This window comes from Myotis yumanensis, unplaced genomic scaffold (genome assembly GCF_028538775.1).
Source record: "Myotis yumanensis isolate MYYU_CA2020_CCGP unplaced genomic scaffold, mMyoYum1.0.hap1 SCAF_1, whole genome shotgun sequence".
In the NCBI taxonomy this organism is placed as follows: Eukaryota; Metazoa; Chordata; class Mammalia; order Chiroptera; family Vespertilionidae; genus Myotis; species Myotis yumanensis.
In genome coordinates, this window is record NW_027223752.1 from 232,874,797 (window position 1) to 233,018,975 (window position 144,179).

The following is a 144,179-nucleotide window of genomic DNA, read 5'->3' on the forward strand; positions in this document are numbered from 1 at the left end:
GTAGCTAAACTTTTTCCAGCCCAGTGAAGCACCCCAACTTCTCTTTCAGGTAATTGTCAGCAACACAGCAGTAAATATCAACCAATGCAGATTATTATTGTAGATCACACAGGGAGAACAAAAGGTAAAATATTAACTAGTAACTGCAGCATGTTTGACTATACTAGTATTCTGCACAGTGAGAAAACCTGAAGTCATTTTCAAGGTCCACCATTTCTTACTTCGTTTCAGTAAGTTTGTTTCTAAACTTTCTAAATCTCTGTTTTCTGGCTAATGAAAAGAAAATAGGATTCCACCAAGTCTCCTATCTACCTGCTCCAGGACTTCTGTGAGGATCAAATGAGATGAGGCATGAGAAAATGCTTCACAGACATTCGGTTATAGTGAAAAGTGTTTCCACCTGGCTAAAGTGTTCCTGGGCTGAAGAAACTGCAAGGAGGCTAGTCGTTGCTTGGGAGAAGAAGCTAGGCGTTGCTATGTGACGTCATTACCTAGATGGAGGGAAGGACACTTAACATATTAACCTTTAAATAGATAGATATGCATTACCTATGGACATAGACAATAGGGTGGTGAATGCCTGGGGTGGGGCGGGAACTGGGTGGAGGGAGGTATTGGGTGGGGGGAAGAGGGTGACATCTGTAATACTCTCAACAATAAAGATAAAAATAAAAGAGTTGTTGAGTAAATGTACAGGGTGGGGCAAAAGCAGGTTTATAGTTGTATCCACTTTTGAATATAATACTTAATAAATACATAATAATACAAGAATAAACCTTGTGTTTCACGTACAAGCACGAAGGAAGAAATAATAAAAAAGAAAATCATGACTTCACTTAAATTGCTTGACATTCCTCAGCATCACTTACCTTTGGTTTCTGACTAACTATAGCGTTTGGAGAATTATCAAAGATTTTTGTCTGGGATGTTATGATTCTTTTAAATAACAGGCCAAAATGTGATTTTATAAAGATTTAATGAGACATTATCATTGCCGTCTGGTCTGATCACTCAGGAAATTTAATAAAAAAAAATTGTTAACATCGTCTTGGATTTGTTTAAATATTTATGAACACTGCTTTCAAGAGAATTCATATCTGGGGTATTGTTTTATATCATTCATCTTGGTATGGTTTCAATAGTTTGGTGAATCATCTTGTTTTAATAATAAATGTCTCTAGAGCTGTCTGTAAATACTCTGGAATCGGAGCGGGAGTCTTTGGACCTCATTGCTGTGTATTCTACCTTCCAGGGCCCCTCGATGAAATCAAAGTGTCTCCCACAAGGATTCTGGAACCTGCTGGTCAGCAGTCTTGGTCACAGCTCGTCGTCTTCTGATATGGAATCTAGGTAATCTGTGTCAACGTACAGGAGAAATCCGGAGAACAAGCTGTCTGCCCAACCTGGGTCTGAGAAGAGGCCATTCTGGTCATTGAAGAAGATCTCCAGCCAGACTTCATCTTCCGGCTGCAGATAGATGACTGTGGACCCTGAAGCCACATCATGGTTCCCTGTGTTGGCGTCGAAGGTCTTTATCCGGTACTGCCCATTGTGCACCAGCCCGATTGCCAGATGCTTATTGGCCAATGTGATATCATAAGAAAAGTAGTAGATTCCTGGGAAAGCACAGATGAACTTCCCTGTGGCAGGGTTGTAGTGTTCTCCCTCATTGAAGAGGACCTTGTTAAATATGATCGGGAGCCTCTCTTCTGGGTAGCTGGTGGTGATGCCAACAGAAAAGGCAGATTTGAGCACGATGCTTCCACATCTACAAACTCCAGGCAGCCCTGGGTCCCCTTGCTCTCCTCTGTCTCCCTTCAGTCCAGCAGGCCCAGCTGGACCAACTTCTCCTTTCTCACCCTCTGGTCCCATGGGTCCCTTCTTCCCCATTTCTCCTTGGTTCCCTTTCTCTCCAGCAAGGCCCAGCGGTCCAGTCTTACCTCTCAAACCTTTAAAAAGAGTTTAAACTTTAATTAATGATTCCTCTAAATACAGAGTGACAAAAAGCATGCCCACATAGTCCCAGCATTCCATACATTAATCTTTTCAGACAACTTTCAACTGTGTACTACTAAACAATGATTTTTTAAAAAATCTGAATCACTATAATGGAAATAGAAAAATTTCATCATAATTTCAAGTAAATTTTCCTATGTGAGAAATCATTTCATTCTGACTAATTAAAAATATTTAACTATCATTCTGATGATGGATTACCTGTCACTAAATTAGTTACATTACAGGTACTCATTACTACAGAAGGAATTTAAGGAGAATGATGTTGATATCATTCTTCAGGGTGAAGTCATGGGGGCATTCAGAACCAAGTGGATCCTGAGAGGCAGTTCTCTCTCATGCCTCATCCTACTATTAGTATTAATAATAAAAGAATTAATCAGAAAAAAAGAAGAAAAAAAATAAATGAAAAAGAATCGAATGAGATTAGCTCATATTTATTGAACACTTGCTATACATCAGGAACAGCATTTTATTTACATGTATTATCTTCTTCAAGATTTGCGACAGTTTTATGAGCTAGGCCTTATTATTATTACTTCCATTGTAGATGAAGAAACGTAGCCATGGAGAAGTTCATTTGCTCAAGGAGATAGAACTAGTGAGTGACGGAGCTATGACCTGAACTTATGCCTGCCTGACTCGGAAGCCTGAGCATTTCTGTGGCTAGAGTGTGAATTGTAAAGGGCTCCAGGCATAGTGAGGGCTCACTATGCTACAATAACCCAACAACAGTGACTGCCACACTGTGCAGTAAGTCTTTTATGGAGGAGAAAACTGAACCCAAGAGAGATGAAGCAAGGACAGGACTGGAATCCAAGTCTCAGTCTACGGATGCTTCCCCTTCATCAAAATGCCTCTTACCTTTGGGGCTGGAATCAAGAATCCTAAATTTGATTTGGCTCTACAGCTAAGGGCTGTATCATTTTAGGCAAGTCCTTTAATTTCTCTGGTCTCCTTACATATAGAAAAGACATAGCAGCTGTGAAAAGATTTCAACAAATTGAAAATCACCATAGAGAAATATTTTCTGTTTGCCCAATGTTTTATGTCTACAGATCAACCATCAGCTAAATGCAGAGAAATAGTGATCATGGCTTGAAAGTGATAAGCAACATCTATTTAATTTTTAAATCGTATGTGTAATAGCAATGACTTAATAGCATAAAAAATGTCATCCAATTTTATAGCCAAATCCATTCCATAAAAAGTGCTTATGTAATGGTACATTCTCAAAAATATCCAAATTATTTGGATATTTGTAATGTACTTTGTAGTCAGGGAAAATATATTGTTGATATATTGTGTAGTTTATTTTCAGGAACTTATATTAAGCTAAGCCTTTTTATCTTGATAGTGCTTTGCTAGCATTTTTTTCAATATATTACATATGCACTGGTGTGAGTTTTATCATTTTCAGTTATTTGGCAAATTTAGCAATAAAGTGTTCTGGATAATGTAAATTTGAAAAGAATTAAAGCTTTACTCTTAAAACATCAAATATTTTGTTTCTATAATTTTATAAAGACACTGTTTGACAATTTATGGTGCACAAAAGATGCTAAAAATGAATGCATTTTTTTGGTGTGTGAGACCAGCATTATTACTGATCATAGAAGTGTTCTCTAGCTATAGATGACATGTGTTCTCTTTTTTCTTTTCTTTCTTTCTGTCTTTTTAAATTTTTACCCAAGGATATGTTTTTATTGATTTTAGAGAGGAAAGAAGAGGGAGAAGAAGAGGGAGAGGGAGGGAGGGAGAGAGAGAGAGAGAGAAACATCAATTTGTTGTCCTTGTTTGCACCCCAATCAGGGATCAAACCTGAAACCTGGGCATGTGGCCAGACCAGAAATCAAACCCGTGACCTTTCAGTATGGATGATGCTCCAACCAATTGAGCCACAGTGGCCAGGGTGACATTTGTTTTTAAATTGAAATTCCACTGACTCCAGCCAGAACACAATCTGGTATTTATTTCTTGAATAAGGCTACAAGAGTTTGGCCTCTCAATGATTACTTGTTTTTGATAGATATATAATATAAATATTATTTGGTTAATAAATTAACTTTGGAATCAAAGACAACAACTTCTAAGTTGTTATTTTATCTTCAATAGAAGCTCAACTTCTGTTGTCTTCATCAGTGACTTTTGGTGCATTAATTAAAAAACCCCCCACACATTTTGGCATCAGTAACTATTTGACCATTAAATTTCATTATGTACTCAAATCCTTTTGCCTCTTTTGCCTTTGAACAAGTCAATTCTTGTCTGAGTTCCAAATACTCCATTTGTGCTATGAAGAAACTAGATCCAAATCTGGTGGGAAAAGCAGTAAACAGTGACTAAGCAGACCAGGGATAAAACCCTAGTTCAGCCAGGAATTAGGTGAATTTGACAAAGGGGCTTCATCCCTCTGACTTTAGTTTCCCAGACCTTGAAATGAAGGTGTTGGATTAGATCACTTGAGGTCTCATCCCATTGAAAATTCTTTGAGATCAAACCATAAATACTAAGATGCAATTTTACAATGAAAAGGTTGTCACAATTTCAATGTTTGGATTTTCTGTAGTTGTTTACTATTCTCAACTACTGGGAGTTAGATAATCAGGGACTAGCTGTAATAATTTATAGTAATTCTTCCTGTTCACATCACAGATTTGCCCCTGTGCTAAGGACCAATGAATGAAGAATAGAAAGAAGGGATAGATCATTCTCCATCTCCCTATTCAGGCAGACATATGACTGTACAGAGAAGAGAATTATGGATAAATTATTATCTATGCTTAAGTACTAAAGCTTGGAGAGAAAGGATTTCTACTCAACTCTCCATGATATGGGCTTACAAACATTTTTTTCAGTGCCATTTCTTTCTTTCATCCATCCATCCATCCACCCACCCACCCACCCATCCATGGATTTATGCATGCATGCATCCACCTGAACCATCTAATGTTTATTGACCATCACTGCATGCCAGGCACTGTATTAGGGCTAAGTGAGACCTTGACATGAACGACACCTGCTCTACCTTCAAGGTAGCTATTATTACATACTAGTAGCCCGGTGCATGAAATTCGTGCACATTAAAATGGAATTAATTGTCCTAACTGGTTTGGCTCAGTGGATAGAGCATCAGCCTGCTGACTCAAGGGTCCCAGGTTCGATTCTGGTCAAGGGCATGTACCTTGGTTGCGGGTACATCCCCAGTGGGGAGTGTGCAGGAGGCAGCTGATCGATGTTTCTCTCTCATCGATGTTTCTAACTCTCTACCCTTCTCCCTTCCTCTCTGTAAAAAATCAATAAAAAATATTTTTTAAAAAAAGGAATTAATTAGCAGAGATATTTTAATATTGCTATTTGCCCTTTCTCTATAATAGAAATGTGAGAGATGAAAGGAAATTAGTAAAATGTATATGAAAATCATATATAAATTTATTAATAAATAAACAGTAACAAAAGGATATAACAACAACAGAGGCATGATATAAAAACAACAGTGATGCAAACAATGACTGATAAAGTGATTAAACTTATTCTAATATCTCCCTGTACACCACATTAAGAGTGAAAACACTTTCAGAGTGCTTGACTCATTTCCCTTGTGATGAAGTACTTGGAACTTTAACTGTAACATCACATGCTCTTCAAACTCGAGAGAAAGCAACATATAACTGACCATGTGCAAAAATGGGTTCAGGTAGGAACATGCCTACTCTGTCTAGTTTGTTCTTGTGATTTATTAATAGTCATCACAAAAGCTGGCATCACGGGAAACCATCATCGAATTAATTTAAATGGGAGGCCAGTGTCAGATGGGCACAAATTAATTCTTGGAATCAGAACAGCCTCTCCCTCTGCAGATCCTGTTAATACTTCAGCTTCGATAATGTTAGGTCATAATTTTTTGATAATAAATCTGGTACCATTACAAAGACCCCATTTACTATTGAGATTTCTCAATAGCATGATGATTGCAACCACTTTCAATTTTAATTTATGACACAGCATTCCCGAAGGAGTAATACTATTCAGAAATTCCATGGGGAAATTTTCCTTTGTTTCTTTGTTATGGGGTGGGCCCACAACATTAGTAACAAAGAAACAGAATTAAAACTTTATTGTGAGGAGCCGCTACAGTGTTTTGGACAGGTTCAAGCCTTGGACTGATGAGAGGGCACAGTCCTCTCATTGCCACGTGCAAGTCCCAGCTTGGAGGGCAGGGCCCTCCCAGCACAATTATAGCCAACAGCTGTAGTTGTAAGCTTGAACGTATGGTCCGAACAAGTGGCCCCACGTGCCTGAGTGATGTGGGCTTGATAGAGTTCAGGTGCATGTAGTTGAGTAGGATTGAAACCCAGGAGAATGTTTGTAAACATCTTGGTCACGCCCTTACTTTGCCTCGTAGCATCTGCTATAAAATAAAGGCATAGCTGTGGGAGTGGTCGCTGTCTCTCAGAGAAGCAGCGTCCCACCAAGACCTGGCTTTCATTCTCTTGTCTGTCTTTTCTCAGCCTTTCAGCCGCCCCACTCAGGTTCACCCCATGTTGGTGCGGCACACTTTAGAAAGATCTGCCTCCACCCTCCCAGGGCGGGTTCCTGCCTCAAACTCTGCCCTTACAGGAAACAGCTCCGGGAAACAGCTTGGGGGAGGGCGCAGCCATTGCCAAGACAACCCCTGTAGGACTGACTTCCTTCTGCTCGGTCGCTGTTCATCTGTATGTGATGAACACCACCCATGGTTTTTATATAAGTAGATTATATTGTGATCTGCAAATATGGGTCTTAGCTAAGTCCATAAATATCCAAAACCATATAATAACCCAGAATTATCTATTTCATGAGGAGTGTCTAGTGGTATTTGAAGATATTTATGTGGATGTGCATTCAAATTACATTAAATGTTAATAATATGAGACAACAGTAATTGCTATCGACCAGTGAAGGAGACAAATATTTCAGCAGAAAATGTATAATTAAGTATAATAAGCTCTGTGAGTGTAATTTAGGATGGGGAAATTGGACCCAAACTATGCTTGATTCTGCATGCACTTGGTTGGGGTAAATGCTGTGGGGATGATCACCAAGGGCACATAAATGAGAAGGCCTTCATAGTGTCACTAAGTGGGAAGAGGGAAGAGAAGCTTCCAGCTGGGCTGTGTCCTGTTCAGCCACATTGAAAACATGTCCCCAAAGCCCCAGGGCTCTGTTCCTGCTATTTGTCATTGTGGTGTGCTCCTCTTCATTGATCGCAAAGGTGTTCTTACTTTTCCTGTCTTAGCTGTCATATATCCTTATGCATGGGCATGTGGATATTGGATTTAAATAATCTCAGGCTGGGAAAGTAATTTTATTTTTAAATCTCCATTTTTCCCATTTGTAACATTATTGTTATTGCTGATTACAATAATTGCTAAAACGATTATGGTGGACAGTAAGTATTAAATGTAAAATTTCTGATACATAGGTATAGTAAGTTCTTAGTAAATGGTTATTATTATGATGATGATGATGATTACATACAGGTCAGGGTAAAAGTAGGTTTACAGTTGTGAGTATGAAAAACATGGCTTATTCTTGTATTATTATATTTTAATTATTGCATTGTTTTCTATACAAACAACTGTAAACCTACTTTTGCCCCACCTGGTATTGTGATTGTGTTTTTCCATATTAGACTCCCATATCCACATGTTTGCTTATTGAGGCAAGGACAACGTCATATTCAGGTTTGTGTTCTCTGTGTCTGGAACCAGTTTTTCAATGAGAAGCATTTTCACAGCACCCACCAAAGGAGTGTTAGGAATGTCTGGAGACATTTTTGGTTATCACACTTGTGGGGGTGACCCTCGTACGCACTGGGAACCTGCTGAAGTTCATACAGGATAGTCATCCACAGTAAATAATTATTCAGCCCAAAATGTCATAGGGTGGAGGTTATGAAACACTGGTCTAGAACAATCCTGAGTAGCAATAGGTGTGCAAAAAGCTTGTGGAGTGAATAAGGCATGAGTGGATGGATGAATAAATGGATTGATGAATATGGGGGGGTAGTTGGCCACATGCATGGTTAAAATTGGAGCAATCATGAGCATTTGATTTAATCTGAATGCATATTCATAAACATCTTTAAATAACAATAGAACTAGCTTATGAGACAGATCACTCATTTCTAGTTAATTATGTAGCTTTGGATATTCACGAACTTAGCTATGACTCATATTTGCAGATCACAATGTCACATGTAATAGCAGCTAACATTTCCTGAGTGCTTACCACATGGCACTTATTCTATTGCATGTTTTACATGTATTATTATCCTTAATCTTCACAATCACCCTTACTACCCCCTATTTACAAATGAGAACACTGAGGCTCAAAGAGGCTATTTTCCCAATGATACTAAGCAGTAACCGAAGGAACCAAGATTTCAGCCTACTAGGTGTACCAGTTAATAATGTGGATTTTGTAATCAAAGAAAACAAAATGATTTCAAGAGAAACATCAAAAGTGCTTTATTCAAAGTAATATCCATCGCTAGCTACACATTTCTCTCTTCTTTCAGGTAATTTGTGGATACCGTTTCAATAGAACTTTTCTTGTTTTGAGGCAAACCATTCAGAGACCCAATTTTCCACTTCTTCGTACGTTTTGAAGTGCTGCTCAGAAAGCGCGTGTGCCATCGATTGGAACAAGTGGTAATCTGAAGGAGCAAGGTCTGGTGAATATGGTGGTGGGTTAATACTTCCCAGGCAAGATCTTTTAATGTGTCCGTAACTGGTTTTGAAGTGTGTGATGGTGCATTATCATGAAGCAAAATTACTTTGCTGTGTCTTCTGGCACATTCTGGTTGTTTCACGACCAAAGCATGGTTCAAATTGATTATTTGTTGTCAGTAGCGATCAGCATTAACGGTTTCATCCAGTTTTAGAAGTTCATAATACAACACACTTTCCTGATCCCACCAAATGCAGAGCATTGTCTTCTTTCCAAAGCAATTTGGCCTTACATACAGTCAATGTTGATGGTTGGCCTGGATTCTGTGTATTTGGGATTCTCAAAATAAATCCACTTTTCTTTTTTTTTAAATATATATTTTATTGATTTTTTACAGAGAGGAAGAGAGAGAGACAGAGAGTTAGAAACATCGATGAGAGAGAAACATCGATCAGCTGCCTCCTGCACACTCCCTACTGGGGATGTGCCTGCAACCAAGATACATGCCCTTGACCGGAATCGAACCTGGGACCTTTCAGTCCGCAGGCCGACGCTCTATCCACTGAGCCAAACCGGGTTTGGCTAAATCCACTTTTCATCGCCAGTCACACTTCAATGCAAAAAAGACTTTCTTTCGTGCTGTTGAAGCAACATTTTACTGATTACTTTTCGGTTTTCCATTTGTCTTTCATTCAGTTGATGTGGCACCCATTTTCCTTCCTTTAAAATCTTTCCCATTGCTTGTAAATAGTAGGAAATTGTTTGCTGAGCAACGTTTAATCTTTCTGCAAGTTGTTTTGAGTTTGACACGCATCTTCACCCAATCATGCTTGTAATTGTTGGTCTTCAAACTTTTTTGGTTGACGTGGATGTTCTTTGTCTTTCACATTGAAATCATCACTTTTAAAGCATTTAAACCAGCGTTCACAAGTATCTTGAGATGGAACATGTTCACCATAAGCTTCCCGAAGTATACAATAACTTTTTCTTCACAATAAAATAATGAATTAAAACTTCCTGCAAATGCTCTTCTTTTTGGCACAAAATTCAACATTTTTTGTTTTGTTTTGTTTTTTAATTTTAAAAAATTTTGTTTAATTTTGTTTTATTGCTTAAAGTATTACAAAGAGTATTACATATGTCTCCTTCCCCACACCCTTGACATTCCCCCGGCCTCCCCTACCCCCCAGTGTCTTGTGTCCATTGGTTATGCTTATATGCATGCATACAAGTCCTTTGGTTGATCTCTTATCCCCTCCCCCTCAACCCTCCCCGGGGTTCCCACTGTAGTTTGACAGTCTGTTCAATGCTGCTCTGCCTTTGTATCTATTTTTGTTCATCAGTTAAAAGAAGGAATTCTTACCAATTTCAACAGCATGGATGGAACTGGAGAGCATTATGCTAAGTGAAATAAGCCAGTTAATGAAAGAAAAATACCACATGATCTCACTCATTTATGGATAATAAATTCAACATTTTTAAGTGTAAAAATATCTATGATGTTAACACCTTCAGAAAATTTGACATATGAAGTTTTGAAGCTTGTCAATACAACAAAATAGCATACATATCAAATCGCATATATATCAACATATGTGTAACTCCATCTATTGAAAAAAATCCGCATTATTAACTGGTACAACTAGTAAGTTTTTCTGAATCCAATGGATGTTTGTGTAATCACTATATTACTGCTTCCAGGCATAGCAAACTAAAAGTGTTGGTAATACCTAACTATGATCTTTGTGTTACTAAGGACATTCTTGATCATGACACAGTAAGTTGTGTCATGCTGTTGTATGAAAAGGTTTGAAAGAGAAGATTGAAGCTCCCAATTAACAGTTCTTTATCTGATGTTGAACTTTCACCTAAAAATTCTTTATCTAATATTGGACAATATACATGCATTCGGTAGCTACTGATTTGCCAAATATTTTCTCCATGACAAATTCAGAAATGAATATAGTGGGGCCTTGACTTACGACTGTCCCGACTAACGAGTTTTTTGAGATATGAGCCATCTCTCGGCCGATTTTTTTGCTTTGAGTTGTGAGCTAAAATTCAGTTTACCAGCCAGCTTCAGATACCCCACCGCTAGTTGGCACAGCAAACGTCACAGTGAATGCCACAACATCAGCCCAGCATCACGTGTCTTACTCGTTCACTTTAAGATTTGACATACGAGTAATTTGAGTTACAAGCTCCGTCACGGAACGAATTAAACTCATAAGTCAAGGCCCCACTGTAATTAGCCAGTAATTTGCATATATATTATATTGTTTCATATAACAGCACTAAATGAAGTGCAATGACTAGAGAGAGACACACTTCTTAGATCTATTGACATTTTGTGCCCATCTTTTGTCCCAACTTTTGGGTGAACACGGCCTCTCTAGAATTTCAATCCATTTTACTCTGAAGGGCTGGAAAATCTGGCAAGCTTCCTGGGACAAGTTATTTGTGGGGGGAAAGTGAAAATTACTGAAAGACGAGGGGACATTGTGTTGCTGTAAAGAGCTATAAGAAACCTATTTTTTCTCGCTTCTACAGGACAGAGAGATGAACCAGGAAATGTAGGCTACACATTACCATTGTCATTCCATCTTTGGAAAAAAAACCCTGGAACCCCTTTATGTTCAGGATATTAGTGCAGAGCAGGAAGCATCAGGCTTTTGGCTCCTAATTCTGCCTCTGCTTCACCTCCCCTCCTGTTCATCTCTCTGTCCATCCATCACACCCTCTTGCATGCAGGCATGACCTGCTGGATGTACCAGCCCCAGTGGTCATAGGCATCTGATGTTGGAATCCAGCTCTGCTCTTCCTTCGCTAGTAATTCACTTGATTGTGGCATTGCTCAGTGTTCCCACCTATAAAATGCGATGACGTCCCCCAGAAAGAGTCATCATTACAATAAAACGAGAATGCATGTAGAGTCTAGAGCAGAGTCTGAAGCATAGTCAACACGCAATACATTTTTATGTTTGATGAAGGTGAAGTAGAGGAGGGATTTAGAGAAAGCAACAAAGAAAGGGAATAGTTTTCAGGGAGGGTGAAGGAGGGGTTTTTTTTCAAGCCTCATCATTCATTACCTGCAGCCCCCTTTTCGCCTTTCTCTCCTTTCCTGCCGTCTCTCCCATCTCGTCCTGGAAGGCCGATCCGACCGTGGGGTCCAGGGGAGCCACTTGCTCCAGGAGGGCCAGGAGGTCCAGGTAAGCCAGGGATGCTACAGATATATCTTGGGGCGTAGCTCTCTCCTTTGAACTGATTACCTCGAGGTTGTCCACTTACACAAATGGCAAAACTTGTAACATAGAGCAAGACAAACATCTTTGACTCTGCAAGAAAAACACACAGACATAAAGGCACCCTCTCAGGTGGAACTTTGGATGTAATGGAACATGAGAATGGACATTTGCAATATGTCACTTCAGTGCTCAACTTCTCATGACTATAAAAACACACTATTCATCCTCATAATTCCATTAGAAATTATCAACTCAGTAGTAATAGAGAATTATCAGTGTACCACGCAGGGTTGGTGGAGATAAAGGTTTGATTTAAAAATTTCAAAATAGCCCTAGCTTGTTTGGCTCAGTGGATAGAGCCTTGGCCTAAAGACTGTAGGGTCCCACATTCGATTCTGGTCAAGGACACGTATCTCGGGTCAGGGCACATGTGGGAGGCAACCAAATGATGTGTCTCTCTCAGATGGATGTTTCTCTCGGTCTCTCCCTCTCACTTCCACTCTCTCTGAAAATCAATGGAAAAATATCCTCAGGTGAGGATTAACATAAAAATAAAATAAACTACCCTCCATAAAGGAAAGGGAAAATTTTCTTAAAAAATTAAAAAATGTATAAAAAATAAAAATTTCAAAATAAATCCCTTTGTTGCATATTTTCTGCAGGGATCAATGATAGACTTTGCTAAATAATGATTTCTTTTTGCCAAAGTAATGCATTTTTTTGAAAATTAGAGATAAAATTAGATATTATTAAATGAATAATATAAACATGAATGTTATTCTCACCACCCAAAGGTAATTATTTAGATTTTGATATTGGTACCCTTCCAGTCTTTTTTTCTAAGCCATAGAGAAAAGTGATATCATATCATTCCTGCAATTCTTCAACTTTTTCCACTTAACAACTTATCACAAGCATCTTCCCATGTGAAAAATTATTTGTAACATTAAATAAATTGTTGGATTGGTCTCTATTACCCTTTATGTACAGAATTCCCCATTAAAAATGTTTGTTTCCAGGTTTCTGCCAATATAAACACAATGCTAGGATCCTTATATAGAATCTTTGCATGCATCCCTAGTTGTTTTCTTAATATTTCTGGGCTTTGTAAAGCAAGAGAAAGAAAGTGTTCTTTTCAGGAAAATCATGTTTTTTACCAAATAATCACATGTAATGCCAATTAGTGTTAAATTGAATACTCTGCCTGTCCAGAGGGGGTCTCAAACTTTAATTTAAAATCTGCAGGATATGATGCCATGGTGTCCCATTTAAGCTGGCAGCAAGCACAATTAAAGACACAATTAGCCAAAACCGGTTTGGCTCAGCGGATAGAGCGTCGGCCTGCGGACTGAAGGGTCCCAGGTTCGATTCCGGTCAGGGGCATGTGCCTGGGTTGCGGGTACATCCCCGGTGGGGGATGTGCAGGAGGCAGCCGATCGATGTTTCTCTCTCATCGATGTTTCTGGCTCTCTGTCTCTCTCCCTTCCTCTCTGTAAAAAAATCAATAAAATATATTTTAAAAAAAAATTAAAAAAAAAAAAAAAAAAAAAAGACACAATTAAAGAGCCAAGTGAAATCAAAGCATGCCTAGTGCCACATGCTCAGGAACAGGCAATAGGTCTGTAGCTATGATCAGATAGAACTTGGTTTTGCCCTCCATAAGCCTGGCAGCTGAGAATGATGGATCATTTATGATCATGACATTTGGCATATGGGCTGAAGGGTGGGTGGTGCAGGCTGGGGACACCTGATTTGCTAGGCTAAATGGCTTTTAGCATCAACAGTGTCTTGGATGGGAGAATGTATGCATGCGGGGCCTCATGAATAAATGGTTTTTAGATAGTTGGACCTCTTTAATAGAAAATCTGTACAATGCTTGATATAGATGCCTACTATATACTTACACAAAGGAAAACATTATACAATGTGAGAAAAGCAATCAGATAAAGTTCCTTTGTTTTTTTTTGATTGTGGCATCGGAAAATTAACCAGGCACACTATACCATTTTTATGGTACCCATGAGGAAATTACAACATCTTGGAATCAGACCCAGAAATTTGCCAGAGCATAGGAATGACAAACAGAGAAAAACAGCGTGCACATATGGTTTGGAACAGATCTGATTCCTAGAAATCTTATTAGTGAAAAACTGAAGCAACGTGTCCAAATATAGGCTCTGTATCCTTCACCAAATCTCCATGTTACCAGTGGGCCCGCCCTCCCAGACTCAAGGAGAACATCTTTGCCATGTACTGTCTGCTTGACTGGTCACATGGCACAAATTCAAAATTACTGATCCTGTGGCTAAGCTGGGATTAAGGAATTTTCTGAAAAGCCTAGCAGATCTGATAAAAATACAGCCTTTTCAAATGCGCCTCAGATGAAGGAAATGAAAAGGGCCTTCTAACCACACCCCCTGCCACAATTAAAACAAGATGCAATAATTACATTGCTAGTTCTTCTTTCTTCTAAAAAACTGATCAGAGGAGGCTTTGGGAAGGGGTTTGAAAAGATGCTTATACAAGACAGTCATAAAAAGGCTTTTCATCAGACACCCGATGGGGGAATTCTGTAGTTCAGGCCAGGAGCTGCTTCTAAGAGGAACTTGACATTATCTAGAGAAAGTTGCTCTGGGCAATTGCATCTCAGACACTCTGAGGAAGAGGCTGAAAACACAAGTTAGGGGCCAGTCTGTGAAGACATCTGTGGTAAAGGTCTCAGTTATGGTGGATAGAGAAAGCAGACATTCTAGATGTACTTGAAAGAAAGGGTATTACTATTTCCAACAGCCACGCCACAAGGTGCTCAAAGGAGGAGTGAATTGAAACAACGGAAACAAATGGATTTATAGAACAAATGGTTTGCTTTCACTGACAAGTCACTGGAATACTTTCTGGACAGTAGTCTAAATGCTGGAAGCATCCTCAGCTAGATGTTTTGAAAGGCACTCAAAATGATTATCCATCAACAGTCCTCAACAGAATTGAGGAACAATGGGTTGTGGTGCCTGATATGTGATAACGGTCTGGTTGTGAGTGGCCAGTCAAGTCTTGGAACTCAGTGCCTCAGGATGATAAAGGGGTGTGGATTATGATGGGAAAGGACAGTGGCATCACCCTGTAATGGTTCTTTACTTCACTTAAAAGTCAAAAGTCTCATGGAATATGATCTACAATGCCCTCCTTGGCTGGGCACCAAGCCTCCTTCTTCCCTGAATTCACCTTCTATTCTTCTTCTTCCCACTTTCTCAGCTCTAGTGACATTGAATATCTTGGTGTTCCTCAAAGACACTAGGAATGTTCTGCCTTAGGGTCTATACACGATCCTTTCTCTCTTTCCAGAACTCTGTTCAGGCATGTCTCACTCTCTCATATCCTTCTTCCAGTTTTTGCTGAAACACCACCCTCTCATGAAAGCCAACTCTTGCCAACTTATTGAACATTGAAACATGATACTCCCTGATCTTCCCTCACTCTGCTGATTTTTTTGTATGATATTTATCACCCTCTAACTCCCTAGATTATTCTTATCTCTGTTGTTCTTTTTTATATTATACTAGAGGCCTGGCGCAGGAAAATTCATGCACGGGGGGGAGGGGGGGTGGTGTCCTTCAGTCTAGCCTGCTCCCTCTCACAGTCTGGGAGCCCTAGGGGAAGGCGCCATACCCATCACCCAGCTGCAGCTGCTGCCTCTGGCCTCCCTCTGTGGGATGCAACCAGGCTGATCAGGGGAAGGCGTCAGCTGCCTGCCCTCCTTGGCCCTTGCAGCCAATTCAGCTTTGTCCAGAAGAACATCCAGAAGACGTTTGGTCTATCTGGTCTAATTAGCATATTACTCTTTTATTAGTGTAGATATCTTTTTTTCTTCTAGAATGTAAGCTCTGTGAGGGCAGGATCTTTGAGTCATTGATGTCTCCAACCATTTAGAACAGTGTTTGGCATAAACCTCAGCTCAGGCTGGGGGCAGAGGAGAAGGCTAGAGACCCAGTGCACTAAATTTGTGCACTCTGCGGGGGGGAATTCCCTCAGCCCAGCCTGCAAACTCTCACAGTCCAAGAGCCCTCAGGGGATTTCCAACTGATGGCGTAGGCCTGTGGGGAGCAGGCCTAAGCTGGTAGTCGGACATCCTTAGCACTGCCGTGAGCCCGGCTTCTGGCTGAGCGGCGCTCCCCCTGTGGGAGAGCACTGACTACCAGGGGGCTGCTCTTGTGTTGAGCGTCAGTGCGCATCATAGAGACTGGTCAATCTGCCATTTGGTTGATTTGCATATTAGGATAATGCAAAGAATATCTCTGTATATTTATATTTTTTGTACATGGTTTATGACAGGGGCAGTTAAAGCTTTTCCCAGTTTGCCTTTTTATTTTGTTTATGTATTTTTAAAAATACTTTTTTTCATGAAAACACATTTTTGAGGTTCAATTTATTGTGTTTAAAAGACTTTCTTTATTTCAAGATAACAAAGAGAATCCTCCCCTTTTCTCTCAGTTCTTTTATTGTTCCATTTGTTCACATTTAACATTTGACCCATCAGAATTTTTCTGACAAAGTGTGTAAGATAGGGATCCAATTTTAGATTTCAACAACTTGAAAATGAAATGTATTTTAATAAACACTGCCTTTATAATTATTCAAAGTGCATGTATACTTTTTTGGGGGATACTCTATATTAAATAATTATCCTTCACCCAATGCCCCACTGGTTTGTAATGATTGGTTATTTTGGCTGGGAATGACCTATGTGTGTCATGGCTTTATAAAGATTACAATATTTTTAAAAAGCTTTATTGAGATTTAATTTACTCAGCATAAAATTAACCAACTTAAAGTATACAGCTCAATGTACATCGCAGCCTAATTTTTGAACATTTTCAAGACCTCAAAAAGAATCCTTATACACATTAGCAGTCACTTCTCATACAAAATGCTTTGAAGGATTGTATTGAATTATGCAAATTTATAGAATATGGGCTAACATGTATTTTCCCCACCATTATGCTTCTTTGGAGTTAGAATTAAAGCTCTGGAGATATTGGTATTCTTGAACAGATCTGTCCTTGATGTGAATTGTAAATGACCATCTATTCTATATTTCTGTAGGGATTACAAAATAACAAGTTTTTAGATTTCAAACACATACTGAAAAAAATTACTTTGTGGAACTGTAGATTTAAGAACCTTCATGTTGATGTGTGTTTTGAATCTGTAAGGCAGGAATGTAGTATACAGTATTTTGTAAGTATATTTTTAGTGATGGAATCCTTTATTCTTGCTAAACTAGCCATGGAAAACACTTGGAGAAATACTGAATAATTCAGTGTAAAAATTGAACTTCTAGAAAATGTATGCACAGATTGAGATCCCTTTGTAAATAGTATTTTTCCCTTTATTTAAAAAATAAAACAAATCCATGCAGATACAGTCAACCCATATTTGACAAGGGAGCCAAGAATACTCCATGGGAAAAGAGTAGTCTCTTCAGTAAATAGTGGTGGGCAAGCAATATTCACATGCAGAAGAATGAAATTGGACCACCACTAAAAGATTAACTAGAAAGGGATTAAAAACTTAAATGTAAGACCCAAAACTATAAAACCTATAGATGAAAACAGAAAAAAAAATCATTGACATCAGTTTTGGCAACAATTTCTTTTTAATATGGCATGAAAAACAGCCACCAAAGCAAAAATAAACAAGTGGGACTACAGCAAACTAAAAGGTTCCTGCACAGCAAAAGACACAATCAACAAAATGAAAAGGGAACATATATAATGGGAGAAAATATTTGCAAACCATGTATCCGGCAGGGCATTAATATCCAAACTATATAAGGAACTCATATAACTCGATAGCAAAAAACCTCAAATAATCTGATGGAAAGTGGTCAAAAGATCTGAATAGACATCATCCCAAATTAGATATACAAACTGCCGACAAGCACATGAAAAGATGCTCAACATCACTAATTATCAGGGAAATGCAGATAAAAAACACAGTGTGATAGAACCTCACACCTATCAGAATGGGTATTATCAAAAAAAGGTAAGGAGTGTTGGTGAGGCTGTGGAGACACGGGAACCCTTGTGCGGCCACTATGGAAAACAGTATAACAACTCAAAAACAACTCAAAACATTAAAAATAGAACCACCACATGATCCAGCCATTCCACTTCTGATTATATGTCCAAAGGAAATGAAAACAAAATATTGAAGAGATATCTGTACTTCCATGTTCATAGCAGCAGTATTCACAATAGCCCAGATGTGGAAACAACCTAAGTGTCTATTGACAGATGAATGGATAAAGAAAATGTGGTGTATACATACAGAGGAATACTCATCAGCCATAAAAAGAAGGAAATCCTGTCATCTGTGACAAAATGAACCTTGAAAGCATTATACTAAGTGAAATGAATCAGACAGAAAGACAAATACTGTATGATATCACTTATATGTGGAATCTAAAAAGTTAAACTCATAAACACAGAGAGTAAAATGGTGGTTTTCAGGGGCTGGAGAGTGGGAGGAAGGGGGAGATAGTGGGCAAATGGTCAAACTTCCAGTTATAAGATGAATCTGTTTTGGGGATCTAATGTACATCATGGTGTCTATAATTAACAATACTGTAGTATATACTTGAAAATTACTAAGAGAGTAAATCTGAAATGTTGTCACTATATACACAAAATGATAATTAGGGGGGTGGATAAAAGTGTTAATTAATTTGATTGTGGTAATCATTTCACAAGAACCAGGATTATAAATCCACACGTGACTGTGTATCAAATCGTCACATTGTACCCCTTACACAATGTTATGTCAATTATATCGCCGTAAAACTGGAAAAAAAACCCTGTAGTTGTGAGAAATGTACACTGGTGCAGCTGCTATGCAAAATAGTATGACAATTCCTCCAAAAATTTCACACAGAATTATCGTAACATCCAGAAATTCCACTTCTGGGTGTTTACCCAAAAGAAGTGAAAACCAGGACTCAAAAAAGATATTTGAACACCCATGTTCACAGCAGCGTTATTCACAACAGCCAAAAGCTGAAGCAATCCAAGTGTCTATCAACAAATGAATGGACAAACAAAATATGGTACATGCATGCAATGGGATATTACTCCACCTTCAAAAGGAACAAAATTTTCACACAAACTACAACACGGAAGAACCTTTTTTCAATTGAATTTATTGAGGTGACACCAGTTAACAAAATTATACATGTTTCAGGTGTACAGTTCTACAACACATCATCTGTACACTATATTGTGTGTTTGCCACCCCAAGACAAGTCTCTGTCCATCACCATTTATCCTCCTTATATCCTCTTCAACTGGCTCCTACCTCCCTTCTCCCTCCAGCAATCACCACACTGTTGTCCCTGTCCATTAGCTCTTTTTCTTTTCTCCTTTTGGCTCAATCCCTTCAGCCACTCTGAGCTTCCCCCCACCCTCCACCCCACGACAGCCGTCAGCCTGCTCTATCTATGAGTCTGTCTCTATTTTGCAGAAGAATCTTGAAGACCTTATGCTCAGACAAATGTTGTATGTTCCTACCTATATGATGTAACTAGAACAGTCAAAACTGTAGAGACAGACAGTGGAATAACAATTGCCAAGTGCTGAGGGGAGGAGGAATAGAGGAGTTAGTGTTTAACGAGCACAGAGTGTTATTTGGGGAAGATGGAAAGTTCTGGAGATGGATGGTGGTGTGATAGTTGCACAGTACTGTGATGTACTTAATGCCACAGACCTGCATGCTTAAAATGGTAAATTTTATGTTATGTAGACTTTACCATAATTAAAAATAATAAAAAATATTGAAATGGAGAAAACATAGTGGTCTTCTTATTACTCTGCTAGGTGTTTTAGAGACAACATATTCATAACCTCACACAACTTTTATTTTACAAACAAGAACATTGAGACTGAGGGCTCAGGCCCACACAGCCATAAAAATGCTCAGGACTCGAACCGAGCTCTTTTTGTTTCCAAACACTTGAGTTCTCCTCTACATCCTGTGAGGTGAACTGTAACATTGCTTCATGACAAAGGGCTGGACTTGATTATTAAGTCAAGTTGAAAATGTGTTTTGCCTGGAAATCATTAGGAAGAGGATAGGTAACCAGGGCTGCCAAAATGAGACATATCCTTGGCCTACAGGGGAGATTTCACAACAGCACGCTTTTCCTTCTCTAGCTGCACGAGGAGTGGCCCTGTGAGTGAGACAGGATGGGACCTTAGGTGTTTGTGACTTCTGTTCTATGGTTCCTCATCTCTTACTGTGAGACTCCAGTTTTCCTCCCCAGAACTTCTCCTTCCATTGGCCATGCATCACCTACCCTTGTCCTGTCACCAAGTCTCCTATAAGACCACACACCACACTGTTTTGGATATTTTTGTTGTTGTTGTTAATCTTCCCCCAAGGTTATTTTTTCCATTTTTTAGAGAGGGTGGAAAGGAGGGGGAGAGGCACAGAGAGAGAAACATCTATGTGAGAAAGACACATCGATTGGTTGCCTCTTGCATGCACCTCAACCAGGGCCAGGGAGGTATGTGCCCTTGACTGGGAATCAAACCTGAGACCCTTCAGTCCTCATGGCCAATGCTCTAACCACTAAGAAAAACTGGCTATGGTTGTTATGGCTATTTACTTGCTTTTTCTCCACCAACATATAAACTCTGTATCACCAACATTTAAGACAAAGACTGGTCTATAATAGAGGCTCAACTAAGATTGAAAGAAGAAAAATATTCATTCATCAATATTTATTTTTATCTACAGCTTTGGCTGCCTTATGTAAAGTGCTATGATGGCACAACAGTGATAAATATTGATATCTGTCAAACATATTGTAATGTTAAGTCCATATCGTCTTCCCAAAGACCCTTTTTGTGGTAGGTTGGACAGGGAGTGGATGTCTAGAGAAGTCAGGTAACTTCTTCATGGCAACCACACCAGTGTCAGACCAGAGATTTGAACCCAAGTCTTCAGTTTTGTGGAGTCCTCTTAGAGAGCTATCTGCTTAATACACTCAAAAGCTACCATAATGATATGGGTATCGTACCAACATTTGCCAAAATTCTCAAAGAAAGAGTAAACACCATACCTTGCTCTGGGATAGTGGGTTGCTCCAGGATTCTAAATCCACAAGAGACCGAGGATCTTTCATGAGAGCTCAGCGAGAAACTTGCTTTGGTACCAGAAAGAAAAACAGATCCAAGTTCTCAGAGATTTCCAAATAGTTGTGCTAAAAATAATGTTCTCCTTTAGTCCCAAAGAGTCGGAGGCCCTGGAAGTCATTCATCAAGTGAGGCACAAGCAGGGGTTGGTTAAAACTACGGTTTTGTTTTGACATAAACCTTATAAGCCTGCTTTTGTTGACAACGTTTACAGGCGCCTCCATCTCGGTGTGGAATGGCCTCTTTTCCAGATTTGTTTACTTAATTTTTTCCCTCTTCATTTGTTTTCCACTGAGGGGATGTTTCAGGGAAAAAAGAAATTACTCACTGACTGGAAATTAGTTAACTTAGAAAAAAGAGTCACTTTCTATTTGAGAATTTTTAAGGTAGAGCATTCAGATTCTGGACATAGGGTGGTGTCTCAGGGAACAACAAGGAGATTTGTCCCTGTTCTGATAAACATGGCAGAAAAATGGCCCCTCATTCTACATGCTGCAAAATGCAACAGAGTTGTGAGTAGGGCACTGATGTTTTCTTTGTTTTCTGATAAATGGACAAATAATTGGGTATTCTTAGCAGACTAATATGTCTTTGTTCTTGTAGAGAACTGACAGTAACAACTCAATGGGCAGAATGGTTCTTCAGATCCTATGACCACTTGTCTTTGATGCAATCAATTTCTTTGTTTCCTTCTGATAGTTACTTATATCTCCTTAGCAACAGCACTATGTAATCCATGATGTCATTTATGGAAATGAAGTGACTGAAAAATCTTGTTTCCATCTTACTTTCTCCATCACTCTTCTCAAGCAACTGTAAACTCTAATAGTTAGGGAAGTGCACTCTGACCACGAATTTGACCAAGAAGCTAGTGGACTTTGCATTCCCATAAGCTTCATTTTGCCTTTGCTATCCACCTCCCATCCCGAAGAAACTGTCTTTTGAACTTGTTGGCCATTCAAAATTTGAGTGCCATCATAGGGTGGTAAAAGCATAAACAAAGAAGTGAGGCACAGATTTTCACTAAATTAGTGTAAGACCTTTTTTATTTCTTAAATAAAATTGACATTGTAACATCGTATAAGTTGAAGCTATACAGAGTACCACCTTGAAAAAATTTAGATATTATAATATGATTGCCATTGTAGCGTTTTTACCACATTTCACAATTAGAGTACAATATTATTATCTATATTCATTATACTGTGCATTAGGTCCCTATGGCTAATCACTACTCATTACAAGTTAGTACCCTTAAACACCATCCACCTTATCCTTGTGTCCTCATCTTATGGTAAGCTACAGAGTAGGACCTTAATCTCTGCTTTTTTTTTCTCATTCTCAAAATAAAACTGGTTGTTTTTTTTTTATTACTTCTAGGTTTCCTCACAATTCTTAATAGTCTCTAACAAAGTGCTTGTGCCAGATGGGATAGAATTTAAGAAAACAGTTTCAGCCACTTCTATGCATATAGTCATAGAAGTCTTCTGGAAGGAGATTTTTGTTGTTATTGAGAGAAGTCACACCAATGGCTTTTCATGCTGTACATCAAAGGAGGAACTTGGGAGTGGCTCCGTGAAGGTTCTTCCTCTCAGGTACCCTTGGCTAGAGAGGGGTTGAGATTATTTCCTTAAAGCATCTAGGACCTTTGGAAAGAAAGAAAGCAGGATACAACTTTTTCTCCCCATGATGTAAATGTAGGGAAATTAGTAATAGACAGTAGGATTGGCCTGTTTCAAAGCCTACTGTGAAGTAAAACACTATAGAGCACAGGATGGAACTGACCAGGAAGTAAAGAGACCTAAAGGAATCTGGAACGGCCAGCTTGGGTACATATATGAATGAGGCTGAAACTAACTGCTTTCAGTTCTTCTGTCATAGCAGCTATCCTTTGCAGGATGGTTGAACACATGATGGTGAATTGAAAGTCATTACATTAGTAGTGGGGTAATAAGGGATTAATCCTGGGGTCATTGAGAGCATCCCCTAGCAATGGACAAGCATCTACTGGGTTGTGCATGAGTAGCGTCACCATTTGGTGGCAGCTAAAGCAACAGGGAGAGTAGGCAATGAAAGGTTTTGCTTTCTACTTTCTACCTGAAAAGCCTCTACTGACCCTGGAAGTATGTTCAACCAGAGAGAGCCAGCATTTAAAGATCTGGGGCACACAGCAGACATGGCAGCCAGGAGAGAACCATGAGAAGAGCACCTATTAAGTAAAAGTACTTTGGTCATGTTTTTCCAATTCTCCTACTCCTTGATCTGACTATAGACATGCCTAAAGTGGAAGGAGGGGTAGGATTGGGGGAAGATTGAAAAAGCATAGCATATCCTGAGCTAAAGAAGTACAAAGGAAACACGCTTTATATTGGATGTAAAATTGAAGTTTTGACTTATATTTATCTTTTTTAATATCTGAAAATAAGTCACAATTGACTAGTAAATGGTTCGTGTAACTGAAAATGACCAGAAAGGTAAGGAATTTGCCTGAGATGTCATGAAAGGGCAGGCAAGAAAGACCCAACAGAATTTGACTAGAAGAATTGATAGGAGAAAAATGAGATTGCTTCTTATTTATATCCTATTAAGGACAGATGAGACACCATTTGGTAAATTCAGTAAACTCTGGGGAGTGTTCTAATGTAAAATAAAGGGTGTTATGAGAGTGTTTAGTGGAGAGACTTAGTTGAGACTATGATTCGAGTTTTCCTAAAGAAAGGACATCTGACCTGAAATAGGAAAACAGGAGTAGGCATTAACCAGGAAGAGGAGTGGGAAAACACCTTCAGGCTGAGGAAATGCCATATGCAAAGGCCCTTTGGTAGAATGATTTTGAAAGAAGGTCTTTCATTGAAAGGAGCAAAAGAGAACATGTGCCTGAAAGGAAGATGTGCCTGAACCAGGCAGGCAAAACTCTTCTGGTCATGGAGGTTCTGATTTTGATCCTGTGGGTAGTGATACCACTGTAATTAAATAACTTATTAATTAACTAACAGGAAAGGAGCAAAGGAAAGGCCAAATAATATAGGCAGAAAGCTGTAGTTTAACACTCCTCAGGTCTGTCCCTTGAAGATCCTGGGGGAAAAGACTGGAGAAAGAAAGAACAGACACATGCCCAGAAAAGTCTAAGTGACGTAAAGAGGGTACTTGTCTGTCAGTCATACCTGGGAATAGGTCATTGGTCAGAATAGGCATAGCCACTGCAAGGGTGTGAAATCAGAGACACATAAGTTTCTAAACAAACAGAGTTCCCTTTCTTGGCCTTCTTGATCTCTTGGGATATTTGTTGCAGGAGGTGTACTAATGGATTACAACTAGCCTGGTGCTCTGCTGGACTCAGCTTCACCATGGAATGGAAATTCTGGACACTGGCTCTGCTTTCAGCTCTGCTGTATCCCAGCTGCACATTTTCTAGGACTGGCTTAAGTGAAATGGGCCTTTATAAACAAAGGAACATAACTACACAAATAAAAATCACTCAGTCTCCCATGCCAGTCTAAGAAAATTCTTTTCCTCAAGTTATTGTAAGAACCCCATTCCCACTAACAACAGAGAGATTCCACCTGTGCAACTCTTCAATAACAGAAGGACCCCCTGAAAGGCTGTGAGTGGGACGTTATGGGTCATATTGTCATCTCCCACTCAACCCTAGTTCGCTTACAATAATGAAGATGATATAAGTAGAGGTGATACATGTTTCCACTTTCCTGGCTTTTCAAGGTGAGTTCAATAAGATATAAAGACCCAGTTTGGTTTCTAAACAGAATCTGCTTTCATTGTAGGGCAAGATGTGAGTCCTTATGAGAAAAGTAGTTGGTGTATTTTTAAAAAAAGAAAATTCATCCATTCATCACATGAACAAATGTCATATTTCCCTACTATGTGCCAGATCCTGCCTAGGCCCTGGAGATAAAGAGTTCAAAGAGGAAGACAGTCTCCCCAGGCACCTGGGGCTCCCATGCCAGGGGGATTTTATATCCTTAGGGAAAGAGGAAACCTCAGAGGTCATCAGCCTGATTTTCCATTCTGTAGATGGGAAAACAGATTCCAGTGAGAATTATTTGCCCAAAGGCCACTTTTATACACAACACCATAATTAGATCTTGGGTCTCTTCTATTATTTCCAAGACTAGAGGCCCGGGGCATGAAAATTCATGCACTGGAGGTGGGGTTCCTCAGTCTGGCCTGCCCCCCTTTCACAGTCTTGGAGCCTTTAGGGGCAGGAGGCGACCCGGCGATCAGGGGAAGGCAATGCCCCCATCACACCTCTGCTGCTGCCACTGCCAGCAGCACAAGCCTTGACCAGCCCAGGTTACCTGAGTTCTGGTGCTGCCCTGGACAGCTGGGCAGCTGACATCTGAGGCTTGCCTTCACCTTGGGCCTGCCCTGAGTGACTGGGAAGCTGACATCTGAGGCTTGCCTGTGTCTCAAGCCAGCCCTAGGTGGCTGAGCAGCTGACATTTGAGGCTTGCCTGTGCCCTGGGCGTCGGCTGGGCAGTCGACATCCGAGGCTTGCCTGGACCTTGGGCTGGCCCTGGGCAGCTGGGGGGCTGAGGGTGGGTCCAGCCGCACCTTGTGCCTGCCACCCTCCTGGCTGGGCTGATAGGACTGGGGGACTCTGGTGGGGCTGAGAGGACTGGGCGCCACCATCTTGTGGCTATGGGCACCACCATCTTTGTGACGGTGTGATGGTTAATTTGCATATTTCTTCTTTAATAGATAGTATTCCTCTGCATAGCAGAGCCTCTCACAAGACCTGATTCCTAACTTCACATGGAGAAGACACTAAACTATTTTTTTTAAAGACAAAAATATCCATTATTGTGGATAATTGGGAATTAACAGTATAGTATTATCCCAGATCATGATACTTAATCCTCATCTTTGTGCCCAAAATGTCACTTCTAATATTTTAACTCGTAAGAAAAATTTTAAAAATTACAAACGTATAGCCCTAACTGGTTTGGCTCAGTGCATAGAGCATCGGCCTGTGGACTGAAGGGTCCCAGGTTCAATTCTGGTCAAGGGCATGTACCTTGGTTGCAGGCACATCCTCAGTAGGGGTTGTGCAGGAGGCACCTGATTGATGTATCTCTCTTGTCGCTGTTTCTAACTCTCTATCCCGCTCCCTTCCTCTCTGTAAAAGATCAATAAAATATATTTTAAAAATTACAAACATATATGAAAATAGAGATCAAATGGATGCCTTGGTCCCATGAACCCACCACCCAGCTTAACAATCACCTATGGGGAATCCTATTTTATGAACACACCCATTCACTTGTCCTCCCTTTGCCCCCAAATCTCATACATGGCATCATTTATTCCATAACTATTTTGGGAAAACCTAGACATTTTTATCATCTTGGGTAATATAACAGATTGACACCATGCATCTCCATCAGCCCTTGAGGCCTTTTAACCAAAAATGAGCATACTTTAGATCAGTAAAAGATGTCTTAAAAGCACTTTAACACACAAACTGCTATATTTTATACTAAATGTTTTAAATGTAATTTTATGTAGTTGTCAAGATTTTTCAGTGAAGTTTTCAGAGAGCAGGGGGAGTTCTCCAATGGCTTGTTACAGAAATTCCAAGAAGGCTTGGATTCTGGGAAAGAAGACTGCAGAGAGGTCTTTCATGTTGCCATGCATGGAGATGGGTGGGGCTGGGACCAGGTGTTCCCGCTGTTGGCTCTCACTGACAAAACCTGACATACCATCAAGATTCTTTAGGAAACACTAAAGAAGTGGGGCTGTCTTTAAAATGTTAGGTAATCCTGGATTCTTGGAATTGGAAAGCTAACAGCAACATTTTCCTGAGAAATGTTTGGCATTGAGAGATAGCTTTATTTTGCATGCATGTGTGTGTGTGTGTGTGTGTGTGTGTGTGTGTGTGTTTTAAATTGAGATATAATTGACATATAACATTACATTAGTTTCAGGTGTACAACCTCTTGGGTTGCATTTACGATGCCCACCACTGTATGACAACAAAATCCAGGGGAAAGTAAGCTCTACAATGGTCAGGCACCTTTAGTCTCTGGAACACAGACAGTGCCATGGAATGTCTGATTTGGAAGTAACTTCAGAGGTTGGCAAAGCAGACCTCCACTGATGCTTGACCATAGATGTGTGTTTTGTGGAGAGAACATCAAAGCTTGTTCCCAGCAGTATTGCCAATTGTACTGTCTCTGGGTTGGATGGTTCCAAATTCCCTACACACCCTCAGCCAGGGGTTAAGCCCTGTTCATTAGTAATTTCACAGAACTAGTTTTGTGCTGGGAGCGTTAAGATGCTCAAACCCCTTGTTAGATTGGATATAGCAGGTGAGACACACTGCCTAGGTTGAAGTTATCTCATTATTTCCCTGGGTAGATAGCTCAGGAGGACACGAGAGGCAGCTTTATGTTGGAACAGAACTATCACCCCCTGGTGTGGCTGGGGCTCAAGGACATCAGAGGCCTTTAGTCACCAGGCTCTTCTTCTAAGGCAGTGATGGCAAACCTTTTGAGCTCGGTGTGTCAGCATTTTGAAAAACCCTAACTTAACTCTGGTGCCGTGTCACATATAGAAATTTTTTGATATTTGCAACCATAGTAAAACAAAGACTTATATTTTTAATATTTATTTTATATATTTAAATGCCATTAACAAAGAAAAATCAACCAAAAAAATGAGTTCGCGTGTCACCTCTGACATGCGTGTCATAGGTTCGCCATCACTAAGGAGTCTTTGAAGAGTGGGACTTCCTTATAAAGCTTTCCAAGAGTCCTTGCTCAAGGATCAAAGAGTCACATGATCAGGGAGGAGGTAGGGAATCCATTTATATCTCTTCCACGCCCAAGCTGTCAGCCCTGCTAGTCCTCCCCTCAAGGCTCTGCACTGGCCCGGATCTACTGGTGACCTTTGCCCTGGTCATTTGCTGCAGTCTGAACTTCCTTTGCTTCTTAGGCTGTCTAAAACCTCCCACCTTTACAGGTCCAGCTGAATACCAGCTCTGTTAACTCAAGGTGGTTTATTCACCCCACGCAGGTTTATCCAGCATCCCCCTGTCCCAGGCACTGGCCATGCATTAAACAAGACCATTCTGGTCCTCAAACACACTTCATTTCCTAGGAGCACTCTGATTTTAGGTGGTGTTGCTCTCTTTCAACCTGCATGATCTTTCTTCCTGTTTCTTCACTTGGTTCAATCCCACACTCATTTTTAAAATCACCATTAATCTTCAACAGGCATTGGTAAACACCTTTGAGCAGACTCGATGAGGCCTCAGCGTTAGAAAGAGCTAGAGAGCTACACAACCGTCAGGATTTTCACTATTACTGGTTTTATTTTATACATGGAAAAAATGGAGGCACAAGTAGTATCTTGTCTGAGACCACACAGTCTTAGACTCTTAACCACTACATGTTATGACCTCTTTTCAGTAACTTTATACACATTAAGGACAGAAAGTGCTACAGTGAAAAAGAAGAGGGGTTGGAGACAGAGACTAAAAAGGGGGACCTAATTTAATTCAAGGGATTAGGGAAGGCCATTCAAAGGAAGGGGCATTTAAGAGGATTCCTGAGGATGACTTAGCCAGGTGAAGACAGAAGAAGAGACATGTAATGTTCTGGGGCAGGAGAGGGCTTTGGGAATTCTAGAAAATGAAAGCAAGGTAGGTTGGCATTTACACTGAGTGGCCAGATTATTATGACCACCCCATCAGTACTTCGTTGGGCCACCTTTTGCCTTCAATAGTGCAGTGATTCTTCTTGGCATTGACTCCACGAGATGTTGAAAGGTGATGTGAGGAATCTGACACCATGCCTGATGAATAGCACTGTCCAGTTCTGTGAGATTTGATGGTTGTGGAACCAGCTGCCTGGTGGCTCTTGTAATGTCATCCCACAAATGCTCAATTGGATTGAGATCTGGTGATTGTGGGGGCCACCTAAGCAAGATAAAGTCTCCCTCATGTTCTTGAAACCACTCCTGCACAATATGAGACCATGGCATGGTGCATTATCTTGTTGGAAGAAGCCATCTCTATTGGGATATGCCATCTACATGATAGGATGAACTTGATCAGCAACGATAGTTAGGTATGTTGTGCTATTCAGACGTTGTTCCACACGAATTAAAGGGCTCAAATCATGCCAGGAAAACATGCCCCAAACCATAACACTGCCCCAAACAGCTTGAAGGATTGTACTCATGCATGTGGGGTGCATGCTTTCATGCTGTTTCTGCCAAATTCTCACTCTGCCATCTGCATGGTGCAACTGGAAAAGTAATCAGACCACATGACTTTTTTCCAATGCTCGATTGTCCAATCCTTGTGTTCCTGTGCAAATTGGAGACGTTTTATCTTGGTAACTGCAGACAACAAAGGTGTTTGAACAGGCCTTCGGCTGTTTTGCTGATACTCGCTCCATGGCTCCGAGCGCCAACAATCATCCCATGTTCAAAGGCTGTTAAATCACATTGTTTACCCATATCTTCAGAATAAAATCACTTCTACTGTCATGGTAAACAACCTGATTCCCTATTTATAATGGTCTGGCCCTCTAGCAACTTCAGCGCAAAATTATAGCTAATTTGCCTACAGAAATCAGGTGGTCATAATAATCTGGCCACTCAGTGTATATGACAAGGTGACCTACATAGCAGAGGTGGTCAGAGAAATAGGCAAGGTGGGGTCATTTCAGGGCTTTAAAGAGTGTAGATTTTATCTTAAGAGCAATGGGAAGGGAAACCATCATTTTCCTTATGATTAAAATGGTGTTCTGGCTGCTGTGCGGAAAGTGGACTAGAGAGGGCTGGGGAGGCTGAGGCAGCCATGCAGACAAGAGATGATCATGGCTGGCCACGGCCACTGTGGTGTCAGGGGATAAAGAGAGACATCTAGAGATTTTGAACATATTTTTGTTTAAGTTCTGATGGATCAGACATAGTTTCCTATGGGAAGCTGCTTCTGCACTCATCAACACCAGCCAGCTCCATAGCACCTTTTCTCTGTTCTCATGGCCCCCCACCCTATTATCTCATGGGTGACGATCTCCATTTATTTCATTTGCTAACTTTCTGGACTGTGAGCTAACTGTTGTTCATTGTTTTGCTTGCTGCTGTACTCTATCACTAGAACAGTGCCTGCCCCTTGATAGGTGCTTGATAGATGTTTTTAAATTTTATTGAATTGGTCATTGTGCCAGTCACTGTGCAAAGTATTATGTGCATCCTCTTGTTTACTGCACTCAGCAACCTCATATGAGGTTTGATCCTCATTTCACAGATGAAGAAACAAAGGCATGAAGGGCCAGTTGCCTTTATCTCACTCATGTAACTATAAAGTGCGAAAGGCATGGCTTGAATCCAGTTCCAAAACATTTTCATCATCCCCAAAGAAAACCCTGTACCCATTAATCAGTCACTCCCCATTCCTCACTCTGACCGCCAAACCTTGGCGGTGACAAAAGACCTTGAGTGTTCTGTCTGCACCTCCCACCAGCTTGCACATTCGAGGAGCAGGGCCTTGGTGTAGATTATCACTGAATTTAAAATCCTGGCACAATGCAGGCAGCCAGTAAGTAGGTGTTCAGGGAACTCCACCAAACTGAATCAGACAGCAGAGACATACAATGGAATACTGTTCCGCCATACAAACAAACAGGACACTGATACAAATTACAGCACACATGAACCTCGAAAACATTATTCTGAATGAAGGAAGCCAGACACAAAAGGCCACATATTGAATGAGTCCATTTGTGTGAAAGATCCACATCGGGTAAATTCATAGAGACAGAAAGCAGGTTGGTAGTTGCCAAGGCTTGGCAGTTGGCGTAAGGAATGGGAGTGGCTGCTTAATGGGTATGGGATTTTCTTTTGGGGGTGATGAAAATGTTTTGGAACTTGATGGAGGTGGTGGTTGTTAAAAATTGTTAATGTACTAAATGCCTCTGCAGTATTCACTTTAAGGTGGTGAGTTATGTTTCACCTGAATGAAAAATAAAGCATTGGAATCAAATGCACTAGGTTCACAGTAGTGGCTGAGGAGAAAGGAAAGGAAACCTATATATATATATATTTTATTTCTAAATAGATAAAGAAATACAAGTAACTATTTAAAAAATGTATTTAAGTTTGGAAGAAAAAAAAAATCCAAACCTACCATTACTTGGATTATCACTAGAAATTTTTTGTGTAGAGAGAGCTAGCTAAAACAGAACAGGGTGTAATCAGTGACTGTGAAGGCCAAGTTGGCCATATTTCCGCCAAATTCTGTTTCCAGTAAAGCCTGTGGCATTAAAAGGAGGGACATCAAAGTCATGAGACCAGGTGTGTTGTGTTGTGGCCACACTTCCTATCTTAGAATGAAGGCCATGTCAATGTGACCTCTAACAAGCTGCAGATACCAGCTTTTCATAATTAATCTCTCTCTTCCCTCAGATGGAAAAGGAGTTGTCTGAGACACCAGGGCCCATCAGGGTGGAGGGCTGAGTCTTCTCAGTTGAGGTTGAATTTAATGTCGTGGAAAGAGCTGGTGCCTTGATGGAGTCATTGCCCAGGCTTACAGGGAAGTGGAGCTCAGGCATCAGCACTTACTGAGAGGCCCTGAACCCTCCCTGGGTCCCACCACTGTGCATATCAACATGGCTAACTCTCAGAATCACCTTTCTGGTGGATGTTTTATAGCTGAGAAAATAGAGGCTCAGGTGAGGAACATGCCCAAGGTGACAGAGGGACTAAGACAGAGTTTGGATTCCAACCTGGTCTGCCTGGTGCCAGAGCCTGTGTTCACTGCAGTGCCTCCAGCCCAAGAATGGACCTGGCACATAGAATGTGCTGGGGAAGCACTTGCTCAGTGAATAAATGAATGTAGCAAAATAAAATAATTTTTAATGGCTTAGTAGTTGGATAAAGAGGCACAGAATTCAAACTGGGTAGGAGACAGGCATGTTCACAGGCTATTTATGCAAACACAAGGTGACATGATCTTTTGGGAGTGCAAAATTTATATTGACAAATATGTATGAAGAGTCTGAAAATTGCACTACCCTTTGTCTCAACAATTCCACTCTTAAAATTTAATTTGAAGTAAAAAAAAAAAATGTAGGCAAAGCCATATGCACAATGATGATGATCACAGCATAACCTACCATTTTTGCCATTATAAATGATTTGTTCTATAATTATAGATTGGTTAAGTCAATGGCACATCAACAAAAGGACTACTTTGCAGCCATTACAATTTATATTCTGTAAGAACATTTAATGACAAAGGCAAATATCTATAATATATTAAAGAAAAAAGTAGGCTATCAAACAAGGTTTCTAGTGTTGCAACATTCATTCTGGCTTAAATATAATATATATCAAAAAGATGAGAAGCCTTGCCCTAGCTGGTTTGGCTTGGTGGATAGAGTGTCGGCCTGTAGACTCAAGGGTCCCAGGTTCGATTCCAGTCAAGGGCATGTACCTTGGTTGAGAGCACATCCCCAGTAGGGAGCATGCAGGAGGCAGCTGATCAATGTTTCTCTCTCATCGATGTTTCTAACTCTCTATCCCTCTCCTTTCCTCTCTGTAAAAATTCAATAAAAATATATTTAAAAAAAAAAAGATGAGAAGCCTTAATACCAAGATATTAATGTGGCTCTTTCATCATCTGAAGGGTGATGGATCATTTGTATTTTCTATTTTCATTTCTATTGTTTTTTAATTTTCTGCAAGGGACAATAAGCATATTTCTTTTGGTTTGGAAAGGTCAATAAATGTTACATAAAAGCAAACAAACAAAAAATGTCACTCTACCCACCCCATAAAAAATATCCTGTGTAAATGAAAAAAAAAATACTTTTATTCAAAGAATAAAACATTGGTAATATAAAAGATTATTTGTGGGTATTTATCTCAGTGTATGTCCTCTTTCTCCTCTTTTCTTTCTTTCTTTCTTTCTTTCTTTCTTTCTTTCTTTCTTTCTTTCTTTCTTTCTTTCTTCTTCTTCTTTTTTTTTTTTTTTGCTTTGCTCTCTTTTTTTCTTTTTTTTGCTCTTCAATGTATAGTTTTAGCTCCTATTCCTGGTGCCAGATTTAAATATTTGGTTACTGTCCCAAATTTTCTTCTTCTCCACCTTCTCATTAAGGGATTTGAAAGCAAAGAGTCTTGGATTTTAGACATCTGGGAATGGCCAAGTCTTTGGATTTGTTTTGTGAAAAGATGTATTTGGTCAATTGAGCAAGTGTGAAACAAATGCTTTCAGCGTGTCTATTAATCTTAGTGGCCTGAGTGATGTCAGGGTATGCTCGCTCATGTTTTATGATGTTTGATTTCATAAAAATATGTTTGGTTTCAAGGCATTGGCCCCTGTTCTCTGTTGACGGGGAACAAATTTGGAGTATGGACGGCATCTTGTTTTTTTCCCCAAACCTGGTTTGGTTTTGAATCACCAACTGGAACTCTGTGATGGTTATGACTAACACATTTTGTGAGTTCATAAAAACATTTATTTTAATCAAAATCCCCAATAGAACAGCACTACAACCAGAATGTCCGACATCATGTTTTGCCAAAAGACTCCCGCTGGAGGGTGTTAGGGATAGATTTGGATGCCTGTTGCTGTTTATCACACTGAGGTCCCAGATTCTAAAAGGTAAAGGAGGGAAAACAAAGGGATTTTCTAGTAGAGTCAGGGAACTGAAGCCTGATTTATAATAGCTGAGATGCAGGTGAAATTCTCTTCAGGTTACAGCAAAGTTGAGATTAATAATGCGCATAAGGGCATAAAATTTGTTTGTACTTCCAAGAATCATGTTAGAAACTTCTTCATCTTCAATCAGCTTCAAAATTAGGAGATGGGGCAAAGCTAAGTTATAATGTTGAGTGAAAATGTCCCAACACATAAGTGTGGCATACGATTTTGTAAGGAGAAAAGAAAAAGAAAACTCTACATTTTAAAAAAAGAACAGAGAGAAATATAATTAAACTAGTGGCCCAGTGCACAAAATTCATGCACGGTGTGTGTGTGTGTCCCTCAGCCCAGCCTGCACAGTCTCCAATCCGGGATCGGGCCTAAACAGGCAGTCGGACATCCCTCTCACAATCCAGGACTGCTGGCTCTCAACTGCTCACCTCCCTGCCTGATTGCCCCTAACCGCTTCTGCCTGCCAGCCTGATCATCCCCAAACCACTCCCCCGTCAGCCTGATTGACACCTAACTGCTCTCCTGCCAGCCTGATTGCCCCTAACTGCCCTCCCCTGCAGGCCTGGTTGCCCCCAACTGCCCTCCCCTGCAGCCCTGGTTGCCCCAACTGCTCTCTCCTTCAGGCCTGGTCACCCTAACTGCCCTCCCCTGCTGGCCTGGTCACCCCAACTGCCCTCCCCTTCTTGCCTTGTCCCCCCAACTGCCCTCCCCTGCCAGCATGGTTGCCCCTAACTGCCCTCCCCTGCCAGCATGGTTGCCCCTAACTGCCCTCCCCTGCAGGCCTGGTCCCTCCCAACTGCCCTCCCCTGCTTGCCTGATTGCCCACAACTGCCCTCCCCTGCCAGCCATCTTGTGTCCACATGGGGGCGGCCATCTTGTGTGTTGGAGTGATGGTCAATTTGCATATTACTCTTTTATTAGATAGGATGGTTTTTTATGGTCATAAAAATATTTGTTGTTCTCTACCTTTCTCTATTTTCTGAAATTTTAATAATCATGCACTTGTTTTATAATAAAAGACTTATTCATTCATCCGACATGCAGGTGCCAATCAGTAAGGTTAGAGATTCAAAGATGATGTAGCCACTTATCTGTCATGAAAAAACTTTTAGCATTCTTGGGGAGAGTGACAAATAGTTGAAAGTGAATGGTTGCCATGGGGGAAGTACATTTGAGGTCAGAGTGTGAATCAAAAAAGCAGTGGCTATTATTTTTATGTGCAGAGTCAAAATTTAAAAATAATTAAGCACACATGACCACAACAACAAGGTCCTGTGTGCCTGAAAGAATATTATCTCTTGGAGTCTAGGTTGTTCTGTTTCATTTCATTCGAGGATGGGGCCTAAGACTGAAAATGACCCATTTTTTAGGGGCTGAGTGAGAAGCACAGGAGTTAGGGCTTTGCAACTTGTCAGTTTTAGAAAGGTAACCAATCAGTCTCTCTGAATCCTGTCTCCCTCTATGGCAGCTCTAACTTTACTGACACATTCCTTGAGTTCTATAATATTTATGTGCTATTACCTCACTGCCTCAGATCATGTGTTTTAGGTAATCTTCTTCAATAATTTTAACTATAGCTGACAGGTATCCATTTTAGCAGGAAGTTGAGTGATAAAGACCTCAACAAATTGGTTAGAAAAGAGAAAAGAGACTAGGTCTCCAGGGGTTTTCCAAAGAGATAGTTCATTCACTTGGACTTAGAGTTGTTTATGTTGGCTGTTGAGATGTCTTTTTGGGGTGTTTGTTCATTTTCAGTGTTCCATCCATGTTGTAAGTGGTTGAGTTTGCTCACATGGGTTATCTGCGGGTTAAAGGCGTGTTCTTCATTTTTTACACAAACATTTATTTAGTATCTACTATGTGCCTGGCCTGTTCTCAGAGCTGGAGGGGTAACAGTCAGCAGCAGGCAAGATCCTACCTTCATGGAGAGATTGATAATAAACATGCAGACAAATAAATAACTAAGGAAATCAGGGCTAAAATGCTGTGAAAGCGATGGTGATGGAGGGGTTGTATGCATAGGGCTGCCTCCTCTTATTGTAAATGCCCAGCACTGCTGCTGTTCATTTTGATCCTTGTTTTGGTTTGTCTGGGTAGGGTGCACACCTGGGCTTTGGAGTCAGAGCTACCTGGGTCCTATCACAGGCCTGGTGCCCCTCAGCACTGCTATGTGACCTCAAGAGAGTCACATCACTAATCGAAACCTCCGTTTTCTCATCTCTGTTTTGCAGGTAAGCATGCCCCCTGCCAGATTTGTTGTGAAGATGAAATGAGTTCAGGTGGGTGAGGTATGAGGAACATTTTAGGTACTCAAAACTGAGGGTTGGTGCATGATTATTTTTTTAATGCTATCTCTGATTCCTATTGTTGGCTCTGTGGGGATTGCTGGGATTCTAAATATAATAGTCTCCTCCTCCTATATTATCTCCAGAAAAGTAGCTGTGCAGGTATACTGTGTCTTTTCAAGTTGTCTTTTAGCTTTATTTACTTCCTAGGCATAGTAAGCTGAATAATGTCCATGACATAACCACCAGGATCTGTGAATATGTTACCTTACATGGCAATAGGGCTTTGCAAATGTGATGAAGGCAAAGATCTTGAGACAGGGAGACTGTCCTGGCTTATCCAGGTGGCACACTGATCTTATAAGAGGGAGACAGGAGGGTCAGGATTACAGGGAGAAAGCGGGTGTGAGGGTAGAAGCAGAGGGAAACAGAACCAGAGAGAGAATATGCTATCTGATGGCTTTGTATGGAGGGACGGTCCATGAGGCAAGAAATGTAGGCAGCCTCTACAAGATAGAAAAGGCAAGGAAACAGCTTCCCCAAGGGAACCCAGCCCTGTGCACCCATTTTAGGCTTTGGACCTCCAGAACTGTAGGATAGAACTGTGTTGTGTTATTTGTGGTTATTTGTTACAGCAGTGATAAGAAACTAATACAGGTGAAACCAGGAGACCCTGCCTGAGCCTAGGTGACAGTAAGAATGAGGGTAGGGGGATCTCTGGGGCTGATTAACAGTTATTTCTTATGGGGGAAATAGGGGAAACATATGTAATTCTTTAGACAGGAAAGATTTAAAAATTAAAAAGTCAAACAAACAAAAAAAACCCCTCAATGATTTCTGGGTTTGCAGCCCAACTCTCCCATCTACTAATTGTTGATTTTGAGAAAATGACAATCTCTCTGTGCCTCACTGTGTCTTCTATAAAATGGAATGAAAGTTAGCATACATTTAGGATATACAGGGTGTCCCCCCAAAAAAGTATACATACTGTAACAGTTGATAGCTCAAGTTTGAAAATGAAATGTATTTCAATAAACACTGTCTTTATAATTATTCAAAGTGGGTATATAAATATTTTGGGGAAACCCTATATATTAGAAAATTGGCATGTGGTAAGTGCTCAAGAAATGCAAATTGTCATTAATAAAAATGAGTTCTTGCTGAAATGAATTACTGTCTCCCTGGAATAATGCAAGATGAGTGAATTGTTGCCATCAATGTGCTGGTAGAAATTTACCAGGTGGTGGCGGAGGGATATCAAAGGATTAGTTTAGTTAGTATACATGTTCATTTCCACAGAGACTTTCCTTCTGTGAGGGCCAATGGCAGTTTCTTTCCCTTCCTGTTCACATGTGGGAAAAGAGGTGCAAATTGGGTGACAGGCATGGATGCTTCTCAAAACTCTGCTTTGTCTCTTGGTTATAATTCATAATTGGCGTTTAAGCTGTAGCAGGAAAATAGATGGCATCCTCTGAACTTTTTGCAACTCTGTCCCTGGTAGACCACAAGCTAACTTCTTTCTGCTTTGCTAAGAGTTATTCCCCTGATAAATTCTGAAAACCCGGGAAAAGGCATGTTCACATGAAATTGTTGTGATTCTTCTACATCTATCTGGTTAGGGCAATTCTGTTCTCTAATATAATTTTACATTTGAAAACCAGAAGGCTTGCAATTGTATGAATTTGGCCTAAGAAAATAGTTTTTAATTTAATAAAAATATCTACATTCAAAGATGTTTAAAAAAATGGAATAAACCAAAAAGTTAGACAATAGAGGAATTGTTAAATATATTAGAGAACTGTCACTCAGTGGTTATAATTATTTTACTATAATAAGGGAAATATTTGCAATACAGTTTTAAGAGAAAAACTGAGAGACAAAATTGTGTTTGATGTAAGCATAATGTTTATAATGATTATCACTCACATATTAACAGCCCAGAAGAAAATATACCAAAATACTGATATCCATTGTGTTAAGATGGTGGAATTATGACATTTTTTCCTCTTTATTTTTCAAATATTTTGTGATATACTATTGTTATTTATATATCTAAGGAAAAATAGTTTAAAAAACATAAAGCAATAAGCCAAAATTTCCAAATAGTGTGGAAAAGGTCCAAGAAAATTATGAATGCACACAGTTACAACTTAATGAAACTGCCTAAGGAATTCTAATTTCCTAGATCCGTGCTGAAGCCAAAAAAAAAAAAAACAGGTTGGGAAATCCTGGCCAAGAGCACTTAGGAGGACATGTGGAGACCTTTTTAGCACATACACTTTCTTGGCTTCATGAAACAAAAAAGAGTTTTGCTTTCCAAAATAATTCAGTTCTGATTGTATCAGTAACCTCCCTTCCAGCACAGGGGCTATGGAGGAAAAAACAGCAGAATATTTATTATTTAGTGAGATCTGTGCTAAGTGCTTTACGTTTATTGTCCTCGCAGGTCTGTTAGGCAGGTCCTATTGTGAGAATGTTACAGATGAGAGATGCTCAGAAAAGTGAAGACAAGTCATTGGGGCAGAGGCAGCTTCAGACCCTGGGCTGTCGGACTCCACTGCTCATTACCTCAACTGGAACTCTAGCTCACCAGGCTGCCCCGAGACCCTCAGCCAATTCTCCTTTTAAGAGATCCAACAATGTGTCACTATATGTGTAGCTCCCTACTGCGGCTGTGCATGGGGATTTTAAAATTTAATTTAGTTTTAAATAGGCAGTACACAATGTTGTTTGAAAACATCATATAATAAAAAGCATAATACTATCTAAATCTTTCTTCCACATCCATCCTTCATTCCCCAGTTGGTCTTCCCTGAGAAAAACACTGTACATGGGGATCCATTCTCAAGTTTTAATGACTTAGAATCTCCAAGGTTTTCCCAGGAACCTGGACTCTTTTTTTTAAAAAAAATTTCTCACCTGGAGAATATTTTTCCATTGATTTTTAGAGAGAGTGGGAGAGGGAAAGACAGAGTGAAATATTGATGTGAGCAAAATATTGATGCATGCAGCTTTTCTGGAATAGAAACATTTATTAAAATAAGTTTATTTTTTTTTTGGTTTTGAAAAATCAGACAATTTTGCAAAGCGTTATATTTTGGTTGAAAATGTTTGTAAGCCTAAGTGGAATTGAAAATCAATCTCAAAATGTCATGTGTCCTTGGGCCTCAATTGGTGGACTGGAAAGAGCGCTGGCCTGGAAAGACTAGGTATCTCAGCTTTTACTGCTAAAACAGAACACCACAGACTGGGTGGTGTAAACAACACACAGTTATTCCTCACAGTGTGGAGGCTGGGAAGTCTAAGATCATGGTGGCAGACAACTGGGTTCTGAGTGAGAGCGCTCCTCCTGGCTTCCAGATGGCTGCCTTCTTGTTACATTGTCCCAGGTGGAGAGACACAGCTCTGGTGTCTCTTCCTTGTCATATACAGTCACTAATTCCATCATGGGGGCTCTACCCTCTTGACTCATCTAAACCTAATTACCTCCTAAAGGCCCCACTTTCAAATACGATCACATTGGAATTTAGAGTTTCAACACATGAATTTGGGGGAACACATTCCATCCATAATGCTAGGCTTCTTGCCCACTCTGCCAATGTCCAGCTGAGTGCTCTTGGGTAAGTTACTCAAATTGTTGGGTTTTAATTTCTCCATCTAAAGGGAAGCTGGTTGGATCAGCTCTAAAGTATCCAGAGTGTTCCCCAGGAGGACCTAGAGGTCTCTGTGGGGCTGAGATGGAATGAAGTGTTGGTGACTGAGCTAGCAGGTTTCTACCTTCAGATTCAGATAGGGCTGGTCTAACTTTTACTTTTTGGAGGTTATCAGCTCACTCCTCACCATCATCATTCTGCAAGAAGCTTCTCTTTCCTTTCTTTCTTTCTTTCTTTCTTTCTTTCTTTCTTTCTTTCTTTCTTTCTTTCTTTCTTTCTTTCTTTCTTTCTATTATCTATCTATCTATCTATCTATCTATCTATCTATCTATCTATCTATTATCAATCATGTATCTATAAATCATCTATCTATCCATCCATCCATCTATCATTTATCTCTCTACCTATTATCTATCTATCATCTATCTATCTATCTATCTATCTATCTATCTATCTATCTATCTATCATCTATCATAGATCTATCTCTTTATTTACCTATCTACCTACTTATCATGTATCTATCTACCTCCCTAATTATTTATCTACTTATATAGCTATCATCATCTTTTTAGTACTTAACTCCAGGCTGTTCAGATTTACCAACTTTTCCACTAATGCTCTTTCTCTGTCCCAGAACTCAATCCAGTATACCATATTGCATTTAGTGTTTTATTTGATTTTGCCTCTGATTAAAATTTGGTTCTAAACAATGGTTCCAGAACAATAACAAGAATATATGTTTGATATCCTCTGGATTAACTGCTTTCTAGATCTCTTCCACTTGTTTGGGCTTGAGGCTGATATGATGTATGAGGATTAACTGTGGTGCAGGGGAATAAGCAAGGTCTTCAGATTCAGGCAGGGCTGGTCTAACTTTTACTTTCTGGAGGTTATCAGACAAATTAGCTGAGGTTCCCTGAACTTCAGGATTCTCATTTGTAATATGGGAGAGGGCTATCTAATTTGCATGTTCTGAATATGTAGTATGTTTGACAGAAGGAGAGTTCTACAGTGGCTGTTTCCCAGGTCCATATGGTGTCACTGGCTCTCAAGCAAAGAGCTTCGTAGGCCATGACATGAGTGTATCAATGGTACTGGCCTCCCAATATTCTTGTTCCATGCCCCATTGAGCCTTTTAAACATTTGCGTGTGCCTGAAGTGGTATTTAACAGCAGCCTGCTCTTCTGCTCCAAGGAAAGACCCTCTGATATGTAGCGTCTTGATCATAACATTGAGATGGAATTTATAAACATGCATCATAGTTCAGTTGTTCCAAATTGAAAAAAGTTACACTATTAATGCATGCTATTCATAGAAAAATTAGACTATATGGGTGACAAAAGAAAGAAAATAAAAACCAGCTGTAATCAGACCACCCAGAAATAACTCTGTTATCATTTGGGATCTACATTGGAAAGATGCATATCCTCCCTCTTCCTTCTTTTTGCCATTGCACTATTCTATTATTACTTTTTTTGAATCTTATTGTCATTACTATGTATAGGATCATATTTCCATGTAATAAAATACAATTATGTGATGTAATTTTTAAATTGAGTTATACGGATGTATTGAAGTTATCTTAACTAATTCCCTATTGTAGGATGATGGGCTGCTTTTAATTTTTGCCTTTGCCAATAACATTGCAATGCACATCCCTCTGCTGAAATCTTTGTGCACCATTCTCCAGTTTGGAAGTTTGAAGCTGGCAGCTGTCATAGTCCGCCCACACCATCTCTTCCTCTTCCTTCTTATAGAAAACCTGTATTGTTTGTGCTTGCACTAGTTCCTAGGTGGACTGTGTGCTCCTTAGAGGGAAGTATTTACCTTGATCTCCTCTCAAATATATAGGGCCCTCTGTGTGTTTCTACTCTCAGCCTGTAACCCTGAACTTGCATCCCTGTTTCTGGTTCTTCTTGGATATTTGATGTCTGATTTCCTAACTCTGGTCCATTTCTCAGTCATTCAACAGAGATCTATCCAGTACCTATGATGTGCAAAGCCCAGATATAGACACTGGGGAAACAGAGAGCAAGTAAGACAGAAAGCAGTCCTGCCCCTGGGAGTGTAGACTGATGGGCAGACGTCAACCAAGGGAACAAATGCAGTGATCATTTCCAATAAAGGTAAGTGCCTAGAAGACTGGAATGCAGTTAGCAGATAGAGAATCTTGGGGAGGAGATCAGAGGAGGTTTCTCAAAGAAGGTGTGGATATGGAGGGACAAGACGTCTCCACAGAGGACACTGCAGCGGGAACAATCCAGGCTGTTCCCAAAGCAGCAAGAAGGAGATGAGTCGGTCAGGAGGGAGCAAGGGTGTTAGGATGAGCCCCGAGGGACTGGAGAGGGGCTAGATCATGCTGGATCTCAAGAGCTGTGGGGAGGAGTTTAGATGTTATTTGAAGTTCAGCAGGAAGCTCTGAAGGAAGCAAGAGAGGAACATGATCTGGTTTTCATTTTTTAAAAAATAACTCTACTCAAATTTTATCCTAAGACAAAATTATCCAGATGATAGACCCTCATCAGGGAGAGCGATAGCTTCTCAAGAGATACTGGCTAGGAAGACGGGATATGGTTTTTGGAATTTTAGCTTCCTGAGATTTTTCAGGTTTCTCAATTCAGCAGATGCTGTTATTAAATTGATTCCCATTCCCCCTTTACCTTTGCTACCAGAGTTCTGGTTTTGTCAGGTGGCAATATATGCCCACTTCCCAGACTCCTTTGTAGGTGGCCTTGGGAGGCCTGTGACATAATTATAGCCAATCAGGTATAAGAAAACATGGTGTGAAGAATCCTGGAAAGGTTCCTACTTTCCTGATGGAAGGACACAGACACAACTGACTAACACAGAGGTGATATCTCAAAGCACAGAGCCATCTTGCTATCCTTCAATGACAAGTGTGAGGATGAAAGATACCATAGTAAGAATGAAAGAGTGGGAAGAGAGAAGCAGCTTGGGTCTCTATGGCTTTAGTGAGCAGCTGAACCAATGCCAGCAGCCCCCTGACTTTTTGTTGTGAAGAAATAAAGAAACCCTAATAGTTCAAGCTGCTGTTACTCAGGCATTCTGTTGATTGCAGCCAAAGCATTCCCAACTAATGTTTATCACGGAGGGAAAGTGGGAACTGACTCCATTAGTAATTCCACAGAATATTAGGCAAATCATAAAAATTCTGAAAATCCCAGTGTATATTTAAATTGAAATGATTACTGAACCTGGCGTGGAAAGCCTGTGTGCTGTGGATTAGGGCTCATGATCTCGATGCTATAGGAATGTGCTAGTCAATGGTCACGCAATATAAGAAAGATTTCTGTAGTGCTCTGTACACATCCTTTACCTAAGAGGTGACTCCTGCCAAAGGTTTTGCTGCAAAGATGGTTGGGCTTTCTTTCTCTCTCAGATTGTTTGGTTCCCATTATCTCAGTTCCCATGAAAGATGAAACAACACCCTTGCCCCAGGCAGGCCTGCCCTGACTGTGCCATTTAAAGTCCCAACTGTGTATCTCAGATCAGAGAACACACTTTTTTGTTGTTTTTTATATTATTTTTAATTTTTTAAATTTTTTTTTATCAATTAAGTTATTACACATGTGTCCTTATCCCCACGTTACCCCCTATTCCCCCCCACTCATGCCCTCACCTCCCAGTTGTCTGTGTCCATTGGTTAGGCCTATATGCTTGCATATAAGTCCTTGGTTGATCTTTCCCCCTAACCTCCACCCTCCCCTACCTTCCCTCTGAGTTTTGATGGTCTGATCGATGCTTCTCTGGAAACAGCCTAAATGCCCATCAATAGATGAGTGGATTAAAAAACTGTGGTACATCTACACAATGGTATACTACGCTGTGGTAAAAAAGAAGGAGTTCTTACCATTTGCAACAGCACTGATGGAACTGGAGAGCATTATGTTAAGTGAAATAACCCAGTCAGAGAAAAATACCACATGATCTCACTCATTTGTGGAATATAATGAACAACATAAACTGATGAACAAAAACAGACCCAGAGAACACACTTTTAACTGATCCTGATCGCAGAGCTGATTCATTCCAATGCCTTTGAGTCAGAGCCATCCCCTTTTCATTGGTACAATTATTGAAGTGGGTCTCCTTGGGTAATCCCTCTAAAGTAGAACTTACAACATGAGCATCAGAAGTACCTACTATATTCTAGGCACTTCATGAGGCATTTTGTAAACATTATCTCTAAACCTCATTTTTTTTTTAGGACACAAAATTTTCTTTAATTATTTTTTTGGGGGAAGGAACACCACGCATCCACTCAATTAAGAGAAACATTTTTATCAGCACAAGTCTTTTTTTTTTCTTCACGTATCATGCCATGAATTCATAGGGAATGGGTTCCAGCAGATCAGGATCCTTTCCATTGGTTCTCACAAAGCGTGCTTCTCTGGGTAGAGCAGGCTGATGCTTCAGTTGAACCATGTACCTTTCTCTCTGGCTTCCTTCTTTTTCTGATTATTTCCCTTCAGACGTTTTAGGAAGCTATCTTGGCTCTTAGAGTGCTTAATATGCTCAATATGTACGTTAATTCTCTTGGCAAGAATCTTGCCCTCAACTTGCTTGTTCATAACAATGCCCACGGCATTGTGGACTCTTCCAGTGTTGCCATGGTAACATTTGTGGGGCATTCCTGTTTGAACAGTGCCCATTCCCTTGATGTCCACAATATAACGTTCCTTTTACATTTGCATGTATGTGGCCAAAGAAACAACTCCATGTTTTCTAAAGGCCTAGAGAATATATAGTGGGTGCCTCTCCTCTTTCTCTTGGTGTTAGTCATTTTGGCAAATTACTGGAAGATGATGGTTCTGGTTGAAAGACTCTAACCCTCATTTAATCTTCACCATGATTTGTAGACTAGAGATGGTTTTCCTGGTAAAAATCAAGACTCAAAAAAGTTGTTATTTTCCCAAACTCATACAGCTAAGTAAGTGGACAAAAGGAGCTTGTACTCAGACCAGGTACCAATGTTTGTGCTTGTTAGAGATCATTGGGCCTTGTGCATTGTGTGAAACTCTCATCTAGGGGGGTTGCTCGTGGCTTCCATGAACGACAGAAGCAGCAGCGCACAGCTTGGTTTTCACATCATTCAGAAAGCATTGGTAGAGGGTTGAATGGTGGCTCCCAAAAGGCATGTCCACCCAAAGTCTGTGAGTGTGGAAAAGGGATTTTGCAAATAGAATTAAGTTAAGAATCTTCAGATGAGATTTCCCCTGTTTAGGGTGTCTCTAAAACCCAATGGGTGCTTAGAAGAGAAGGGTAGACGATGACCTGAAGATGGAGGTAGAGATTGGAGGGATGTATCTATAGGCCAGAGACTGGTGGTGGCTCCCAGAGGCTAGGAGAGAGGCATAGAATGGATTCTTCCTCAGAGGCTCAAGGAAGATCCAAATCAAGCCAAAACCTTGTTTTTAGACTTCTGTTCTACAGAACTGTGAGAGAATAAATTTGTGTTGTTTTGAACACCAAGGATGTGGTCATTTGTTATGGCAGCCACAGGAAACGAATAGCACATTACTCATTACTCATATAAGAGGATGAGACAGGATGAGACCAACACTCAGTGTCTGAAATAAGGACCACAGAGCTAAGTTGTTGCTGACTACAATAAGGAAGAGCTATGCTGGCGAGGCATTCTCTCTGAGCTGAGTGGACTTCTAGTCTTGTATAGGGTTTGGGGGACTCCTAGAGGTAGGTAAGTAATGTCTGTAGATGACTACTTACTTGTTTGAGACTGGGGTAATCTTTGTGAAAATGTGTCTGCTTGTTATAAAAATTTCAAAGAATTTCAGAAAAGAGCAAAGGAAAAACAAAGCAAACCAAAACCTCCGTCTCTCAGAAACTATTTTGCCAACATTGATGAACATTACCCCAGACTTCCCTCGAGGCACATATTTAGCCAGAAGCCTTGGTAGATATAATTTTACAAAAATAGATTCAGATTATGCATGCTATTTTTATAAGAACTATTAAACATAAGTCTACTTGAGTTTACCAGAATTGAAATAAATGAGAATCAAACTGGAATAGTTGTTAAACATCAGATAAATATTTGTTCAAAATGAGAGATATTAGTTCTGAAGAGATGTATTTGAGGTTAAAAGGTAATTACGAAAAAAATATTAAGAGTTTGGCAGTATTTCACTTTTTAAAAACTCTGCATGCTTTTGCTTAATATGATATGCATTTACTTTCTGTCATGAAAGAAGATTTTATGCACTTCCTTTTTCCCTTCCACCCTCAGCCTCCCAATTTTTGTTTAGTTACATTATTATTTTTGGATTGCCTGGAACTGTAATATTTATATTCTGTTCTGTCAACTCATTTCCACTGTTACTTAGTCTTGGTTCTATGTTTAAATGGATCCAATTCTGACTATTGTCCTTTATGGTGACGTCCCTAGTGCTGGGTGTTTAATTTTGATTCATGTCTTGTTATGATGGATTTTATCATCAAACATTTTTCAAGAAGAGCTTTATTATTATAGTCCTTGACTTTTTGTGTGTTTAAGAACGTTTGCCTCTTTCTTTCATAGTCACAATATAATTTGGCTGCGTAGAAAACTCTTGAGCCACCATTTTTTTCCCTTGGAACTTGGTCGATGTTATTCTGTTGTTGTCTAGTGCTGAGGGTTGTATTAAGAGAGAGGGATCTTATAATTTGTGCTCTCTGCACAGAACAAACTGGACAATTGCCATTGAATTTCAGTCTCTTCACAGTACGTTTACTGATGTTGCCAATTTTGCTTATTTTTCCTGGCATATGGTGTGCCCTTTCAATCTAGAGTTACCTAGCTTCCTTTACTTCGAGAAACTTTTCTGAATTTGCTTAAGTTTTTTCCTATTTCCTTTTGTTCCTCTGTTCAGGATACGAATTTGTGCATGTCAGCTTCCTTTACTTCAGTTTGTTTTGTCTTGTCTGTAATCACTTTTAGCTCATTGTTCCTTTCTATTTTGTATGATTTCTTAAGCTTGGCTTGTGCTTTCAACAGTACTTACCTATTTTCTGTTGCTTCTGAGTTGACTTTCATCTCTATAATTGCTTTATTTTTTATCTTTTGTTTATTTTCTGAGCTCTGTCAGTTTACTTTTCAACGAGTTTTCTTCTTATTTCTTTTTTGATCCCATATTTCTTCTTTGAACTTTTCTGCAAAACCATGTTGTTGATTCATTTAAGATTGCAGAGCCTAATCTCTTTGTTCTCAGGAATGGATTATTTATGATCTATATTTTTTTAATCTGCCATAGGCACTTGTTTATCTTCCTATTTCCCCCCTCTTGCAATATGCTGGGGCCCTTGCAGCCTGATTCCTTTTGTGGTATTATTTCATTATGAACAGGTGCATCCAGCTGCTTGACCAACAACTGTGCAGAGGAGGCAGAGAGGCTTGCTTAATTGGGCTCCAAAGTAGGTTGTGGTCTCTGCCATTCTATCAACCATGAAATGTCTCCCTCAGAATTTGGTCTCCAGGAGGTCAGCTTGGCTCTAATCCATGAAGTTATGGGTTGTCCCTCCCAAGCCCTATACATCCCTTTTCCCACCAGTTAGGCTCTCCCAACCAGAGACTCTTCCTCAACAGCAAACCTGGTGTGTCTTCCTGGTTCCTCTTCATTTATTTGCCATTCATGGCCCCCCTCTCCCCCCGACCTATCTGCAATGTAGAAACATTCTGACATCCTATGTGAGGTACACAGCCCTGATATACACCAGTGTTTCTGGTTCTGTCCTCTTCTGAAACCTGCCCACCTTCCTCAGCAAATGTGAGTGGAAGTAACCTGAGTTACCTACATGCTCTCTTCCCTTTCCATGATGAACAAGGAAGCCTCATGTAATGATGGTGGCATAGGAAGTTGGCAAAGTTTGCCACACTGAGCATGTAGTAATAACAATATTGTAGCAACAACAATATGTAGCAGTAATAATGATAAATGACAATGAGGTATCACCTCACACCTGTCAGAATGGCTACCATCAACAAATGACAAGTGCTGGCAAGGATGTAGAGAAAAGGGAATCCTAGTACACTGCTGGTGGTACTATAGACTGGTGCAGCCACTATGGAAAACAGTTGGAGTTTCCTCAAAAAATAAAAAAATGGAACTACCATTTGTCTCACTAACCCCACTTCTAGGAATAAATCCTAAGAAACCCAAAACACCAATCAGAAAGAATATATGCACCCCAATGTTCATAGCAACATAATTTACACCATGGAATAATATGCAGCTATAAAAAAGAAGGATCTCTTACCCTTTGAGACAGGATGGAGAGACCTGGAGAGTATCATGTTTAGTAAATAAGTAAGTCAGACAAGTATCATAAGATCTCACTCATATGTGGATTCTAATGAACAATAAACTGATGAACAAAATAGATCCAATGACAAAGAAACATGGAACAGACTGACAAATCTGAGGGAAGGTGGGGGTGGGTGGTGGGTGGGAAGAGATTAACGGAAGAATTTATATGCACATATGCATAACCCATGGACACAGACAATAGTATGGTGAAGGCTGGGAGGGGTGGGTACAAGTTGGAGGGGGTCAATAGGGGAAAAAAAAGGCACATCTGTAATATTTTCAACAATAAAGATAATTTTTTTAAAAAATGCATAAACTTGCTGTTTTAAGCCATTGAGAGTCAGGATTTGCTTGTTACTCCTGTCTAGCCTCGCTTCTTTGACTAATACAAGGCAAGAAAAGCCACCTATTTCTGCATCAAAGATGAGGAAGCCTGGACATTAAGGTGAACAGGTGAGGGCTGGCTGGAAGCTGTGCCTCAGAGCAGATCATGCATCACCTGACCAGGAAACGGACTAACTTCAATGGCTTCCCTAAATGTTGTAGGGGAAATTTTATAGAATCTGCAAAGTTAAGGTGTCTTGTTGCAGAAGGTTTCAGATTTCTTGTGTTCACCAGGAAACAAAACAATGGAACTTAATCCCTTTCTGCCTCTCTCTGCTTCCTTTCATATTTCTTCCTTTGTATGGAACTCAGTGCTGTCAACAGCATTATTTACTATCTCTGAACAAGTTTGGTGGAGTTCTGATGAGTTTCACTGATCATCTCCCCTCAAAGAGCCATGGGAGCTGCTACCTTCAGATCTTCTTGTGGTTTACAGCCTGGAAATGTTTTTTCTTTTTGTTTGTTTGTTTGTTATTTCTCTCCTCTATAATTAGAAAAAAATGTGTGTACAATCCTAGACGTTGTCTCAAAATCAAATCTTGCATCTTTGAATTGCCATTTGACCTAGCTACAACTGAAAATATCATCATTCTAGTCTGGTTTCCCTAAAACCCAGCATGCATGTTAGCACCAGTGATGTTTCTTTCCCAAAACCCAACAACGCAGGCTCAAATCTCCGCCTTGCCAGTCTTCAATGGCAATGGCCTCGGAAAAAATTGCATAAACTTTTGGAGCTCATTTTCTCATCTGTGAAAATGTGATAATAGCAGTAGACATTTTAATCCCACAGAACTATTGGGACCAGCTGATGAGCTAATACATGGGAAAGCCTTCGGAGTGGTGCCTGGTCCCATGTGAGTGCTCAGTACACGTTATACACAAGCACCTTGTGAATCTTGCAAGTGACATATCACTTCATTTATCTATGTACTCAACACCCATGTAGTTACTACAGTTATGAAAGCCCATTTCCTTATGGGGATAATGCTATAATATATGTAGAGTTGTTGTACGAATTCAATGAGATAGCCCATGTCAAAACTTCCTTCCTGCCCTCCTCCCTATAAGGAGGTGACAGTGAAATGAAGGCAACAGCTGTAACCAAGTGTCATCCATCTTTTGAGATGACAGTAGCTAACATTTGAGTTAGCTACTATATGCTCAAGCACTGGGCTAAGTGTTGACATGAGCCATCTCATTGACTTCGTACAACAACTCTACATATATTATAACATTACCCCTGCAAGGAAACAGGCTTCGAATGTGAGTGACCTGCCTCAGGTCTCAGAGCAGAGTTGAAACTGGGACTTCAGGCAGTGTGAATCAGAGGCATGTGAACAACCCCTAGGTAAAGTACCTCTAGAGGTACCCATAGGGGCCAGGAGTGGACTGCTGCCTCAGGGTGGAGGGTTGAAAAGGCCATTTGGAAAAAAGGTTGTTTGAGTTCAGCCCTGACATCTGAGTAGGGGTCCCACTCAGAGGAGACCTGAGCAGTAACACCAATTGGCACAGACAGTACTGCAAGCATCGGTGAGGGGCAACATTGGAGGCAAAACCTGAGTCTGATCAAGAGGCTTAGATGTCAAATAAAGGAGCTTGGAACAGTGATTGATGTTAAGCATGAGTCTAATATGATTGGGTGCAGATTTCTTAGCTAAGACACCTTGGTAAAAAAAAATGCCAGAGCCATCTTTTATGGCTCATAATTCATGAGCCTCCCCATGATCTCACCTGTCATCCCTGAACTGTGAAAAGTAGATTACAATTCAATTTGGATCAACACATATTTTGTGTTTTTTGAAATTTATAAAATATATATTTAGGGTATTCCAAAAATGTATACTCACTTTGAATAATTATTAATTCCCATGGGTTAAATCTGAAAAGAAAGAACATCAATTGAGCTATGAAAAATGTATATGTATACATTTTTTGGGACACCTTATATTTGCTGTAAAAATTAAAATGATATAGACGTGCATTAAGTAAAATGAGTCTCTCTCTGAAAATATCCTCCTTTGAATGCGAATACTCAAAGATTTCCACTCACCGTCCTGTGTGCACACTCTTTCACACTTTTTTACTTTCCACACATGTATAAACACATATGGAAATAAATTTCTTTAAAAAATGGGATCCAAACATAACTATTTTCTGCAGCATACTTTTTTTCATTCAACAATATTTGGGAATATCTGTCTCTGCCCAGGGTTTTCTGTAGTTGAGTGGATGTGAGGTTTTTTGGCATTCTCCTAATAATGGGCATTTACCATAAGTGATCTTTAGTTTTGTGCCAATTCAACTGCTATTTCTTGAGAGGTCTTCCTTCCTTCCTCCCTTCCTCCCTTCCTCCCTCCCTTCCTCCCTTCCTCCCTTCCTCCCTTCCTTCCTTCCTTCCTTCCTTCCTTCCTTCCTTCCTTCCTTCCTTCCTTCCTTCCTTCCTTCCTTCCCTCTTTCTATGGTAATTATTGCTGTTTATTGTTGAAGATAGACAAAGGAAATAAGCCTACAGAGAGGCAAAGTGGACTCCCAGGGAATTCCTGGCTCAATGCCCTGGCCTGTTACACCCTCCAATCTCGTTGGGGGCACCAGGAGCCTCCTGGCATCAGTCCAGCCCTGAGAAGGAAGGATGTAGGGAAGCAACCCTGAAGAGGCCAAGCTGGGGCCAGATGAACATCATTGTTTCTCAGAGCTAGGGAGTGTGTAAAGTAGAGCTAACGCCCTTGGACAGGTTCTGCTTTGCTGGACAAAGGCCTGTGATGGAGCAGATGGTGCACTGGGTTTGGAGTGAGAAGGTTTGGTTGACATACAGGCTCTGCCATTCCATCTTGTCTGTGCTGTGAGGTGAGCGAAAGGTCCTTTCCACTCTCAGGCACAGTGAGGAGCAAAAAAAAAAAAAAAAAAAGTAAGGGCCTTTAGATGTACACAGGTTTTGACCACGATGGGATGAATGTGTCAACTCATTCTCCTGGCAAAAAACTGGAGTCAAGTTTCTGGATGTCTGGAGGGGTGGAGAGTTCAGGGATTCCAATGGAAGAGCACTTACAGTCTGCATGGTGTCTATGGCACATTTTAAAAATATTCAGTTCCTTTAGTGCTGGCTAAAACCCCCTCTAACAAATCCATTTAAATCACTATCACTGAATCTGATGCTAAAGGACTATTCTAGAATACATGATTGATTCCTGTGTAAAGTAAATCCAGGTTAAGGACCTGAATACTCAGGAATGCTTTTTTCCTGCCTCCTTCCTTATCTGTCTCCTGATCTCCCTCCCTGCCCACCTGTGTTTATGAGGTCCTTGTTGCAACAAAGAACCTGAGATTTGGAGTCCATCAGACCTTCTCTTACCTATTTAATTCCTTTATGCATCAGTTTTTTAATCTAGAAAAAAACATGGTGATAAGAATCCTTCAAATCCAGATGATTTTGAAGTCCAATACAGTAGTCATTATTTATAGAACACTTAGTGTATGCCCAAAACTTCATCTATATTAAGACATTTAATCCTATGAGGTAAGCATTATATTATTATCCCCCCTTTACAGTTAAGGAAACTGACACAGTGAGAGGTTAAGTAACTTGCCCAAAGTTACACAGCTAGTAAGGAACACATCTATAACTCTCACTACTCTTATTTCAATTCATTCTTAAAAATTGATTTTAAAGAGAGAGGAGGGAAATGGAGGGATAGAGATAAATATCAATGTGAGAAATAAACATCAGCCACCTCCCATATTGGGGACCGAACCCACAACCTAGGCATGTAACCTGACCAGGAATCAAACCGGCAACCTTTTAGTGCACAGGGCAACACTCAACCAATAGAACCACAGTGGCCAGAGCTCAATTCATTCTTAACAGATGAGAATTCGGAATAAAGAAAGGATCACCTGCATTGATTATGTTGGTGACCTTCTTTGCCAATGCAAGGAGATACCGGACCCATAGCAAAGCCAACTCAGAGAAAAGCAGACCCAGGAAGATGAGAGTCCAGACTATATTCTTAGAGTCCCTAGATCCAACAGAAACTGAAGCCAGAAGATCTATCCCAACTTTAGTTCTATGCATTAATAGGTCCCCTCCCCCCACACCACCACCCCCTTTTTTGTTTTGTTTTGCTTTGAAGCATCTTGAGTTGGGTGTTCTGTCACTTTCAATGAAAAGAATGGAAATGATGGACTCCTGAATGCTTCCTGGGGAGGAGCAGGAACTATGGCTAGTTATTTTTTTCTATTCTTATGAGAATACTGGGTGCTAATTAGGTGCCCATAAATATTTGCCAATGCATTAATCACAAATTCAGTGGAAGATGGGATAGTTACTGGGAATTTTGAACTATTACTTAACCATCCTTGTACACTGGACAAATATTTTCTTTCTTGAAACAGGCAGGGAAGTTTGGAATAACTTTTCTTTGTGGTTATTTCCAACTTGCTTTACTTCCCACTGAGACCAACTGTAATTCACATGGATTTGCACTGGAAAAAGTCATATTTTATTTTTAGTGCTGTTCGCTGGAATTTTCTGTGATTTTTTTTACCACTTAAACATGAGCTGATCTTTCAGAAACCCAAGGTGCTCAATCTTCCTCCTTTCCCTATAAAGCATCATGGACTCCTTCTTGCCAGCAATGGATCACTAGGTTTTAGGGAACACGCTGACAGGTTCAGTTTTATATATCAACTTAACTTTTATATATCAACTTAACTTTTATCTATCAATCCCCAGTTTTTCACAAGCACTCACCTAGGTTTTGCCTAGAAGGTATTTTTTAGTTGTGATTACAGTCTATAACCAGTTGACTATAAGTAAGGGAGGTTTTTCTAGATATTTGGAGTGGGCATGATTTCATCAGTTTAAAGGTCTTAGGTAGTAGCTAAGTCTTCCCTAAAATAGAAGAAAGCCCACCTATGCACTTCGGCATTAGCCCATGCCTAAGTGTTCCAGTATATCCTTCCTGGAGGCCTCCCCTATAGATTTCAGACTCTCTAGAGCAGCGCTTGCCAACTGGTGGTCTGCGGACGACTGGTGGTCTGTGAGGTCCAAAAGGTTGGTGACCACTGCTCTAGAGAATCCTTACAATTGCACAGTCCAATTCCTTACAGTGCATCTCTTTTTTTAAAAAAAAAAAATTCTTTATTGTTTAAAGTATTACATGAGTCTTCTTTTTACCCCCATTGACCTCTCCCCCACCACTCCTCCACCTACAGTACACCTCTTAATGTGTGTTACTTCCCACTGGTTCTGTTTCCTGGGTTGAACACTGACATGTACAACTGACAACTTGTAAACTTCTTGAATTGTAGACAAAAATGGATATGTAGGGTTATGTGGGAGTTGAAATAGACCACAATCTTCATGGTTCCCTAGTTCACTGTCACAGCCCAAAGACTGAAAACCTTGGTCTGTTGGGTGAAGACTGACATCTTCAATACAGTTCTCCATAACCTGTCCCTGCTGACCACCTCATCCTCCTCATCCTCCTCACATTTTATCATCCAGTATTATCAGTGCACCTGGGTTTCTCAAGATAGTGCATGGAAACAGAGCTTTCTGGGTGCTCCAAATAAGGTTGTTCACACTCCTACCTTCCAGCCTCCAAGGACCTGTCAAGATTCTTGTAGACCCTGCCTGGCTCCTCCCTCCCACTTACAACCTCACCACCACCCTCTCTGCCTTGAGACCATCAGGAGTCTTATCACACCCTTCATTTCAGTTCATGTCCTTCAAGCTCCAGGACATCACTTATCCCATGGACTCTCATCCCTGTGGTCCCTTTCGTGACCCATCTCCCACCCCTTCCTGACTTCAGAAGACCTTCCCTGGTGTCTCTTAAAACTCTAGGTCACTCATCAGCAAAGTTCTCTATCTTCATCCTCCTTTCTGAATGTTCTTTCACTCTCTCGTTCTGACTGAAGCTGGGCTGTCCCCTGAGGGCCTCTCTGTCCCTGCAGCCCACTCAACGGTGGCCCTCCTCACTTGCTGGGGAATGTCCCTATGACTGCCAGGAAAGGCAGGTTCAGGGAAAACAGCAGTAACAGACAGTTTTGTTCTTTGCCTTCCTCTTTTCTTTGCCTTCCAGGTCTGGTTTTGAACACAATAGTCTGGTATTTGAGCTTTTCTGGCTGATGAAATAAAATGCCACAAATAGAAATGTTGTTAGACCAGTTGATTACATTTTATTACTGTGCTGTGATGGGGGTTTGTCTGTCTTCAAACTGAGCCATGGAATGTAAAATATAAGCCGTAAGGTGGATTGTTTTCAAACTTTTTATGCATGCCCCTTTTATTCTGCATGAGAATCCTTTATCACATGAGCCTGCTATTGTTGTTGAAACAATACGCCTGGCAAGCCTACTGAGAGCTAAGCGAGGATGACATAACTCATCTAGCCTTGCCTCCTGACAATCCATTTTCTAAACATCAGTCGGAGTGATCTTTCAGAATTAAAGTCAGAACCTGCCAGTCACTCTCTTGCTCAAAACCCTGCAACAACCTCCCACATCCCTTGGGGTAAAGCTCAGATCCTTTACAAGACTGGAGATGCTCTTATGCCCACTCTCTTCTGCTATCGCCTCTCCACCTCATGCATGCACCCCAGCCCTCAGGCATCCTTGTGTCCCTGCAGTCACTCAAGCACCACCAATCCTGCCTTCTCTCCTGCTTGTAACTGCTCAATCTGGAATGCTCTTCTTTAAGATGCTGTCATGGCTCATCCTCTCTACCTTCAAAAGCCTGCTCGAATGTTGGCCTTCCGTGGCCCCAGCCTTTTCTGACACACCTGTCTAAAGCACAACCTGCTCACTTATCCTACTTCCTTCCTCATGGTCTTCCTTACTTCCTGGCACACACATCTTTGTGTTAGCTTCGATTATCTGCCTCACACTGGACTGCAGGGGCCTGGCAGGAGAGAGTTTGTCTGTTTTGATTTCAACTGTGTCTCAAGAGCCTAGAATAGTGCCAGGCACTTTGTGGGTACTTAATCCTGGCTCCCTATGATCATACTTGTCCTGTGGGTGACCAGAATTCCTAAATTCCTAAGAGACCAGTACTTACAAGAGAAGTGTGTGTGTGTGTGTTTTGTGTGTGTGTGTGTGTGTGTGTGTGTGTGTGTGAGAGAGAGAGAGAGAGAGAGAGAGAGAGAGAGAGAGAGTAAGAAACTCTAAACCCTTGTTCTTGAATGAGAACTTTCCTCTTGGGAGCCCCAAAGCACTGGCTGAGCCTGGGCCTGGTCAATCGGTATTCGTGGTTAAGGGGAAGGAGAGGCCTGAGTTCCCCCCAGAGGCCACTACCTGCTGTAGTTTGCCTGTCAGCTGCTCTCAAGTCTGAGCATAAAGCCTCCCCACACTGACCCTTATGATTTCAAACAAACAAAGGAAGACAGTCTAAATCTGAAACATTTGGAAGCTAAGATCCTGATTTAGCCCAGGAAAGCTGATGGTTATTAAAATCTTCAAAGGAAGTCACAAACAATCCATGTTTTAAATTATCTCCCAAACATTTGTCATATCTGGAACCATTCTTACAACCCTGAAATCAAAAGCTCCAAGAGTCCCGTGTTCTTTCTGCACACACCTCTCTGCTGGCGAGGTTCCAGGACATTCTCCAGGCTTGTGGTCACAGAAGGGGCTATGGGTAGTTAGAGGGCTTCTCTGACAGTCTGCACCTGGACCAAGTTATTTTCAAAACTGAGATGAGTTTAGAGAGGTCATTAGAGGTCAGGGTTAAAATGAAAATTTTCTGGGAGGCTCATATATTTCATTTACGCAAAATATATGGTGAGTGTCATTGTGGCTAATTTTATATGAGATCTCTTGGAGATAAACATTTGCTACACATTTCAATATGTCAGGGGTGGGGAAGTGAATATAATTTTCCTTAGTGTTTACTCTATGACAAGAATTTGCTGGGTGCTTGAGGCATACGTCTCATCAGCTCACTGTCCTTATCTTATGCAATGATCCTAGTTCCAACCTCCTAGAGAAAAACAGAGAGCATCATTATGCTCCTCTCAATTTCTCCACCATCCTTAATTTATCCCCATTCCTACCCATCCTCACTTGCTTCCTGTCTATCTCAATGAACACAGGTGTGAGTCAGAATCCAGGCTTATTCAAGACCACCCACTCCCACTGGTGGATGCTTTGACCAACTTCTTTTCCCTTCTAGATTGCCTGACAGATCGATGCTAGTTGCTCTCAACCTGTACAAATGTTCAAGTCTTTTCCATTCTGAAATAACCTTGACTTGGCTCCCCTGACCCACCTTTAACTACTATGCAACTCTGTCCTTTCCAAGAAAGTGGACGTGGTAGGTTAAAGCATCTTGCAGAACCAATACTTGATGAAAAGAAGTCAGCTTTCCCCAAGGATGCTTCAGAAACCACTATATGAAAACATAGGTGTGTCTGGCCATGCTGTGCTTGGAAATAGATGGTCATAACCATGTCCAAATTATACTCATTTAAAAAATGTTATTGAACTTATTGGGGTAACATTGGTTAATATAATTATATAAGTTTCAGGTGTGCAATTATATAATACATCATTTATTGGTATATTGTATTATGTGTTCACCAATCTAAGTCAAGTCTCCTTCCATCAACATTTATCCCACCTTTATCCTCTTCTACTTCCCCACCACACCCCTCTGGTAATCACCATACTGCTATCTATAAGTTTTTTTTCCCTTTGCTTAATGCCTTCACCCTTTTCACGCTGACAGCTGTTAGTCTGTTCTCTGTATCTATGAGCCTGTTTTACTTGCTAGTATATTTTGTTCATTAGATTATATATATATATATATATATATATATATATATATATATATATAAAATAATGGTACTTGTCTTTATCGAACTAACTTACTTCACTTAGCATATTATTCTCCAGGTCCAATCGTGCTGTCGCAAGGGATCATATTTCCTTAGTTTTTATGGCTGAGTAGTATTCCATTGTGTAAATGTACCACAGCATTTTTTATTCACTCAACTACTGATAGGCACTTGGGCTGCTTCCAAATCTTGGCTATTGTAAATAACACTGCAATGAACATAGGAGTACATATATTCTTTTGAATTAGTAATTTCAGGTTTCTTCTGATGTATTCCCAAAAGTGGAATTACTGAGTCATAATGCAGTTCCATTTTAATTTATTGAGGTAACTCCATACTGCTTTCCACAGTGGCTGCACCAACCTGCATTCCCACCAACAGTGCACAAGGGTTCTCTTTTCTTCGAATCCTCACCAATACTTGTTTTTTGTTGATCTATTGATGATAGCCATTCTGCCAGATGTAAGGTGATATCTCATTGTGGCTTTAATTTACATTTCTATGATGATTAGTGATGTTGAGCATCTTTTTATATGTCTATTGGCCATCTGTTTGTCTTCTTTGGAGAAGTGTCTATTCATGTCCTTTACCCATTTTTTTTAATGGGATTGTTTTTGTTTGTTTTTGTGTGTGTGTGTGTGTTGAGTTTTCTTTATAAGTTTTGAATATCAACCCCTTATCAGATATATCATTAGCGAATATTTTGTACTTCCATTCAGAGGGTTACCTTTTCAATTTATTGATGGTTTTCTTTGCTGTGCAAAAACTTTTTAGTTTGATGTAGTCCAATTTGTTTATTTTTCTTTTGTTTCCCTTGCCTAAGACAATATATCAGAAAACATTTGCTAGTAGAAATGTCTGAGATTTTACTGCCTATGTTTCTTCTAGAATTTTAATGATTTCAAGTATTACATCTTACTCTTCAATTCATTTTGAATTTAGTCTTGTGTGCATGTAAGAAGGTGGTCTAGTTTTTTTTTTTTTTGCACCCATCTGTCCAATTTTCCCAATACCACTTATTGAATAGACTTTACCCCATTGCATGTTTTACCTTCTTTGTCAAATATTAATTGACCATAAAAGGGACTAAATTTTAGATAGATTGGCTAAATTTTATTGGTCTCTATAGTGTTCCATCTAAAGCCAGCTAGAAGTTGGAGACTGACCATTAAAGGTGAGAAGTGTGGGGAATGAGTATGCACAAGTATTTGAATTGAAAAGTGGATAGATAAGGAACAGTCAGTAGAGGGTATAAATAGTTTCTAGTCTCTGGTGAGGGATTGGTTTTAAGGCTTTATGAAGAAATTTGTTTATGTCAGCTGCCAAAAGAAACTTTTCCAGGAAAACTTTTCAGGAAGACATTTCCAGTCAAGACTTGAGTCTCTGGGTAGAACACAATGATTTGGGGCCAGGTGACTCAATATGGGAGGTGGCTTTCTCTCTCTCTCTCTGCCTGAAATTTAGCAATACTCCTGCTGCTTAAAGATGATCAACTTTGGAGGAGCCAGGAGATTACATTGTTCATGAGAATGTTACTGTTCCCAAGATGGACACCATTAAGGTCCATGATTTGCATAGAGGACTGGGATTTGAATCATGATTTACATAGTGACTGTTGCATCAAAATTCATGAACATATGTGGGCACAGCATAGAAACACATGGGGGATCTCAGTGACAGGAGAGAGCATAACATTGGTTTGTTGATGTTTGGATGTCCTTATCAGTATGCCCTGGCTAGTGAGGCCAGAGGGCAGAAATGTAATCTCTAGGAGGGCAGGAATTTCTGTGTATTTGGATCACTTCTGATACAATAAAAAAATGTATATTTAATGATCTTGAGATAAATCTGGCTGCATTCCGGTCAGGAAAAGGTAGTCAGCCTGTAGAGAGCTGAATATTTAGTCTGAACAGCTAGAATTGGGTAGCATCCAGGAAGAATTGGCTAAATTTAGATGAAGGGCATGGAAGAGAACGTGAAGGAAGAGCTATGGATTCTTGTCAAGAAGGTTTAGCTGTAAAAATAAGGGGAGAGTTCAGATGGAAATCTGAGAAGGTTTTGGGATTGATTGTGTGCTATAATATGGTACAAACTGTACTATAATCAATGGGAAATACCATAATAGGCTTCAGTATATTATGGATTATTTTGAATGGCACATCTAGTACATATCTCAATGATCTTGATATCAATTAGGTGAAATAGGAGGGGCAGGTATATGCATTCTTTTTTCCCAGGTGAGAACAGAGAGAATAGTTTGCTGAAGGTCACAAAATTCATACATAAACAAGAACTCATGGCTTTTCATTGGGTTCCATCATTTTTCCCCACCTTACCATTGTGCAGAAATGAGATTTGGGCTGATGAATAGATTTGAACTCTGCAAATCTGCAGACTCTTTTTGTTTTGTTTCCTCTTTTAAATTTTGAGGTGGTGAATATGAGGTGATAAACTTTAAACATCCATCTTGGACTGAAAAGGTCAGAGGGACATGGGGAGATAATGAAAATGGAAAAAAAAAACCCCAATTTAAAACCTGGCTTCACCAGTTACGATGAGGATCATGTACTGAAACAGCTGAAATCTCCGTGCCGGCTTCATTTCACATCTCAACAACACAGAACAAATTGCACAAATTCTAGGAATTATATCCCCTGGTAACAAACACTGAAGTCACTTTGTAAAATGTCACCAAATGGCTTCATCGATCCTGTTTTGTAACAAGTCACAAGCAGATGGCACTTTGAAGCACACAATGCAGTTTAGAAAACAAAATCACTTAGACATTTTGGTCTGGCTTGCTAAGATAATGTGCTGAAGCCCCAAATGAAATGTTCTTGGCATGCATGGATAGAGAAACTACACACCGTTCGGAGGGTTTTGCTCTAATTTCTTTTTTCAATCAAAGAGCGGATTCTTCAACTGTTGGCTCTAGCTGAGCTGAATTTCGTGAAGATTTATGCACTTGCTGACTAGAAGGTGCAAAGCAAAAAAGAAGAGAACTACTATTTCTTGAATACCTATAATGTGTCAAACTCTTTCTATAGAATTTAATTCTAAAGCAATTCTATGAGTAGCTCTACTACTCCTATTTTAAATATAAAGAAATTGAGGTCCAGAGACATCCCACACCTAATTAGGTATAGAGTTGGAATTCAGACTTTGATCTGACATTCAAGTCCATTTATTTCCATTACCCTGTGGTACTACAGGTAGAATGCTATTCCTACTTACTCCCTAATACTTGATTTAAAAATATTTTTTTTTCTGTTCACAGTTAAGTATTAAAATAGATGCAGCTAGCAAATGTCTGCAAAATAGTCATGCATGTGTCAAATTCCAAGTGTATTGCTTTCAGATTGGAATCTATGGCATATTTTGACAAGTACTGTGGGTTTACTTACTCAAAACCTACCCCAATACACTTCTCCCTTGCTCTTTTCTATATTAAAGACTGAAAAGCTGAATATACTAACTTCTAGATTCCTTTTCAGCTAAGTGTGGCCATGTGACACAGTTTGGCCAATGAGATGCACCTGGGAAGTCCCAGAACAGGGCTTCCTCCCCCACCTCTCAAAAAAAGACAAAATTTGACAAGGAGAAGGATTTTGCCTGCCTGCCTGGAATATGAACTCGACCCCTGGAGGTGCAGCAGCTGCCTTGTCATAATAAGGACAAAGCCACAGCTAATGCTGGTGAAGCAGGAACATAGAAAAGCCTAGTTTCCTGGTGACATCTTTGGATCACCTATCTCTGGGCTTCTTGTTATGTGGGAGAAATAGACCCCTTACACATGAAATAAACTAGGCTTTCTGATACAAATGTAATCCTGATACACATAATAGCCAGAAATTTAAAAACATCTGTTTTATGCTGTTTTCTTCCCAATACATTGTTCTGAAACATTGGAAGTACAGTCATCAAATTAGATAATAGTCATTGGAATAGTGTTCATTTGGTTGGGCACAAACTAGAACAGAGTTGGATCCCCTTCCTGGTTGTGGGCAAAATGGCCAGCAGAGCTTGTGATCTGAGAGACTATGGTTCTTCCAGAAAGTCCAGGCATCACTTCAGCCAGAGTGATGGGCACAGAGTTGGGGAGGAAGAGTAGGATGGCTAAACTTGACATGTCACCACCACTTTGCCTGGATGTAGACTTGGCCTTTGGTTGGGAGAACTAGAAAGGAATTTGAGGAATTGTTTTGTCTATCTTTTTACCTTGGGGAGGACCAGCCTAAAGTCATACTAGACATATATAATAATCGATCTGGTTTTAATAGACCTCCAGAGAAGACATTTCTCAGCCTCTTCTCTCAGGAAGCCATTTCAACACTTAAAAACTTGCAGTAGATTCTTTGTTTTTAACTTAAACAGAATGTCTATTGCATGTGAAAAAGAAAAAAAAGCCTGTTATCTTTCTGAGGCAGAGTGGTAGAATGGAACATTTCTGGGTGGTGGAGGAGGGCAGTCCTGGGCTCAAATTGTAGTTCTGGCATTTCTAGCCTCAGAGCTCCCATTACTTAACTGCACCAAGTCTCAGTTGCTCATCTGTCAAATAAGCAGAGTAATAGGCATACTACACTTAGGTGTGGTGAGGAGCTAATGTCTTAAAAATGCTGAGAATATTATTTGCCATAAAAGTAAGGGCAGAATTATACTACCCTTACTCCTACTCTCCCCATTGGACAGCACTCACCACCATTCTCTGGGTAAAGTTTTTTTAGAGTCCCAAGGGTAATCATTGAATTGCCCCACAACTCTCTCTCCTACGGGTTAATTAACTCCAATGTTCTAAGCTCATTCTCTTTGCTTAGAGTTTTCAGTCCTTGGATCTCAACTTTGGACTTTGTTTTAAAAATGATTTTAAAAATATGTTTGCAACTTGGAGAGATCACATTTTTTTTTTTTTCACATTTTAAAAAATTAAGCAAAAAAAAAAATCGGCATTTGAAAATTGAAAACATTAACCTGTACATTTTCTGTTGCAGTGCACACAGAATTCTCCTTCTGGGTTGTGGATCCATCACTGAGGTTTACACTATGGTGATAAAGGGAACATGGAGGAATGAGGCCATTATCTGGATCGTTACAGCCAAGAATATTCTGACCACAAATATGTGGCAGATTGAAAGACAAAGACTCCTCCGGTACAAGTTATCTGCATTATGACCTTAACGTTGGATGTTGTCTCAGGCCCAAGTGAAGTCTGCTGCACCATTTTAAGAAAGGAAATATTTCAGACCGGGGTTTGTTTGTTTAAGCCATGCACATGAATCTTGGCTAATAGAGTGTTGGATCGGCCGACTTTGGCAGCTTTGCCTGTTGGCTCCACTAACATATGGACAATTTCAGACTTGAAGCCACACATGAAGTCATTGCGAGGCTGCACAGATCATCCTAAACATCAGCTGTGTGGTGGTTCTTGTCTTCTTCAACGGTGTCATCTCTAGGAGTTATGATGATTTGAGCTCTCAAAGAAGAACTATTAATTCATCTTCCTTTACTCAGAACCTCCTAATTTATCTTTGATAATGAAGAACATTCTGAAAACAATCCAGAAAGTGGAATGAAAGAATAAAATAACTGCAGTATACTTTAGATCAGAGATGTTTCTTTCTTTCTTTTTTTTTATACACATGGCATACGATGCTAAGCCAAGGGAAAAAATGACAGTTTCAGGGATAAATGGAGCCCCATAGATTCACTTCAGCTCTGTAGTCTTGAGGTGATGAAACTGAGGCCTAAAAAGTTTCAATGGCTAGTCTAGTGTACACATGGTTAGTTAGTTGCTTAACTATGGCTTTTATGGTTTTCTTATGACTGGAGTCTGTGCTAAATACCACTTTCTCAATGAGGTTGTCCCTGAGCACCTTAGCTGAAGAAGTATTCCCTTACCCACACCTGCCAGTCACTCTATCTCGTTACCATAGTCTATTTTCTCCTGGGCACTTAGCAGTCTCTAAAGTTATATTCTGATTTACGATTCAGTTGTCTCCCCCTTTAGAGGTCTGATGGCAGAAACTTTGGCTCATTTCACTGCTCTAGAGTAATGCCTGGCACATAGTAGGTGCTCAATAAATATTTGTGGATTGAATGTTGAGTTTTTTATGTCTGTAACATGTGCTTGAGAGGTAGGCACCTTATTGGAGTCTTGCAGTTAGAAAGTGGTGAAGCCAGAACCCAAAAGCGAGGGATATTTCACTTTAAATCCTGACATTTGACACCATAAGAAATTATTTCCATTGTTTGATGGTTCCTATTCTACTACGCCCTCCATGACCTCTTTCCAAGGCATCTACAGTTCCCAGTATGTGTTTTGGCATCCTCCTGTTGGCTGGTAATCTACCTCTGATGCAGTAGTCTTCAGAGAAATCAATCTGATTATATTTTATTCAGCACAGTAAAGACTGCATTGCTGGTTTCTCTGTGTAAAATTTATTGGGTACACTGCTCATATTATAGATATCATTCATGTTACTCTAATATGCTGAATTCCACACAGTTGTACTGATTTATAATAAAAAGCCTACAAAGGGAAGAAATCTACCCATCTACTGATCATTGAAGCCTAATGCAATCAAAGGGGTTGGTGTCAAAAAGTTCAGAAGGTCAGAGGGCTTAGAAAGGGTCATGTGCCAAACGATGAAGAAAGCACTGGGTTATAAACAAGACACTGAAAAAAAATGGAACAGTGTTTATTCTGACCACAGGGTAACCCAAAAATTAGAATTGGGGAAAATGCCCAAGCTCTTGTCTTTAACAAAATTGTCACCTTTTTCAGGTGAAGGTCATATGGGCTACATCAATCCATTTTTTCCTCGATTGCAGAACTGGCTGAGGAAAGTGATGGTCAGACTTTGATGCACATCTGAATCCTGATTCTGGAGAATTATTAACAAATGGGCCTAGGTACCTGCTTTAATGAGGCTGGGTTCCAAGCACTGAGGGCTTAAGATGGCGGGCGTTATCAGCCTTCACTAGCTCACTCTGCCCTGCAGGGGGCAGTGTGGGCTGACCCTTTCAAAAGCTTGGAGTCAGGAAGAGCACAGGAAATGGGTTTTGAAAACCTGTGCTTAGCTCTCTGCACTAATTCCTAGTTGAGTTACTTCACGTTGACTTCCGTTGAGTTACTTCACGTCTTTGAGCTTCAGTTTTCTTGCCTGAAACCTGCATGGTTACTGGCCATTGTGAGGATTGGATAAAGGAATGCATGTGAAAGAACTAAACGCAAGGGAAGGGAAGGAGGCGGTGGTTTAAAATGTGGACTTTTTCTGTTATAATAAAATGATAAATTAGATCTTTTTTAAAAAAATTATTGGGTCCAAGGATAGCTTTTTAAAAAATATGTTTTTTATTTATTTCAGAGAGAGGAAGGGAGAGAGAGAGAGAGAGAGAAACATCAATGATGAGAGAGAATCATTGATTGGCTTCCTCCTGCATATCCCCCACTGGGAATAGAGCCCACAACCCAAGCATGTGCCCTGACCAGGAATTGAACCATTACATCCTGGTTCAGGTGTCAATGCTCAACCACTGAGCCACACCAGCGGGGCCATAAAGCTAGGTCTTTTGCTTCCAAATCTCACCCTGCCAGCCAGCCATCACCTGTGTGGCTGTGGGGAAGTTACTTAGTTATCCCGAGCCTCAGTTTCTCATACATGAGAGAGAAAAAACCAATCCTTTACCTACATTAATTCTCAAGCTTCACACAAATCCCGCTGTCATTGCCTTTACTTCATAGTAAGGAAACCAAGACACACAAGGGTTGTCATTAACTCTGAACCACACAAAGGCCCATTTGGGACATGTCCTCAGGTGCTCTGGGTGCAGAGCCACCACTTCTAACCAGTGAGCTGCCAGCTCTGAAGACACAGGGAGCAGAGGGCTGAGCCGATGGCCAGTGCTCAGTAACGTTTCCTAACATTTTAATAAGTTCCTTTCACATTCCAAATGTGCATCCCTCCAATTTATGATTCATTGCACCACACAGCCAGTACCCAGACTTGCATAGTTATTGCCCATGAGAAGGAAAGCTCACTTGGGCTGTGTAAACTACAGATGCATTTATGCTGGGAAGGGAGTATTGTTGGTCTTTATTGCTTTCAGAGCATTGGACATATAATATATATTTGTTAAATAAAGGTTAGAGATCACCTTACATATGGACTGACCATTACTCACATAATCAGGAACAAGACCAGTTTTATCCTCACAAGATGTCAGAGTGGGAACCAAAGTTATTCAAAGAGAAGAAAGGAAGTCAAATGTCAGCTAGAGTTAAGGGCAATATTCTCATTTTGGAATCTTTCTAGGGTGTCAGGAGAAGACAGCACAGCCTTCAGCCCAAGGAGGCAAGGCCTTCTTATTAAAATCAGGCCATATTGGGAGAGGCATATTGTGATGATGGGTGGAGTTTCCTATAGTTTTAAGGGCTCACTTAGAATGAAGGACCCTGGAAAAGGACACTGGAGTTCCCAGGCAAGATTTGGGGTTTCACAGAACAAAGTTTGGTTAAAACAAAACCATTTCCTTTAAATTAGCTGTATCTCCACAATCACTTCCCAGTGATTTGAAATACCCGTGAAAGAAACATACACTAGCACAATGAATTATTTATGAAATTATGCAATTCATTCATATAATTACAATTAGTACAAACCCATTGTTTTACTAACAGTCTAGATGTTTACCATCCTACTTTGCAAGGAATGCACTTTCACCCCCATAGCCATATGGAGTGATGAGCACACTTGTTTTAAAAAATAAACAGTAAATAAATCAGCACGCTTAACCAAAAATAAATTGAGCCTGAGATTTATACTACAACAGGGAAATCTCCAAGGAACAATATTAGCCTTAATGTGTTCTTTTCCTCTATTAAAATCCTACACAGTCTATCAACTTAAAACACCTTAAACTTTAATTATGTAGGCGCGGACTTGATGACAATTCTGTTTCTTCTTGGTGAGGCTATAGAGCCATTTCTGTTTGCTCCCACAAGTGTCCCTGTCAGCCTTATTCTCTTGAATATGGATTTATAGCCATTAAGGAGCATTATCGCCCAGGGCGGTTGTCAGAACTACCTCTTCCCAAGCAAAGCCGAAGCTGACGGCTTTCGCTTTCTCTCTTCTGTTCAGCAGAAGCCTCCCCAGAGGAGATGTTTTATTGAGCCCCAGTCAGTAAACACCCCCAAACCTCAGAGAAGAACAGAGAAAGAGTAACACCAACCTGAGCCAAAAGACTCATCTCTCGACGAAAAAAAGCCCAAAGAAGCTCACTTCAATCGGGCCGGCGGGCTCTTTACTTACATTGCTTGCAAGACCTTCCAACAGCTGGAATCTTTGAACAGCTGTGGAGCTTTCTCTTGAAATCCCCTTCCCTTTGGCAGCAAGGCGTGCTCATTACTCTTCGGGGCTTCAGACTGATAAGTAATTTCCTGATTTGTTTCAAAAGCATTCTCCCAAGCTTTGGGCAGTGGCAGGCAGAGAGGCAACAGCACGCAAAGTCCACAGCATACGATGAAGGGACGCTGTGGCCTACACAGACCTCCTACGTGCATGATGGAGCCCCAAAGACGTATTTTTGATCTCACGAACAAAAATAAATAGCCTCCTCTGTTGGCTCGCTCCCCAAATCATATTTGAAAAACAGAACAAAGAGTCTGGACGATATTTGTTTTAAGTATAAAATTCAAGTTGAATGTTTTCTCATTTTTCTTGTTGTTGGGGGAAATCAAGGCACCTTTGGTCTTCAAGGCACGTTGTGATTGCTTTATTACCAGCCACTGGACAGAATGTTCCTAGAGACCCTGCAGTTCAGCCCCTTCAGTTTACAGTGGAAGGAAATGAAGCCCAGGGTTACCTGTCTGGAGCAGGTTCACACAGGAAATGAGAGGAAGGATGGGAACCAAACAGCTTCCTGGTGGCCACACCAAGGTTTTGTCCCCTCCATGGAGGTGGATACAGACACAAAGGTTTGAGATCTGACTCTGGATCTTAGGCTCCCTGGCACTGGTTGAGGTCCTTAATATCTGAGTTCTCACAGCTGCAAAATGGGGATTATAAAAGTTACTTCTCTTTGGTCATACAGTGTGATCACTGGGGAAGAGCTCTGTTGAGGATGAAACCGACTATGTTATGTGAAGAAATTTTTTCAACAGGTCCCAATTTACATGTTTCTCTTCTCCTTTAGACTCTCATATAATATTGTTGTTGCTGTTGTTGTCATTGTTGCAAGAAGCCATCAGGTGATTTTGGCGGGAGGAAAATATTGGTCAGGGAATGGGATTAGATATGGATAAACTTTGACCTTGGAAAACCAGATCAAGATCAGATGGAAAGGTATGTTTTGACATTTGCCATGGCAATGACACTGGGTCTGACACAAGAAAATCAAGGCTTACCACTGTTTCTGACACCAGCCAAGGGAAGGAATCCCATGTAAACATCCCAAACCACAGTGTCCTTACTAGGGACATAATCCCTGTCTGCTGTGCTTAGCTCATTTTGCTGGGGTGAGATTCCAATAAGGTCTTCTTTGAGATAGTGCTTATCAGCAATGGCAGGCTTAGCCATTGTAAAGTAGTACTTTTCAGCATCCAGCATAGAATTTCACACAGAAAACATTGTTGATGCGATGTGCCACGGCCGTTTTCCATTTCATCTGTGGTGTTGGCTAACTTCTCTTAGTGCCAGAGCTCCTGGGTTCTTGACCTTTCCCCCCTCCTTTTAAGGAGTACATTTCTCCTTTCTTCCCTGTCATCCCATCTCTTGGCACTTCTCTCCCATTACTGGTTTTCTTTCGTAGAGTTTAAATGTCCTATTTCTCATGCAACAGTAAGAATGAAAAAAGGGAGAAAACATTTGCTCAGCCACATAGAAAAGCATCTGCAGAGTTTACCCTGGAAATAGCCACAACCAAGTACCAAGTGAATCAAAATCAGCCTCATTTTTGAGAATGCTCAAACTCCAAATCCAACTCATATTTAAATATCCCATTCACTTCTTTTGCCCTTTTAAAAATTCATTCATTAAATGTCATTGCAGTTAAGATTTGAACTTTATTATCTATAAGAGCAGTTTTCTAATTCAGCGTTGTCTTAGTTGGCTTGGGTTGCTATAACAAAATATAGACTTATGGGTTAAACAACAGCCCCAGTAGCTGCACTGCCTGTACCAGTTTAGACTATCTAATTAAGAAAAGTAAATTTGTAGGAAAACATTAGGTAAATACACGGCACAGGTGATAATCTGTAATGACAAGAAATGTGAGATGTATTTACCTAATATTTTCCTACAAATCTATGCCCCCCCCAAATAGAATACAAATGGTAATATTTGGAAAACCCAAATGTAGGAGAAGAACCAAGTAATGACCCTGACTTGTAGATGGAAAGCTTGCCATGAGGGAGCATTTGATTTGTCTCCTAAGTGGAGTTAATTCTTTAGCACTTTTAATAAGGGCAATAAAATTTACATCTTTCTCAAAAGTATAATTCAAGAGTCTTTGTTTCCCCAATGATAGCTCTCCCTTGAAGACTGAAAATTGTTTTTCTTTCAACTCTTATTTTAAGATTTTGATTGAAAACATTAAAATGCAGGCCTGACTTCAAAGCATAGTTTGTAACTAAAAAGAATTTTCTGGTTTACATTGTTGAATTAATAATAATACTGATTCAAAAGAAGAAAGAGTTTCCAAATCTCAAGAATTTTCACTGTTAGTAGATGCAACTTCTATGTAAACAGTTAAACCAAAATGACCCTCCAAACAACTAAATCTCAAGCCCTTCCAAGCTCCTCATCTAACTATCATCATCTTTTTTGCCCCTCCCTCCATTTTTTCATTTTTTCTTTCCAGCATCATGATCGTGCTGTCTTAGAAACCACAGTTATTGCACATACATTTCTTGTCTTAATTAACAACAAAGTGTCCACTTACTTGGTGGATTATCCAGGATAAATGTATTTACTGAAGCTGGATTATTTTAGTCAAACAAGACAGCTTGTTTGGAAGATCCTTGGATGATCACAAACCAGATCTAAGTTAGATGCTATTTGAAAGGTAAATATGTTGCCAAAAAAGAAAGTAGGAAAGAAAGAAGAAAATAGAGAGGAGGAAGGAAGGGAGGGAAGAAAGAAGGAAGGAATGGAGGAAGGAAAGAAGGAACAAAGAAAATGGGAAAAGGAGAAAGAAAGACACCATGAAAGAAAAACAAAGAAAGCAGGAGAAAGGCAAAGCAAAGGGACAGATCCGGTAACTGCAAATAAAACAGACATGGTCTGTGCATTTTCCGTGCAGCTCTATGATTTTGGATGTACCGTACCACTTCATTCTTTATCAATGTAGTGACTTATAACCTGACTTACCAAGACTTCAACTGCAGCTAAGATTTACACTTAGAAGTGCCATCTTTGGACAGGGTAACCAGCTTTCCTGGTTTGCTGGGGACTGAGGGCATTCCCCAGATGTGGAAACTTTCAGTTTTAGAAGTAGGACAGTTCAGACAAACCAAGATAGTTTGCTTGTGACAAGGAGTTTTCCAGGGCAAGAGACTTACAGTGTTAACACCCGGAAAGTCCCGGGCAAATTGAGGAAAGTTGGTCGTGTTATCTTTGGATGAAACAGTAAATCTGACCTGTTATGTTTTGAGTATTGTGTACTAGTAAGAAACCAGCTAATTTTAGCACATCTTCTGTGAGCCAGAATCTGTGCTAAGTGTTGTACACAATGTAGTAGGCATTATTTTTTTCTGCCTACCTAGTACCCTGATATCCTTGGGTAACTCTTTCCCTGTCTTAGGTGATTCTAATTAGTCCTTCATGTATAGTGCCCTTTATTTGTGCCAACTTTCTTTAGGTGAGCCAAGCATAGTAGCCATCTGATGCACCTGGAAACAGTGGGTATTTGAGGGGTGAGCATGTAGCTCAAGAAAGACAGGCTTTGGGAAAGAAATGTCTGCTTTGCTTCTAGTGAAGACTGCCATTGGTCATCTTGGTTATTATGTATGACACAGTCAACAGACACAGGAAAAAGTGGGGCAGGAGGGAGGGAGGGAGAGAGAGAAAGAGAGAGAGAAAAAGATCACTTGAGTTCCTGGATCCTGCCAAGAGGAAGATAAGACCATTCATAGATTGACCAGTTACCTGAGCTACTGCATTCCTTTATTTTTCTTAAGCTATCTTGAGTTTGGAGTCTGCAATGTGTAACAAAGGAGTTGTGACCAGTAGATATATATGGACTGAGTTTTCTATTCTGAATTCAGTCTTATGAAACAGAGATAGGTTGAACCATATAAAATCACTAATATTCAACTTCTTTTGACTTTATATATAGTAATTTCACTTGGTTCTATTTAAATAGTATTTCCATTTTACAGATGAGGAGAGAACTCACTGGTGATAAGCAGTATGTGTACTAACGTACATTTACTAGACAGCAGTCCTAGGAATCAAATCCACGTCTGTTTGAGTCTAAGGAACACAAATACATAGATTTCTAGTTGCTTATGTTGCTTGAGAAAAAGAAATCTCTTGAGAGCTATCTTTTGCTATCTGGCAAATGCTTTGAAAAGACACTAGTCTGTGATTCACACACTATGTATGGACTTAGAGGTGGTGCCAAACACCTGATTGTTGATCCTCAAATTCCCATTTCACAAAAAGAAATCAGATACTTGAGTGTGTCAAGCAAGAAGGGAATCTGCCCTCTAATCTGGTGAGTATTTACATTTCGGTAGGGATAAAGCTCTGGGTGGACGGATGTTGGGTTTCCAAAATTACTCCAGCTTTGGTTTTTACTGACAATCAAAAGATGTGATTTTCACCTCACAAGGGAAAGATTTATTATTCATTCTACTCTTGGTACAGAAAGATTGTTCAATTGTTTCCCATAACTCAAACCTAACTCATTTATAACGCAGCTGTGTTGGCAAGATAAGCACTCAGGCTACTTTCTATTATCGCCATCCCATGTGCTTGCCCACTGATGAAACAAAATAATGCTTGGCCAGAAAACATTTCTTCTTTTCCATGATGGTTTCTATACATGCTCTAAACCCCTCAGAATATGATTTGGGAAGATTTGTGTGTTATTTTTCTAGTATTTATTATATGTGAAGTTATTGAAATTTAAGATTGTTAATTTTAGTGCATTCTAGAGAAACAATGTGTCCTACTGTGTGGATGCTCTTCCATAGTCTTTGCCTTTGGCATTATCTGCTGAGCATCTTTTTTCCGTGAATTTCCCTCCCCCATGACATGGTGACAGCCTGTAGCCATCAGCTATTGCAGCTCTAATACTGCACCATAATAATAAACAACTCTCAAATTTCAGTGGCTTGTAACACCAGACATTTATCTCCCCACACCCCCCAGGATAGGTTATGAAGTGTGCCCAAGCTCACAATGCTGGTGAACGATGAAGCTGAGTATTATTCATTTAAAAGATATCACTGAGCTCCTACTGAGTGCCAAGCATTATAAAAAGGCTGATAAACCACCAAACCAAAGACTATTTAGGTCTTAGCTGATGAACATAAAAGGGAAAACAATTTCATTATATCTCTGGAGAGTCTATCGGAAAGAAAGAACATATCAAGCAGGACATACTTGGCAGGATCTCATAAAGTCAACAATGCCATGTTTGCCATGGGTTGGAAAGACATGGACCATAATTAGATCATAAAAAGATTAATCAAACAATGTAGATATAAAGGCATTCTCAGTGGAAGTTGATGTTGTATCTCTATTTTTATTTAAGAGAGGGAACAAGGAGAGGGGAAACATTTGAAATCATTTTTTGGGGGGGGGATCTTCTCAGTGCCAGGCAGTGGCCCATGAGAAGAATCTATGTGTGGATCTTCTTCAAAAAGTACACTTCATTTCATACTTTACAACTCTCTGGATATCATTTTCTTTATGTCTAATGCAAGGATAGTATGATTTCTTTCTTAGCTTTGACTCAGTTCACACCTAACACATTGCAGACCCTCAATGAGTGGTAATTCTCTTGGCAGATTCAGTTAGTTGCTTTCCAATGTTCATTTTGCCCTTCTTTCTTACTAATGGAGGCCTTGTTCCTTTGGGAAGCTAATGTAACTGGTGAATAGCCCCCTTTCTCTACTCCCTGTGGCCAGGAAAGACCATGTAACCTACCCAGTCTGGACAATATTTAAGTAGAGATCAAATGAAGAGGTTGCTGATAAAACATCCTACAAGGGAAAGACAGCTGGTGCCACCTGTTCAGGTTTTGTTCTTAGATTTTGCCATTTACCAAGAATGCAGTCATGACATTAATGTGGTATAGACATATTGTAATCTTCATAAAGGAGAGCAGGAAGGTAGAAGGAACCTGGGTCTCTGATGACAATGATCAGCCATTGAACCCATCCATGACTGTGTATCTTCAAACCAACTTCTTTTCAGATGAAAACATATCAAGACACCTTGGTTTGACCAGCTCACTGAAGCTGGGTTTCTGTTGCATGAATCAAACACATTCCTAACCAATACAGCTCTACCCCACATCTCTACCCTAGTCTCAATAGGGAAGACTTTCAGATTTGTATATAATACTTCACTGTTGCAAAAGATTTGGCTTCTTTCTGAACAAATTTTCTAAAATAGCTCATTTTTCTCACTAGATGAGGCATTATTTGGCTATATTATAACAAATTTCTGCTTGAAAGTAAACTCCCAATTAAACATGCCTTTTTCTTTTTCTTTGGTTTTAAATCAACCAACACACAATCATTACAACCTAAAGCAATAGCTTCAACCTGGCGGTATGGCTCTGCTGGGCTGTATCTTAGCAACCATGGCAACATCAGAGGGAACAGAAAAATCAAAGCTTAAAATGAAAAAAGAAATCCAATGGAAGTGATGTAAGCAAAGAATTAGTGAAGCTTATTTTAAGGTCTTCACGCTTTAATGCTATACCTTTAGCAGTGATGTTGGGTAGGAAAAAAGTGCAGAATTTCAAGGCAGAGAATCCAGGTTCAAATCCCCACTGAGTCATTTACCAGATGCATAATTCTGGTTAAGTTTTTAAAATATGTCAGATTTTAGTTTTTTAAAGTAAAATCATGATGATAATAATAGCAACAACATAATAATACCTACTTACAGAGTTGATATGAAGAGAAAGTAAGGTGACATATGTATAAGGGATCTATAAATATTAAAATATTACACAAACTTTCATTGCTATGGAGAAGTGAAAAGGTAAGTCAAGTGTGAAGTAGAGCCACGTTTGTCTAGTGGACCATCTGATCCGGATGCATGGTATACACGTGTGAAACAGAATATTGAAGGTTAGCAATGAAGGCCTTTCATGGAGTTAGCTTATTAGTCACTCTCAGAAAGATGAAATTCTTCTTAATGCAAGGTTAAGGAGACTTAGCTCTGTATATCTGGAGGGAAAAGGGGAATGAAATTTCTAGACATGGAGATCTCTTAAGTCAGCTCTTTATAGACACACCTCTCAGGAAATAATTAGTGCAAACATTTTGCTGGGTGGCTGGCATTGTACTAAATACTTGAAATCATTAGCTCATTCATCCCCTCACAACAACCCTAAGTAAGTACTATGATTATCCTCATTTTACAGATGAGAAAACTGAGGAATAGAGAGGTTAAGTGACTTGCCCACAGACATCTCATAGGACTGGAATCGAGGCAGTCTGGCCCCAAGGCCCTGCATTCATGATGATGTGATTTCACCCTTCGAGGGGGAGAAATAAATAAAGCAGAACATATGTGAGACAGCTGGGCTATGAATCTTGAGGACTCAGCTCCTTGACAAACTCAGAAGAGCTCATGTGTTTTCTTCATGGAAGAAAGTCTGCAGACCTGACCAGAGATCTTTTTGGTGTTTCAGTGAATGAAAATGTAACCCTCTATTCACAAATAGCAATCTCTCTCCTTACTTTAATGGGGGATTTAGGGATTTGGGAGACATCTGGAATCTATTTATGGCATTTAGGTTTTAAAATTTAATATTAAAGTTTTATAATGAAAGAGACAAAGAAGTCAGAGTAGATCATATTAGCGAAACCTGACTACACAGGGCGTGTTTGCAAACCGGGCTTTAATGTCTGGCTAAAATATTGCTCCAAACACCCTGGATCATGCCTCTCAAAAAGGAAAGACACCTCACTGGAGTCATTTTGATGCTCTGTGTGTAAGACAATGGAAAGGACTACATTCAGGGCTTTCTTTTCCCCGGGTAATGCTGTAAACTGCATAAGGGATTAACTTGCCTGTAATGAGATTAAATATGATACAAAGATCTTATGGCTACAGTCCCAGTTTGTCATTGTGATCCTGGGGAGACACCATGGGATTCAGGAACAGATAACCTGGACTGGCTTTGCTATTCTGTGAGTTGTATAATTTCAGACAAGCTCCCCAATCCAGTTTCTGAACCGAGAGGACGTCTCTAGCAGAAGGGGGAAAGCTGTGAAACAACTCTGGGGAATTTTTAATGGTTCCTCATGGCCAAAGTGGAAAGTGCTTGTGAGGACTGGTAGGGATGAAACCCAAGAGGATAAGATCATAAAAGGTCTTGTGCTCCAAACCAGGGTGTTTGGACTTTTAGGGAACTACCAAAGGGTTGTTTTCCTTTTAATTTTTTAGGCACCAAACAGAATTACTTTTCACTATTACTAATTTAATGGGTTATTGTAGAAAAAAATAATAAAGAAGAAGGGAAACACTTGAAAGTGAATCATACTTCAAGAGATTGTTAACTTCTTGAGAATGTAGTTCTTTCCTGTAGTTGGATTTTTTTGTAGTCAGACATTTTAATAAAAACTCTAGTCAGATTGTTCCCACTCTTTTATAATTTTCTTTTGTGTTCTGATTATAGAAATACAGATGTAAGTCGGTATAGACATGTGCCTTTTGTCATTTTATTTTATTATTTTTTTAAAATATATATTTTATTGATTTTTTACAGAGAGGAAGGAAGAGAGATAGAGAGCTAGAAACATTGATGAGAGAGAATCATCGATCAGCTGCCTCCTGCACATCTCCCACTGGGGATGTGCCCGCAACCCAGGCACATGCCCCTGACCAGAACCGAACCTGGGACCCTTCAGTTCGCAGGTCGACGCTCTATCCACTGAGCCAAACTGGTTTTGGCCTTTTTGTCATTTTAATGGCCACATGGTACTTAGTGGCTGTATGGATGTGCCATCATTTCTTTAATAGTGTTGCATCCTTCGGTGTTTCAATTGCTTCCACATGCTGGAATTATAAAGAACCCTGGGATGAACATTCTCCTCACCACATCTTAGCATGAATATTTCCTTAAAATACATTTTGAGACATGGAAGGATATACTTTCTTTAAGGAATTTCATGTACATTGCCAAATTACTCCCCAGTAAAATTGTGTAAATTAACTGTCCTACTTACCTTATTCTAGAGCCTAAGCAGGAGATGGCAGTTAATTTCTGATAGATTACAACATTGTTCCAAGAAAGTGACAAAGATGTTGAGATTATGAGGAATGGGGATGTTAAATGTGGACAATTGCCATCTTAGAGGAGGGGATGGTAGCATCTTCAAATATTCAAGAAACCACCATGTGGAAGAAGGGCTGACCTTGTTCTGCGCAATCCCCAATGACACAGCTAGGATCAATGAGTATAAGTTCTAGAAACAAGTCTGCCTTCATATCAATTTAACGCTAAAATATGCAGTGACTAATCTTGGAAAGATGTCTCTATTTGGGATCTGTGTTCTTTAGAGGTGGAAAAAACAACAACTCTACAATAAAACATTTTATTTTCTTTGAAACCATGGTGTCCTCTGGGCTAGTTAATACTTGTGGTTTTTAGATATAAACCAAGCTGATGAGAATTGACAGGAGCCCTTACAGGCCGAGTTCAAGTGCACATTTTGGGTCTGATACATAAGTGCATGAATGACTTTTAGATGCAGTCAGTACTTGTCATTTGCAGATTCTGCATTTGCAAATTCACCCATTTTCTGATCTGTATTTGAAACCCCCAAATCAATATCCATGGTACTTTCTCAGTCATTTGAGGGTAAGCACAGAATTGCAAAAGATGTGGGTGGCCGCCGTGCACAGTTCTAGTTGAGGTCAAACAAGGCAATGCTTTGCCTTCTTTCAGCTCTCAGGGTACAAACAAGTATCCTTTTTACAGTCTGTGTAGTGCCATGTGTTTTGCACTCTTTGGATTTGGTTGGTAATTTTGCTGTTTAAAGTGGCCCCCAACCATAGAAGTGGTATCTAGAGGTCCTACATGTGTGTGCTGTTCCTTATGGAGAAAAATAGGTGTATTAGGTAAGCTTCATTCAGATATGAGTTCTAGTGCTGCTGGCCATGAGTTTAATGTTACTGAGTCAACAATATGCATGAAATAAAGTGTCTTTAAACAGAAATACATGTAAAACAAAGTTATATAATGAACAATTGTTGAAAGTGCTGTCACCAGAGGCTTGCAGGACCCTGATCCTGTACTTTCCTTAGGAACCATGGTTTAGTGTTCCTTCACTCTTTGGAATGACTAAATAGAACAGAATTGACTGTATGTACTTTTAAATGGCTGATGGATTACTTTTGCCCATGGAACCCAACTCTCAAATGCCTGGTCACCTGCCTTGATCCCAAAGCACTGGCTATTCAAAGGATGACTGACCCTAAAAGTGGGGACCACCTGAAGGCCTATGCAGCAGGCCAGACCATTGCTTTTACCAGTCAGATCCTTGATGAACGAGGCCAAACCCAAGCATGCCAGGGTTCCATTGGCTGTAGAGATGAGGCATGTCTAACCACATTGCCCTGTCTTGTGATGGGTCATTTAAATGTCGTATATCCTCTAATAGTCAGGACCTGCAATTTTTTATATTTTATCCTTCTAAACATGGAGCACAGTTTTGAGCGGCATGAAAACCATTCTGGATGGTAAGGAACAGGCACAAAAAAGGAACCCTAGTTGAGCCTGAACAATAACTATCATAGCCCTGCTGGTGTGGCTCAGTGGTTGAGTGTAGACTCATGAGCCAGGAGGTCACAGGTTTGATTCCAGGTCAGTGCACATGTTCAGGTTTCAGGCTCAATCCTCAGAAGTGGGTGTGCAGGAGGTGGCCAATCAGTGTTTCTCTCTGTCTTAGGGCTTCCTCCAGTCCGTTGCAACCTCTGCATTGCCTACTTGGCTCTGGAGACATTGATTTGGTCTTGTTCTGCACTGTGTAAGCTCCTTTCTTTGAGTATGATCCTGTCAGCTACATAAGTTCACCTGATCTTCATGGTTTTATTACTATTCTGTTGCTGAATGAATTTACTCAACACCATAAGGCTAAGTGAACTGAGATTCAATTCAGTTCTCCAGTCCCTTTTCCACACAGCTTCCTGGAAATTTTACAGCCTTGTAAACTTTTACCTCCACAAAGCAAGGCCTGGTTAGGACATTTCTCAGGCACTGATTTTTGAGGAAAGCAAGAATCCAGGGGTGCAGGAAAGCCAGACATGAGCTGGGGCAGGGGCAGGGGCAGGAAACAATATTTCTATAGGAAATCTTTCCTTAAGTACAAACAGAGTCTAACTGAGCCCTTCATATTCTATCATTTCTGCTTAAGAGCTACCATTTAAATTTGCGTCCACAGCATGGAAACAATTTCTTAAGAGGCAAGCACATTCATTTCCCCAGTGCTTTCCCCTCATCTCCTGCTTCCTAAGGTCTATTTGCCTGTAGCAGGGCAGGGGGACTCCTTATCTGTGGGCTTAGTCTCTGCTGAAAGATTTCCTGGAATTCACTCAAAGGCCACTGGATTTACATATTAAAAATGAACCCATTTTGCAGAGCACAAGCAACCCAAAGATGCCTGCTTCATCCAAACAGGACCCAGCAGAGCCCAAGTGACACACGGAACCTCAACGAGAGTGGCCTTCATGATGTACTGGAATTCCAGGGAGGAAAGTCCCCTAGTGCCCTCACTTCCAGTCCCTCCCCCACACTTTGGCCAGCTTCATCCTTCTGAAATTCTGTTTCCAATGGCTCTCTCACTCAGAGCCTTTGATGGCTTTCCCTCCTTGAAAAGAAAGTAAAAATCACCTCCCCCGTTTTCTGAGTTCTTTGCAGTTTGAACTCTTATCCAACCCTCACCTAACTTTTTATTGCTTTCGTTCCAGAACATTCTTCTCTGAGCAAGTGGAGATCCTGGGCCTTCACTGAGGATTCCATATGTGAGTCTTTTCCTTTTGTTCTCTCCACTGGATATGGGTCCTTGCATTCCTTAGAGATTTCTGTCCAAGTTTCTCTCCTTTGAAGTCTGAGACTTCTGGGCCGCAATCTCCCTGGATGAAGGGATTTAAATGAGGATTAAGTGCACATACCCAGCTTTCTACCAACAGCTGTGGAGAAAGAGGGGGTGATGATACTTCTTCACCAAATCCTCAGATATTGGGATGGACCTTGACTGAAGCTTTAGACTTGCATGAAACATCAGCTTCCAATTTCCTAGGGTGGGAATGGATGCAGGGCCCATAGAGTCCTTGTATAATCTACTTCTTCTCTTATTATGTTCCAAGATTCATTTATTCATTGACTCAAATGCATTTTGGACAAAGAGTAGTTTCAGCCTCATTCTCTGACAGGTATCTCACCCTGCCCCTTGCCCTGCTGTCCTGTTCATTCATTGTCCTCAGCCCCTCTTCTTTTCTTGGTGAATGGAGATAATACCTACCTCAAGGGGCGATTGGAGGACTGAATGAGATCATGAGTGTCCACTCCCTAGATAGGACATTTGGCACATAGCAGTCACAGAGGGCGCTCAGCAAATGCCTCACCTGTCCTATCTTCTGATGATGTTTGTAATCAATTAGAGCCACCATGCATGCATCTGTCACCGCAAACTCCCTGGACCATTTCAGTCAGAGACACAAAATGTCTTTGAGGTGTTCCTATCTTATCAGCACATCACATGGATTCTTTCAAACTGTCTGTGTGACTATCTTTTGAAAAAAAAATCTAAAAATAAGAGCCGAAAGAAAAATACTCAGCTGATTCTCCTTTTTATGGGCATGTTGGCAATTTGTCTGTCCAAACTAAACAGTCTCTGTTATGGTCTTGCCCAAGTTTATTCTCAAAAAATCAAAAACTTGTCCTGGAGTGAACTTACTGGCCAGTTTCTTTTAAGATAAATTTTTAAAATATTTTTTTCAAGAAGCAACACAAAATGTCACTGGCTCTTTCATGCAGACATTGCACCAGCAATTTCTAAGCCTTTTTATTGGGAGGGAAAGCAGTGTTTTGCTCACTCCCTCATCTGGGTGCAAAGAATAACTAGTAATAATATATACAGATAGAAGCCCAAGTGGAAATCATCATCTCTTTGACACAGATTATGTAGCTATTTGGAACTGATTTTAATTTTTTTATTATATTTCATTCTCCTCCAAGCTAATATTCTAGAAATCAAAGCAGCCCTCTGGACCTGGATGTACTAGGAGGAAAATATGCTTGCAAATGGATACTAACCAGTTTTCAGGGGCAATCAACGGATGTGGAAAACCAGTTTCAGGAAGATAAGAAGGCCAAATGAACTGGAGCTGGCCAGATGACAGGACAGGCAGAGGTCAGCAAGGACTGCGTGTCCAGCAAAGGAGGAAGGAGTGGGCAGATGGCAGAGAGGGACAATGTGGAGAGTGGCTGGTCTTGTCCAAACCCCAATGCACCTGAGTGTGCAGCTCAGGACACAGTGTTTTCAAATTAGTGTCAGTGTGGGCAATCCCAATTCTGGCTTCTCCTCCACCACCTTCCTGGGCATCGGTGGCAATGATGACAAAGACCTCATGCCCACCCTTTTCAAAATATTTTTATTGATTCCAGAGAGAAAGGGAGAAGGAGAGAGAGCTAGAAACATCAATGATGAGAGAGAATCATTGATCTGTTGCCTCCTGCATGTCCCCCACTGAGGACAGAGCCTGCAACCCAGGCATATGCCAAGACCAGGAATCGAACCATATCCTCCTAGTTCATATGCCAAAGCTCAACCACTGAGTCATGCCAGCAGGGTCTATTCTTTTAAAAAATGCTTTGCACGCTGCTGAAGCCTTTGCAACCCAAAGTGGTAGCTGCAGCTGTTGGGTGTTTCCTTCACATGTCCCGTGTGGGTCAGGGTTCAGGAACTGGAAGCAGAGCCACACACAAATGAATATGAAAAGACAAGAAATAATTTGGAGATATTGGGGGACCAGGCGAGTAAGTCCAACTCAAGGGGAAGGACTTCCTCCTGTGCTTAGGCCTCACCAAGCTTTTATTCATCTGGGATGCACCCATAGCATAGCCCTTAGGCAGGCGACCCCATTAACAGGCAGACTAGCCCATCAGCAAGGATTTACATAATAATAAATGGGAGAGTAGTTTCAGCTACCACTGTCTGGACAAACAGAGGTGGCGCCTAGCTCCTAGCTCCTACCTTTGCTAGGGCTTCAAAGGCACCCAGCCTTGGGGGGGCGGGGAGGGGGGGTGTTCTGTCTATGCTTATCAGATAGTGAAGGCAATAAACAGTTTCCCAAGTGCAGCCTTTGGTATATTTTTACTTTTTCATTCAGGCCCTGGTGCTGAGACATGACCTTTCAGGGTACAGTTTTTGTCATTCAGCAGGTTATGATGGAAGCATGCAGCTCTCTAAGGATTCAATTTGTGATTTATTTGGAGGCACCATGGCAGGGTGGAAAGACTGTGGGTTTGGGGTCATACAGGTCCAGGTCTAAATCCTGGTTTTGCCACTACTGACACTGAGCAAACCACTGAACCTCTGTAAATCTCATCTCATCTGAAAAGTTTCCTTGCCCATTTTATAGAATTTTGTGAGGATTAAGAGAGGTAATCAAATGACATATTTGACACAGAGCAAAAAATTTAACAAATGGCAGTTAAAATAAAATGAGAAGTGAGATGCAAAACAGAGGGGTATTTGGTCAAGATACTGTCATGGATCTGACATCATCAAGATACATTTTCTCACAATTTCCCAACATATAAATTGCAAGTATACAAGAGATGGTGGGCTCACTTTTGGTTCAAATATGTTTAGGTCTCCCACATTCTATAAATATATTATTGTGCTTTTGCTAACCCCTCAAGCTACCTTCCTCACTCTCCCCTTCCAGGCTCTACATTTGTTGAAGGATTCAGCCATGCCTGCTATGGATTCATCCTAGCCATCCATCATCTCATTCACAGCCTAATTTCTGTTTCACAAGTCTCCTGAAAGTCCTCCTAGAGCAGCAAAAAGACTGGTGTGCCACAAGAATTTTTAAAACATGCAATACCTGGCTCTTTAGTCAGGGGCACTAACCTGTTTTCCCTTAGATTGCCAAATAAAAAGTGACAACAGCCAACATAATAGTAGCCATCCAGTGTGAATGAATAAAAAAGTATGCCTCTTTCTTTTTGTCAGATGGGCAAAAACTAGGATATGTTTTTTCGATGTACCACAGAACTTTAGTAATTAGTTTATGTTCCACAAGATGAAAAAGGTTGAAAAGTGCTGCTCTGGAGTCTAGAAAGCCATTGACATGCTCACACACTGCATAAGGCATATGGCCTTGTCAACTCTATGGCTTTTCACCCCACTAGCCACCACTTCCTCTAAAACAGCAATTCTCAACCACTGCATGTTAGAATGATATGGGGGGTTTTACAAAATTATTTATGCCTGGATCCCACCACCAGAGAGTCTGATGTAATGGTCCAGGGTGCAACCTGGGCTCTGAGATTTTTCAAAGCCCCCTCATTGCTGATTTAAGAGTACCTTAAGGTTGACAACCCCTGCTAAGACTCTCTCCTTTGTTTATGTAATATTGCAAAGATTTGTTTCTCCCACTTGCCAAACATGTCTGAATCTCTTTTGGGGTCTTACTCAAACCTTGCTTAGAATGTAGTTTTATGTAGTAAAGGATGCAAGCGTTGCAATGAAGGTAAGTTGCAGTTGGATTGTTGCTATGGTATTGTTAAAGGAATTCTGCAATTCTTGGTTAATCAGAAAGCTAACTGAATGCAGGTTCAAGGTATGGCTGGCTGGATGGATATGGGAAGGGGAGAAGGAAAGAAGGAAAGAAGGAAGGATCTGATGCTTTTTGATACAAACAGCTTAATAACCCTGTATGTCTAATGCTTTCTCTTCCATTGTGTTTCATCAGAAGTATCAGGAATATTAATCTTAGTGATGGTTGATTGAGTACTCTATTATAAACTCACATGGATGTATCGCATGCATATATTATAACTTCAATGAGATGGAAACTATTAGCCTCATTTAACAGCACAGAAATGGAGATGGGGAGAGTTAGTTGTCCAAGGACACAAGCCTACAAAATGACAGAGCTGTGGTTTTAACTCAGGTCAGATCCTCTCTGGATTAGAATCTTAAGTAATTGATGCCAAATGTTGGGGAATTGCTCCAGAAGTCCTATTTGAGGGAGATATTGAAATATTCGCAATCAGTCTTGTTACTCCCTTCAGTGTCCCTCTCCCCAGGGCAGGACCCTCCACTCTTTCTTCCTGTGCTTTAGTTAGTTTGTTTGTTTTTTAAATATATTTTATTGATTTTTTACAGAGAGGAAGGGAGAGGGACAGAATGTTAGGAACATCGATGAGAGAGAAACATCGATCAGCTGCCTCCTGCACACCCCCCACTGGGGATGTGCCTGCAACCAAGGTACATGCCCTTGACTGGAATCGAACCCGGGACCCCTCAGTCTGCAGGCCGACGCTCCATCCACTGAGCCAAACTGGCCAGGGCTGTGCTTTAGTTTTAATGCTTCTCATTTCTGGTTACTTGAGCCACCTCTAGTTCAGCTTGACAAGGGCTCTATTGATGTGGGTGTCCAAAATAAGGTAACAGTGAGAATGTTAGGCACTGACCAGTTATCAAGTGCATTCTGGGAGGATGGCTGGGTCAGTAACAGAACAATATTTGTGATGGTGGCTAGATTTCTATGTTCAAGAGAAGGTGTTAGAAATAAAAGGCTAGGTTTTTATTGAAAAGGATTGTTTAGAGATGGAGATGTGGGTTTCTCTGCAGGGCTTAGAAGGAAGGTGACAGGAAAGCTGAAAGAGCACAATTTAAGGAAAGATGAGGAAAATGAGTACTTTAGGGAATGTAGAAAAGGATTTTAAAAACCCTTTCCTTCCTTCCTCTCCCCTTCTTTTTGTTATCTGCTACCTTTCATCCCAAATCACCTAGCTGTCACTTGAACCTGCATTCAATAAGCTTTCTGATTAATCAAAATTTCAGATTTCCTTGGACAACACCATAGAACAACACCTACTACAAATTGCCTTAATTATAAGCTTTGCGTTCTCTACTGCACAAAACAATGTTCTAAATAGGATCTGAGTGAGATTTTAGTGCAGCCCTAGCTAGCCAGGGGGAGAGCAATGCAAAGCTGAAAAAAAAAGATGCTAGATGGGGAGAAACAGTTGTTTAAAGCAGGACTTGGGGTGGGGCAAAAGAAAAGGAATTCATTTCCGTTCCTCCAACCCTTCACCCTGAGCACATCAGAGAACACAGGGGTCACTTTAAATCTGCAAGGCTCCTGGTCTGGCTGCCAGGAGATGAAATTTCACGCTCAATCATAGTAACTAGATGGGGCGTTGTGGTTCACATATTTTGTTCCTCCTCCACCTCAAGGCTTTGATTTTTTTTCTTTCCATTTCCACTGCTTCATCTTGCACATTCCTTTGAACTTGCCTGGAACCCAGTGTAGAAGGGGCACGCTGACATGCATGGGGTTTTTACTGTGGAGCAGGCACTGTGTGTGGTGCCTCAGTTATCAGGGGCATCTACACTGCAGGGAATCAAGCTTAAATATAAACAGAAAGAGGATTGTGATGTGAAGGCTTGTGGTAGAGAAGAGGGCAAGAAGTGGAGGAGGAGAGAGGAAAAGACTTTGGAGAACAGGATGGTTAGAATGAAGGTGTAGGAAAGAGAAGCAGAGGAAGAGAGAAAGGAGAATGTGTGAAGAAAGGGGGTTATAGAAAGTGAGGCAGGAGAGGTTGTGGAAAATGAAAGAACTTCAGGGTACCAAGATTGGGGTAAAAAGCAGGAAATGGCTGAATGAAGTGGGCCGGGAAGGAAGAGGACTAAGGGCAAAGACCGGAAAAGAAGAAAAAGGTAGGAGAGGCTGATTCTCTATAGAAAGGCTATGGGGTTATGGACACTTAAATGTGTCCCCCTCAGTTTGTATGTTGGAGCCCTAACCCTCATTGTGACTGTATTTGGAGATAGGACCTTCAAGGAAGTAATTGAGGTTGAATGAGGTCATGAGGTTGGTGCCCTATCCAATAGGACTGGTGTCCTTATAAGAAGAGAAAGAAATACCATCTCTCTCTCTCTCTCCCTCATCCTCTCTCTCTCTCTCTCTCTCTCTCTCTCTTTCTCATCTCATGTCAAGATATAGCTACAAGGTCACCGTCTGTAAACCAAGAAATGCATTTTTACCAGGAACCAATTCTACGGGCAACTTGATCTTGGACTCACACCCTCAGAACAGTGAGAAAATAAACTTCCAATGCTTAAACCATCCAGTCTCTGTTATTATTCTGTTATGGCTGCCTGAGCGAGCCAATACAAGGGATATGAAGATTTAAAGTAACCAAAAGAATCCAGGAAGATCATTTTTCCACAATTAGCCATCTCAGGGGGGAGGAGGGGAGAGTGGGCAGTAATATACATCCCCAAATTTTTCATCTAATCTAATAGACATGAAGGCACCAGCTCTCTTGGCAAGGGGCTAATGTATCATGTACAGGTGTGTCAATAGTAACTGAGGGTGAGGCTTCAGGCCTCATTTGCAAAGTAGAGATAAACACAGTACAATCTTTATAGGGGCATTGGAAGAATTAAATGCGGGTTTGCCTACACACATACCTTCTGTGTAGAGAGGGTTCTCTGTGAGCTCTTGCTGTTAATATACTGTGTGTAAATGTGCATGCCATGTTTATTTAGGACATTTTTGGAAGGGAAAGGTCTCTTGAGATTTCCCACACAGCAAGAAAATTTGAACTCTATGTCTGTCCCTAGATTGTACTGAGTTGAACCATACGAAATCGCCATTTCTATAGGTGAAAAATACACAAGCATTTTTAAAATAGGAACATGTCACATAAAAATCCAGATACAGCCGAAACCGGTTTGGCTCAGTGGATAGAGCGTCAGCCTGCGGACTGAGAGGTCCCGGGTTCGATTCCGGTCAAGGGCATGTACCTGGGTTGCGGGCACATCCCCAGTAGGAGATGTGCAGGAGGCGGCTGGTCGATGTTTCTCTCTCATCGATGTTTCTAACTCTCTATCTCTCTCCCTTCCTCTCTGTAAAAAATCAATAAAATATATTTAAAAAAAAAAAAAAATCCAGATACATGGATTTTATTTCAAAATCTTAAGATATGACACTCTTGAGCCACATTTCCCTGGACACCACTCACTGGAGCAAGTGCTGATGGCCACTTGAGGTGGAACACTCTACCCCAGGTCCCCAGGGTCTCAGCCACACCCCCATGCAGGGGTCCTCTTAGGTCCTATAGGATGAGGGTTATAGCCTGGATCTATGGTGTTGCTGATGATGTACCCTGATAAATGGCTATATACACTTACAGGCATTAGCATTAAGACAGCAATGTAGATTTGAGTTAGCAAATGGCAAGCAAAATCATCTCAAATCCAACATCTGAGGCCCAGGATAATTAAAGTAAACCAGGGAAAGCCATTATGGATTTTGCTTGTCACTCCTTTGAGGCATCACAGAAACACTTCCATCTGGGGTGAAATCGTTTTCTTGGATTTGTTTACATTCACATGCAAGTCCCTTCCCTGAGCATCTATGTGTGTTCTTTTCTCTTGCTTGTGCTTTTCTTTTAAATCATCTACCAGATGTCAATTTGTCCAGTGAGAAGAAATACTCTAAAACAAAGAGGTCTATGGAAATATTAGCTGGCTGTCCAAAAACATCAGGTTCTTCACAACTGGCATTTGTATTTCACCTTCTGGCCTGCATGTTTTATCTCACCTAGTATCTGATTTAATACTACCAATGGGGCCCTAGATGGTTTGGCTCAGTAATACTACCAATGGGGCCCTAGATGGTTTGGCTCAGTAATACTACCAATGGGGCCCTAGATGGTTTGGCTCAGTGAATAGAGCATCAGCCTGTGGACCAAAGGGTCCCAGGTTTGATCTGGTCAAGGGCACATAACTTGGTTGCAGGCTCCTACTGGGCCTGGGCCCAGGTCGGGGCTCATGCAGGAGGCAACCAATCGATGTGTTTCTCTCACATCAATTTTTCTCTCTGTCATTCTCTCTCTCTTCCACTCTACCTAAAAACCAATGGAAAATATCCTCAGGTGAGGATTAATAACAATAAAAAATGCTACCAATGGGTCCACTGTACTAGGAACAAATCATTCCCATTTCAATGATGGACTCCAAGGCTCAGAGAATTCAAATAACTTTCCCACACTCATACAGCCAGGAAGGGTTAGGGTTGGAACTGGCACACAAATAGATCACAATTCCAGATTCTTCTTTCTTTTTAGTTAATTACAAAGAAAAGCAGCATCATAGCACGGGTGAAAATAGGCTTTGCTGCAACTAAGTCTTGTTTTAAAAATCTGAGTGTCTTAGTTGGCCTTTTTATGAGATGAGCTTACTGGCAATGAAAAGTTCGCATTAAGGGAAAAGAAGTACTTAAATCAGAGAGAATAATAGTTTCTCTGCAGTCTGGGTGTCAGACAGTATCCAGATTAGCAGTGAGAGCAACCCTGGAAAAGACCTGGTTTTCCTTAGGTATCACTAATTGAACTCTACCTTCTTTTCTACTAACCAGAGGTTGGGTTCAGATTCTTTCTCAATAAGGGTGTTACTATTCATCCCAAGAAACTGACATGGAGTAAGCAGTAGTGGTGAAATCATCTGGAATATGGTGTCCAGGTCTGATGTCCATTTCAAGAAGGGTCTGGCTATTCTTGGTGAACCACACGGTACCCAGGGAAAATTCCTCCCTGCCAGTGCAGGGAGACCCTGGGGGGCTTTGGGAAGGTAGAGGGTGACAGTCTTCTAAAATTTAAAACACCAGAAAAAAGAGATGGACTTCATGCTACCTTTGAAAGAAGAACAAGGACCAATGGAAAGACATTAAGAATGGCAAGATTCTGATGGCCAGTGCTGTTTTAATGGAAGAGGTTACCTTGATCAGTATGAGCTTTTTAGTACTGTTGGCATTGAGGCTGGATGTGAGATCTGACATGTAGATAAATTCTAAAAGCCTGTTTGGCCCTAACCGGTTTGGCTCAGTGGATAGAGCATCCGCCTGTGGACTGACGGGTCCCAGGTTCGATTCCGGTCAAGGGCATGTACCTTGGTTGCAGGCACATCCCCAGTGGGGGGTGTACAGGAGGCAGCTGATTGATGTTTCTCTCTCATAGATGTTTCTAACTCTCTATCCCTCTCCTTTCCTCTCTAGAAAAAATCAATAAAATATATTAAAAAAAATAAAAGCCTGTTTGACTAGCATCCCATCTCAGCCTCAGGGACAAACATGAATATGATCAACAATTTCTGTGACATTTTAAGGGCCTGTCATATAAGTTGTCTTCAGGAAATGAGAGTGTTTGTGAAATATCCACACTATATTGGAATCACATAAAATTGCCATTTTGTAGGTAATAAAATGGTTGAAGGTCAGCAGTTTTATATAGTTCAATGTAATTCATATAAAGGCAAAGGAATAGACTTGATTCTTTAGACCTGGGTTACACAGAGAAAAGATGCCCAAGAAACTGTCAGGAGTTCACTGTGCATAGGTATTGCACTGTTCTGGGTTGAATTATGTCCCCCCAACCCCCAAATTCAAAGTTTTAGTACTTCAGCATATGACTATGTTTGAAGATAAGGCCTTTAAAGAGGTGATGAAGTTAAAGTGAGGCCCTGAGGGTGGGCCCTAATCCAATTAGACTGGGGTCCTTATAAGAAGAGATTTTGACACACAAGGAGAAACCAGGGTGTCTGCAAGAGAAAAGGCCATGTGAGGACACAGCAAGAAGGCAGCCATCTACACACTAAGGGGAATGGCCTTGGAAAGAACCAAATCAATCAACACCTTGGTCTTGGACAGTGATGGCGAACCTTTTGAGCTCGGCGTGTCAGCATTTTGAAAAACCCTAACTTAACTCTGGTGCCGTGTCACATATAGAAATTTTTTGATATTTGCAACCATAGTAAAACAAATATTTATATTTTTGATATTTATTTTATATACTTAAATGCCATTTAACAAAGAAAAATCAACCAAAAAAATGAGTTCACTTGTCACCTCTGACACGCATGTCATAGGTTTGCCATCACTGGTCTTGGACTTCTAGCCTCTGGAACTGTGAGAAAATTAATATATGTTGCTTAAGCCACCCAATCTGTGGTATTTGGAATGCATGGGTCTATGGTATATGGAGGATGACTATAGGGGTAAAGGTGGACAAGGAGGGCTCTGAAGAGATAGATTTTCAAAGTCACCTGAAGACCACGCCAAGGAATATGGTTTCAGTTGTGAAGGAAAAGAGAAGATGTTAATGATCTGAGAAATTGATATAAATACCTATGATAAAATGGGTTGATAAATTTAAAGAATCCAATCCCTTAACTAAGATTCTATTGATGTCAAATTAGATTTTAGAGGAAATGGGATACAAATTATTACTTCATAAATTTATTTTTGTCAAAAAAGGTAAGATTTCTGACTTTTTATGGCTGAGTAGTATTCCATTGTGTAAATGTACCACAGCTTTTTGAAACAGCATGGATTATGCTAAGTGAGATAAGCCAGTCAGAAAAAGACAAATATAATATGATCTCACTTATATGTGGAATCTAATGTACAAAATAAACTAACAAAATAGAAACATACTCACAGATACAGAAAACAGACTGACAACTGTCAGAGGAGAGGAGGTAGGGGGGCTTGGTGAAAAAGGTGATGGGATTAAACAAAGAAAGAAAAAATCCCTCACAGACAGACAATAGTATAGTGATTACCAGAAGGAAAGGGGGTAGAGGGAGGTAGAATAGGATGGTTTATTACCCCATCTTATCATTCACCTGGGAGGTAGTATGGAGGGAGACTTAATCCTATTTAAAAGAGGAAAGAGAGGTGATGGAAGGAGACTTGTCTTGGGGTGATGAACACACAATATAATAACAGATGATGTATTATACTAGTAGAATTGAACACCTGAAAATGGTATGCTTTTATTAAATGTCACCCCAATAAATTCAATAACATTTTATTTTCTAAAAAAAAAATTAATGGTCCAAAAATGAAACTGAAATAAAAATCACTTGACCAATTTAAGAGAATAAGCTGTTTCCGGAATGTTAGCAACTGGCAAGGATACCAAGAATGTCTTAGTGAAAACTCTCACATGCTGGTAGAGTACAATTTGTAGGGGGCTTTTTAGGGCAGCTACATGAGCTCTGTTTTGCTGTTATTTGTAGAAAAGGCTCTGAAAATGCAAATATTTGATACTATTCTATAATTAGTCTTTCATTAATTAGGACTAACTCCATCCTCTTGATTTTGAGGCAGAGACAGACAAACAGACAAACGTGTTGGCATTTGAGCTCCTGTCTAGCTCTGTGGCCTTGGGCAAGTCACTTTACCTCTCTCTCCTCTTTTAAATAGGATTAAATCTTCCTCCCTACTGCCTTCCAGATGAATGATAAGATGGGGTAATAAACCATCCTAAGGGATTATTATGATACAGAGCAGAGGCACACTATGTTCATAGTGAAAAAAAATCTCTATGTAAAACTGAAAGACTAGTCAAGACCTTTGGACCGCTAGGCAGAAAGTAAGGAATCCTTTCAGGGTCCATGTGGCAGGTGGAAAGAGTGTGGGTTTTTGAGACTGGGATACTTTGAGTTTAAATATATGCTCCATCTCCTAGCACTTGTCAGATCTTAGGTAAGTTACTCACCACTCCTCATCTGCAAAATGGTGATGTGGAGCAAGTATACATGAAGTATTTGCACAGGCTAGGTGCTTAATAAAATAGTCTATTAAGCTGATCATAAAACACTTCCTCTGGCCAACTGAGCAACTTTGGAGGAGCCATTTCATCAGTTACTGGGGCCCACCTTTCACTGACAATTATTGAATACCTACTGGGTGTGTGAGAGATAACTTTGTGTGTTCTTCATCCCCAAATGCTTCCAAGAATGTTTTCTGGTCCCTTGTGTGTATCTGTTTAAGAGTTGTGCAGACCAGGAAGCAGAAGTTTCTTGAAAACACATTTCCCTTTTTTTCCCCCTGAAAGTTCAAGTCCATGAGTCCATGGAAGAGGGGGAATAAGAGATATCTGATGGGACATTTCCCACCAGACCTGCAGTGATTGGTGGTCGGGGATCAGTGCACTTGGTAGAAATGGAAACATGCTAATTCCAGCAGGGTCATAATAAATGTGAGAAGTCCTCAAAAGGTTGAATGGACTCTTTTAGCAGGGCTGAAAGTCTGCATATATTATTGCCTGCTGCCAGACAGCTGAGGGCAATTTCCCCAGTCTGATAATCTTACAGTTTACTAAGCCTTACCTTTGATATGTATATCTGCTTTGCTATAGGGAAAAATCCTATATAATAAAGAGGTAATATGCAAATTGACCATCACTCCAACACACAAGATGGCCACTCCCATGTGGAAACAAGATGGCTACCACAAGATGGCCAGCAGGGGAAGGCAGTTGTGGGCAATCAGGACAGCAGGAGAGGGCAGTTGGGAGGGACCAGGCCTGCAAGGGAGGGCAGTTGGGAGCGATCAGGCCTGCAGGGGAGGGCAGTTAGGGATGACCAGGCTTGCAGGGGAGGGAGTTGGGGGGACCAGGCCTGCAGGGGAGGGAAGTTAGGGGTGACCAGACCTGCAGGAGAGGGCATTTGGGGAGGGACAAGACTTGTAGGGGAGGGCAGTTAGGGTTGATCAGGCTGGCAGGGGAGCAGTGAGGTGTTGACCAGGCTGGTAGGGGAGTGGTTAGGGGGTGATCAGGCTGGCAGGCAGAAGCAGTTAGGGGCAATCAGGCAGGCAGGCAGGCAGGCGAGCGGTTGGGAGCTAGCAGTCCTGGATTGTGAGAGGGATCCCAGATTGGAGAGGGTGCAGGCTGGGCTGAGGGACAAACCCCCCCCCCCCCCCCACCCCCCCGTGCATGAATTTTGTGTACCAGACCTCTAGTGTATTAATAAAAAGTGAGGGATCCAGAGATTCAGAGAGCTCAGCTTTTCAAGCTAAGCCTTCCCTGGCTCCCCCAAAATGCCTCCCAAATTTATATTTCATGTCTAGTTTATTTAATTTACTCACAGCCCCTTCTCCAGATTCCTGAACCCTAGTAGATTCAGGATAACAGCCCAGCAGAAACACTCACTGTGTGGCTCAGACACAGGGTGCCTGGCCTGGATGGTGATTCTCAGATCCCAAACAGGAGATTCCATAGACATCAGGGACAGGCAATTTATAAGAATTGTCATAGGTGGTGTGAAGGAAGATCTCACTGGTATTGGCGGTGGTGGGGGGTAAGAGCCTAATAATTTTTAAAACTGCATTTCCTGTAGACATAGACTCTTGGAATCTGAATCAAGTCAAGTTGAGTGAAAGAAAAGAAAGAAATGTGACATTTCTTACAGACCTGTGTTATTAGATTGGCACTTGCTATAGCTGTAAGTCATTGGAGATCTAAAGATTAATTCATGTCTACTCTTTAGAAGCTTTCCACCTATTTGGGAGCTGGAGAATGTCATATGACACCTAATAAATAACTCAGAGCTTGGCAAGACCCTCCACGGTGTGTAAGAATTCTCAGTCAAAAGAGGCAGACAGTTGAAAGATTCAAAAGGCAGCCAGTCAGATTGATGGATAAGAATTTCTCCTGAAGAAATATATTGAAATACACTCTCCATCATTGCATGCCAATATCACAATTTCTAATTGCCACACTGTAAACTCATAAAATTTTATAGACCCTAATGTGTTTTTGGAAATATGCCCATTTGATATGAAGGAGAAGTCCAGAAACTGGTGATGGAATAAGAAACTGTAGAGTTAATGATTTCCATAAAATTGCTCACAGGTTTGTCTTCATGGAGTCTGGGAGCTGAGAAGGCCCCTAGAGGACAGACAGCTCCTCCTGTCCCTTCCATTCCCCAAACCCTCTTATTTCCCAGGGTCAAATCAAATTTAGCATGACCTCAAAGTTGTTGTTTGAAAGACCACTGTGATGGTCAGGGTCTTGGTATAGCAGGTTTAGGAGACTGGGCCCAATGTTTACCTCCACCCCTTAACTGCTGTGTGAATAAAGACCGCTGTTACCTCTTGCCTGGGCAAATATCACTTCCTAACTGGAGGTTTAGTCTCTGTCCCTTCTAAATACTGATTAATCATCTTAAATTATTTTTCTACTGAACTGCTAGGGAGTTACTTTCTTGTTTACAAACTTTCAATGATCACTCCATTAAAAAAATCCAAATTTTGTGGTTTGGCATTCAAGGCTTCCTTAGGACATGATTCCAATCAACTATCCCAGCCCCCCTGCCACTGCCCCCCAATCAAGTCTTTTGAGCTTATTACTTTTGCTCTCCATGCTGTACTTGTTCTGCCAGGGAAGCTTTCCTGTACCTCTCCACACTGGTATCTCTCATGGTTTTCCTAATATTTCCTCACTGCCTGCAATGCTCCTACCACCAATCCTTATCCATCTGTCAAGGCCAAATTGCATGTGACCTCCTCTGAGGAGTCTTTCCTGAGCATCAGATGGACCTGAGTTTGAGATCATACTCTGACACTTATTTCTTAAAAGACTTCAGGTGGTTACTGAATTTTTTAGTGCTTAGTTTTCTCATCTGTGAAATGGGTAAGTTAACACCCATCTTGTAGCCTTGTAAAGTACACATGGGTTAGTCATATTGTAAAGTACTTAGCACAGTTCCTTGTACATGGTAAATAGCAAAGAATGTTACACATTACTCTGATTTTTTCCATGGACCCGAGGTCTCCTTTTCTCTGAATTCCCATTCACCTTGAGCCTCTCTTATATTCTTTCTTGTAAATCTGATTTTGCATTTTACATGTTGGAACACGTGTTTTATTTTCCCCATTGGAATGATAACTCCTTGAAGGTGGGATCATGTTTTATTCTGGTGTCCTTTGCAATGCCCTCTATACAGCAGGCCCCTGAACCATAGGCGAAGGCTGACCTTTCGGGTGTGAAACTGCTAATGAGAATTTGCTTTCCTCTCATTATTTCTTCTAAAAATTGGCAATATTTTTAAAAGTTAATTTTGCTTAGATATGAGAATCCTAGTTGTTGGGCTTCTGTTTCAGAGAAATATGGGAAGTCAATTCATGAAGTGGCTCGTGGAGATTAATAAATTTTAATTAAATCTTGGGAAACTTCACACACTTGAAGGCCATGTGGCCTGAACTCCATCTCACCATTTTTCAGCACACTTTCCACATCCCATGCGCTGTGTGCCACTCCTTGGGAAAAAATGGTTTCATGTTCTAATGAGTTTGTGAAACATTAGATTCTAATGACCCACTCCTAAAGAGATAGACACATTAAAAAACAAAAACATGGGAGAACAGATCAACTTTCTAGCATGTGTGACGATCAAAAAGTTTTGATTACTAGAGCTCCATATGAAGTTACTGAGATAAATTTGGGCAAATTATTTAACCTTTCTGAGCTACAATTTTCTCAAATTATAAAGTAAAGATGACAGTAGAATATCACTAATAATATCTCCAATAGGTTGTGCATTTTAAATGAAACTATCAAATAAAGTGCCTAGAATAATGCTTGATGCAAAATAAGTAGTCAATAAAAGGTTATAAATAAATATGTTTTTATTAGTACAAATACTTGCAAATAGAGTATTCAAAAAATAAAATGAAAAGCTAAAATGTGTGAGAAGGCCTGCAGTGAAGAAAGCATCGTTTAATAGCTAATAAGAGCTCACATTCATTGAGCTCTTATATGCCAGATACTCTGATAGCAGACCCTTTGCATGAATTTCTAATTTAATCCTCAAGATGCCCCTAAAAGAATAGGTAGAGTTATTATCCTCATTTAACAGATGAAGAAACTGATGCTTGAATGGTTCTGGGCACGCAGGGCAGTTAAAGGTGGAGCTGTGTTTGAAGTAGGACGACTGTGACCCCAGACCTAAGTTCTGTTTCACATGGTGCCCAGCTTTCCTCATCACACCTTTGGTCATCCTCTCACTAATGACCCAGGCCACGGGTGCGCCTTGATATGCATTTTGGGAAGGAGAGTCTCAATTCCCCCCGTCTGCTTGGTTCATGGGAGCAGCCATGTTTCCCCACCTCTGCGCTTTTGCTCACTGGCCTCTGCTTGCACTTTCTTGCCCCTCTTGCTTCTCTCATAATATTTCAATCCTCCTCTAAGGTCTATTCAAAAACAAGCTATGAGAAGCTGTCTTTGAGGTCAGCAGGCTGATTTCTAAAGCCTCTCTCTAAACTCTTCTCCACCTACTTCCTACAGGGTTGAGTGCCTTCCTTCTTTCTGTCAAGGGCCAAGTTCAGAGCCTTGTTGAGGTTTATGGCACAGAGTGGACACCCAGGTAAGGGTATCTCTTTCCTAGTCTCTCCAGGGTGTGATTCCTCAGCCTGGTCATGGTTCACAGGTCCTGGTTCACAGATCTGGGGTGTGTGGCAGTAGCAGGCAAGATGGGCTAAGGCAGTGGTTGGCAAACCGCGGCTCGCGAGCCACATGCAGCTCTTTGGCCCCTAGAGTGTGGCTCTTCCACAAAATACCACATGCTGGTGCGCACGTACAGGGAACATTGTGGAGTGAAAGAAGATGTAGTGTCGAGGATTGAGAAAGATATGTTGAGATGGTTTGGACATATAGAGAGGATGAACGGAAGGAGACAGAGGAAACAAGTACACAAGATGAGTGTGGATGGGAGAGTTGAAAGGGGTCGACCTCAGCGAACTTACCTCAATCAGACTGAGGACGTTTTTAGCAGAGGCCAGCTTAGGAGTACCCTAATTAATAACTATGTACCTACTTATATAGTTTAAGTTTAAAAATTGGGCTCTCAAAAGAAATTTCAGTCGTTGTACTGTTGATATTTGGCTCTGTTGACTAATGAGTTTGCTGACCACTGCACTAAGGGGTTTAAACTAAAATCCTTTCCAGTTCAGACAGCATGGCTCCCACACTCCCTGGCAACTCATTGGTTAATACCCTCCTCCCTCCGACCTCTCTCCCAGCCTCTCTCTCAGCCTCTCTGAGGTGAACAGATATGATTAGGTCGCATGGGTCCTCTCATCACCGTCCTTTTGGGGACAACCCTGACCTGTCCTTTCCAGGGCGCTGTCCAGGTTTCATCACCTATCCCCCCAGTGGCTGCGCCTCAGATGAGTCAGCTGGCTTGGGTTTCATTAGCAACTCTAATTGCCTTTTGTTTTCTTCCTCATTGGGGCCTCTGAAGGTCCCAGAGGCGGTGCCTGGCGGATCTGGCTTCCAGAGAGGCCGCCAGCCTCCGTGGGAACCCGGGATGGAAAGTCCTCGCTGGGCTCCGCAGCAGTCACGTCATGCCACACTGCGCTTTTCTTGGCCGCACCCTTCCCCAGGGCGCACTCAGGCGCCACGTAACCGCTGGCCATCCCAGCTCTCCAGCTGCCTGTGATGAGGTCATGGGGTGGGGTCCCAGAGACCCCCTCCAAATAGGGTGGGGGCTTCCTCAACTGGCTTGGGAATGGCCGAGAGGACGAGAAGGAGGAGATGGTAATTACTCTTGAATGTCCAACCCACTGCTGCCTCTCTTGATGCCGTATGGCCGGCATGGAGAGAGACAAAGGGAGACGAGAGAAGATAAGGAAAGGAGAAGGACAAGACCTGATAGGCACGGGTCCCTCAGTTTCTCCATTACCAATGATGGATGGAGAAAGGAACTCACAGTTACTCTTGACCACCTTGCAATGAGCTGATGGAACTGCCTTCTCCCTTTTCTACAATAACGTCCTTCCTCTGATCTTATCGCTTTCCTTTCACGGAGACTACAAAAGGCAGGGGAAGACACGATCATCCACCATAAGTAATCAGAATTAACACAGAAGGGGAACCTATCCCAGTTACAGACAGCAGTTGCTACAGCAAAGACAGAGTCCTTCTCAACCCAAGTCCAGCGCCCTGGGGGAGCACCCATGTTCTCACCCAGGCCTAACAGGAGCGTCTGCCAGTGTTTCTAGATCGGCGGGGTTTGCAGGCTGAGGTTGCTTAGATGTCCCAAGCCACTCAAATGCTTGGTCAAAACCACAGGGATTTTAAGTTGCTGCCTGTGAGTTTCTGCTTGTGAGTCCATATGTGCGCGTAAAGGAATGAATACGGGCTCTGCTAAATTGCAGCGTGCTGGAAGAATTTGCAGACCTCCGCAAATATCTAGGTTTTTTTTGCACCTGGAAGTCTGCCTCGAAAAGATGGGAACACTGATAACAGACTTTTTCAGAGAAATTGAAAGAACACATCACACATTGACGTGCCCTTCCTCTTAAAACCACAAGAAACTTCTCATATGGTCAACGCATGGCAAAACAAAGAACAGTTTCGCCTCTCTGCTCGCTACCTGCTTCTGAGGCACAATCAAGAAGACAAAGCCACCCCATTCATATAATAGGACCGTCAGTCACTTTGATTGAATAAACCTGGAGTTGAACTTTTTTTCTCCCCAAGACATAATAACTGCAACCTCCTCCATGTGGTTACAAAGGAAAAATCAAATGATTTATTTAACTTTTGAAAACACATCCCGCAAAACAAGTTTATAAGATGCCATAGAAACCGTATTTAGAGGATTTTTGGAACGTTATTAAAAACGTCCATGGGAAAGATTTCTGAGTTAATAGCAAGATTATAGTGCAGGAAGTTGAGCTGCATATAACCGAAGGAGAAAATGTAGACACTCTGACCTCGGCAGTATGTTAGCCCATCGCCACACTAGCAAATGCCAAGTGCACCAGAATAGATATTTTGAAGAGCCGCACACAGTTTCTAAAGGAAATGGCATTTTTCATGCAGTCAAAAGATACTTCACAGAGGTTTGTGCGTCAAGCAGAATAGAAAGTAGGAGAAAGCACCACCGCTGAGTTTTCCAACCTCTGATTCATTTGTTGATATACTTTCTACAAGTCCCTCATTTCTTTACAAGTAGCTGTCTTAAGTTTCTCTAATAAATATTTTTGACAAAGGCCACAATGAAAATGGTAGCTTACCTTGTCTAGGCATTGCTGACATCACACGTTCCCCCTAAACATGAAGCTTTCTGGCTTTGGTTGTCCCATGAAGTTAGAAACCATTAAAAAAAAATGTAGAGCAGAAATACGTGTTTATTATCCAAAGCTGCTTCAAAACAATATAAAAAATAACTTGATGAAAAATGAAGCGCTCGTCTGAGCATGAGAACGCGTTTGAAGCTCGGAGCTCATGCTGTTGTAAGAGGTTTTGCAACTGTCTTCCTCAGTTTAAACAACCTCCTGCTCCTCCCAGGCACTTGCCAGCTCCTGTAATTTAAAGCAACTGCGATCCTTCCCATAATACTCACATTTCAAAGAGCTCAGTATATACTCTCGTTAGGAATGAATAGGAGTGGGTGACGTTCCTCCATAAACCCAGATGGAGGCAAATGAGCAGCGAGGGTTTCAGGTGTCTAAACCCTTCTGTTTCCCTCTTTTATCCATGGATCTTCTCACCCTGTTACTTCCAGTTGCTTTTGCCTTTTCAAGTGATGCCTTGAGAACGAATGGCATCACTTCACTGGGAACAAAAAGTACATAGGAAAGTTTATGTCCCAACTCTGGGAACGATGGAGCTGGTGAAATTGTGTTTAAACAGCTCTTCGCTATCACAATGATTTCATGAAATGCTCCTGTTTGAAATTTTAAAAATTAGTAGACATTATATTTTCATAAAAGGGGAAAATACCTAAACTGATGTTATTGGTCTTATTTTAACCTTCATCCTGCTTGCAAATCACCATCCCCAGAAAGGTTACTTGCTTTGCAGAGTTCATCCACACAGCTGAATACATTTTCTGACATTTAGTTTGTAACTGGTGTTACCAGTTTTACTGAAAGCACCCTTCCCTAACTGATATCTCTCTCTCTCTCTCTCTCTCTCTCTCTCTCTCTCTCACACACACACACACTTGTGAATTAAAATTATAGCCAACTTAAAGTGTGGTCAACTGAAATTGGTGATTTAAAATTTTTATAGTATATCTTTTAATAAAATTTTCAACTACAATCCACATTCAATGCTATTCTGCATCCGTCTCAGATGCACAGCACAGTGGCCAGTCACACACTCTACAGTGTGGTCCCCGACATACCAAGCAGCCACCTGGCCCCATACATAAGTCATTACCATATTATTGACTATCTTCACTATGCTGTAATTTACATCTCTGTGACTATTCTGTAACTACCAATTTGTAATTCTTAATTCCTTCATCTTTTCTACCCAGTCCCCCAACCTCCCTCCCCTCTGTCAAATGTTAATCTGTTCTACTTTTTTATTTTATTCTTTAGGTTTCATATGTAAAGTGAAATCCTTTGGTATTTGTCTTTCTACATCTTAAATCAGGGATTGCTCAGTACATGATAAATAACAAGTGCTCAATAAACACTTACTGAATGAATAAAACAGTGCATAGGTCCAGACCAATCAACTGTTTTGGTGATCTTGGTTTTCAGATCTTGGTTCCCATCAGGCAAGGTTAATATGACAAAGCTTCTACAGATAGTAAAGGTCAGATAATGTATGCCCTTGTTAGATTTAATGAATGGTTATAATATAATGAAATCCCTTAAATGACTATAGAAAAGATTTATTAAATAAATGAAACCATTTGGTGGAGAAAGTAAATGTTGACACAGGCACAATCTATTAAGTATTCTCACTGTGTAAATTTATGCAAACAAGTTATAGCACAAAAAAATCTCATTCAGCAATTAAAAAGCTATACATTATTTTTTACTGTGATTTCTGAAGTCACCCAAAGTAACTATTATTCTATGGCCAGAAGATAACACTTCTGATTGAAATAGTGCAAAGAGAAAGAATCTCACACTACAGGGAGAGGTCAGGTTTCAGACTTAATGTGCTGTGAAAGCAGAGACAAAGGTGGAGTTGATTTTTGCTCTGGCTTCTCCTGGGGAGATGTCTGGAGACACAAGCACACATACTGTCCTAGACACGGATCCACCATGCTCCAGTTGTATGACTTCCAATGTGTTACTTCATTTCTGTAAGTGTTGGTTTCCTTAGTAGTGAAAGATTTAATGTAGGTGTGTTAAAACAACCTATTTACATATATACAGAATACTGCATTTATTCAACACAGTAGACGTGTACTGCCCTGTGGGAGGAGGAGGTTCTGGATAGGGCGCTGGCTCCGCTCTCTGGGAAACTCCCTTTTTCATCATCTCTATGGCCACCAGGTCCTCCTCCTGAGAGGCTCCCCTGGCCCACCTCTGAGGTGCGTGTTGAGGAGCTGGCCCTTCGTGCAGCCAACGGTCCACTTCCTTAATCTAGAGGAAGATATTATTTTCTGTCTTGAAAGACATATTTAGCACAGGCTTACAGTTATTTTAGCAATGTAAGTCCTGCCAAAAATTAGTAGGCTTCTGCAAGCCATCAAATGTAATTTAGACATATCTTTTCTAGGCTCATCTCATTTTTGAAAGACCTTTCCAAATGCTGTTGATAGTAGCCAACACACACCACTATTTCTCCCCCATCCTCCTCTCTTAGACCTACAATGTTATGTGGCACATGTGGCCTTTCAAGTTGTCACAGATGTCAGTTTCACTGAATGTTTCACCATTGCAAAGCACGCTTTTCACCTTCCCAGCCTCTGGTCTCAGTTTCCTTACCACTCACCTCCTATTAGGCCAACGCCACTGAGTTGAAGTTAGTGTTAGAGCAGGATCCCATGTCCATGACCAATCACAATGTTCATCATGTGACTCATAAATAGGTCTTTAATAATACCAGGTACACAATGAGGTGCTTAATTAATATTTGTTGAATAAATGCAGTATTCTGTATATATGTAAATAAGTTGTTTTAACATACCTACATTAAATCTTTCACTACTAAGGAAACCAACACTTACAGAAATGAAGTAACACATTGGAAGTCATACAACTGGAGCATGGTGGATCCGTGTCTAGGACAGTATGTGTGCTTGTGTCTCCAGACATCTCCCCAGGAGAAGTCAGAGCAAAAATCAACTCCACCTTTGTCTCTGCTTTCACAGCACATTAAGTCTGAAACCTGACCTCTCCCTGTAGTGTGAGATTCTTTCTCTTTGCACTATTTCAATCAGAAGTGTTATCTTCTGGCCATAGAATAATAGTTACTTTGGGTGACTTCAGAAATCACAGTAAAAAATAATGTATAGCTTTTTAATTGCTGAATGAGATTTTTTTGTGCTATAACTTGTTTGCATAAATTTACACAGTGAGAATACTTAATAGATTGTGCCTGTGTCAACATTTACTTTCTCCACCAAACGGTTTCATTTATTTAATAAATCTTTTCTATAGTCATTTAAGGGATTTCATTATATTATAACCATTCATTAAATCTAACAAGGGCATACATTATCTGACCTTTACTATCTGTAGAAGCTTTGTCATATTAACCTTGCCTGATGGGAACCAAGATCTGGAAACCAAGATCGTCAAAACAGTTGATTGGTCTGGACCTATGCACTGTTTTATTCATTCAGTAAGTGTTTATTGAGCACTTATTATTTATCATGTACTGAGCAATCCCTGATTTAAGATATAGAAAGACAAATACCATAGGATTTCACTTTACATATGAAACCTAAAGAATAAAATAAAAAAGTAAAACAGATTGACATTTGACAGAGGGGAGGGAGGTTGGGGGACTGGGTAGAAAAGATGAAGGAATTAAGAATTACAAATTGGTAGTTACAGAATAGTCACAGAGATGTAAATTACAGCATAGTGAAGATAGTCAATAATATGGTAATGACTTATGTATGGGGCCAGGTGGCTGCTTGGTATGTCGGGGACCACACTGTAGAGTGTGTGACTGGCCACTGTGCTGTGCATCTGAGACGGATGCGGAATAGCATTGAATGTGGATTGTAGTTGAAAATTTTATTAAAAGATATACTATAAAAATTTTAAATCACCAATTTCAGTTGACCACACTTTAAGTTGGCTATAATTTTAATTCACAAGTGTGTGTATGTGTGTGTGTGTGTGTGTGTGTGTGTGTGAGAGAGAGAGAGAGAGAGAGAGAGAGAGAGAGAGAGATGGATATGTCAGTTAGGGAAGGGTGCTTTCAGTAAAACTGGTAACACCAGTTACAAACTAAATGTCAGAAAATGTATTCAGCTGTGTGGACGAACTCTGCAAAGCAAGTAACCTTTCTGGGGATGGTGATTTGCAAGCAGGGTGAAGGTTAAAATAAGACCAATAACATCAGTTTAGGTATTTCCCCCTTTTATGAAAATATGATGTCTACTAATTTTAAATTTTCAAATGGGAGCATTGCATGAAATCAATGGTGGCTGTGTAGCTCTCATTCTTTCTTTTCATTTTCTGAATGGGAATTTTTATTGTGGTTATCTTACCACTGTTGCACCATTTATATTGAGAGAGAGAGAGAGAGAAAACTTGTCCTTTGCTTTATACCTTACTTTCCTTCTAGTTCATAGGTCACTGGGTCAAGAGATGTCAAATCAGACTTACAAGGAAAACTCCACATAGCCAGAATTCCTGCACTTTGAGTTGCTTGCAGCCACTGCATGGAATTTGAAGTTATTTCCTTTGGGGAGGGATCAGTGTGCTCTGTGTTTGGAAAGAGGGAAGGAGATAGATATTTGGTGGCCAGAAAGGTAAACTATGACAGGTGCTTTTTAGTGTTTACTGATGTCTACATTGTCCCCACCATTTCCCAGCTTCCCCTTGCAGTTCATTTGACCTTGTGACTGATTTCTGGCCAATGGGATGTAATCAGAAGTTACATAGGGTTAATTCTGAGCTGAGGGGATGAGGAACTGGTATACCCACTTCACATTCTTTCTCTCTCCCCTGTTCATGTGGCAGGAAGCAAAAGAGGCGCTGGAGCCCCGTAATAGAAGGAACCCCAAACCCTACAGGATACGAATCAGACATTGTTGACTAATATATAAATTTATATTGTGTCCCTCCACTGAGTGTGGGGGTGTATTTATCACAGATAGCTAAGTCAATTACTCCACTATAGATAGCTACCTATAATTCAAAGATTAAATTATATGGAAAGAATGCAGAACAGACCTGACACAATAAGTGCTCAAAAATGGTAGTTATTTTTATACTAACCATAAATTCCAACTTTTTTTTCTGTAACAAAAAAAGTTGTGAGTACTTCTATAAATTTAAGGTGTATAAATTATGTGCTACCTGACTAAGTAAATTTGAAACCATGGGAAGATTAGAGACAGAAATAGATGTTGAAAGCAAAATTTATTACCCATCTATCAAAACACATGCATTTATTAAGAAAATTGTCCAATGGGTTATTGTCAAATTTTACAAGCAACCTGCAAAGCAGGGGCTAAAGGAAGTTATAAACTTCAAAGTCCAAGTGAAGCACTTTGCTTAGCATTTAATGAGTGTAAACTCCACTTACCCAAATGTTTGTTGTACTGTGTGTGCAGAAGAAAGCCATGGTCCTGACATTGACTGGTCCAAGCTGCTCAGTACAAATGGGGTAAACATCTCATTAATACTAGTTGAGCACTAATTTTTCTAAAAATTGTTCTCTATTCAGACTGTATGTTTTTCCTACTGTCTTTGAACTGCTCTAAACACAAATACAGAAGGTTCTAGTTCATACATTTTGTTTCTACCTCAGGTATTTTGGGCACTTTCTACTAGAAATGTGGCTTCCTTCATTCCACAAACTCTTTTAAAGGGTTCAAACTCTTTTCTCTTCTACCAGTTTAAAGCAGCAATGATAATAATTAAAAACATTTGTTGAGCATGAACTATGTACTAGGCACCATTTTATGTGCTGTATAAATATATTAACTATTTTATCTTTTCAAAAATCTGATGAGGTAGACACTAACATTATCATCATTTTACAGATGGGGAATCTGAAGCACAGAGAGGTTAAGGGACTAGCTCAAGGTCACACAGCCAGTAAGTAGCAAAGCTAGGATATAAGCCTAGTTTGTGTGGTTCTAGTTCCTGAACAGTTAAAAGGTGGTTAAAACATGTTCTCTATGCCAAATGAAGAGAACATGCTTACACCGTGTAGTTTCCTTATCATCATTGAATTTGAGATTATTACAGATTACTTCTGAAACACACTCTAAACTCTTATGGACAGCAGATTGTTTTTCTTGGAAAATATGCACTTCCCCTTTCTGAGTGCAATGATTAAATTTGAACATTTTTCATTTTTAAGCTTTGTGTTCTTCTGGTTGACTTTATTTCTTCTCCTTTGCATGCATGAAGCAGCCAAGTTTCAAATTATATCCTGAAACCCAGGTGGCTTCATCTGGAACTTATAACACAGCCTTCTCTGAATTCTATCAAACATGTGACAACATCAAGAAAGAGGCCAAAGGAGAAATGACCCTAGTTGGGAAACTTTATCCTCCTATTGGGAGAGGTTATTAAAGATATAAAAATATAAAATCACTAATTTGTATACCTGAAACTAATATAATGTTGTATGTCAACTATAGTTCAATTTTTAACAATGTTTAGAGATCAAATAAAATGTTCTTTATTGAGTGGTAGGAAATAATCCAATCCACCTTCAAAGGAAGCCACACGTAAAGTATTGACCCTCCTTTAAATTCTCAGATGGTACAGGGATGCCTACTGTGTGCTCCTCGCTGTTGGGCACCAAGGATGCAAAGGGGCAGAAGCCATTTCTTTAAGTTTGCAGTCTCTGGTTCACCTCTCTTGGATTTTGGTCATGCTGAGAAGATCTGAAGACTCTTTTTTACTTTCTTGGTAATTTAGGGAAACAAATCAACTTATTGAAAATAGTCAAAACTGGAAAAGGTAATGACCTATTAGTAGATCTCCAGATCTTAGATTTGGAAGAAGACTTGTGAGTTTTATTATTCACTCTCTCACTCTATGCAGAATCTATCTGCACAGCCCGGACAGATGGCTACTCCACTCCTGCCTGTGGCTCCCAGGGAAAGAGGGAGCCGAAACTTCACAAAACACAGAAGAACTTTCTGAGCAACAGTGAATATTCCTGCTCCATTTTTCACACAAAAGAGTCTTTACATTATCTGAAGGCAATGCTTAGACTTCCTCTTCCCCCACAACTTCATCTTCCTTTTTCCAAGTTCAATGTGTCTGGCTCTTTCAACTGTTCTTCATGCAACATGATTTCAATTAGATTGTCATTGTGGTTGGTTGCCCTCCAGTGAACTACTATTCAGTTAATGGCTGAATGACTCATAGGCACTGTGGTAAGGTTACCGAGAAGTCAACAGTTTGAGTTACAGTCTCAACTCTGCTATTGGTCTTACGAAGTTATTTCTCAACTCTTGGTCTCTGTGTGCATGGCCCACCTCTGTCAGAGCATTGTGGATCCCTCACTTAGCTCTGGACTCTCTTCCCTCTCTAGGATTCTCCTTCATGAGTTATCATTCATCAACTCACAAAACCTACAGAACAGATCTACTCTCTCCCCTTTCCTGTCCTGGCATCATTCTAGTGCCTACTGGATTTCACTTTCTAGCGATAGCACGTTTCAATCAGGTTTAATATTTCTAAAGCAAAACTATTTTTCCTCAACCCCACTTTCCCTGAGTTGCCTAATAATCCCATAGTCCTCTCAGAATCTTAGGACTTTAAACATATGTTAATACTTTTACTCCCTCTTCTTCTACTTCCCTGAAACTTCTCACCATCAAATTCTGATTATCTTTTCGTCATGTCTCTAAAATCTGGCATCCTGGGGCACTTATATTATCACAATTTATTTATCCCAGCATCTCCCCAGACTGTTTTTGAAATTGTATTCTGAAATGTTCCATGGAAAGAGAATAAGTATATAACAGTATGTAATTTTGGATGATACCAGTTACATATGGCAATTTTAATCTTAGTCTGCTCGAGCTGCCATACAAAATACCATAAACTAATAGCTTAAGCAACAGACATTTATTTTCTCACAGTTTTGTAGGCTGGATATCTGAGATTGGGACCAGTATTGCCATGTTCTGGTGAGAGCTCTCTTCTTGGCTTTTAGATGACTACCTTCTCTCTGTGTACTCACTTGGTGAGAGAGAACTCTGATCTTTCCCCCTCTTCTTAAGGACCCTAATTCCATTATGAGGTCCCCATTCTCATGAACTCATTTATACTTAATTATCTCCCAAAGGCTACATCTTCAAATACTGTCACATTGGGGTGGGGGAGGGCTTCAACATACAAATTCTGGGGTGACACAATTTAGTCCATAGCAGTCTCCAAGAAGGGTATATCACTTAGCTTTTCTGTGCTTAAAAAAAACAAAACTTAGTGGCTTAAAACAGCAGCCATATATTATTCCTCAAGAATATATGGGTTGACTGGGCAGTACCATTGATCTTGGCTATGCTGGGCCAGGCACTTCTTCTGGTCTTGGCAGTAGTTGATACATATATCTTGCAATCTGCTGACTGTTGGCTGATTGGGATGACCTTAGCTGAAGCACCTGACTCTGTTCTATGTATCTCAGTCTCCACAAGGATAGTCTGGTTGTGTCCTCAGGCAATTGTAAGAGTTCAAGAGTAGTGGAAATATTCAAGTGTTGTTTTTTTTCAAGTTTTTGCTTGGATCAAGTTTGCTACTGGCCCTCTGACCAAAGCAAGTCACATGCTCAATCAAGTCCAGGGTTAGTGTGAGATACAGGAGACATGAATACAAGAAAGTATGAGCAATCTGTACCATGGGTGCAATCAATCTTCCAGTAAGAGGTAAAATATTCTGTGTTTTCCAAAGAAATACTTGATTCAAACAAGTTTTATTTTGAGGAAAAAATTATGGTACAAATATGGTCTAAAGCACATTCAGGAAGAGGCTATTCTAAGGTAATGACAATTGTGGGGAGAGGGAGAAGTGTTCTATCCCTCTGCTCACATCTCATCTTCAGCCCGTAGGAGAGAAAGAGATAATGCTATTGCCTTCCCTTTACATGTCTAGTTTCTCTCTAATGGAGAGTTATAATCTGCTTGCCCAAGACTGAAATTTACTGGCCACAGTTTCACTAGTGGGTAGAGATATAGCCTTGACAGCTTGTGACTTTTCTGGCTGAGCCTCTTCTGATTTTAGGGCAGACCAAGGAATGACCTATTTCCTCAGAGCTAGGCAAGGACAATTCTCTTGTCTACCCTTTCACTCCTGTGCTCTGGTGAGGTACATGACTTTCAAATTTCTGTGTAGTAACAGGCAAGTAGATTTGCGGGTGGGAATGGGGTGTAGCAAAGGTCATTTTGTATTGAGGCATAAACCTGTGCCTCCACACTAAGAATCAGAAAAGATCAGCGCTATTCTCCCCAAACAGGGATTGGTATGAATAGGCACTTGAAAAGCTATTAAACATCACTTTATCCTCCACTTTGCTACTAATTCTTGCATGCATGGTTCTCTTGGCAGGGAAAATCCCAGCCTACAAGAACACTCAGTGCTTTCAAGCTGTAGTCTATTATGTTACTCACAGGGTACTTATCACTCTCCCTTTTATGTCATTCTTTATATGAGAGCCTTTTTTCATACTAAAGTTTAAGTTTCTCAAAGGCTGGGATCATGTCTAACCTTTGTTGTAACTTTTTATTATCCATGGTGCTTCATAGAATATCCTGTGGTTATGTATATACTAAAAAAATTGCCAAATGAAACCACATAAAGATAAAATCACTTGAAAATTTATGTTGTGAAAATGTGCTCAGAGTTATGAAGCAAATTAAGGTATGCATGAATGCTTTCCGCCATTTTCAAACAGTCATGAAGGGCTAGTTATCAGATATAATGCTTAGAACTTGATGTCATCATATTGTGAATCCTAACAAGGAAAAGGGTAGACTATGAGAACATAAAAATATTATACTCTGATGGTAGTTTATTGCCAGGATGAAGAAGGAAAATGGGAGTGAAGTCAAGAAAACATTTGTGCATGGATTTGGTTTCATGGATAGACAGAACCCTTGGCTCAGCTTTTATTTTGCCTTCGTGCATAAACTAGTGAATTGAAGTGTGATTCTTTCAATTCACAAAAGGTCAAAATAAAATGTTAAAGGATAAATCTTCAAATTTATGTTAGAATTGGCCAGAACTTGAAATAATATATTTTCATTGACAATAGTGGTATATCTTCTACTAAGATATTCATCCTTCATCTTCATTCTTTAAAATACTAGATTGTAGACTGGAAGAAAGCTAATAGTTTAATAATATGATGCATATAGTACTGCATACATTTTAATGTTATCAAAGTTCATAATAATAGTTGCATAAATGTTATGGGGTCTCTTTGAGTAACTTCTGCTCTTGATACCTGACTTACAAACACAAACATAATCGCAAGTGTTTTGGTTGAGAACTGGAAATTTACTGCAGATTTTGTGAAGACCTGGAGGAGAAAAGTACATTACACATTCAAAAGTAAAACTTAATCCAAATCACAGGGCTGCTATAATATGTCCCCTTCTTTTAAATTTATATGTTGAAACCCTAAACCCAATGGGATTATATTTTGAGATGGGCCCTTTAGGAGGTAATTAGGTTTAGATGAGGTCAAGAGGGTACCCCCATGATGGGATTAGTGCCCTCATAGAGACACTAAGAGAGCTTGCTTCCTCTCTCTCTTTCCATCATGTGAGGACATGGAGAAGGTAATCATCCAAAAGCCAGTAAGTGGGGCATAATTGTGAAACCAAGTTTGCCATAACCTTGATCATGGACTTCTTAGTCTACAGAACTGTGAGAAATAAATTTCTGTTGTTCAAGCCACCCAGTCTACAGTATTGTGTCATAGTAGCCCAAACCCATTAAAATAGGTGTGCTGTTGGTAATTACATTAAAACATTAGGTATAAATCACGACTGTCCTAAGCATGCTGGAATATATGTTAACTCTGCCCATTTGCCTTTTCTCTTTGCACCTGAGCCAAAGTATCCTCTCTACCTACCTTAAAAATGTCTCAAATGTTCATGTCACCAGGGACATAAAAATTAAAAACACAGTAAAGTAACACCACACACCCCCTTTCATGGATAAAATGTGTAACACTAATGGTGCGATGAGTCAACAAGTATGTAGAGCAACTAGAATGCTTGTACAAGACTGGTGGGAGAGAAAAACAGTACAAACATCTTCATGTAAAGTTAACAATACCTGTATTATCAAACCCAGTAATTCCATTTCTAGGTTACTTATCATCCCCAAATTAAATATATATATATTAATGCCCAAGTATTCATAGCAGCCTATTTCATGATATCCAATAAATGGAAACAAAATATCCATTTGTAATTGAATGAATAAACACAATTTGAAGTATATCCATATGATAGAATACTACTTAGCAAAGTAATTGGACACAATCCAAGTACCTATCAATAGGTGAATGAACAAATCAATTGTAGTAAATTTATACAATGGAATAACACACACACACACAATGGATGAAGGGCTGATAAATGTCACAACATTCTCAAAAGCACTATGCTGAGTCAAAGAAACCATATACAAAAAAAAATATCTACTGTGTAATTCCATTTATAAGAAATTCTAGAGCAGGCAAACCAATCTATAGGGACAAAGCAGATCAGTAGTTGTCTGGACTGGACTGGGGTGACAGTGGGAACTGAAAGCAAAGGGGCTGCAGAGAAGACCTCCAAGGAAATTTGGTGGTGGTTACAATGGTAGACAGTTGTCGCAACTCATTGAACCATTCCCCTAAAATGGTTGCATTTTGTTATATGTAAATTATACCTAAATAAAGGTGATTTAAAAAGACAAAATACTAAAAATAATTTCTGCAATTATTTTGAGAATGTTGACTCTTCCCTTCAGCTTCCATATTCTTTTTAGAACATTGAATGATACAGTAGTAAGGCAAAAATTATGACTATCTGTTGATGTTCAAACATGCCTTGAGTTGTCTTCAGTTCATTGTACTATAGATATAAATCTGATAAATGTTAGAGAGTCTTGAAATGTACTGTAATTTGGTACTTGTTTTGAGTTATTATCTGAAAGCTGATCTTATTTTTATATATTTATTGCCATTTGTTTACTTACCTAGGCACAGGCTCTAAAATAAAAATTGTATAACTTTTGAACAATTTACCTTCTTTCATTAAGCCTCCCATAGTCCTCTTTCATTAAGCCTCCAGAAGCCCAGGTAACATGGATTTAAATGCCATGTAATAATAAAAGTCCCACTTGGAAATAACTATGCACCAACTTAAGTAAGGATGGGTCATGAAATTATCCCAGCTCTAAGCTGCCAACACAACTCAAGGGCTGGGGACTGGCATCTGGTGGCCAGCTGTGCAGACTCTTTACAAAAACAGACTTTAAAAGTCTTCCAGATGAAACAAAGTATGCAGGTGGCATCATTTAACTTGACAGCATGACTCATCTGCTTCAGAAAATGGGTCCCTAAGAGTTTCCATTTAAGCTGTTAAAATGTCAAGGGAGAAAGTGGCTGATGGTGGGCACAGAGGACCTGGTTCAGAGTTTTTAGGACTCCATTCCAATAGCTGGAAGAGATCCATCCCATTACTGAACCCAGCTGCCCTCCAGGCCTGTGGTGGGACCATGTAGAAAGTTGTCAACAGCAGAGTTCCCCCAGGCCACTCTTCTTGGCTCACTCGGATGCCACCATCTGTCCTGGCTTTTGCTCAGTGACTTAGATCCAGTTCTCCACCCAGCCCTGTGGGTTGAGAGTAGAGGCTGGGGCCACCAGGGCTGGCCTGATTTCCAATACATGATTTCTAGGTATTTGGTCGTCTCCTTTCAAAGGCTTCCCATTATACTGCATTGTCTCTAGGGCATCATCTTTGAACAGAAGAATCATAGAGTTATTTTATCCATCAAGGTTTTCCAAAAACTGAGGCTCAGAGCTAATACATGAGACCCCCAAAGGCAGCTGCTGATACCAGGTTAAAGGCCTATCATTCAAATTCCAAACTTTCCTCCAAAGTTCATTACCTTAAACACAGTATGCCTACATCACCCCCAGGGTGTGGTTGGAAGAATTTCAGAGGAAAAGTCCTTGATCTAAAAATATCTCCTCAAAAATGCTATTTGGGTCCCTCTTTTTGAATTGCATAATCATAATTTGCAAGGCATTCTGGAAGGATTTCCTGAGTCTCCTAAATTAGGTTAGAATCTCTCACTATCACCCTAGCCATTAGCTCCCAGAGTACCCTGTCTGAGAACTGATGACATCCTACTCCAGTGAAGACAGATATTATCAGCCTTGTCCACCAAAGAACAAGTGTGTCACACGCTAGCAAGTCACTCACTAAATACTGAACTAATTAATCATTCTATCAGTCTTTTGCGCTTCAGCAAAAATGAGCTTAATACTAGAGTTATTTTTCTAATAATAGATGAAAACTAGCCTGAGTATAGGGAATTATTATTTGGAGGAAGGAGAAAGGGAGGAAGCAGGATTGACATTTAAGCAGGAGTTCAAGTTCAAATATCAGCATTTCTGTGCACTTGAGTAAACTTCACAGAATACTGAGGTTCTCTGACTCTTGGTTTCTTCATTCTTAGAAGTGAAGTGTCCATTACTCTACATAAACTGTGGAAAAATTAAATGAGAGAATGCACGTGCAATCTAGAACAAGCTATATATGGCCTCTTGGGCCATTCCTTTTAAGAATGGACAGTGTGAATCACAATTCTAAACAATCTAAAATGATACTTCTCAAGTTTTAATGTTATTCGTGGGAATCACAGCATGGTAGGCAGAATTCCAAGATGAACTCCCAGCCTCCCAAAGGTGTCCCAGCTTGTGATAATAGTGATTTATAATAAGAAATATATGTGTGATCTTTGCCCCCATTTCTAAACACAGAACTCGTAAAACCTTGAGAATTTTCTAAGGATGGGGGCTGGTTGTCTGGAGAAACAGCCATGTGATCAGGCAGTTGAAACTTTCAGTGACCCCCCCTACCCCTAGGGAGGGGAAAGGGGCTGTAGGTTAAATGGATATCTAATGGCCAATGATTTAATTGATTATGCCTATGTAATGAAGCCCAAAAGGATGGACTTCAGAGAGCTTCCAGACTGATGCACACCTGGAGAAGTTATGGAAGCTCTGTACCCTTCCCACATAACTTGTCTTATGCATCTCTTCCATCTGGCTGTTTCCGAGTTATGTCCTTTCTTTCACAACAAACTGGTAATTTAATAAGTAAAATATTTCTCTGAGTTCTGTGAGCTGCTCTGACAAATTAATGGAACCTGAGGAAGAGGAGACCATGGGAACCTCTGATTTGCAGCCAGTCTGTCAGAAGCCCAGGTAACAACCTGCATTAGCAATTGGTATCTGAAGCGGGTAGGAACAGTCTTGTGAGGCTGAGCACTGAGCCTGTGGGATCTGTCCCTATTTCTTGGTAGATAGTGTCAGAATTATGTTAAATTTGTGGAACATGTAGCCAGTGTTCACTGAGAAGTGGAAATTTGCTTGGTGGCATTGAAAGAAAACACCCATTTGACACCTGAATCCCTGGAGCCTGTGAATGTGATGAGCTATCATTTCAGTGCTTGTTTTATGATATGGCACAAATGACCTCAGAGAAGGAAGTTATATAGGTGGGCCTCATCTGATCACAGGAGACCTGAGAAGCAGAGAGCTTCTTCTGGCTGCTTGGTGACACCATAGGATGTGTTGATTCCAAGTATGTGTGTGATGGGAAAGATTCAGTTTGCTGTTGCTGCTTTGAATTTAGAGGGTGCTATCTGAGAAGGGATGCAAATTCGGGCAATCTGTAGGAGAAGAGAGTGGACCCCAGCTCCTAGCCAGTGAAGAAGCTAGGATATCAGTCTTACAACAGCATGGAAATACATGATGACAATTTTGAATGAGCTTGATGCAGATTCTTCCTCAGGAACCATAGGTAAGAGTGGCCAGGCTAATACCTTGATTTGGGAGCCTATAAGACTCTGAGTATGAAATCCAGCTGACTCACCACCCCACCTATCCCAAGTCCTGATCTATAGAACTGTGAACTAATAAAAGGGTGTTGTTTCCAGTCCCTAAGTTTGTGCTGATTTGTTATGTAAAAAGTCTGATTTATCAGGTCTGCCATGGGATTCTGCATTTCTCACAAGCTTCCTGGTGATGTGAGGGCTGCTGGGTGGAGATTAAACATTGGGCAGCAAGAATCTAACAAACACAGCATTCCAGTAAAGTTGGTCAAACTCTTTTGTTCCACCTATATTATGCCATCTAAAAAATAAATTGATTTTTATTATTAGCCATACTCTTTTCCTTATGATCCTTTTCCTAAGATCATTTCTGTAGGTTTCTTTTTTTTAAAAGAAATCTAGTCGTCTCTCTAGGACATAATGTGCTGACATGGAGAAGATAGCAAGGACTTTGAGTGGCTCTATCCAGGGTCAGATTCTGTCTCCTATTTTTACTGGTGGTGTGACCTTGGATAAATTGTCTAATGTCCAGGAGCTTCCTATCCCCACTCCCCACACTAATGGGCCCACTACAGCCTTCCTCACAGGGATGATGGTCACTCTTATGTCTCAGTTTGACTGGGCTATGATGCAGTTGTTTTATCAAACACCAGTTTAGATGTTGCTGGAAAGGTGTTTTGTACATGGACTAACATCTACAATTAGTTGACTGTACACAAGGGAGACTAGCTTCTATAATGTGAGTGGCTCTTATCCAATCAGTTGAAGGCCTTAAATGCAAAAATTGAAGTTTCCTAGAGAAGAAGGAATTCTGCCTCAAGACTGTAATACAGAAATCCTGACAGATTTTCCAGCTTTCTGGTCTGCCCTATAAATTTTGGGATTGGCAGTCTCCAATTCCTGTGAGCCAATTCCTGTGCCCATAAGCCAATTCCTTAGAAACAAAACAAATATCTATATCTATATCTATATCTATATCTATATCTATATCTATAATCTATAGATCTATATAAATCTATATATAGATATATAGATCTAGATACATATAAATATATAGAGAACAATCACTGTATATTTGTATATACATATACTAGAGGCCAGGTGCATGAAATTCGTGCATGGGGTGGGGGTCCCTCAGCCCAGCCTGCACCCTCTCGCAATTCGGGGCCCCTCAGGGGATGTTGGGCCTAAACTAGCAGTCAGACACGCCCTCGCAATCCTGGATGCTACATGCACCAGTGACCATACTTTTCATACAGGCGAAAGGCATCCTGCTGTTGTATGGGCAGCTACATTTTTTTGCCCTGATTATAAAAAGTAGTACATAACATGATACTTCTGAGGCAGTGGAACCATTTTCCCCATCTTATGAGTGGAAAAACTGAAGCAGAGAGAAGTTAAGTAATTGGCTCTGTCATACAGTTATAAGTGTCAGAAAGGGCTGACCACAAAATGTGCAAGCCAGAGTCCATACGTGTCATTGCTGCATCATCCTGTTTTTTCAGTGTTAGAGTAACCTTGCCAGGTTTTAATTTTTAAATCTAAGTGACTATTCCCAATATATAGGGTAGGGTCTCTAGGCCTGGCCGGCGATCAGGGCCATCTGTGGGGCAACCGGCGGGCGGGGTGGTTGGGGCCCCTGCTGGCACCCGCCTTGGCTGGCAGCCTGGCACCACCCGCTGGCCGGCCCTGCCCTCTGGTTGCTGCCACTGGTCACTTCCCTCTTGGTGGGCAGACGCTCAACGCAGGAGCTGCCCCAACAGGGGGCAGCTCCTGCATTGAGCGTCTGCCCCTGGCGGTCAGTGCGCATCATAGCAACTAGTCGTTCCGCTGGTCTTTCGATTCGGTCGATTTGTATATTAGGGTTTTATTATATAGGATCGTTATCCTATATAATAAAGATGTAATATGCAAATGAAGCATAATGACTGACCATGTAACGACAGGATCACGAATCAGCAGGAGGGTAGGACAGCGAGCTACAAGCTGGTGGTGGAGAGCTACAGGAGGGGGCAGGGCAGCAAGCTATGAGGGAGGGCAGAGGGAGGGGGTTGGGGGAGCTACAGGAGGGCGGGGCAGTGGGCAGAGAGCTACTGGAGGGCGGCAGCGAGCTACTTGTGAGCTACTGGCACACGGATTTGTGCGCAGGGCTACTAGTATGTATATATATGTATATACATGTGTGTATATATGTACATACTAGTATATGTATATATACTAATATATGTATATATGTATATATGTATATATGTATATGTATATATGTGCATGTATACACACACACACACACACACACACACACACACATGCACACAGCTGACCCTTGAACAATGGGTTTGAACTGTGTGGGTCCACTTATGCAGATTATTTTCTGTAAATACTGTAAATATATTTTCTCTTCCTGATCATTTTCTTAAAAACATATTTCTGTAGCTTACTTTCATATAAGAATATAATATATATATGTATTAATTGACTAAATTATTGGTAAGGCTTCTGGTCAACTGTAGGCTAACCCCAGCATTGTTCAAGTGTTTATGTACATCAATATAGATATACTAGTAGATATCTTTTGGTTCTGTTTCTCTAGAGAACCTTGACTAATCCACAGGGATTAAAAACATAATGGTACATTGGTGGCATGAGTAAATGTTTATTATTGTTTTTAATTTGTATCTATTCATGTATCAGTAAAACAGATGGAGGGATGTATGACAGGAAGAGTTTATTTTGGATTTCCATATTTTTTCCCCTCATTTGGTCACATCTGTTGGTGATGTGCTTAACTCTTTTTCCTATTCAAGGGTGGGTGGTGGTGGAGATCATTTTCAATAATTACAGACAATGGAGATTAGTTTTTTATTTATTTTTAATATTTATTGTTCAGATTATTACAGTTGTTCCTCCCCCCCCCCCCCCCCCATAGCTCCCTTCCACCCGGTTCCCACCCCACCCTCTGCCCTTACCCCCCCCCACTGTCCTTATCCATAGGTGTACGATTTTTGTCCAGTCTCTTCCCACACCACCACACCCCTTTTCCCCCCAAGAATAGTCAGTCCACTCCCTTTGTATGCCCCTGATTCTATTATATTCACCAGTTTATTCTGTTCATTAGATTTTTTATTCACTTGATTTTTAGATTCACTTGTTGATAGATATGTATTTGTTGTTCACAATTTTTATCTTTACCTTTTTCTTCTTCCTCTTCTTAAAGAATACCTTTCAGCATTTCATATAATACTGGTTTGGTGGTGATGAACTCCTTTAGCTTTTTCTTATCAGTGAAGCTCTTTATCTGACCTTCAATTCTGAATGATAGCTTTGCTGGATAAAGTAATCTTGGTTGTAGGTTCTTGCTATTCATCACTTTGAATATTTCTTGCCACTCCCTTCTGGCCTGCAAAGTTTCTGTTGAGAAATCAGCTGACAATTGTATGGGTACTCCCTTGTAGGTAACTGACTGTTTTTCTCTTGCTGCTTTTAAGATTCTCTCTTTGTCTTTTGCCCTTGGCATTTTAATTATGATGTGTCTTGGTGTGGTCCTCTTTGGATTCCTTTTGTTTGGGGTTCTCTGTGCTTCCTGGACTTGTAAGTCTATTTCTTTCACCAGGTAGGGGAAGTTTTCTGTCATTATTTCTTCAAATAGGTTTTCAATATCTTGCTCTCTCTCTTCTTCTGGCACCCCTATAATTCGGATGTTGGTATGCTTGAAGTTGTCCCAGAGGCTCCTTACACTATCTTGATATTTTTGGATTCTTTTTTCTTTTTGTTTTTCCAGTTGGGTGTTTTTTGCTTCTTTGTATTTCAAATCTTTGACTTGATTCTTGGGATCCTCTTGTCTGCTGTTGGACTCTGTATATTATTCTTTATTTCAGTCAGTGTAAGCTTAATTTCTAGTTGGTCCTTTTTCATATACTCGAGGGTCTCACTAAATTTATCGGCGGTTTCTAGAAAATTCTTGAAAAACCTTATAACTGTGGTTTTGAACTCTATATCCAGTAGTTTGCTTTCCTCCATTTCTGTCATTTGTGATCTGTTTCTTTGTCTCCGCATTTTGACTGCTTCCCTGTTGGGAGCCATTATAAATCACATATACATCTCCAGCTTACAACAATAGGTTTCTGGCTCCTCCAAGCCAACTCCCGGTTTGGTCTGGAGTTAAAAGACAACCTTGTGGTTTGGCCTGGAGTTAAAAGATAACATACCCTCACCCTAAGCACACAGCTGCTACATCTCTGCTGATAAGCTCATAGCTGCGACATTCCAGAACCTGCTACATCCCTGGTGATAGACTACCACCCATGGACCTCCTTGCCCACCCCTCTCCTCTAGAACAACATAAATACTACCTGCTGTAAAAATAAAATTGAGGCTTGATCAGAACTTTGTCTTGCCTCCATTTCTTCGCGTCTCCTATCCTCTCATTCCTTTGCAGGATTTGGTGCGGAGTACCCAGGATGCATGCCCTGCAGGTTGGGGCACTTCCCTGTGTTGATAGAATGGCTTTGTGTGCTAGGTGTCCTATAGGGCCCAGTGGCTCAGCCTCCCCAATTATCTGAGGTAGACACTCTTGGTGCACCCCTTTGTGGGCTGTGTGCACAGTCTTGTTGTAGTTAAGCCTTGATTGTTGTTGGTATCACTGGGAGGAATTGACCTCCAGGCCAATTGTCTGTGAGAATCAGCTGTGTCTACAGTGGGAGAACTTCTGTGCTGAAGACACCCTTATGGGGCAAGACTTGCTTCAGTGGGGCTTTGGTGCTCACTGAGTCTGCCCCCTGAGTATGTTCCTTAAGGATCTGAGGAGTTGTAATCTGGATGGTCCCAATCTGACCACTGGGTACACGGACTCTTGGATCTCTAAGGAGGTGCTAATTTAGCCTCTGCCTGAGGCTACCCAGCAGGAGCTATGGAGAGATCTGCAGATTCCTCTTCCTTATTTGGGTTTGGAGTTGCCCAGGTGAGGCCCAGCTGTGAAGCAATGCAAGCTGCTGTAGGGCCTTGGGCCTTCTTTTAGATGTTCTTGGTCTCTCTGACCCAGCTGCAGTTTGTTAGGTAATTTTAGACTGCAAAGGGCAAGCCCATTCATATGCAAAAGCCTCTGCTGGCAGCTTGGGTGGGGCAGGATCTCAGGAAATCAACAGGGCGGAGAAAACAGCTATGGCTGATCCTCAGCCCAGCTCTAAGAGGCCCCCCGGGTCTCAGTGAATCGTCTCAGTGTCCCATGGTAATCGCTGCAAGCACCTGAGAGAAAGCCGCCCTCGAGTTCTTCTGCTGCCAGACAGTCCAGTTTCTCCCCATATGAGTCTGGGTCCCCAGAGGCTCATCCGGAACTAAAGTTCAGAGCAGTCGGGAGCTTGAGACTCCCTCCCGATTGAAAAAGACACCCGCGTCCTCCTTTGCTAGCTCTTTTCGAGGGCTCACGCCTCCGTACCTCTGCTCTTTACTTCCTCACCTCCTCTGAGTCTCAGTGTGCTTTTCTCTTTCCTTCTAGTTGTAGAATTTCCACTCAGCCAGGCTTCCTGTGGTTCTGGATGATGTCTGCTTTGTCTTTTCGTTGTATTTTTGGATTGGTTGTGCGAGGCAGCAATTTCAGGTGTTGACCTATGCCGCCATCTTGGTTTCTGACAATGGAGATTATTATCATTGACATAAGCAATCAGATTGGGGATCAAGTTATAATCATTATGTGAAGGGAATCTGAAAGCAATTGCTTGGGGCAGATGGGACAGGAAGGAAGCCCTTCTCCTAAAATCATACCAGGACCATAATGATGATGGTGTTGGTGTTTCCCTTTGAAGTCATGTCTCTGATTATTCACATCTGCCTTCCAATTGGCTTGTCAACAGCTCTTGCAAACCGAAGAAACCAAGGGTTGGTTGACAGCTCTGGATGTGGACAGAAAAGTTACCCATGTAGGAGGAGACTAGAGGTGTACAGATTGAAAAATAACAGTAATCTTGTATATTTATATAGTTTTTACAGCATAAAAAGTGCTTTTATTTTCATGATCATATCTAACTTTTACAAGTAGAGTATTTCTATCTTCAGTTAGATATGATGCATAGAGGTACCAAGACTTGGGATTTCTCTGTGCAAGCTTTCACAGCACGCCAAGTACAAAGGCCGGATCTGTCTGGTTCCTCTCGCTATTCCTCTGCAATAGCCATCTTGCTATGGCACTGGTGCATTTCAGCAGGTTGCAAAAATCACTGACATTCAGGGCTAGCAGAAACTCTTCTTTGATCTTCTCTCTTGTAGTGAGTAGGACAATCTAATAATTAGAGAGAAACTCTTAGGACATGGGGTCCTTCAATGTTGGAGCCATTGTAAGGTGACTAAGGATAAAAAGGAGGTGGAGTTGGCAGAGAAGATGAGGACAAGCAAATGTATAATAAAGCTAAGGTTATTCGTGCCCAAGAAATGAGGTCAATTATGATAGGAGCAGGATTATGGATTTTTAATGTAGGCCAAACAAGAATTTTCAGAAATTAATCTTTTTGGTGATGAGGTGTGTTTGATTTTATATATCACAGAGAGACTTAAACTCTAAAGCTTTGGAGGCCATGAAAGTAAGATAAATGAGTGAGCTGGCTGTTTATAGGATAGTGGAGAATCAAGGCTATTCTGGAGAACTGGGGAGTCTAGCCAAACAAGACATCTGAAGGCCAAGTTTTGAGAACACTAGTTTTCTATTCCTATCTCCAGAACCAAATAGCTACATCCTCCCCAGTCATAAAGCAAGAGCTCATGTTTTCTCTCCCTGAGGAAACTGGAAGACCACCAACTAGAGCCAGCTCTCCCCTCTATATGAGGAGGGGAGACAAGCCTATGACATTGAGTGGATGCCCATTGTTGGAGAGTTTTGTCCAACACAAGAAGATATCTAAGGGAACTGAGGTCTAAGCAACAAAAGCTCATCATCTCTATGGTTTCAAAGAGTGAAGAGGCTTAACCAGACCAAGGACTCAACTCCTGATTCTTCTCCTTCCTCTTCACTCAATGTCCACAACCCTTCATCTCCAACTGTGTACAACTTTTGACACAATATCTGAAATTATTTTGTAGTTTAAACTTTTATTAGTGTCAGTGTCCACTTAGTTCTGGGAATGGTAGTAGAGGCAGTGTCCTGAGTAGGTGTCTGATATTTCCCTTATCTTATATGGCTTGAATAGTGTATCCCCAAATTAATGTTACCCCAAACCCCAGAATGTGACCTTTTTGGAAAATAGTGTCCTTGCGAACGTTCCTAAGTCAAGATCTTGAGAGGAGGACATCATACTGGATTATTCAGGTGAGCTCTAAATCCAATGATAAGTGTCCTCATAAAAGACACACAGAGGACAGACATATAAGAAAAGGAGGAGGCCATGTGGTAATGGAAACAAAGATTGGAATGATGTGGCCATGAGTTAAGGAATCCCTGGAGCCAAAGAGAAGCAAGAATAGACAAGGAACGGATTCTCCCCTAGAACCTGCAGAGGGAGCATGGTCCTGCTGATACTTTGATCTTGGACTTCTAGCCCATGAGAGTATAAATATCTGTTGTGTTAAGCCATCCACTTTGTGCACAGGCAGCAGCCTAAATCTCTGTAGATGCCTGGGCAGTGGCAAGCATCCCCTGCTGAAAGATCAGTTAGATGAATTCCTTCCCAAACCATCTGCACTCAAAAAGTAACTCCACTGCTTACTAGTGGTGTAACCCGGGGCAAGTTACTTAATATCACTGGTTTTCCATTTCCTCATCCTCAAAAGGAGAACAATAGTAGGGCTTGCGTCCTAGAATGGGTTTAGAGAGGCCAGGATATGCTGCTGTGCCAAATATCCTCCAGATCTGAGTGGTTACAATGGCAGAGATGAATATCTTTCTGACAATCCATCTTCCTGGTAGGTTGGCTGGGGGCTCCACTTGGCCTTGTCAAAAGTTTATTATTATAATACTTACCTTGTTTCTACAGAGTAGAGTTTAAAAAAAAGACCTCTGATTATTACCTATGTGACCTTGAAAAGCACCCTTGGTCTCTCAGAACCTCAGTTTCTTTGTCATGGAGATAGAGATTGTATTGTAGGATTGAGGCAAGGATAACATGAAAAACTTTTTTAAATGGAGTAGTTGGCATCTCATCATTGCTGGTACCCTTGAAAAGAAGAAAAAGAGGGTTCTGGAGGGTCTGGCAATCAAATGCTCAATCCTAGAAGGCACACACATTACTTTTGTTTACAACTGATTGGTCCGAGCCAGTCATGTGACCTGCCCAAACACAGGTTCAGAGGTGCCAGTAAGGTAGAGAATTGGAAATATTTGGTGAGCATAATTAGTGACTAATTCATAGGGTTGTTTCAAGTATAAAATGAGTCAATACTTGTATAACCCTTAGAACAATGCCTGATACAGAGTAAGTGCTCAATGGTATTTAACAAATAAGCTCTCTCCTTGCCAGAGGATACCCATGTGGAACAGAACAGACAGGGGCTGGGCTGATGTGTTAGGGATGAACAGAAGTCAATTCCAGCACCACTTCTCCTGTGCCTGTGGTCCTGAGCCAGGGCTATGAGGCCCACAAGCTTGGGATCTTTGCCATTCCCTTCCCTTTCTGTGCCCTAACATCCTTTCCCAGTGCAATGAGAGAGTTAGGGAACATAAACCCTCCAGGCCTCCCCCAGGGAATTAGTTCATGGTGCAGGCAGTGAGTGATGTCCTTGAGCTCCTTTGGGAGGATATGGGATTTTGAGAGAATTTCAAAGAAGCAGCAGGAAAAAAATCAGAGATCAGAGCTATCCCCAAACAGGCAGGGTACCCACATGAATGACTACTATTCACATCTGCACAGTTTTGCAGGGCAGCCCATGTCCAGAAAAGGCTGAGCACTCAATTCCCAAGCAGGTGATGGACGATACATCATAGGGTGGGCCTCCGAGGTAACCTGGCCTGTCTCGCTCTCCAAGGTGACATACCCTTGGGCCAATTTTTGTTTTTAATGAATAAGCTCTTTGATTTCAAAAGAATTATTCACTGGATTTGAATATTTTGGGTTCTCAACTTTTTTTCCCTCTTTTCCTAAGAATAACTTCCCTTGATTTATCTGAAGTCACATCGATGTTGATTAAGGGACAATGGCTGTGCATGTGAGTGCTGATGGGGGGAGTGAGGTGCTGATCCAAAAGACAGAAAGATTCAAGTTTATTCTTTGAGAAGAACTGCCAGAAGAAATCCCATTTTCATTAGTCAAGAGGCTGCTATGTTGACACACTGTTCTAGGAGCTGGAGATTTGGCAGTGATCACAACAGCCTCTTTTAGCTCTCGCTTCCCGGCTGTGGTGAGAGGGAGGCTGGGAGACACCCGCCTGCATGCAGAAGTCCATGAATTCACGTGGCATTCTGTTTACACGGCTGGAGAGAGCAGTCTGCTAAACTCCAATTTGGCTGGAAGCTTGGAATTCTTGGGAAGGCTCATCCTGATAGAACTATGATAAACCAGGGAACCCTTTGAACTTTTAAATAAGCATGATTCTTTATTTGTCTTTTCACTCATTTGGCAAACAGTTATCAGCCACTCATCTCGTGTCAGGCCTTGTTCTCAGCATTAGAAACAGCGACACACAAAATAAACAAGGTCCTGCTCACCCAGAATGGATGTTCCGAAGGGCAGAGGCAGACCAGAAAGGGGACATGAACAAAGACAGTACTCCACCAAGGCTTAGATGGGCACTTTTAAAGTTGCAGCAATAAGATTACAATTAGAAAATGTATGCTTACTTACATCTATACATACACGCCATGTATCCTGGCACACATTTAACAAATAAGCAAGACCTAGTTTCATAGCATTTACTGATTTTCCATGGTGTTCCCACTGTCGTCGATTGTAAGCTATCAATGTGATGTCCCTGAACCTGGAGCTAACATAAAAAAACACGGATAATAGTGAAATGTAGTAAAAGAATGAGGATGTTATACACTTTGTGTATCTGTTATATTTATTTTTAATACAATTTATTTGATCTTAAGTTTATATAATTTAATTTTAATAATGGTTGTGTTAACAATGGGCTTGAAGAATGCCTAGACATTAAAAATGAGATTTCATGAGCCAGTACAACTGTATGTAGCCTCTCTCTCTCTCTCTCTCTCTCTCTCTCTTTCATACACACACATACATTTTGGGGATCAAGAGTTTGCACTGACTAAAACATCTAACTCTAGTCCTGGTGGTTGCTTTTTCCTTCCGCCATTTCCATATTTAAATTTTCCTTCTTCCTTATTGAGAACCTTGGATTCTAACAACATCCTCAACACATTACTCATTTGTTCAGTCCTGTTATACATCTAGATTAGGTTTAAAATTGCTTCATTGTACCACTGGGGAAAACAAACCTACTAAGAAGAATTCAGTAGTCCCCAGTCCTCAACTCAAGACTAAGAGTACACAGTGACACACTGTGTCCTTCTTACTGGGATTAGTTATGCATGTCCAACTCCTTCGGTATTGTTTTTATATTCATTGTAAATACACTTGGGTTTATGTATTTTAGTTTGTTTTCTGGTTCAGTGTTCTTTCCTCCTCCCATCATTGTTGATTTGAGATTATTTTTTAAAATTATAGAACATGAATGTGCTTCTGAAAGTCAGATTTATGCAAAAGGTGTACTTAGGGAAATACCACTCACTCCTGCATCCCCTAGCCCCTATTAGTCCTCCAACTACAGTATTCTCTGCTTTATTCTTCCTGTGTTTCTCTTTGTAAAGATAAACAGATATATGTTTGCTTTTCACTTCTTCTTCTTTTTAACACAAAAGAGATTTTTGGCACATTGCTTTCATCATTTAACATTACTTTTTGGAAACCACTCCATATAAAATCTTAGAGCTCCTCCTCATTCTTTTTTCCAGCTGTATAGAACTCCACTGTGTATATGTCTTATAGTTTATTCAACCAATATCCTACACTTAGACATTTAAATAATTTCCAATCTTTTAAAGTATAAGTAGAGTGGTGTATAATCATAGTGAAAAGTATATTTTTATAGTTGAAAGTGTAAGTTTGGGATAAATTCCAGGATATGGGATCATTGGGTTGATGGATAAATGAGTTATACTTAGGTTGTTTTGTTTCCAAACTCTGTAGGACTTCTGTCATTTTGCATCCCTTCCAGCATTGAATAAGGATACTGTTCTCCCACAGCCTATCATATTTTTATAATTAAAGTGAAAATTAAAACAAAGAGATTGGATTTGAACTCTGAGAGTCTTGGATTTGAGCTAAACTTCTGATTTTTCCCACCTGTATGAGATTAAGAAGTCCGGTCAATTTCCTTATCTAGAAAACAAAGATGGTGGATGCAGGATTGAGGAGAGGGTGCCACACAGCAAACAATGCCTTTGAGCCTGAGAGGAAGAGTACAACTGTTGCTTACTTACACTGTGCACTTGCTGCTTTACTTTGATCTTGATTAATATCAGATTTAAAGCCAAGAATTCTGACAACTCAAGGTTCCAAGTAGACAGGAATCACCTTGCCTGTGGTTTTACTGAATGTGCTATAGGGCTGCTAGGTAAAATATAAGGCACCCGGTTAAACTTGAATTTCAGATGAACAATAAATCATTTTCTTAGTAAATCTGTCTCAAATATTTCATAGGGCATACTTATACTAAAACACGTCATTAGAATCTGAAATCCAACTTCAAAGTCTGTATTTGTATTTGTTAAATCAGGCAACCCTATGATGGGGATGAGAGAACAAAGATTTCTAAGTGAAATGTCATGTTCTTGGTCCATAAAAATTCAATGTCCATCGATGCATGACTGGATAATCAATGTGGTATCTCGATACAATGGAATATTATTCAGTTTTAAAAAATACCATTTGGATGCATGATGCAACATGGATGAATTTGAAAATTTTTTTGCTAAGTGAAAGAAGCCAGACATGAAAGGATAAATATTGCATGATTCCACTAACAGTGATGGCAAACCTCTGACACGCGTGTCAGAGGTGACACGCGAACTCATTTTTTTGGTTGATTTTTCTTTGTTAAATGGCATTTAAATATATAAAATAAATATCAAAAATATAAACCTTTGTTTTACTATGGTTGCAAATATCAAAAAATTTCTATATGTGACACGGCACCAGAGTTAAGTTAGGGTTTTTCAAAATGCTGACACGCCGAGCTCAAAAGGTTCGCCATCACTGCACTAGCATGTGGTTCTTAGAATAGTCAAATCCCAGAGACAGAGAGTACAATAACGGTTACCAGGGACTGGGGATGTGGAGGATGGGGAGTTATATTGAATGGGTGTGGAGTGTCAGAAAATGTTTTGGAAATGAATAGTGGTGATGGCTGCAAACCAATGTGAACATACTTAATGTCACACTTGAAAATGGTTAAAATAGTAAATCTTACATTATGTCTATTTTACCATAATTAAAAAAATAAACACTCAGGAGTAAGTTACTTCTCTTCTCTGGTTCTCAGTTTTCTTATGCCCAAAACGGGCCACTATACTGGTGAGGAAGGATTGGAATAGAGTGTCCTGGCCTGCTTCTAAGGTGGCCATGGTCTTGTTGGAAATATGAATTTCTCTACTAGCCTACCCCTGCACTGCGGTGTCTAATTCAATAGGATTCGGAACCTGGACAGGGAACCTGTAACTTTAATAAGTTCTCAGGTGCATTCTGAGCAGCAAGAGAACTGCCTTCACCAGAATTCAGACTTTAACAAGGACTTTAGGAACTGAGAGGATTAACGGCTCTCACTGGATTTCTGTATTCATCCCAAGTTTCCTCCTTTTGCAAGTAATATCTTTAGAAGTTTTCAAAAAAGTTCAAAGCCATTCAAACTTAACCTAAATGGAAAGTCAAAAGGCTTAAACAAAATATGTCTAAATTGATTTCCTGCCCCGGAAAAGAGTTTATTAATCCAATTTTCTTCTTTATCTTTCAACTTTCCTCTCCTATACTTGGCATATACAGGGTGAGGGGCAGAAGTAGGTTTACAGTCATGAGTACACAAAGCACAGAGTTTATTCTTGTATTACTAATTACTAATTGTTGTATTATTTTCCACACAAACAACTGTAAACCTACTTTTGCACACCCTGCATTCCCTCTGAAGTTTTTAGCTCTGACTTTGAACTTAGCGCTTTAAGAAACTCTGCCACACATAATATTGATCATTGTCTTATCTGTCCCTTTTATCGGAGAAAAAATGGGATTTCTGACTAGGTGTTAATCTGTAGATTAAAGAGGATTTCAAATTGTCTTTAGAGGAAAGGTTTAGAATATTCATTACTGGGAGAAAAAAGGAAGAACAAACTTACAGACTTTTAAAGTTACTTAAAAAAAAAAAATCCCTGCCTGCATTTTGGAACTGCAAGGTTGTCTTGCTGGTTTGTGTTAAAACACTTAATAAAAATCACTACTGTGTGGGCTTCCATGGTCCAAAATGGGTAATCAAAGCAAGCTGCCCATCCTATAGCGCCTGCTATCCTTGTTTCATGGGACATAACATTGTCTGCTCTGCCTGGCCCATAAACAAGGCTAATGAGCTCAGTCCGAGAGTAGAAATTCCATTTCCAATTTTCTCATTTATCACTGAAAAACCAGGAAGACCATTTATTAAGAGCTTAAATGACTCTGGGAAAGGAAGCCCATGATCTAGTTGTTTATACGAGTCAGTATATATGAAATAATTTTTTTTCTCAAGGGCAATGGAGTAAGGTCTGGGGAATGTTTGTAGCAGTTAACACTGTCAATGTTGGAGACAGATTTTGCTTGAATTCTGAATCTGCCTTTACTATTGTACGATTTTAATGAAACTATCCAACCTCTTAGTAAAAGTTAGATAGCAATCCCTATAATTAGCTCTGTAGCTGGCGCCAGAGATATGAAAGGTAGATAATAATCTCTACAATAATAATAACAACTATTATTTTAACAGCAAGTCTTCCTGTAGCTCCTACTCTGTGCCAGGTTCTGGCTCTTCATATATGTTTTTAATAATCAAATTGCCCTTACAACCTGGTGAGGAAAACTTAGATCTTATTCCTATCTCACAGATGAGGAAACTGAGGCATGTTATGAGGATTAGGTAGTGTCTCTAAAATGGAAGCCCCCTGAAGGTAAAATCTTTTTTTCCTCTTCTGTTTTCTTCACTGCTGTGGCCCCAGTCCTTACACTAGGGCTTAGTACCTAGTAGGGGCTTAATAAAGCTCATTGAATAAATGTGTGCTTCAACAACCTTCAGAATATTTGTCTGAAATTAAGTGCCCAATAATTGGCAAGCCCCATCCATTTCAATGTCGACTGTGCTCTGGTGCTCTGGTATACATTGAGTAGTTACTGTGCGTCATGTATAGAGCTAAGTGTTTTACCTTTATTACTTCACTTAATTCTCACCGTAATTCCGTGCAAGTGGTATCATTATTTTCCCATTATGCAGATGAAGCACTGAGGCCCAGAGAGATTCTTACTTGTCCAAGATCACACTGTTAATAAAAAGCACAGCAGGTCTCTCTGACCTCAGAGTTCATGTTCTCCATTACCATGCAACAATGCTATACCAAGTTCTTATATTTGAAATTTAAAAGATAAAACAGAATTCAACAAAGATAAACATGGTTAAACATTATGGGAGGGAATTTTCAGCTACTTTTAAATTTGATGGCAGCATATTCTTTTCCTTTTCTTTTTGTAGCTCAGCTCTGACTTCAGCACGCTGTGCAAAAGCCCTTCAGTGGCTACAAATGTCCCCAGCATAATGTCTAAAATCCCTAGCAGGTATTCCAGGCTCTTCACAGAGGTGCCACAGCTTCCTGGCATGCTGCTGATGGTCAGTAGGCATTTGTTGCATGAAGGGACCTAGCCACTCAGTGCACTGATGCCTCAGTTTCCCCATAGCAGCCATGGTAAACTGATATAGGCCTTGAATGCATGGCATTATCTTGCATCCCTCAGAGTGACCAGGACAGTGCCTTGAGGATAGAAGACTTTTATTAGCACTTTTTGAAAGAATGAAAAATTTATAAACTCTCAATGTTCAAATGTGCTCTGACAGTAATCAACTTAATTCATTTATTTGGTATTTATTAAAACTACATATTTCAGATTATATGCTTCCTAGCAGAAAAAAATGGATGAATAAAATATTATGCTTATAATCTACTTGTTAGAGGTATTGTGAGAAACAGTTGACTAAATAATAAACTTTAAAAATGAACTGTGCATGCCGAAACCGGTTTGGCTCAGTGGATAGAGCGTCGGTCTGCGGACTGAAAGGTCCCAGGTTCGATTCCGGTTAAGGGCATGTACCTGGGTTGCGGGCACATCCCCAGTGGGAGATGTGCAGGAGGTGGCTGATTGATGTTTCTCTCTCATCGATGTTTCTAACTCTCTATCTCTCTCCCTTCCTCTCTGTAAAAAATCAATAAAATATATTAAAAAAAAAATAAAAAATAAATAAAAATGAACTGTGCAAAATAAAATTTAAAAAAATTAAAAACCCCTCAAAGAGAGGCATGTATATACTGTGAGTGATTCCAGCAATTCAGTTGTTATTTATTAATGACACTTTCTTTTAAATGCATCTGTAATGCACTTTCTGGGCAAGAACTCCTTACTTTGCAGAATGGTTGAGTCAAGACCATCCAAAGAGCATTTCTAGCTTCTGTATTCTGCTGGTCCTGTTTGCAATTACACAAAGGAGGGAAATTGTAACCAGATTCAATATTTTGGTGAAGTCTTCTGGATATTAAATATATTTACTTTATCTGAGCATACAACAATCTATCCAAATATCTTCTATCTATACATCTATACACCCATCCATCTACCCATCTACCCACACCTACACCCTTTCATCCATCCATCCATCCATCCATCCATCCTATAAACCAAGAAACTGAGGCCAAGAAAGATGAACAGTGGCTGGCATATAGTAAACTTGCAAAAACCAGCGACTATTTTTATTACTAACTTAATCAGTCAACATTTACTGAGTACTGCTGATTACTCTGCTGTGCCCTGAGGATGCAGAAATTTGTCCAGAGCTGGAAAGACAGACATGCAAAACCTTATAGATAGTAGAGTAAGTATAACAAGGAGAGGCACTTGCTCTTACTAAAGGGTCTTCAAAGGACCTAAGGCCTTTGACCTCTCGGAGATAATAGACTAATTTGTTTCCAAAAAGCCTACCAGAAAAGCAATATTTATCAGAAAGAACTTGGACTTTGGAGCCAGGAAGATCTAACATCATCTTTTTTAGCCCAAGTGATCTTTGGCCTTAGTTTATTCACCTTAGAAACAAAGACTATCATCACAACAGTAATAGAAATAGATCCTCCCTCATTGGGTTGCTCTCAAAATCCAAAGAGACAAAGAATGTAAACATGTCCTAGAAAATCATGGAAAACAACAGATGCTGAATACATGCTACCTCCCTCCTGTTAGTATGTTCATCACATACCAATTGGTTTTCAGAGACTTTGGTCATACTTGGTATTTGAAAGAGTAGAATGTGTGGCCCCAAATAATCACTCATGAATTCACCAGATTTAGCTATGATTGATTTAAATTATTTCCAAAGATGAAAGTGTTCCCTTCTCCCTGCCAAGTTTCAAACTCTTCTGTTAATGAGCAGACTCAGTAGAAGTGGTGGAGCTGTAAGGAAGACAGCCACAGAAGTATGCTACGTAAGTGTTGAGAGAGGGCAGGGTCATTTATCAGCAGGACTGTTCAGCCTCCTAGATTTACTGATTTGAAAGTGAAAACATTCATGTGGTGTACTTATTAATAAATCTATCATCTTGAGAAGTTTCTAGACCTATTAAGCCCACCTTTGTACCTATGACCCTACACAGTCTCTTCTCCTCTCAAAGTCTTAGATTTTCCACACATATTGAAAGGGATTTAGCTTAAAATCTAAAGGTCCTAAAGAGTTGTCTAAGAGGTAACTCTGGTGCTGGTGGTAGAGGGATGAGGGCAGGTAGGTTCTGGGGACCCACATCCTTCCCCTAATGATAAGTTCCACTTTCATCTCTTTTAGATACAGGACTTCTGAAAGGATTTCTTTTCAAATAAGTTCTTCTGGTTAATGTGTTTTGAAAGCCATCAGAAGAGATGATCTTCAAGTTGCTGTCCAGGTCTTGACTTGAGGAATTCTGCTACTAGCGTAAACAGATGCTAACTGACTGAAAGAAAGCAATTAATGTAATTATTTTAGTATAATTTTTTAATTGTGGAAAGCAATATATCGCAAACTTTAGTGTGAAGTTGAATCATTTGCAGATATTACAATGCAGATTCTGAGTCTATAGGCCCCTTATAATTTCCTATTTCTTAGTATGCTTCTGGGTGCTGCTAAAGCTGCTGGCCCACAAACCATACTGAATAGCAAAAAATACGCACTCAGTTCACTGAGCTGGAGAAACAGTATTTTAGGAATATTTCTTGAAAGGCTTCCAGCAAAAAGGATTTTCTGGTCAACTTTCAGTTAATCAGAGCAGACTCCAACTTTCCCTTTCTAGAGTAATTTCCATTAATCCAGGCTTTATTTTAATCTCTGAAAAGACTTATTATTGAGGGAGTATATTGGATTTCTATAGCTACTGTGACAAATTAACATGCACTTAGTGGCTTAAACAACCCAAATTTGATATTCTATAGTTCTCTAATATAGCAGTCTGACACAGGTCTCACTGGGCTAAAATAATGTATTAGCAGGACTGCATTCCATCTGGAGGCTCTAAAGGAGAATCCATTTCCTTGCCTTTTCTAGCTTTCATAGCCTGTGCACCTTCCTTGGCTATGGTCCCCTTTCTCCATCTTCAAAATCAGCAGCAACTGTGGGAGTCCTCACATCACATCATGTTTGCTTCCTTACCTGCCTCGCTTCCATTTGTAAGTACTCTTGTGATTACATTGGGCCTACTCAGAAAATCCAAGATAAGCTTTTCATCCCCATTTCCCTAATTTATTAACATCTACAATGTCCCATTTCCCATGTAATATTCACAGGTATTGGGGATTAGGTTGTGGACATCTTCAGAGGGTCATGATTCTTTCAATCTCATGAATGAAAACATTATCAATAAGTCACAAAAGGCAATTGAGATGGTAAAGATCCAGGTATAAGAGGAAATAGAGACAGTTGGGTTTGAAAGAAGTGAAGTGTTTGGACACTCACAGCCAGAAAGTGATTGAGAGATCCTGGGATGTAGACCAAAGTAAGAGAGCTTTCAGAGCAAGGTGGGAAAAGCCACACCAGAGGGCTATCTCCTGAACCTGATTGAGATGAATGGAGGGGAGGACAGAAAATGCCTAAAAAACAAACTCTATCAGACAGGATGAAAAAGTGGTTTCAGGTGTGAGGGAGAGAGAGCATCCTGGGAAATATATAACTACATTTGGCTCAATAACTGGGTTTTAATGGACTCTGGAAAGAAAAGCCACCTCTCCTCTCTCTATCAGCAGGAAAGTCTCCAGTGAGTAAATCATAACCAACGTGCCAAAGGAAAGAGGAGGTCTTGAATAAGGAGGCCTCTGTGGTCATTTTAAAATGGAAAACTAATGGTGGAGATAGAGGTTGGATATTCAAAAGAAGGGGATTGGAAAATAAGATAATTTTGATGTAAAATTGCAGAACGGAGGCTAAGAAAGCACATATTTCTATTTGAACACATGAAAGAAGAAGAACCTGTCTACATTAGGGCTGTGTGAATCCCCTAAGGGACAGGCCCTCCTGCTAAGAGGCCTGGACGGTTCTTCTGCAAGTATTCCAGATGCTATAGAATTAAGTATGGACTTGAACCTTAGTTCCATCCCTCACCAGCTGTGTGACCTTGGTTAATTCATGAAATCTCCAAATCTCTAGTCCGTTGAATAGTGTCTAAAGCAGTGATGGCGAACCTGTGACACGCATGTCAGAGGTGACACACGAACTCATTTTGGGTGACACGCATCGACAGAGACAAAAAATTGCATAATTCAAATATTTGTCTCTCGCAATGGCCAGAGTTGGGCATCACTCGAGTAATATTATTACTCACGTTACTCATGATCAATAATGCAATTCTGAAACCGGATGTAAACATGTACATCGGTGTTACGTAGCAGATACATAGTGAAAACATCCAAGATACATTGTTCCAACATTGATTAATATAAAAAGGTTAAGAATTGCACTATAAAGAGATTAATCTTTACTCATGCCATTTTATTTTTACTTGAGTGATGAAATGCCCAATTCTGGAAACGGCCTCATTATTGTCAACATGTGCCTCGGGTAAGCTTCCCCTGCGTTCGGGTGCATTCGGCAAATGGACGGACACACTTGATCGCCATGTTCCTTAGGAGAGAGGAGTGGGAGGGTTAGAAGAAAAAGATATACAGTGCAACAGTGCTCTCTGTTCATATGAATGAACTGAACTTAAAATTACAAGGTTTAGGCAAAAGTATTGACGTTATGTTTGGATACATCAAATCTTTTGAAAGTAAACTTAAAATTTTCAAGCGAGATATTGAAACTAAAACTTATAAGTATTTTCCTCGGATAAAAAAGTATTTCGAGAAGGCCACTACAACGAGTGTAATGGAGTCCATACTTACGTACCAGAATATAGTAAACTTGTTATTTGAACAGTTCAGCGAAAGATTCAACCAATTTAGAAGCCTAGAAGAGACCATTAAAATAATTAAGTATCTGAATGTAGTTGTTTACAGTACTTTGGAATTAAAGGATTTCCAATGGATGCAAATTGGCGATTTAGAGATGCAACTTGCAGATTTTCAAGGTAGCATTTGGACTCATGTGTTTGTCAACTTAAGGTTGAAACTTGAAAATCTGGAATGAAATCGTTTGAATAATGAAGAAGAGTGCAACTAAGAACAAGAAATTTTGAGTGCTTGGAACAGAGTACCGGACACTTTTAGCGACATAAAACATCTAGTGATGGCTTTGCTAACAATTTTTTCATCAACATATTTTTGTGAGACTTTGTTCTCAGCATTAAATAATATTAAAACGAACAAAAGAAACCGGCTAACAGATGAAGTTAGTGGTGCTTGCTTGGCCTTGAAGTGCACCAAGTATGAACCTGCAATTGAAGAATTAGACAAATTTCAGCACCAAAAAAGTCACTAATTTCTAGTTTTCGTACCATTTAATTATCATTGTTTTTATTATTATATTTTCCTAAATGTACATTGTTTTTCTGTTTTTGTTCATTTTATACATATTTTTTGGTTGATTTTTCTTTGTTAAATGGCATTTAAATATATAAAATAAATATCAAAAATATAAATCTTTTTTTACTATGGTTTCAAATATCAAAAAAAATTATGAATATTTCTATATGTGACATGGCACCAGAGTTAAGTTAGGGTTTTTCAAAATTTTGACACGCTGAGCTCAAAAGGTTCACCATCACTGGTCTAAAGCAAATGACTGTTGTGACGATTAATGAGGTTAAATGAGAACATGCATAAAGAGCTTAGCACATTATTTGACATACAATACATGACAGTTGACACATAATCAAAGGATGATTTTCCTTTCTTACATTGCATGATTACTCTTCTATTCTTTCTTTGTCTCTTCATCTCGTGTTTGTTGTGGTAACAGTTTTTTTTTTATTCCAGTGTCATGCAATTTATGGAAGTGCACAGTATGACTCCCCCTCCTTCTATCCAGTAAAACAAGATCATCTGGAGAAATTCTTCAGAAGCTCCTTGTTGCCTTCAGGTGAGAAATCTAAACTTCTCAGACTATTCTTCAAGGTCCACCACTATTTGAGTACAGCCTTCCTTTTCTACTCATTACTCCCCAAGCATTCTTTTGACTTTAGTCCAACAAATAAATCCCTGTTGGGATCACCTCTCACTCCAACCTCCATCCTTCCTCTAAGTCAGCAAGTTCTCACCTTCAGTCACATCTTGGCCTCTGCCTGGAATGTCTTCTCTCCTCTCAATATCATTCCATTTGTGATATAGGATAGCATAAGATGACAGGAAGAGGTAAGAATTATCAATATAGCCAATCATGTCAGGAGAGCAGTATTTATGATGTGGGGGTATCTGCTGGTGGAGGCATGGGGCAGGGAGAACTTGGGGTTGATGGAAAAGAACAAGAACAGGTTCAGGAAGCAGGAATTTGTTATCCTAAAGACATATGGGTGAAAAGATTTTTTAAAAAGTAGAATGCAGTGCCCAGAACATGCATAAAGAGCTTAGCACATTATTTGACATAAAACACATGACAGTTGACACATAATCAAAGGATGATTTTCCTTTCTTACATTGCATGAAAGAAATGTAAATAGAACTTTTACAAGTTAGATGGAAGATGAGAAGCTAGTAAAACTCGCCATGGTAGAGACAAGCCTTTTGGTGAAATCTGTGCACATCCTAACATTTCTTTCTAAATTAATGTATGATAGAGACTGATGGTTTTCATCTGTATAGAACTACTTCCAGGAAAAGCAGCGGCCCTCTTTGGGTTTTCCTGGGCCATTGCACACTCTACAGCTGCATTTACCAAGGGACCAGTAAGAGGATGTACAGATCCATGCTGAAACAAACAAACAGACAAAAATTTAAAAAGAACCTCTTGTGTGGGTGCAAAATCTCATATTTTTTATCTAAATGGAGTCATACTTAAAGTTGAGAAAAAGACAGCAGAAGATCATCCTGCATTGGGCATCTTCTTCTTTGTTTTCTTTAGTTTGTTCATATAAGCCTGGAGGTCACAGGCTTGATTCCCCATTGGCATCCCCAAGGACCTTCCCCATATGTAACTTCTAGTTTAGAGCTATAGGGGCTAGGAGCTTGGTGGTTGGCTTTGTTCCTGGGTTCACTTGTAGAGAGCTTATTTTCTGTTTTCAAAGGTACCTTAGGCACATTGAATAGCAGTCTTTCCCCCTGCAGTGCATGTCTGCAAAATGTTCTTGCTTTTGGCATTGTAGCCTGTTCCTATGATTCTCTAGGGCCTTGGGAGAGACTACCAGAACTTCAAACTCCCATGAGTCTTTGCTGGGGTATGTGCTGACCTTCCTTGTGTTGTGTGTACTAGCTGTGCCAATTTAGTTCTTCTGAGGAATAGCACAGAGGAATAGGGTCTAGGTCAGTGGTTCTCAACCTTCTGGCCCTTTAAATACAGTTCCTCTTGTTGTGACCCAACCATAAAATTATTTTCGTTGCTACTTCATAACTGTAATGTTGCTACTGTTATGAATCACAATGTAAATATCTGATATGCAGGATGGTCATAGGTGACCCCTGTGAAAGGGTCGTTCGACTGCCGAAGGGGTCGCGACCCGTAGGTTGGGAACCGCTGGTCTAGGTCAACTTTGAACTACTCAAAACAAGCTTTGCTAAGTTAGGTGTCTATTCCATGTCAAACTTCATATAAAATACAGATGGCAAGCGGTGATCACACTCCAGGGACAGACCTTCCATGCTCCCCACTAAGTTCTAGTGTCATAAACAAATCTGGGGGTTTTGGCTCTGTAGTTGGAACCGGACTGGTCTCACATGGGCAATTATCTCAAGATCAAGTTTTTTTAACTTTAAGATTCAATTTTCTTTGACCTAAACTAAATTGTTTTATCCTGCAGGTATCACTATAGCAGGAAGACTGCAGAAACCCCATCTACACTACATTTTTTGGATCTTGTTATTTCTCTACTTGCCATGTTCTCCAATGCTGCACCTAGTCAGCCCTGGCTTGCTCTTCAACAGTCACCCCAAGAACTGTGTCCTCCAGAAACCTCACTGGCACCTCCTCCCTTCCATGTCTGATTTGTGTGTCCCTCTTCTGTGCTCAAATGGCACCTGGGTTCTACTGCCACTTAGGGCATTGCTAACCCTGTGCTGTGAGTATGCATCAGGAGCTACTCGGGTTGATTTGGGTGTGTCCTGTGTCAGGGCACAGTATGCATAGTATCTCATCCAAAGCTCAAGGTCAGTGCCACTGACCTTGTCTATAAAGAAATGGAAGGTTGCAGAGACCAAGAAACTTGCTCAAGGCTACACATATAGTTAGTAACTGGCACTTTAGATTAAAATCAAGGTGGACCAACTCCACATAGGCCTCCCATGACTTCCCTGACCCCATATAGTCAAGGACCACAGTGTGTCCATCTCTGGGTCCTGAGCACCCAGCACAGTTCTCAGCATATGGTGAGAATTCTCCAATTTTCAGGAAGACTGACCACATGCTGAAGTAAGCTGTACTCAGCTCTGTCTGTCTTGTGAGGCTGTGAGTTCCCTAACAGTAGGCACCACAGCTATTTTTATAGCTGTTGGTTATTGAACAGCAAAGACTGGCACGGAACCATAAAAACAAAAAGAATAGCAAACATAACAGTGAGCATGTTTACCATATGCCAGGCACTACTGGAAGCACTTCACATCTATAACATGTTTAATCTTGACAACAACCCTATGAGGCAAATTCTCTTATGATGTATATTTCACAGATGTGCACACTGAGGCACAGAGAGATTAGGTAACTTGCTCAAAGTTGTGCAGCTAGAACTTGAGTTGTGTGGCTAGAATGCAGCAGTTCTGGTCGGTGATCTCAGAGATAAAAGAGTAAATGCTTGTCATAAAATTTAAATGAAATAATGGGTAGGTGGCTTTCTGGACTTGCTTTGATAGCAATATAGCTTCTTCCTTATCCCTGAGCACTCTTGGACTAAAGGGTCATTGACATGGAAGCTGAAGTCCAGGATCCCTTTCACAGTGTCAGCTGGAGCTCCTGTTTGGCATATGGTGAAGAGGTGCCAGTGGGGTTCCTTCTTGTGCCGTTTAGACACGAGGCAGCATCATAGCCATAGGTGTTAGAAAACTACAGCCAGACCCCACATGTGGAGGATTAAGAATAGAACTGGGACGCCCTAACCAGTTTGGCTCAGTGGATAGAGTGTTGGCCTGGGGACTGAAGAGTCCCCGGTTCGATTTCGGTCAAGGGCATGTACCTTGGTTGCAGGCACATCCCCAGTAAGAGGTGTGCAGGAGGCAGCTGATCAATGTTTCTCTCTCATTGATGTTTCTAACTCTCTATCCCTTCCCCTTCCTCTCTGTAAAAAAATCAATAAAATATATTTTTTAAAAAAGAATAGAACTAGGAGGGGACAGAAATTTCTGAGGACTGCACTGTGGGGTACATCTTCTCTGGGGAGAATCAAAACATAGCACAGTCCCCAGAAATCTCAGAGATTGCCCAATGTCATCTCTCATTATGACATAGGACCCAAAGAGGAGCTGACTTGGTTTCATGACACAAACTCTGGGGAGTGTTATCAGCAGCATATCTGTCCCCAGACCAGGTCACAGGCCATTGCTCACAGAAGCCATCAGCTTCTCTTAGAAACTTTACATGTGCCCAGTACTGTGTTAGGCTTTATACCAGCCCAATATCACTTACTCCTCAAGCAAACCTAGGAAATTTGAACAATCACATTTCAGATGCAGAAGCCCGAACTCCGGGTCCACTTGCCCAAGCTCATGCAGTTAATGTGTACTTGGACGAAGGGGTTTTGAAAATGTCTATTTTGTCTAGAGTTTCTTAAATTTCCAAGGTTGAAAATTATTTGACATGGGACCAACTGCTCGACCATTGCACTAGTAATAATAAAGAAAATTACTTAGAAGGCAATTAGTTTAATGTTTCTGTAATAATAAAAAAGACCCCCTGACTTCCTGACTCCTTTTCTTTGAACGACTAAACACATTGACTGCCAAATCATAGATTGGCACCCTTCATGAAATCTGGACATCCAGTCCCTTTCAAACACAAATGGAGAGTGATGTGTTTAATGTCATAAAGCATGCAGCTGAAGAAAGCCAGTTCCATGATGGAATGACCCAGCTCTCCCTAAAAATGCTCTCTGAATCTGGAGATGTCTAGGGTCCTAATAAGCCAGCATGTTCCGTGCATGATGTCAGGCACCGTGCGAGGTTGCTTTACTTCTTCTCTCTGCAGAAGGTAAGGTTGGCCAATGGGGGCCAAGGTCACATCTATTTTTGATCTTCTACAAGCCCATGGCTCTTTCCCTTGGGTCCTCTCTATTTGGCCCCATTCTCCAGCTTGGGTTAATCCAGATCCAGAGGGGGGAGGGGTAGGGGGATGTTCCTGGGTCAGTCTGGTGGGCTTTGGCTTTTGTCTAGAGTATCTGGCTGAGCCAGGAATCCACTCCAAGTTGCTAATTTAGAAGGAGTTTTTATCATGGATTTAACGATCTCCAAAAAAGGTATAAGGAGAAATTTAGCTTTATGAGAAAGGAGGATGGAAATTTCTCTAGGCAACATCCCTAAGTGAGCCAAGAGACAGTTCTGCTCCAGGTCACTGAACATCTCCCTAGCACTGCTGTGCCACAGAATGTCTCCAAGCAGCACGCTGATGGAAACAGTGAGAGAATAGGAACATATTCTGTAAGGAAATCAAGAAATTTGAGATATTATTTCTCTCCATCTTATCTGGAATTTATTGAATATTACCTTCAAATCAGGTAACTTCACATCTCAGATGCTTAACTGTCAAGAGAAAAGGATGCTATATACCCTTTTTGGCATCCTATACGGATATTATTAAAGGCCAATTAGTTTAAACCTGAAAATACTTTGTGATTCTGAAACATTGAGTGATAGAAAAGAGATTGATACTTTTATCATTTATGTAAGGAACATTCACAAACTACCTACCAGGTATAAGAACTTTTCCCAGGCACTGAATCATTACTTTTAGGTTATTTTATGCATTTGAATTACCTTGAGAACTTTAAACATGTTTAACTCAATCTTTTGTTTGGCGCTCACTCACTGATGGGAATTCAGGGCCCTAAATGACGCCATCTCTGCCTCTAGCTTTTCATTCATTTACGACTGTAACCTGGATATTACAAAATCTCTTCTAAGCCATCAATCATAGCTGACAGCCTGGGCTGGTTTCCTGAGGCCATTTTTCCATTTCTATGAAGCCCAACTCATGCCAAAGACCTACTAAGGTACAAACGCATCATGAGAAAACTAATCTGTGACTTGTCATCAATGACAAAACTATGAACAACATGAGATACGTACTCCCTCCTTCCTGTCCCGATCTTTTATTTTGGGGTCTGGTCTCAGGGCTCCACATGCACGTGCATCCCAGATAATGGGATGCGTGATCCCTCCTGTTGGCACAGTGTCCCTCTCCTCCACAACACGTGTGTGCGTGCTCCTGGTGACAAACTCCAGTGGTTCACAGAGGGTGTGGTTCAATCTTTATTTTCATCCCAGACCTGCTGTAAAAAGTTGAGTGTTAGCCAAGTCCTCTGCAACACCAATCGTAATTCCCACATATGCTTTTTTCCATGAACATCATTAGCCTTTATCTGCCAGAGAAGACTCAGCCACCATTCTTGGGGCTCAGGGTCCTGTTGCTTTCCTGATTGACTACATAACTTTTTGAATATTAATCATAACAAATTTGATAAACCCTTTGTCAATCAGCTACAATTATACTTTTATCCAGGTGCTGACTTGTAGATTAAGAAACCTTACAATTATTTTGGGAAAGGTTTGCAGCAGAGACTGAATTTAAGTATTTACTGTTGACCTGAGCAGACAATGTTCTAAGATTCTGGTACTGGTTCCTACACATTTTTTTCCCTGAGATTCTTCCTCACAAAGACAGCAGGAATGCAACCACTCATCCACTCAAGCCTGTCAGGAATTGCTTATGAGAGGAAGAGAACTGTTATGTGAATTTCCATAAAATGGTGGGCCAGCACTATTACATCCCTCTACTTTTCAAATATTAAAAACCAACAACACACACCCTATCATTTCTATGGCTAAATGTAACCTGCTCTTTTATTTATCTATTTCACTGAAGAAATTGTATTTATCTGTTTAGAAAATTACAAGACAATCTACCATCAAATTCTATATTGGTATTATGTCTGGTCTGTGGGTACTGGCTCATGCTCATGCATTTCCTTGTACTCACTCTGCCAGATGGGGTTTGAAGTACCTAGGGAGTCAGGGGGATGAAGGGAAACATTCTCAATTAATGGCTTTATTCACCTATTTAAAAAAGGGGGTTGTGTCCTATAGTTTTTCACTGCTGTGTCTTCATTCTTCTTTTTAGGTAAAGTGTCTCTACCTTTTCAAAATCACTCTTTCTCACTCTATAGTCTAGGTACTGTCTTATCTACTCAGAGATGCTAATATATCTCATGCCAAAAGAGCACCATATTCACCTGGCCACAGTGACTGGTTCAGAGATGGACATATGAGCCAACCAGAGCCAATCAGGGTCTTTACCCTGATTCATTTATAAGATTAGGGAAGAGAACTCCACCTTCCAGTACCATTAGTGAGTTGAGAGGCTGTGAGTGCAAGGCTCTGTGTGGCCATCATATCAACCATGTGAAGATAATCTGTGTTGATAGAAGCCAAGAAAAGGCAAGTAGAGCTGAGGGGTGGAGAAAAGGCATAGCCTTGGCCTCCTTCCTTGAACACTGACTTTATCAGCCAAGACTGGCTTGAAGCTCTCCAGAGAACCCACCCTTGGAGTGATGTTTGGTTGGTGAAAGCCATACCAAATCAGCTCCACCTTTCATTGACATGGTCTGAATTAGATTTCTGTCACTTGCAATTGAAGGAGACATGCCTGAAAACATGATTACATGCCATGCAATTGGCTAGATACCTTACTCTCTGTATGTCTCTCAATCCTCACAGCAGTCTGGCATGAGAGAATAGAATTCCTGTTTCACAGAGGCTCAAAGAAGAGTGAGAACTCATCCATATTCCCATGACCAGCTTCACACTCAGGCTATTTAAGCTCCCCACCAGAGTGTCTCTCTGACTCATCTCTCTTCATTATTTTGCAGTTTCATCTCAGGAAATCCAACTAAATTGGTACATGCTGGAAAGGCCAGAAGGAAATGCAAACAAGGCTGCCAAAGTTGAGGCACACCTCAGAGTATGTTCTGCCTCAAGAGAAACCAACTTCATGTCCGGACATTAACATTACATCTCTTCCTCGGACTCCCATCTGACCGTGTTTCACAGAAAATTTAAAAAATGCAACATCCTCTTTTAAAATTAGATGGGGGCAGCCTCACAAAGTCTGTCTCAAGGAGTTGTTACCCAATGCGAGGGCGAGGAAACTATTTGGAAAAAAATCATTCCTGATTGTCTTTTGTAACTACATTAGGATAGATTAGGATTAGACAAAACATTTTTCAGGGGCCCCTTAGCAGCAGGAGCATAAAATACTCACTGAGAGCTTTTGGAGAGCATCTCTGTATCTTCTTGTGCAAACCTGATGCCACTTCTCTAGCATTTGGGCCAATAAACATTAAGGTGAAAATAGGAAATGCTAACATGGATGTGTAGGCATATGTGGCATCTAGTCTACTCTACACATTCGACAAAGTCCATAGGAAAAGGACAACAGAAGCTTCTAGATTCTGAAATTGCTTTATGTGCTAATTAGCAAGGTACATTAACACTAATCCATTTTAGATTTACCTAGAAAAAAGAATGATAGCTACCTCAATGAGCATCTAGTAAGTACTAGATACTTGATGTTTCCTGAAATCCTTATAAAGACTTTTCAAGGTAAATAATATTGTCCCCATTAAATAGATAAAGACATTCACTAAGGACAAGAAAGGGTAACTCCCCAAGTAAAAAATACGGATTTCAATCCAAGAGCTTTCTGATCCCTAGCTGGTTTGGCTCAGTGGATAGAGCGTCAGACTGAGGACTGAAGGGTCCCAGGTTTGATTCCAGTCAAGGACACATGCCCAGGTTGTGGGCTCGATCCCCAGTTGGGGGTGTTGCAGGAGGCAGCCAATCAATGATTCTCTTTCATCATTGATGTTTCTCTCTCTCTATACCTCTCCCTTTCTATCTGAAATCAATAAAAAATATATTTTAAAAAAGAGCTTTCTGATTTCAATGCTTGAGATCTTTCTGCTTTGCCTTGTGACCTCTCCGCCCAAGGGCTTAACTCTGACCCAGAAAGTTCATTACTGAACATATGATTTCAGTGTGTATACTGACAGGATATGTATTGATGGTCTGAACTACCAGATGTGACTTTCTTCACCCTGCCAGTTGTCAGTCTGGAGTAGGCTAGCCAGGCTGTCTGGTCAAAACCAACTTCAAGGCATGGACTTTGTTATTCCACAAACATAGGTTAAAGTCTGGATCTGTACTTCAACTGTTTGGCCTTGAGAAACATCTGTCCCTCTCTGCCCATTAACTTTCTTATCTGTAAAATAAGGATAATCATCTACTTCACAGTTGAGGAAAGAATTTAATAACCTGTCACAGTGTAACAAAAAGTCTGAATTCATTTTTTATATTTGACTGCTCTTTTTTTAAAAAATATTTTTATTGATTTCAAAGAGGAAAGGAGAGGGAGAGAAAGATAGAAACATCAATGATGAGAGAGAATCATTGGTTGGCTGCCTCCTGCACACCCACTACTGGGGATTGAGCCCAAAACCCCAGGCATGTGCCTCTGACTGGAATTGAACCTGGACATTTCAGTTTGCAGGGCCACTCTCTATCCACTGATCCAAACCAGCCAGGGCTTGACTGTTCTTTTAAGCTTCACCTTTACCTTCCCTCCTCCATTTGTGCCACATCTGAGCAAACTGATAAGAAATCCAGGGAAGTCCCTCCTTTGGAACTGATGGGAGACTCAGACTACACAAGCCTGTGAAATCCTCACCTGGACCAACCCCCTAAAACCTCAAGCCAGACTCCCTTCCTGGCTCTCTCTAGCCATTTCCAGACCATCTTGGGACACTTGCTCTGCTTTCCAGAGACAGTCTCATCATGTAAGTAACAAAACTTTTCATATTGTCTGGGTTTGTGTGGTGTCATCGGTCTTGATGTTTCTGGAGGAGAACCTGTACCAAGGCAGGTCGGCCCTGGCATGGTCTAAAAATAGGATTCTTCTGCACTGTGGCAGGAAAACAATTTCAGGGACACACACATAGGAGAATTTAAGTGATAGTGGCAAAATCCATTAGAGTGAAAAGAGATAGTATGCCCTCGTAAATGAAGAGAGCAGCCAGGCTATAGTAACAGCCTCATGGATTCAGGAAAGGAAATTACAGAGGCAAAAGGAGAGTCCCCTGCTGCTGCTTGCTGCTCCCCTGGTTGTAAGACTTATGGGGACACTTAGAGGTTAGGAGAAAAGAAGGCAAAAAATACATGCCTGAGAGAAGGGCACAGGTATGATTCAAGGTCACACACTGGGTCCTTTGTCTAGCTTCCATATATTTACTTGGGTTTGGGGAAGAGTAGATGTTATTTCAAAATATCCAATCTCTTTCTGGGCTTTTCCTGGGGCTGTATCCTTCCAGGATCTCCTGGGATTTCATGCCCTTATTCTGTCCAATGATTTTCCCCAGGCTAATCACTTCCTCCTTTATGGTCACCATTTTGGCCTCCACTGTGGATGCCTCATATTCCTACTTAGTCCTTTGGCTTCTACTGCTCATGCACTTCCTGAAAGGAATTTCCCTTGGCTCTTGGATGTTCCTGGGGTTTCTGGTAAGTTCTGGCATTGTCCTAGAGTGGACATCAGTTGAGAAAAAAATCCACAAATGTTGCTGACTTAGTAGGAAAAATAAAGATCAAGACTGAAGAAGAGGTTTCCATTATTACATCAAAGGGAGTTTAAAAGTCTAGAACTAAGAGAAGCCATAAGGAGTGAAGGACAAAAAACAACAGTTTAAGAATCGGAGTGTGAGACCATCAGAGGCAGAATGTTAAATTCGTAGGCTCTTATTAAGGTGAGCTGGTTGGTTCCTTCTTAATCTCCTCACTGAGTGTTTCCCTATTGTATACCAGATTGACTTAAAGCAAAAACAAGTAGGTAGGATAATTTGCATTGCATTTTTCTCTAGCTATATATTAAAAACTTAGTGAATCAGTCTTTCAAAGGGAATTTGGCCTGAACATCCCAGTTCTTACAAAGTTTCTGAGACAATAAGTCTGATTAATTTTCCTTCTCCAAAAATTAGACATTGAAACGTCCTAAAATGATTTTAACCTGCCCCCAAATCACCTGGCCAAACAGTGAATACAATTCTGTCCAACTGATAATGTTTTCCTGATTTAAGTGTTGTTGAAACATAAGTAATATAACTTATGTTTTTAGCCAAATCAGCACAGTAATGTGAGGCGATTTTGATAAGCGCTGCATAAATAAAGCTATGGGGCTTGGGCTCAGAGTGATAGAGCCAAAAATATAAAACTTGGCTCCTGTCTATTTTGTTTGTGTGCAAAGACTCATATTTCTTGAAACAATGAAATAAAGGGTGCGAGTGTTCAGCATCAGGCAAGCACACTTAACTCAGATCTTTCAGAGTGAGTCAGCTCTCCCCAAACACAGATGATGATCTGTTACTCAAGTGGGATCAAGAGAAAAGTGCCGAAGGAAAGCCTGAGGGAGCAAAGAAGTGTCATTAAGTGCAGAAACCAAGTCCTCCAGGATGCTTACAAAAGCGGTGTGCCTCATGAAGAGACACAAATTACCTTAGCACCTTTTCAAGAACTTGGCTTTGATGCAAAATTCTTTCTGACTG

At 40.5% G+C, this 144,179-nt stretch overlaps 1 protein-coding gene across 5 annotated transcripts; it reads right to left on the minus strand.

Annotated features, from left to right (window-relative positions):
• Positions 1–1,002: 1,002 nt before the first annotated feature.
• Positions 1,003–98,025, minus strand: C1QTNF7 (C1q and TNF related 7). 5 transcript variants are annotated; one of them, XM_070411085.1, is made up of 4 exons: positions 97,637–97,924; positions 21,091–21,174; positions 11,820–12,065; positions 1,003–1,949 (listed from the first exon to the last, which is right to left on the minus strand). In XM_070411085.1, the coding sequence occupies exons 1-4, from the start codon at positions 97,656–97,658 to the stop codon at positions 1,318–1,320; spliced, it is 984 nt and encodes a 327-aa protein (XP_070267186.1). In that variant the 5' UTR covers positions 97,659–97,924; the 3' UTR covers positions 1,003–1,317. The 5 variants fall into 5 exon arrangements, with proteins under 5 accessions (XP_070267186.1, XP_070267223.1, XP_070267195.1 ...); XM_070411122.1 differs by lacking the exons at positions 21,091–21,174; positions 97,637–97,924 and adding an exon at positions 97,966–98,025; XM_070411094.1 differs by lacking the exon at positions 21,091–21,174.
• Positions 98,026–144,179: the final 46,154 nt, after the last annotated feature.

Bases quoted from the DNA above. Each gene is read 5' to 3' on its own strand.
- C1QTNF7 (XM_070411085.1), bottom strand. From the start codon at position 97,658: ATGTCAGCAATGCCTAGACAAG. The intron at 21,175-97,636 runs GTAAGCTACCAT...CTGGTACCAAAG, and splicing joins GTCAGCAATGCCTAGACAAG to CAAGTTTCTCGCTGAGCTCT. The intron at 1,950-11,819 runs GTAATGAATGAT...CTCTTTTTAAAG, and splicing joins AGGCGAAAAGGGGGCTGCAG to GTTTGAGAGGTAAGACTGGA.